Source organism: Thunnus albacares, chromosome 9, assembly GCF_914725855.1.
Source record: "Thunnus albacares chromosome 9, fThuAlb1.1, whole genome shotgun sequence".
NCBI classification, from domain to species: Eukaryota; Metazoa; Chordata; class Actinopteri; order Scombriformes; family Scombridae; genus Thunnus; species Thunnus albacares.
This window is the reverse complement of record NC_058114.1, coordinates 32,488,993-32,600,981: the sequence shown is the minus strand read 5'-3', so window position 1 is coordinate 32,600,981 and position 111,989 is coordinate 32,488,993. Positions and strand designations below refer to the sequence as shown.

Below are 111,989 nucleotides of genomic sequence, written 5' to 3'. Positions count from 1 at the left end.
GTCAATTTTATTTGTATAATATAATATCACAAATAAGCCTCTGAGGGCTTTAAATCTGCACAGCAATACGACCCTCAATTCCTATGAGGAAAAACTCCCCCAAAAATCCCTTAGAGAGATCCCCAATAGAGGAGGGATTCCTCTCCCAGAACGGACAGACATGCAATAGATGTATGTGCAGAAGAGACGAGATAGTAAAATGATAGTATGGAAGACAGGATGACAAAATTATTGATAGATTTATAACATACATGAAGAATGTGATCAGGAGAACGTCAAGGAACTTCCAGGTGCTGCCAAACAGATAGGACCTGAGTCACATGACCTCCATCACGGCGACCTGGAAAGCAGACAGACTACACATACAGTACCAGTCAAAAGTTTGGACACACCTACTAATTCTAGGGTTTTTCTTTATTTTTACTATTTTCTACATTGTAGAACAAAACTGAAGAAATCAAAATTATAAAAGAGCACATATGGAATCATGTAGTAAATAAAAAAGTGTTAAACCAAAATATGTTTTAAATTTTAGACTCTACCTTTTCCTTTGATGACAGCTTTGCACACTCCTGGCACTCTCTCAACCAGCTTCATGTGGTCATCACCTGGAATGCTTTTCCTTGAAGGAGTTCCCACATATGCTGAGTACTTGTTGGCTGCTTTTCCTTCACTCTGTGGTCTAACTCATCCCAAACCTTCTCAATCGGGTTTAGTTGGAGTGATTGTGGAGGCCAGGTCATCTGATGCAGCACTTAATCATTCTCTTTCTTGGTCAAATAGCCCTTACAGAGCCTGGAAGTGTGTTTTGGATCATTGTCCTGTTAAAAACAAACTCATTGGTCTCCCTCAGTGGTGGTTTCTTTGCAGCGATTCAACCATGAAGGCCTGATTCACGCAGTCTCCTCCAACCACTTGATGTTGAGATGTTTCTGCTGCTTGAACTCTGGGAAGCATTGATGTGGGCTCTAATCTGAGGTACAAAGCTTGGACAATCATGTGCTTGTGCAAACAAAGCACACAGTGTGACCCATGAAATCACACAAGTTAATTATATAAATGATGTCTTTTTATTTCTAATTTGGTGAGAAGTGATTAAAATGTAATGATCTTGTGGGAAAGTCAGTTCATCAAATAAGAAACCACAGGACCTCATAACATTATGATGAAGTTCAGGGTGTGTCTCTACTGAGGTGGTCTCTCATGGTAGATGAGATCTCAGTAAACATTACCAGACATGTTTAAGCTGCTTTTGTCTGCGTGGGTGAGACTTGATGTTTTCAGCAAATAGGATTTTAACAGTTCCTTGTGGAAGTGGTTCTTATCCTGAATATAATCACTCCACCCCTGTAACACTCACTCTTTCTTCTCACCAAACATGTTACAGTAAATGGATAAAAGGTTGTTCTGCATGTTCTTATCTTCAGTTGGTTAACATGTTTAGTTGGCTGCTCTTAACATATTTGAACATCATACGTTTATTTGGGAGTTTTGTGGGTTGAAAAGCATCACACATGAAGTCCATTGTGAAGAAATGTTTTAGACAGTGTAAAACTCTGCTGGAATAAATGTCTCGTCTGTGAACATATTCACCAGCACATGCATCATGTTACGTGTCATTTGCTATTTATTTTGTAGTGTTAATTCAGACTGACAGTTAGGTCATTCATTTTATAGTCACATATTCCATACAGCATTCAATCATACTGTATATGTGTCAGAGTCTGCTCTCCCCCTCACCTGTTGCTGTGGGAATTATCCATTATCATTCAGTCTCACTCTCTGCTCTGCCACACCCCTCATTAGTTCAACCACTTTCACCTGGCGCTCCCACCTGCTCATCATCTGCAATCAAGCCAATATAAAAGCTGCCTCGGCCCACTCCCTCTTTGTCAGATTGTCTATGCTACTATGCTAAGTCATCTTGCCTTCATCTCTGGACTGGCTTCCTGGTTCCTGATCGGCTTGTCTTCAACCATCGCTCCTCATCTTTGCCCCAGTAAACCCACCAGCCTTCTGTCCCTGACTGAGTTCTGCCTGCCTGTTCCCTGGTCTTTGCCTTGGGAGTGGAAGATTGGGGTTCAATTCCCAGTGGAGCCATACTCATCAGAACTGTGTTTCTCTGACCATGCTACTATTGCCTTGACATTGTTTGTAATAAAGACTGTAAAATTTATACCAGTGTCATTTGTGCTGCTATTGGGTCCATTCTATACCCGTTACAATATGTCCATGACCTACAGTATCTCTCACAGTTATTTGATTTTCTTGGGTATCTTGATAGAACATTTTTAATCTCCTATGCCCCTATCCCTCACTATGCCCCTCCAGTATAAGAGCTGTGAAAAGCCAATATTCCCCTTCTTTTAGTCATTAATCCACTGGCAGACTGTCCTCAGCATCACTCACAAATGGCAGATTCAAGACTGAATCTTTAACAAAAGTTTTTACAGCTCCATTTTTCAGAAGTTTGTATCAAAATACCCCCTGAGTTCATTTTGTGAATACAAGAAAGATGGGTCTAGTTACTAAATTTACATTTATGGGTGTAAAATGAGATGCTGGAATGGCTCACTTACAGCAGGGATAGGCTGCAGTGGAGCAGGCTTCATGCACTGGTTCGGCTTTCCCATTAACTGGCACACATGACAGGTTTTTATGTATGCTCTAACATCTCCTTTATGTCCGGCCAGAAAAATTGCCTTAAGATGTTGAGATAAGTTTTTCTGATGCCAAAGTGTCCATCTTCATCATTGGCCACTTTTAGGACCAGGGGACGAAATTTTGCCGGCACCACCGGCTGGACAACAGCATATCCCACAAAGTCATTACCCAGAGCAACCCATTTCCTATACAACACATTCTACACAAAGTAGCCACTGGTCGCACTGTTTATCACAGCAGTAGACAAAGCACAGTCCAATATTTCTTTTAGGAAGGAATCACTCTGCTGCTCCTGCAACAGCTCACTGTGTGACACCGACAGTGGCAAATCAGACAGGGATGGAACCTCCAAATCAACGTCACCACACTTCCCATCAGGTAACACCTCTGGCTCAGAGCTACCCATTGCGCATGTTACCACACAGGCCGAAAAGATCTCCAGTAACCCACTGCCGGCATGCAAACTATTTTGGTTCAGTAAATTTCAGTTGTCAGTTAGCCTGGTGAAGGCAGGTTAGTCTGTGGACAGAGACGCTCAACGCCTGTTGGAGGCGTTTAGGGAGGAGCGAAAGCGCATCGCTGTAAAGGAAAGGGGTTTGCTGGATTTGTAGCACAAAACAAAACAAGAGCATCATTGCAAAATCACAATAATAAACAATAATCATTTCATGTCAATTATCTTTTTTTCATAATTGTTGGAAGCCAGAATTATAATCGAAAATAAAATTTGATTAATCGCACAGCCTTAATTAAACCTAGCCCACGACTGATGATATGGTCTCTGGTGTCAGTCTCTGCTGATAAAAGCAACACAGAGTCCACTATGTAAGAGTCATATGCAACTGTATCCCTCAGGATTTTATCGGGACTTTAGCCTCGCTTCCCACCAGTGACGTAAAACCATCTCTAATGAAAGGAGCCTACACAGCCAAAACATCAGGCTCACAACCATTAGAGGAAAGCCCCTCAGAGACACCCACAGGCATGACATTAGATTTTGTTCCCTTATTTCTAGTCAGTAAAACAGGACAATCAGCCTTCCAATGGCCTGTCTCATGACAGTAGTTGCAGCTTTTACTCTTGTCCAAGTTGCCTGGTGACTTAAGGTCAAACTTAAACAAACCAGCTTTCCCTGGCCACATATGGTCAAATAAAGCAGCACCAGAATTTTTTTCCTCACCACCCAAAGTCATTGCATGCAGCCATGCACTCTCTAAATCTGCCTTTTATGGAGCTCATATTCATTGGCTGACACAGCAGCATCAGTGGCAGTGGTGACCTTTTTGTTGTTAATGTATGTCACAATTCAGCCTAGAAGTATATTTTTAAACTGCTCCAAAATCACCAAATCACACAAGTCATCAAAAGTGGTAACCTCCAGTGCAGTTAACCAGCGTTTAAAATGGTTAGTCAAATCTCTTTGTCAAATTTGACATATGTTTGACCATTTCTCCTCTCCCAAGATCTAAACCGCTGGCAATATGCTTCTGGCACAAGCTCATAAGCCTTAAACACAGCAGACTTTGTTTTGTCATAGCTAGAGCTATCTTCTAGGCTCAGGGATGAATAAGCTTCCTGAACTTTTCCAGTGAGAATACACTGGAGCAGTAGAGCGTGGTCTGCATAAAGCCAGCTCCTTGCCTTGGCAACACTCTCAAACAACACAAAAAACCCATCTGGGTCTCTCTTAATAAACTGTGGCAACAAACGCAAATTGTTAATATCAAAGTGATGCACACCAGACCTAGGCACTTGCCCATCCTGATCCTCACTGGACCACTTGCTGTCTTTATCTAGGGATAGATGATGTCCCTCCAGATCTTGCTCTCTCTGTCTGAATGAATCATCTCTACCTCAATTTGCTTTTTAACTTCCAATTCTTGTTTAGGTTTCTCATGCTCCATTTGAATCAAGAGAAGCTCTTTTTGTTGCTCAAAAGTTAGCATCTGGACAGGTACAGTAGTGGCAATTGGAGAAAGCTCTTCCGGGTCTGCCATCATAACTCCCATTTTGACTCGTTTTGATTTCAAAGCCACTTTAATATTTTCTTTGAGAAGTTTATTCCCCACCACCACTGAATAATGCTCAGATATTTTAAGCAACTGCTGCTCTCCAAAGCCTCATCAGACAGAGCAGCAATAAACACCTCACTTTCAGCCATTTCAACTTCAAATTCTTACAGTTACTTTATGCTCAAACAGGTCCAGCAAGACACAGCAACGTTTCCTTGTGAGCACTAAAAGGATTACCTTCCAGCAGTTTGGAGTTTCCCCACTATCTGAACACCCATTCCTACTACCTAAACTTTCCCCTAGTCTTCATGCAGCCACTTGTGGTGGCTATTTATGCACTAAAGCCTGATGGGTCAGGGGGCAACTAGCAAACTAGAAATCCTCCTGAAGCCCTGGATGTGCTCCCAAGCAACGCTTCAACCACATTGTCCACAACATTACCAAGATTGCCCAATTCACCCAAAAGGGGAACACCGCTACAACATACCAGGGGAAACTCTGTAACGCTTTACCAGTACTATGCACAAGAGGACTGATGCCTGTCACCTGCAGTAATATTACCTGTCATCTGTCAGTAGTACTACTGACTAGCAGTTAAGGATTTTGTTCAGTTTTACTGAGGATTTTGTTCAATTGTACTAACTTCAATTTGGAAGACTCAGCATTCCACTAGATGGGAGCAGCACACTGATGATGTCAGAGGGCTGTGATGGGTTGATCGCAATGTTGGTCCAGGAACATGTCCTACTTGGCTAAATCACGTCATGCCCTGTCACCTGGCCCACCTGTTAACAGCACAAACGACTTAGTCCTAACACTAAAACGCTCCCCAACCAAGCCCGAGATAAAAGAACAAACTCATATTTCAAACCAAAGCCATGTACAAACTTCCACACATATCATCTAACTTACCTTGTTCAGCAACGAGCAAACAAATGCTCGTTTAAAAAAATTCATTTACTCCAAAGTAAATGAAGGGACAAAGGAACTTTGTTGCTCGTCGAAACAACTTTACGCCCGTGCACGCACCAACCACCACTGTGAACCAACTCACAAAACCTCAACTGAAGGAAACACACCTAGAGCCAGACCAACATAATCACAACTTTAGTTAAGTTCAAATGTCTATTTTTACCATTTAATTGTGCTACAACGCACCAAACAAACAACCAAATCTCAATTTGAAAACCAAACAGAGCAAAACGCACAACTGGTCTCCAAATGCCAGAGAGCTACCAAACACACGTAAAGATTTTACAAATATTCTAACTTGATTGCGTGGCATTAACAGCAACAAAACGGCCGAGCCCCCATTTTGTCATATCCTAGCTCATAGGCCATGACAAAAACAGGAAAAGACACCAACTGGCAATACAAGTTATTTATTGTAGCAAAAAAACAAACAAACTGTAAAGTAACTTAGGGGAATGAGGTGTGTTAGTCAGTGGCATCAGTAATTTTCAGTGGATGTGTGTGGACGTTGTGGAGTAAAAATAAAACAAAGGCTAAGCAAAAAAACTTCCACTGGTGGGGAAGAGACCGAGCCACGCTGGAAAGCAGGACTTTTATATCTGTGGAGCACTGGGCCCAGGTGCTCCATAACTGGTTGGATACTGCAATCAGCTCCTGTGGCACCTCAAAGACAGCATGGATAGACACAGTAACTAATATGCTCGTGCATTGACAGCTCTCATCTGCAACACAATACAGTGCCCTTAATACAGTGAAATTGAAAAAAAAAAAGTTTAATTTAATTCCTATTTTACCTTGCCAATTTTGTTTGTAGCCTTTTGAAATAAGTCTGTATTTTTTGCTTCTAATGCATTCCAGTCCATTATTATTTGTGAAATATGGGTCATCTGTTAATTTTTTATAAATGTTTTAACTTTGTAATTATATTTCATTGAGCATATATTAGTTACAATTACTACCTATCTTGATTTATAATGCTATTTACTTTCCTCATGAGAATAGAGACAAACTATACCATATACAGTAGACATACTGACAAGCTGAATGTGCTTTGTAAAGTAAGTTTAATCAGCTCCAGTAAAGAGATTTCCACACAGTGCAGTCAGGGGCTTCTCACAGCCTCTGGACAAAACACATTTCTGATCTCCTTGAAGAATATTAACTATTAGCTTAGCTGCTTTCACCTACTATACACAGATGGAACCAATGTTGTTTCCCTTTTCCTTTTTTACACTTGGAACAACTTACAGCTTAATGTCCTGTAAATGAAGTGAAGTGTGCAAGCTAGTTCTGACAGCTTGGGTCATCTGCTGCACTGACATGGCATATATTCCTCTCACTGTAACACATATCGAATGCACCTCTGTAAACATGGCTTAATGTTTCCTTATGGGGAGCAATATGGTCATATTCTACATTTACATAATAATCTATTCCATGTGAGCTGGCTGATTCAACTGGATTTCTGGCCCCTGATTACTTTCCAGTTGTTTTTTCATATATATATAAAACAACCGCTTCACCTGACCACATTATAATGAAATTCAGGGTGTGTCTCTACCGAGCATGCCTTTCAGGCTAGATGTGGTTCTCAGACATTACCAGACATGTTTAAGCTGCCAGCTCTTGTCTGTTTTTGTCTGTGTGTGTGAATGTGTCTGTGTGGGGAACCAGTTTTCTTCCTGAGAAACACTCTACCCACATAATCACCGTGGCTGAAAGAGACATGTTCCATTTTTCATGTTTTTTCTCCACCAAACATGCCACACTAAAGGGGTAAAAAGTTGATGTACATATGTTCTTTATGTTCAGTTGGTTATGTTTCACATAGCGTAAAACTCTGACTGGCACTAATGTCATTTTATAGACACATGTTCCATACAGCATCCAATCATACATGTCCATGACCTACTGCAGGGATCAACAATTAGGTTCCACCATTGACCGGTTTTTCTCAGCACCGCTTATTGGGGTGGCAACATATAGGCGCAGTGAAAACAAAGCCTAATATGTTTTTAATATGTTCTGTTTATTTATTTTCATTCATTCAAGAAAAAATACACGTTTTAAGGTTGTATCTGAGGGCAGATTTCATAATTCCCATCAGTAAGTGAGGGCTCATAGAGAGACTTCACCTAAATACTCATGAATACTCATATGGCAAAAATAACTCATAAACATGAATATGTCCTCTGTGTTACACTACAAGAATAGATATGTAATGATAACTTACCCACACACAAATATAAACAGTGGGCTGCTTCATCACTGTAAAGTGCTTCTACTGACACTGACAGTTGGTGGCAGTAATACCCCAACAAAAGATAATGAATCAGAGCAAATGTTTTAATGATGATTCAACACATCTTTTAGACATCAAGGATACACACAATTTGTTTTAGTAAGAAACTCTGAATGTAAATTTCTATTGGGTTATTTACTGTACAAGGAAACTCCACAGTGTACTTTTAACTTCTTAAAACATTTCATTTTGTATCCATTTTATATTATATAACTATGTACAAAGTAGCCAGGTTTAGAAGACAAGCATAATACACCAAACAGAGCAAAACGGGTGTGATTAATGCATTAATCTTTTAACAGTAACAGCTAATAAAACATACTAGGGTACTAAAGTATGATCTGTTTTCCCATTTGAACTAGAACAGAATGAAAAAAACAGAGCCGTTTTTCGTTTTAAACCAAAAAAACAAAAAACAAAAAACAAAAATCAAAAAACGGCTCCACTAGTTTTTACTTCTAACTAAAGTCCTCCAATTCTAGCAGACCAAAGATCATTTGGCCAATTAAACAAACTTTATCATGATATCTAACATTTGGTGTCATACTGTTTTCAGTCATTGACTGTTTGAAGTCTGTGATCCCAGAGACACTTATATTTCCCCTGGTGACTCTATGTCAGACTGGAACTATGAACTGGACTTTTGCCTTTGGTCTGATTTTTGGTGAGTGACACACCTGCTCAGCTGGACTGAGGTCAGGTGATGACAATGCCAACAGAGAACATCCTACTGCTGGGTCATAAAAAACTCCCTGGCTGCATTTCTGTATATTTAGGATCATCCTCCCTCTGCATTGTCCTACAGAAGGCAGACTACCTAAAAAAGGGGGATACAGTTGCTTCACTGTTCACCCAATATGGATGTAAACACACAAAAGAAACTACTTAAAACCAAATCAGCACTTTTATTCATTCAAAACAACCCAAATTTGTCTGTCTGACTGATGGACTCTACTCTGCTCCCTACTTACCAGCTGCTATCTTCCAGCTGGCTGTTTCCAGGTTATCCTGGTGCAGTCATTGGGTGAGTTTATGCATCAGCATACCAATGGAGGTCCCACACCTGTTAAATAGGACACATGACATTAATTATATTATTTACAACATTTCTTTACTTTGTACACTGCATGCACAAACACATTGCTGGTAATGTAAACATTTGTGAGCCTAATAAATTAAAAATGCATGGCAAAACACCCCTAATCCCTACATATATGACCAAAGAGGGTCCAGTTAACCTACTTCTCCCATATATGTAGACATTTCACACAGCAAATAATCCAAATGATGTGCAAAACAGCTGATAATAATGTTTATCAGGAGTAACGTTATACAACATCAGTTTGTTAGCTACAACAGGTAGCTAGTTTACCTGCAAATCAATTAGCATTGCTAGCATTGGTTATCCTCTGAAGCTAACAGTTAGCTACGGTGGTGGGCAGGTAAAGAATTTAAACTGTGTTTGGTTAGAGAGATTAACTCAATAAAGTCCACAAACATAAAGTTGGACTCAGCTGAACGTAATGTTAATGTCTGCAGTGGCTCAGTGCATCTCTGTAACACACACTGCATTTACTTTGAAAATCCCCAGGCTGGTTTAGCCGCCTCGGCTTCTTTTTATTTTAGAGTTTTATCTCCAAAGTGTGTAAAAGAACTTATAAATTATGTTCAAATGCCCAACTTTTACTTTAAAGGCGAGCTGTTTCTGTTTCCAGCTCTTGACTTCCTGTTCCAGTTTTCTTTGAACATGTTGGATAATGGAACAAGCGGACAGGTCGGTCAGGGTACTAAAGGCTAATCCGTTTCCCCGGATTATACTTTAGTACCCTGACCCATATTTCACAAATTTTACTAATTTTATTACTTATAATTGCTTATAAACATGATTTTGGACTGATGACGTTTCAGAAGTCCACTACAGAAAACAACACCTTATTTCTGTTCAAGGTTCCCAGTTGGACTAGATTTTCATGTGCTCTATATATCTGTGAGTGGCTCACACAATACTTTTTATGCAGCACTCACAAATCCCAAGTTAGTCTGTTAGGATGTTATTGAATTTCAAAGGTTAATTAATAATCTAACAGGGAGTTGTACCTCTCTGGTGTCTAACTGACCCCAAACATCACAGTGTAGGATAACATATGTCTTTGTCTGTCAAACAAAATAAATATGTAGTTCTTCATAGCCCATGTAACACATAAAAGTAGAAACAATATTCAAGCCCAGTTTGTGAAAGGGAAGTGTTACCTATGCTTTCCTACATATTTGGTTTTAATAAAGGTCAGAAGAAAAGAAAAAATAAGGTTGATTTTGCAATTAAAATTGAAAAAGGATAAGATTTTGTGGGACCAATGTCAACAAAACACAAAGGTTGACATATTTAAGTTGTAATTAATAAGATTCAAGATTCATGGTTTAATTTATTGTCATTTTCTTGTGTATTTGCATGCACACACACAAAAAACGAAATGCTACTCCTCCCAGCTCACAGCAGTGCAACAACAACAAAAAAGATAAAGATACACTGTATATCTAAAAATTCTCTTTAAAAAAAGAGAATAAAAACATATAAATCCCAAGAGAAAAATAAAAACAAAACAAAATGAACAGTTAGCAACACAGTGCATTAAAGTTTCTTTGGCTTTAACAGTTGATGGGGGACATAATTTTATGAAAATACCTCTTACGCTTATTTTTTACGACAAGAAAGAAAGGCCCAGAATGACTACATTTATATTTTGGTATACATGTGGAAGCATTTCAATGAATTCAATAAAGTCAGACCAGAAATTTCCAATGCAGAAACAAAATAGATGCACTGATGTTTTAGAACAACAAAAGGAATCATTCTATCTTTTTTGAATTTAAGAAGAAATTATGTATCTGGGTAATAATTGTGGAGAAGTGGAGCACCAAACTTTTTTATATGTATATTTTCAGCTATAGTCCCAGTATGTCACCAGATTAAGTTCAGAGACAAGACAAGAAAAAGTGTTCTGATTTCCTTAACTTATACAAACAACAAGTAACAAACATATCAATTCAACAAAGCTTTTTTTTCCTCCAAACTTGAATTTTGTTGTTAATGTTTTGTTATGTCCTTGCACCTGCATTGTCAGCAACAGCAAATACTAACTTTTTACTAACTGTTTTTGAAATAAAACTTCTTGGGAAATCTTGAAACATTTTTCTTAGCAGACACGTATATGGATCCAGCATTTCAAAGAATCTGAACCTGGTGGAGACAGAAGTTTCGAGTGTTGGTGAGTTTTTCATCGCTGCACCACCCAATTTAATGAAGCCAAACATCTTTCATTGTACATGTGCCAAATCGCTGAAGGCATCAACAGTCCGGGGACAGATACTCACTCACAGACATACAAATCGTCTCACACCCAGGTATGACTCACACAGACACACCCGCATTTAACTAGAATAAACACCACGCCCTACCTGTCTGTTTTCTTTGTTTTCTGTCACCACGCACATGCACACACAGACTTCAACAATAATATCTAGTAATTAGTGTGAACAGTTCCACAGAATTTCTTTAAGTCTTGTGGTTCCCTGTATCAGCTCCAATCCAAATATAAAAGTAGTTCATCTGCAATCAAACCAATATATGACCATATAAACACCAAAACCCATGTTTTTCATTGAAATAAGACCTCAAACCGTGTTAATACAAAATAAGCTCTTCATTCTACATGTAAACATTGCGTCTAGTCAAACTGACTTTATTAAGGTCTCATGGTTATAGAAGTTAGGCTAATTCTATTATATTATATTGCCTAATATTGCATTTACAGAAATACAGTATTGTGTACAGTTTAATGATGATCACCGTGACAATAATCCCAATGATCATTTTAAAAGCTATCAAAGTTAGAAAAATGAGAAAGAGATGATGAGTGATAATGTTTGAAGATTAATGTTTCTTGAGACAACAGAAACCTGAAGTATGAGTAAATCTGAAACAATAAGGGGTTGTAGCATTTCACTAAGAACATGATGTGTATGAAACTGACATATTTTAATGGGAATGTGGTGATTAGCTTTCTGTTTGCCTTTCTTCCCTAAATTTTGTTGAAATCCATTTTTCCATTTACTTTACCCACTTGGGCTGGACTCTGTCCTAGCACACAGTGGGCTAGAGGCAGACAACCTCAGAAGTTACACTTTGTATCATATTCAAGAGTGAAAAATACATTAAATTACAGCATGAAGTTTGACAGAAAGATCAACCCAGCATGTAACACTTCAAGCTGGTAAGTGGCCAGTGGGGAAAAAAAAGCAAAGGAAAGGAATTTTGAAGCTGTGTTGCATAAACAGCAGACAGGAGCAACAGCAACATGACAAATGGGGGCAGATAGAAAATATAATCAGATCTCCAATACCAAGAACGGAGTGGGCCTTGTGAAGACCTCTGCCACATACCACACTAAAGTTCCCAGTACTCAGAGAAGTGTTGAAATGTGGGATATACAGGGTTACTGCAGTGTTCACCAAAACACCCATAGCTATGGGGAGATTCATTTCTCCCTACAGCTGTTAATAGCTGTATATAACAATTATTCCTGGTAATATGATTTAAAAATTTCAAAATCAATTAAGGTGACCTGAACCCAGATAAGCGGTAGAAAATTGATGGATGAATTAACTAGTCAAAGTTAAAGTTCATTTAAGTTTTTGTTAAACTCTTCACTTGCCCATTGTGAGTGAATGGGCTTCTTAGCTACTGTAGCTAGCAGTAGTGAGTAGTGAGTCCCACAAAGCATTAAACACCTCCATGCAGCACAATCCACTGTTGCAAAGTCCCACTTTTAGTTTATAGGTGTAGAATGTTAAAAAAAAAAAAAGCATAGCCTATATACAGCTGATAGGCCCATATAGCTGAAATGCAACTACTTAAAGGTAAGGTATGTTAGTAGGTCCCCTTCTATGTTGTATCTACATGCTTCCATTTGGTTGAATAATACACAATCCTAAGATTTCTTTTCATTGCTTTGCCGATGACATGCAGCTTCATGTGTGTGTAAAATCAGCAGTCTGACATCCTTGAAGAACTGTCTAGTGGACATCAGCTGTTGGATGTCTAATAACTTCCTCCGACTGAATGAAGAAAAATCTGAAATAATCCTATTAAACACATCAGAATTTGATGATACATTTGATAACCTGCCCCCCTCCATTAAGCCTAGTTCCAGAAATATCAGTCATGTTTGATTGTAATTTAACCTTTCATTACAATTATTTTTTAAATCATTCTCTGACTCTGAGTTAGTCGTGCTTTTATTTTCTCCTGAAGTGTTTACTGTAACTCTCTTTACCTGCCTGAACATGCATGTTTTCAGCTAACAGAACACTGCAGTCAGACTGTCAACTGGAATAAACAAAAGAGATCACATAACCCCCATTTTAGCCTCTTTGCATCGGCAGTTGATTTTAGAATCAATTTTCAGGGTTTTACTCATTACTTTTAAAGCCCTTCATGATCTGACTCCAGCATATATTTGCAAGCTTTTGTGCCCATATGTACCTGCACTCAACCTCAGATCTCAAAAAATAAAAAATAAAATAAATAAATAAAGCTGACTGTCCCCTTGACTGTCAGACTTTAAACTAAAGGAGACTCTGCATTTGCTGTCAGGGCTCCCAAACTCTGGAATCGTCCTCCTGTTGAGATTCATCTAACTACCTCAGTAACTTCCTTTAAATCTTTACTTTTTATAAACTTGCTTTTCTACATTAGTTGTATTAATCATTTTTTGCCATATTATTGTTATTGGGTTTTTGTTGTTGTTGTTGTTGTTTGTCTTTATCATTTGTTTGGAGTTTTGAAAAGGTGCTATACAAGCATTCATTCCATATACAAGTATATTCTATGGTCAGATCACCACTTAGTGAAACATTTGGGCCTGTTACTACATGACATTTTTTCATTTCAGAGTTTCCTACATCTCTTCCACTGAAAAAAAAGAAAAGTTACATAAAGGAGAAACCTGCTTCACAAGGTTGTGTGACTGGGAGGAGCAGTAAAGTCTTGACTTGCATGCTGACAGACAGGAGTTACTCAGCTACACAATAATAAGCACAAGAATAACGCATAGGTGCACAGAACAGAGGCATGTTACGCATGACTGAAGACTGAAGATAAAACCGCACACATTTAAAATGACAGATGACACGCTTTAATTTGATTTAATGTATCTCATATAATTCATTGTGGCATTAGAAATATTCATAGTTAATTATCAGTTTTTCGAGATCCCACCCAAACTCAAAATGTTGTTGCCTCTGGGGGAGCTCAGGTCTCTCTTTGTGGAGCTAAGCCCCCTGGATCCCCTGTAATTCGAATTTGTCAAGTCAACCTAAATTACACAAACATTTTGAACAACTGAATGCACAAGCAGCACATTTTGTACTCCAAATTACATTTCTCAAAGATGTACCAAAGGACATTGGACATTGGCAAAAATTCCAGGGGGTCATGATACAGTCAGAGATTGTTCAGCAACTATTTTGATAATTGATTAATTTTTAAAGTAATTTCACATGAAAATATAAAAACATACCCGATTTCTGCTTCTAAATAGTAAATATTTGCTTATTTTCTTTGTTTTATGTGATACTAAACTGAAAACCTCTTGGGTTATAAACTGTTGGTCAAACAGTCAAACTATTTGAAGCTGTCACCTTAGGCATGATCTCTGAGCATTTTTCCCTGTTATCTGACATTTGCTGTTGTTTCTGACAAACAAGTCATCAATAGTTAAAATAAATAACTTGAAAACACTTAAGTTGAAGGCCCTGAGGCAGTTTTAGAGATTTCAGTTTAAAACAAGCTTTTTCCTGGTAAAGGCTATAAGAATCTGATAAAATCAGAGACGATCTCAACAGTATTGAGAGGCCCTGAGAGCTTCATTACGAACAACCAGACAAACAAGGAGAAAAGCTGTTGTTTTACTTTGTTGATGAGTCATTCCTGTCCAACAAGAGGGAGTGGCCGTGACTTATCCATGATCCCACTCCACAATGTCATTTTTGTTTGATGTATTGGTACAGTACATACTAATACATACATGTAGGTACAAGGGAACAACAGATTTTGTTGTTCCCTTGAAGTGCTACAGAACTCATTGCAATAAATCTTATATAAAAATTATGGTATAAACAGGGAATGATTAGGCTGTTTGTTGCCAGCCCTATTATGAAGTATTACCCTCATCCCTTTATCTTGTCCTGTAGCACGAGGTCTACCACTTTGCGCAAACATACAAGGTTTAGAGGGTTTACACATTACAGATGTGCACTTTGCAGATTTGCATTAACCCAAAAGAGAGCAGCAATCATTAGTGTGTGGATGTGTGAGAACACCTCAACAAAAAAGCAACAAACTAAATGAAGGCAGACACGGAAGCAGAAAAGCAACAAAAAAACCTTCTCTCCAGGGCTGCTGCCGGGAACTAAAGGACTTCCTGCAACAAAGTATCATATTACAAACCATACTACAGACTAGGGCTGGGCGATATGGACAAAAAATAACATCTTTGTTTGCCTGCAAAATGCAGAATTAAAACATCATATTTTTTTAGACAGTTGAGCAAGAATAATAAAAGAGCTACACCACCTGAAAGGCTGTCACCATTATACATAAAATATATATTATCCCATACAGCTCTTGACAGTCAGTACCAGATGCTTCAACTAGGTAAGACATCAGCCTGATAGCTGCAGACTGCTGCTAGTTAGCGTTAGCTGCCTGGCAGGTAAAGACAGGCTGAACAAAGTGGAAACTGTTCACTTGACTCCCAGCTCGTCGACTTTCATAACCAGAAATGATACCTTCTCAACTAACACAAACCAAGAGCACTGATCAGTGTGCAGAGTCATTTTGAGTCTGTTCCTCTCATAGACAGCCAGCTACTGGAGTCACAACAGTCCTGTAAACTGCAGCAGGTGCATGTAATGTCACCAATCACATCACAGTGAATACACACAGGAACTGTCATGACTCAAAATCTTTGGCTACATTAACATTACAGGCCTTAATGCTCAATTCTGATTTTTAGTCAGATCTGATCTTTTTGTGTTGATGGTGTGAGGAGCCGATACTGAATGATGATTACAGGCAATATTGGTAGATTGGATTAGATAGATGGATTGTTAGTGCAGCTAAAAATGCCATTCTGAAGATTTGTCTGACACCTACAAGGCCCAAAATTTCTTTTAATGACTGTCAGGTTGCCAAGATCTATTACAACAACCTGAAGGTTGCAGGTAGGGCTGGGCAATAAAATGATCTCGATACAGGATTGTAATTAAAGTTATGTCGATTACGATGATAAACTTTGGACATTTTTTACTTGATATGGATAGCTCTAACAGCCAGTCAGTCTGCAGTTTTTGGCTTGCACATCAAAGTACACACCCATTTCCTACTGCAAAGCATTGTTTGAGTTACTGGTGAAGAAAGTGGATGTCCCCTGGAAAATGAGTGGAACCGACAGACACGAAAGCACCCTCTGATTAACCTCTATATTGGAGTCTATCCCCAGGTAAACAGGGAACCCAGGCTGGCAAAGAGGGACAAACTCTGCTGTAGACAGAGTAGCAACATAGGCTGCCCACTAACACTAGTGTCATTTCATAAAGAAAACAAGTGAATCTAATTATATGTGAATTAAGCACAGAAAATAATGTAGTCAGTAAGATAAATGAAGAGGTTTATATATATATATATATATATGGATGGTTTTTTACTCAAATATCTACCTCTTCCTTCCTCCTACCTTGATGTGATAGTACTCACAGCTTTCAGTTTTATTTACATTATTTTAATAAGTTTTTTATTTTATTTTATTTTTATATTAATAAACTATTTTATGTTAATATACTATTCATTAGTTATTCTAGTTTAACTAATGAAACCTCTGGTTTCTTCAGGCTTCAGTCATTATCAGGATACTCTTCTAACTGGCAGCATTATGAGATTATATATATCGTGATAAATATTGATATTGATCAATATAGTAAAAAATGGTCATGATCATATTTTTTGCCATATCACCCAACCCTAGTTGTAGGTATTGTTCAGTGGAGAAAAACTCTTCGGTATGGCCAGGAGAACATGGAACTACAGATATCATTGGACATGGAACATGCTATTTGTGAAACAGTTGTGAAAGTGCTGCAGGTATGGGATCTCATCACAGAACAGAAGACACAGACATGATGCTGCTGTTACAAACTATGAAAAACACATCCTCCTGAGTAAAAATGCTGATGTCTGTGTGCTGTTTGCAAAGCAATAGGAGCTGAGTTGTATTGGGAGAGGACACAGACACAGCATTGTTCATGAGGTCTGAAGTCAGAGTTACTCATAGTCTTTTCTGTCATACTTTCTATTGTCAGACTGTTGGGAACATCTGTGACTGACTCTACAGGTGTATGAGGCCTTGAAGGCTTACAGGGATGTGAACATGGCAACGTGAAACGTTCAAATCTGCCAAATACAAAATAACGATAGATGTAGAAGTTAATTTAACACATAAATATGACTCAGTGTAGCCTCTCTTGTCCCCAAATCTTTTAGTCATTCCAACATGCAAGAAAAAAACTTTTGGTGAGGCAGCTTGTTTTTATGCTCCGAGTCATTGAAACATCTGATTGCAAACATAACTTAATACCTCTCTAGCCTGCCTTTTAATTTGAATATTTTATGACCATTATTTATTTTATTTAATCATTTATTTCATTTTTTTAACTATTTAATTGTTTACTTTTTTTTTTTTTTTTTTTTTTTTTGCAGATGTTTGATTTACTACATAGAGCCGCCGCATGACGACACATGCGGCGACAATTACATTTTTTTTTTTTTTTTTTAAATTTTTATTGGTGATACTGTTGACAAGACATAGTGGAAAGAAAAAGAAAAAAAAAGACAAATCAAGCAAATAGACAAACAAACAAAAATAATGACAAACAACAGCAATGACACCATCACATAACAATGAAAAAGATAGTAAATGTAGAAAGCAACTAAGCAATATGGATTGATTGTGGGAAAGGGGAAGGGGGGGTGAGTGAATGAATCACATGAATAATCATTTATTTCATTGTATTCATGTTTAAAATGTTTTCATGTTTTCCATTTTACCTATTTTAACTGTCACTGTCAGTCTTTCATCGGTTTTATCTAATTCTTATTTTATTTTAGATCTATGTTACTGTTTTTTATTATTCATTTGTACTGTCTACATGTGTTCTGTCTTATTATCAGCTTGTCAGTCATCTGTGAAGCACTTTGAATCATACCAACCTGTACAAAAGGTGCTATTCGAATAAATTTTGATTGACTGATGATTACCTGTCAGTCTATATAACATCATGTTTACTTTTTATGGTTGTAGTAAATCAGTGTCATCGAATGAACTGAACTACAGGTGTGAGAGCGACCTCAGAGTTCAAGTTATCTTTTCTATACAACACAAGTAAGGATCTGGTCTGGAGAAACAGTGTCATAAAGCTAAATTTGAGTCCAATAGAATGTAGGAGGTTGTTTTTTGTTTTTTTTTTTGTTCAGTCCATCAAGTGCAGAGGTGTCATGAAAGAGCTGGGTCTTTAGTCTTTTATTAAAGATTGAGAGGGAATTTGTGGATCAAACAGAGTTTGGTAACTTGTTCCACCACCTGGGAACTACAGAGGAGAAGAGTCTAGCTAGTGACTCAGGGCTCTGTTGTGGTGGTTGTACCAGGCGCCTTTTATTGGCAGAACGTAGTGAGTCAGAGGGAGAGTAGACCTGAATGAGGGAGTTCAGGTAGGCGGGAGCTGTTTTAGTTGCTGTTCTTGTAAGTGAGTGTCAGGGTTTTGAATTTGATGTGGACAGCAACTTGGAGCTTTTTCATGTGAACAACCGAATGCCACACCATTGTTGTATCCGAAACTCCATACTAACATGCTATTTAGTACGCTAAAACAGTATGTGAGATTTTTTAGTATGCCTGAAACCTTAGTATGAAACCAATAGCACATGAAGTGCATACTGTTTCCGGGGAAATATTACAGTATGCAAGCACTGGGCACCACACCAGCATAAATATCCCACAATGTAATGCAGTAGTGACGACAACGACAATAATATAACAGACAATGGCGGACAGTGACCAGGGCAGCTCTGGCGTAATGTCAATAATGCTTCAATTCAAGTAAGGTTTCACTATGCTAGTTGTAATATATTTTCAAATTAGTTCAGGCTTTATGGTTGGCACAGGTTACCAGGGTTATGGCAATCTGGTTATGGTTATCATGGTTATGGTTATCTTCAACTGGCAAGGAGGCTGTCAGGAAGTGATGTGATAATTACAGTTCAGTGTGTCTGAAAAGATACATACTACTGGGGCCTGTTTCAGAAAGCAGGCGCAGTAAAAACTCTGAGTCTAACCCTGAACTCTGAGTTGATGAACCCCCAGATGGGAAACTCAGAGTTTTCGGTTTCAGAACAGCAGATCAGAGTCAGTTCAATCAACTCTGAGTATGTTCACTCTGAGTTAAGCACATGTGTAATGAATAAAAAAAGCCATCATCAATGGGGCTCCAATACTACGAGTCACTGTGGCAACAGGTAAATAAAAGGCAGAGCCTCCACTTTAATCCAGTGGATGTAGAGATATGAATGCATGTGTGTGCGGACGTTGCACATTTATCTTTAAAAAAAGAGTCTATGTCAAGCGGGAAAAGTGTCAATAAGTTAACACAATAAAGTTTTATTCAGTGTTGTCCATTAATTCATCATTTACCAGACTTACATTTCCTCAATGATGATAAAGTGGAATCTGATTGTGTATCAGGCTGCAGCTACATTACCTTTTAAATATATTTGTTCAGCTTTAATCTGACAGACAAAACACAGGAAGCAGCAACTGAAGATGAACAATATAGTTAAAGATTTAAAACATATATAGATCAAAGATGTAGAGACATGATTGTAAGCTCTAAGTCTGATCCAGTTATAATGTGTTTGGTAATTTGCACTTGAAAAGGCATCGAGGTTAAAATACAGAATATTTTAAATTTTTAGACATCTATTTGTATCTCAGCTCAACAACATTTCAGCTTTATTTCAGCTACTTCAACAAATGTAGTAAATTTAAATTTAAACATTGTCACTGACATGCTGTTATTATGATTAAGATTATGCTCCCCATTTAAAAATTTCACTTTCAAACTACATTCTGAAGCTGCCCCACAATCCTGCTTACTAAGCATATTAACATATAATCTCCAATATTATAGGAATGATGTTCCATCAGTGTGACCAATCACATCATGAGTGATAGAGATAATTATTCATTGATCCCATGTGTCTAAAGCTTCATACCGATATTTTAAATTTAAAATGAGATTACACATTGTATGCAATAAAGATTTCAGTGCAGGAGCTGCTCTAACAAACTGACAGCTGTCTTGTGTGCACAGAGTCAGTGTTATAACAGAAGGACATGCAGAGGTTTTATTCTGAGCTGAGGCTGAATTCACGCTGTGTAATATTTGAATGTGTGAGAAAATGGAAATGACTGATGCACATAAAAGCAGTAACTTTAGAAAGTCCTTGAGTAACTAAACTAATATCCAACCAGGATTTGGATTCTGACAGATTGTAAACCTCCGCTAATGAATGCACTTTGATACAGACTGAATGAGTGAGGAAATGAAACAGCATGTCTGGCTCTGTAAGGGGAGGAGACAGAGAGAAACTTAGGTTTTGTTGAAGAAAACCTTCCAGCGAGTAGGTTGGCGAGTCAGTTACTGTGGTAACTGACCCCACGTTTAAGTTAGCTCTCTTTCTGAAACTGAAAACCCAGAGTTTCCCTCATCTCAGGGTGAACAAACATGAGCGTTTTCACTAAACCCGCTCTCTGAAACAGGCCCTGTTTATTCATACAAAAGTATGTTGAACAATTGTACACATGTTGAGTATGTAGTGCATAGTATGCAATTTCAGATGCATAGCATGACTGCCTTCTAGGTGAGACTCTGAAGGTGTGCCCCATCGTATATCCCCCCTCTCTATGATGGCTGGCTTTTCACCCTGCCTTTGAGTGTGGCCATTCAGAAAAACTATGAACATTTTCGCCTTCCAAGTCATATGCACTAGGTCTTTGTATAACCACACCCTTATTCACCGCATAGTGACAGTAAATCACAGGTGTGAGGCACTCCTCTGACACTTGTTATTGATGGCACAAAATGATTCATAAGTGTAATATCAAAAATCCATTGTAGGTGCATTGCTCTCAACAGACTAAGGTTAATGAGTCAGGGTGCTGCACCAAAGGCCCCATTTACACCTGTTACAAACATGTGAGCTGTATCTGGATATATTACCTGGATAATGACATCAATGCAATAACACCTGGTATTATGTTATGTTCTTAGCTTCTATGCAAATTAGCTAAGCAGGGCTGGCGGACTTGTCAACAACCATATGACATTTTTTTTTGCGAGGGAAGACTTCAAGCTGCTGCTACGACTGGTAGATTTGTAGATTTGATTTATTGATTGGGACAGTGTGTAGTTTTAAATATTTAAGATGCACTACACTGGAGTTAGCTCGAAGCTAATTTGCATCCATAGTCCCCCACAATCAAAGCATACAACAGCACAACAACAAACGGTACAAAGCAAAAAAATCACACAGAACACACCATAGAAAATAAAAAATACAAAGCTACACCCTACAGCACATCACATACACCCACAATGCCAATTAGAAATTAATAATGTAAACTTGTCAAATTAAAAGCAAGACTACCTGCACTAATGAGAAGACCATAGATGGAGCTTAGACTCAGTGGTCACACAGCTGATTGGTCTTTAGTAGATTTTTTAATTTGGCCTTGAATGTATTGATTGAACTACAGTTCTTCATATCATCAGGTAGGGCATTCCACTGAGTTGTGGCTTTCACAGATAAAGCTGACTACCCAAATGCAGTGCGACGAAATGGTATGGTACAATCTTGTATAGAGGATATTCTGGAGGATCTAATACAACTTATTGAGCGAGTGTGCACAAACTCACATAGTGGAGGAGGGGCCAAACCATTTAAAATTTATAAACTAGGCACAAATTTGAGAATAACTAAATTCTCCCAACATGTGATGCAATAAGACATATGGGAAAGAATCATAGTATACATAAATATCTTGGCTGCGTCCAAAGAGAAACAGTTTCTAATATGTCTAAAATTTGCTAAGTTGTACTTTATGATTTTAACCGCTTTTTTAACATGTTTCTTAAAGTTCAAATTTGGATCCAGTGTCATACCAAGATATTTAAAATCAGTACATATGTCAATTTTTTCACCTTTGATGAATATATCAGCATTAGGGGGTTGTATCATAGTTTTAGAGAAAAACATACCTTTTGTATTGTTTACATTTAGACTCAGACATGATTTATCAAGCCAATGTGTGATCCTTTCCATTGCAATTGTTAGCTTAGCAGCAGCTAACTCAGCTGTTTTTGCATGTGTGTACATAACAGTGTCATCTGCATACATTTGTAGTTCTACATCATGACACTGTTGAGGGTGCTCATAAGTATATAGGCTAAATAATAGGGGACCTAACACTGACCCTTGTGGAACACCCATTGTGCACTTCATGTTACTGGACAGTGTGTCACCAACTTTAACACATTGTCTCCTATTAGATAAATACAGTCCCCTCCAAAAGTATTGGAACAGCAAGGCAAATTCCCTTTTTTTTTGGTTGTTCACTGAAGACATTTGGGTTTAAGATCAAAAGATGAGTATGAGACAAGAGTTCAGAATGTCAGCTTTTATTTCCTGGTATTTACATTTAGATGTGTTAAACAACTTAGGATATATCACCGTTTGTATTACACCACAGCATTTTTAGGTGAGCAAAAGTAAAGGAACAAATAATCTTGAAGTAAATAACATTTAATATTTGGTGGCATAACCCTTGCTTGCAATAACTGCCTCGAGCTGCGACCCATCGACATCACCAAACTGTTGCATTCTTCATTTGTGATGCTATTCCAGGCTTTTACCGCAGCTTCTTTCAGTTCTTGTTTGTTTCGGGGGGTTTTTCCCTTCAGTCTCCTCTTCAGGAGGTGAAATGCATGCTCTATTGGGTTAAGGTCAGGTGATTGACTTGGCCAGTCTAAAACCTTCCACTTTTTTCCCCTGATGAAGTCCTTTGTTTTGTTGGCAGTGTTCTTTGGGTCATTGTCCTGCTGCATGATAAAATTCCTCCCGATTAGTTTGGATGCATTCCTCTGTTAATTGGCAGACAAAATGTTTCTTTACACTTCGGAATTCATTCTGCTGCTACCATCATCAGTTACATCATCAATAAATATTAATGAGTCTGTTCCAGAAGCGGCCATGCACGCCCAAGCCATGACATTACCTCCACCATGCTTCACAGACGAGCTTGTATGCTTTGGATCATAAGCAGCTCCTTTCTTTCTCCACACTTTGGCCTTTCCATCACTTTGGTGAGATTAATCTTGGTCTCATCAGTCCATAAGATTGTGTTCCAGAACTTTTGCGGCTCATCTCTGTACTTCTTTGCAAATTTCAATCTGGCCTTCCGATTCTTACTGCTGATGAGTGCTTTGCATCTTGTGGTATGGCCTCTATATTTCTTCTTCCTCGAACAGTGGATTGTGATACCTTCACCCCTGCACTGCGGAGGTCGTTGGTGATGTGATTTACTGATGTTTTGGGGTTTTTCTTCGCAGCTCTCACAATATTTCTGTCACCAACTACTGTTGTTTTCCTTGGCCGACCTGTTTGACGTTTGTTGCTCAGTACACCAGTAGTTTCTTTCTTTTTCAGGACATTCCAAATTGTTGTGCATGCTATGCCCAATGTTTGTCCAATGGCTCTGATTGATTTTCCTTCTTTTCTCAGCTTCAAAATGGCTTGCTTTTCACCCATAGACAGCTCTCTGGTCTTCATGTTGGTTTATCCTCTTTAACAAGAAATGCAGTCTTTATAGGTTTAAACCCAGGCCAAAAAGTAGACAAGTCATGCAGAGCTATTTAATGTTTGAACAATCAACCTTAAAGGCAACACCTGGTCAACAAGAAACACCTGTCAGTCACATGTTCCAATAGTTTTGCTCACTTGAAAAATGGGTGGGTTCAAACAAAGGGTGGTATGTCCTGAGTTGTTTAACACATTTAGATGTAAATACCAGGAAATAAAAGCTGACATTCTGAACTCTTGTCTTATACTCATCTTTTGATCTTAAAACCAAATGTCTTCAGTGAACAACAAAAACAAGGGAATTTGCCTTGCTGTTCCAATGCTTCTGGAGGGGACTGTATGAAGACATCCATGCCAGTGATCTAGATGAGAAGTTAAATCGAGAGAGTTTCGATATTAAAACATCATGATTGACTGTATCAAATGCTTTACGCACCAACTACTCCTGTTTGTCAAGTCTTGATTTAATTTGCTCTATTGAGTGCAAGGTAGCAGTTTCGGTGGAATAATTTACTCTACAGCCAAATTGCACACAATGTAGACCAAAATTGCTTGTATTAAGAAATGTTGTCAGTTGTTTAATGACAACTTTCTCAGCAACCTTTGAGAGTACTGGCAGTATACTTATTGGTCTTTACTTACTGGCTTCAAGGCGGTCTCCAGATTTAAAAATAGGCATGACAATGACACATTTCCAGTCATCAGGAAAGGAGCAGCATCTCTAGATTTCATTAGTTTCCACAAATGTTCATTAAACCACAGTAAATTGTTTTTATTTTTAGATTTGTTTAGTAGTTTTGCAGGACTTGCTTTATCTGACAGGAAGAGGCAGAGCTAGTTGACCTTTCAACTTACTGGGACGATTTCCTTCTTATGAATGTGGTCACGCCGTACTGATTGCATTTACAGCTGCTTAGATCTCATCACAATGTGAGCCTGACCACCTCCAAATGTGGTCTGACTGATCCAGCCACATTCTGATCACAATGCATTCTGAGTGCATTTACACCTGCCTTAAAATGCGTTTTCCCCTATCCAGATAACATATGCAGATACAGACTGCATGTTAACACAAGGTGTAAATGGGGTATCATTGTCTCAGTAGGTTAACATAAAAACATGGAAAATGGTCCTTTAAATCAGTTAACAATCTTGTATTTTTTGCTCTTCTATTTCGTCTATTTCTTCTTTTGCCAATTAATAGAGATAATGAGAAATACATCACAAGTACAGTGGTATTGCAGTAAAAGAGTATATGTCATTTTCAGTTTGCGATTTATCCTTAAATATTTTTTAATGAAATTTCATAAAATAACAATAAGTCTGGTCCACAGACAAATAGTGCAACAGACGCCTGCTAGGCCAGTCCTGGCTGGCTGTTGGGTTAGCTACTAAGATTCGTGCAGACATTTTGTCTCATCAAACACAGGAGAAACTTATTCATGACTATTAAATTAGGTGTTCCACCTCCTTTGATACTGCGCACCATGACTCACCTACATAATTTAGTGGAACACTTAAATGTGATGGTAATATTGTCATAATGTGAAGTTACACTTTTTTAAATAAGTCAGTATATGTTATAAAGGAGCAGCCCAGCAAAGCTGATATCTTCCCATCTGACTCTGGGTAAGACAAGAAACAAATGACAAGACAGATATTTTCCAGTCTACTTCAAGGTTAAAATATGCGAGTGCAGCTGTAGGCCATCTCTCTGTCTCTCTCTCACACACTGCTATGTCTCTGCCTAAGGGGCGTGTGTGGAGCAGGGGGCGGGGGGCGGGTGGGCGGAGGGGGAATCACACCTCTTTCTAAAGTCTCCTCCTGAGCTCCATCAGCTTAGAATCAGTCAGGAACTCTTGTTGGCTTCATTGGGACTCTACTGGATTACTTGATACAGATACTGGGACTTTTCTCCAGTCATGATTCGGGTTTCTTCACCCGTGTTTGTGTCATTGCTGCTGTTTATGGTGAGTACAGGAGTTCCAGCATCTCTTGTAAATGTGGTATTTTTACAGTGCTGAAGTCAGATTTTAGAATTATCAATTATGCCTGACAGTCTATTAAATTTCAGTGGAAATCTGAACTATAATCATATAAGTCATTCTGTGTTTTTGATAGTGTTGATGGTGGACAGATTAGCTATAAATTTATTTCAGTAAAACACTATTTCAGTGACCATACTGGCCAAAAAATATTTTCAGAAATTCTTAATAAACTCACTTTTTGTATTACTGATTGTGTTACACCAGCTTTAAATCATAATTTCAAATTCAGTTAATATTCGCTTAATAAAACATTGACTTCAGGTGTGCTAACCTGGCTGCCATGGCAACACAGAAGTTCGATGTGATGTTTTCGATTTCACAAGTCAGACAAGCTTGGCATCATTTCTCATCCAACAACTTTCTCATTTCTCACATGAGCTTGTTTATAGAGTTGGTGTTATATCATAAAAACTAAGAATGATTGATGGTGCAGGATAATTTCACACAATGTCAGACTGGTTTGATTTGATACTATACACTCTGATATTAATTATACAGTTTCCCTATACTTTATGTTTGCTTTGTAATGTATTAAATCATGCTTTTGTCATATCAGTAATAATGTAGTCAGTATATTTATAATGGATTATTTGTTGTGTAAGGGATAATTTACAGCGAGTGGGTCATTATTGTGAAATGAACCCCAACAGGGTGATGCAGGACCCTACCACAAAGCAGAGGGGTCTTGAATCACCCTGAAGGGGTTCATTATTCCGTTGTACATTATCCCACTTATTACACGGCTATTTACTAAAGAAATCAATAATCTGACACAAAATATTGATTTAGAGATAATTTTATTGATTTAAAAATGATTTTATTGCTTCCACTAAAAAATGGTACGTTAGATCTACATTTGGAACCGTGTGCATGGCAACATAAATATGTATGAAAACTCTGTAGCGTTCTTAAGAGTATGATGTTTCTGTCATTCATCTCTACGTTTCCTTCTTGTCGGGCCTTTGCAGTTTACACACCTGGAAACACAACTGTTACTAATGTTACAGCTGGTAACAATATTACTATTATCACTTAAGTTAGTGTGTAGTGATACGCAACTAAGAGAGGCGCTCAACAGATCTATTGCCGTTGCCTGGATTGGAGGACAGGATCTTGCTAAACTTTTCCCTTTCTGTAATGGTTGGAGTACAGTAGCTCTTCAGGCTGCCGTCACATCTGTGCCCAGTCACAGACATTATCTCTGATATGATTGATTGATTGATATGATTGGGCGTGGTCCTCCTGAGTCTATGAACAGAACTGGGTCCTTAGCAGCAGTCTGTTATTCATAGCAGCGGTCTGCTTTTCAGAAACAACAGACCGTAGAATGGCATAATTGACCAATCAGAATCAAGTCTTCAACAAAGCCGTGTAATTAAGTGTCTTTAAGACCTCATGTAATGCCTTGGAATGGCACATGCATCTTAAAACCAGAGCAGCAACTAATGCATTAAGGCACTGAAACAAAATTATGACACTTGACTCCAACAAAGAATCAAAATGTCAGTTTATTTGTGTTAGAGACAAACATTAAAGGCAATGTGCTGACTCTATGTACATTATTATTATAGACTACATGTTTTTTGTTGTAGCTCCTTCCCAACCAAATTATCTGTGAGCGATTACAACCCAGAACAAGTTAATGCAGTAAATGTTGCCCTAGGTGTTAAAATATCTGAACTAAGCCAGTTGGAATTTGATCACACCCATGGTTTTTTATTTCTTTATTTTACTTCATTTTGTTCAAATTGAACAGTTAAGAGGTTTTTGACAGTATTCAGAACTCTCTAGTGTGTGGGATTGCAGACTCAAAACAATAAAAAATGACTATTCAAGTGAAGGAAGGACAGCAATGACCTAAGACATAATTTCTCAGATGAAAAATTCATCAATGTTCTTTGTACTCAGCAGTTATTCCTACATGTTATGTACATGGTAGTCAGACTGAGCTCCTCTTTCTCACTGAAAGATGTGAGGCCACCCCTTTCTCTTTTTTCCGGACATACCTCCTGTTATCCTGACATGCCCATGCATTGACTACATAATGCAGGCTTTGTTGTCTCTGAGGTGTGGTAGGGTGTGTCGGCCGCTACCCTGCACAAAAGCAGCTTAACAGTACCTGACAGCTGGGTAATTTTACCAAGGGGCCCTCCCAGTATCTTAATCTATACTGCAGGTTGGGTCAGCCTGCTGACAAACTGACAGCAAACTGTTTGCAACAATACATTAAAAAATGTGATACAGCTGTACTGCCTCCTACCTGTGTAGAGCAGACTGTGCTCAAGTGATGTCTCAATGACTACCACATGTTTGTTTTCTCCTTGTTAGCACAGCACACCTTACACATTTCATTGTTTGAATATGTGGACCTCCATTTGTATTCAGCATTGCTCTATCAGAATAACTAAAAGCACCTGCATGGGTTGATGAGGTTGACAAAAATGGTGAATGTTTAAATGTTTTATTGAAAATGGAGGCAATGAGGGTCTGTAAAAAGTACCTGCATTGTGTAATTCACAACAGGAATCTCTTCAGTCGAAACTCATTTGGAAGTAATGTCTCAGAAACCCCCACAGAGTCTGTCACTAATTCAACATCACTATTTCAACCCCATTGCTTTATAAATTCTATTCTATTCTATGTTTTTAATCTGGGGCTTTACTGGAATATCTTTGCATGATTTAGGGTTTTGAAAACTCCTTATTTATCTTATGCTGACCTTCAGCGCACTTCCATGGGAGGCTATGTCAGCAAACCATGTGGGATTGCACTACTTTTTCTTGTTCTTTAATCAAAGTGTCAAATTGTCAAATACATCCATGTATGTTCGAGCCTAAATCCAATCTGAAATATGCGAGTGAACAACACAAACAACACATGGAAAAACCTTAACAACAACCTCTGCACCCAACACTACAGAACAGTCGGCTGTGTATGGGAATTTCTACATACATTCACCTAAAGTTTTGGAACTTGGATGATGTTTAACATAAATATCTGACATCATGACAGTATATAAATAACAGAAAACCAGAAAAAATGTTAATGAAATTGCTTTTACCTAGAAACTTACCTACTATATTTTTACATCACCTAAACTATTAATCATTATTTTATGAACTGCTATTTTGATTCATTTTTAAATCTTTGATCTGAGTCTTTTTTTTTCAATCCTTTTTGTTTAATGTTCCTATTTTTTCACATTTTGTGTAGCACATTGTATTGCATCTTTTTGTATGAAATGTGCTATATATTTTATTCTTATTCTTATTATTATTACAATCGCAGATACACTATCTCACACAAATCACTGCCATAGATAGCTCACATGACTGACAGGCTTCACAGTGTCTAAGCTGACAACATCTTAACTGCAACCTGGAAATCTCAGTGGCTGCACTCAAACAGTCCCTTTTATCCTTAGCTCTTTAACTGAACCAACAACTCTGAACACAGTTACACATTTTTAATTTTTAATTTACAGAGACAACCATTTAAATAGGATGAGTTTTTCACTTGGGGGTAGAAGGATGAAAAAACATAAAAAGTATTTTTTGTTTGTCCTTTGAAAGGAAAATATCACATACTGACTTTTTTGATACGAGAGATGTCACTGTGACTGAAGTGGGATTATTTATTGTTTTTTTGTTTTGTTTTTGTGTGTGTGGTTTCTTGATGTGTGGTATCAAGGGTTTGCTGTGAACACACATGCAACTTTTCAAACTCAACTAAAACTTACCTGCTCTGGTTCATGTTAGCACATAAATAAAGGACTTAAACACAACATACTGCTAGTCATATTGAAAATCAGAATAATTAATAGGGGCTAATATGCAAAGACTTCAACTAGGTTGGCCACCAAACCTGCACTGAAGAGTCATAGTTTGTGGTTTTGTGGCAGACCTGAAAAATTCCAAACATTGGATATCCTGACGGTGCAAACTGTGGCAGTGCTTAGTCTACAAACAATTCATTAAACTGAGTGAGCAGACTTTTGACACAGCTACAGGAGATAAAGTATGATTTCCACTAAATGGTATTTGCTAGGAAACTCCACATAAAAACCAGGGATCTTCTTGCTGTGTGAGTGAGCTTCTATGTCACTCTCCTAACAGTGACAAATGTATTCAGCATTAATTCAGGGACATTGTCAAAGAATACAGTCCCCTCCAAAAGTATTGGAACAGCAAGGCAAATTCCCTTTTTTTTGGTTGTTCACTGAAGACATTTGGGTTTAAGATCAAAAGATGAGTATGAGACAAGAGTTCAGAATGTCAGCTTTTATTTCCTGGTATTTACATTTAGATGTGTTAAACAACTTAGGATATATCACCGTTTGTATTACACCACAGCATTTTTAGGCGAGCAAAAGTAAAGGAACAAATAATCTTGAAGTAAATAACATTTAATATTTGGTGGCATAACCCTTGCTTGCAATAACTGCCTCGAGCCTGCGACCCATCGACATCACCAAACTGTTGCATTCTTCATTTGTGATGCTATTCCAGGCTTTTACCGCAGCTTCTTTCAGTTCTTGTTTGTTTCGGGGGGTTTCTCCCTTCAGTCTCCTCTTCAGGAGGTGAAATGCACGCTCTATTGGGTTAAGGTCAGGTGATTGACTTGGCCAGTCTAAAACCTTCCACTTTTTTCCCCTGATGAAGTCCTTTGTTTTGTTGGCAGTGTTCTTTGGGTCATTGTCCTGCTGCATGATAAAATTCCTCCCGATTAGTTTGGATGCATTCCTCCGATAATTGGCAGACAAAATGTTTCTTTACACTTCAGAATTCATTCTGCTGCTACCATCATCAGTTACATCATCAATAAATATTAATGAGTCTGTTCCAGAAGCGGCCATGCACGCCCAAGCCATGACATTACCTCCACCATGCTTCACAGATGAGCTTGTATGCTTCGGATCATAAGCAGCTCCTTTCTTTCTCCACACTTTGGCCTTTCCATCACTTTGGTGAGATTAATCTTGGTCTCATCAGTCCATAAGATTGTGTTCCAGAACTTTTGCGGCTCATCTCTGTACTTCTTTGCAAATTTCAATCTGGCCTTCCGATTCTTACTGCTGATGAGTGCTTTGCATCTTGTGGTATGGCCTCTATATTTCTTCTTCCTCGAACAGTGGATTGTGATACCTTCACCCCTGCACTACGGAGGTCGTTGGTGATGTGACTTACTGATGTTTTGGGGTTTTTCGTCGCAGCTCTCACAATATTTCTGTCACCAACTACTGTTGTTTTCCTTGGCCGACCTGTTCGACGTCTGTTGCTCAGTACACCAGTAGTTTCTTTCTTTTTCAGGACATTCCAAATTGTTGTGCATGCTATGCCCAATCCATTGGCTCTGATTGATTTTCCTTCTTTTCTCAGCTTCAAAATGGCTATGGAATATGGATTCCACCACCAAAAGGGCTGAGAGAAAATAAAGACTATACTCAAGAATCTGTTGCCAAGGTGAGTCATTAGTCTTTGAATTTCTTCAATGCTTCCTGCTTATTTTTGAGAGTTGTTTGTTTGCTAATGCTAGTGTACATAAGAAGATGGTGTAGGAACTGCAGTTTGGATTGATGATATAAAGACAGAGTTTGCATAAGCCAACAAGTAGAGCAATTTGGTAATATCTGTGCTTATTTGGGCTGCAGTAGCCCAGCACTGAGAATCAAAACTTTGTGTGTTTCTCTGTGGACTGTAACTTTGGATGAAGAGCTCTTTGGAGCCATGAAAACATAACTTGCACTGTTTTTAATCACTGGAGTCACTGGAAACTAAAAGTTTTAGTAAAGTGCATCATAGCACCTTGAATTAGGTTGACTATTAAGAGCAGAAAAATAGTCCAAACACACACTTGCTGAAAACAGTCAAATATATTAGACAAAATAATAGATCAAGTATGGTCAGATGTCTGAGGTGGAGGTGACTGTCAGCTAACTACTGAGACCAAAGCAGTGATTAAATATACAAGAAACCAACCATTAACAACGTAGAGCAGCATGGAGCTGGACTATGTGGAGTTTTGATAAAAAGCATTTATTAATTACATGGTCTGTTCATGATAATTTACAAACGACAGGGCTTGACACTGGCATACCTAAGTCTGACCCTTTTTTATGATCATTAAAGTATGTGTCCTAATTTGGTAATTAGGATTAGCTGCACACAGCTAAGGGTGCACTAGAGGGGGGCACAGTAACTTTTGTTAGCATTCTCAACAATGAGAGGGACTATTTTACAAGCATGTATCTGCAGGGTGAAGATGTCCAAAGGGGAGCACAAGTAGCCAGACAAGTTGAAGAGGCAGTGAAATGCTTGGGACAGTGAAAGGATGGTTTAGAATAAATAGTTTGCTAACTCTGCAACTTGCTTTTCTTGATTTCCTGGTGCAAATGTTTTGTTGTTTCCTTCTGGTGCACTTATATACACAATATGAATTAGACTGTTTAGCTGAATCAAATCTTCTGCTCTGTCTATCAGATTCATTCAGACTTCGATAATGGCCAAGGGAATATTGTCTACTCCCTGGAAGGCATTGGTGCATCACAGAATCCCTTCCATGTGTTTGTAGTCGACCCTAAAAGTGGACTGATTCGTGTGACCCAAGTGCTTGACAGGGAGCTCATCGGTTCATACAATGTGAGTGATGCATAACATATTCTATTCTATTTTGTTGTGTTGAGAAGATTCAGTAATTGCTGCTTCTCATACATTTTTTATCAGAGATATTCAGCATCGATTTTTGCAACACATTCAAGTCACAATATGTTTGTAAATGTATGTGATATATTTTAAAAGTCAGTCTCTGAAAGAAAATGAACCCTGCTAAGACAGATGATAAAGATAATATGTGGATTTTTTTCTTCTCTTGTTTCAGCTGTCAGGTGTTGCTAAGTACACTGATGGCAGACTGGCAGAGGACAATGTTGACATACGATTCAAGGTTATAGATGAGAATGACAACTCTCCAGTGTTTGGTGTCATCAACCCTGGGGAGGTGGATGAGCTCAGCCCTGTAGGTTAGTGTTTCTGCTTTTATTTATGTTTCTGATGAGTCATGGTAAACTTGATTGTCATTGCACACAGTACAATGAAATGCAGTTCTGCATCCAACCAGAAAGTGCAAATAGTAGAATAAGGTGCTGATGAGGCAATATTTACAGATGAGAGTGTGTGTGGTATATGGTTATATAAACATGAAATATATACAGATAATAAAAAGAAGGTGCTGACAAGACAGTATTCACAGATAAGGTGCAAGGGTAAGACATATATAAGTTATATACAGGTGTGGGGGGGGGGGGGGGGGGGGGGGGGGGGTTGTTTAGGCACCGGCATGATGGTTGTGGTCTTGAGGCACCTGCAGACAATACCCCGGGCAAGTAACAGGTTAAAGATGTCAGTGAAGACCTTGGACAGTTGTTCAGCACATGCCTTGAGCACACACCTGGGGATGCTAGCGGGGCCAGCAGCCTTGTGTGCATTCCCACTACTCAGTGCAGATTATACAGCAAAGATGGAGAGCCAGAGGGGCTGGTCATGTGGGGGAGGGACAGCTTTGATGGCTAATGTTTTATTGTCCCACTCAAAATAAGCATAGAAGTTGTTGAGCTTGTAGAGGAAGGGAGGCATCATAGGGGGCTAGGGGGGGTTGTGTTCACTCTTCTGTAATCAGTAATGGTATGGATGCCTTGCCCCCACCCCCCCACCCCCTTCTCTCTCTCTCAACCCAGCCGGTCAAAGCAGATGGTCGCCCACTTAGAGCAGAGTTCTGCTTGAGGTTTCTTCCTGTTAAAGGGGAGTTTTTCCTTACCGCTGTCACCAAGTGCTTGCTCATGGGGGAATTGTTGGGTCTCTCTCTCTGTAAATTAAAGACTACAGTCTATGTGAAAAGTGCCCTGAGATGACTTTTGTTGTGATTTGGCGCTATATAAATAAAATTGAATTGAATTGAATTGAATTGAATTGAATTGAATTGAATTGAATTGAATTGCCACATGCATCTGGGGTTGGAGTTGTTCTTGAAATGCTCATCGATCAGCAGTTTGTGTTTTTGTTTGGCACTCCTGAGGCCCTTTTCCACACTTCCGGATCTGAAAGCAGCCTCACATGCCATCTGCAGAAGTCTAACCTCTCTTTTCATCTAAGGCACCTGGTCTTGATCTGTTTGTGGTATGTGACATTGTTAATGTATGTATGTGTTGATATAGTCCAGAACAAAAGAGGTGTATGTTTCAATGTCCGAGTGGGCGTCCAGAGTGGCCTGGGTAACAAACAAGCTCCAGTATGTATCCTGAAACTGCTGTTGTAGTGCAGAGTCTGCCCCTTAAGGCCAAACTTTCACCTTTCTCACTGAAGGTTTCACACATTTCATGAGAGGTGTGTACTTGGGGAGCAGGAGCAGAGAGAGGTGATCACAGTCCCAGGTGGGGAGGGGGCCTCAGGCAATATTTGTGTACACAAGGTCCAGGATATTGTCTCCTCTGGTAGGGCAGGAGACATTTTGATGGAACTTGCACATCTGGATGTGCAGGTTGTTGTTTGCTAATAGCAGTTTGCAGTTCTTTCTTTACTTGCTTTGCATTACCATCTGTAGGTACGTAGACAGCAGTGATAACAGTAGATGTGAATTCTCTGGGCAGGTGGAAGGGCCTACACTTAATCATCAAGTATTCCAGATCAACAGAGAAATGACTTCCAGTTAGGACAGCTTCTATACACCATGCGTTGTTTACATAGATGCACAAACCACTGCCTTTGGTCTTACCCGAGTCCTCTGTTGTTCTGTCAGCCCTGAAGGCAGGGGGGGATGGTGGCAGCTTTTGTAGGGCCTCAGAAACTTGCAGAGGGTTGCTATGACCTCATGACTCAGTTTAAAGGTGCTCACAGAGTTACTCCTTATCACAGAAGGCCAGCCGTCCCACCATGGGATTTGGAGATGGTACTGAAAGCCTTGAAACACAAGCCATTTGCACCCCTTGAAATGACTGAGCTGAAATTCTCTCTTTTAAGTCCGCATTCTTGTGTCAGCTAAAAGAGTAAGAGAACTTTATGCCCTATTGGTGCATGAGGAGTGTTACTGCTTCCTACCTGGTGATGGAGGACTGGGACTACACCTGAACCCAGCTTTCCAACCTAAATTTATGTCTGAGTCACTAACTAGTCAACCTGAGCTGCACCTTTTCCACCCTCCTTAGGACAGTGAAGCAGGGCTGAGTGCTTCACTGTTATCGATTGGCCATAGATTACTGCTATGGCCAGTGATGGCAATGGAAGTGTCATTGGACACATGCGCACAGAACAACAGGCCAGTTATTTGTCTTATACAAACTTGACTGCCTTGTGCAACCAGTTCCAACACTTTTTGAAAGTGCAAAGTCCCATCAAACTATTTACCAAATGGACGTTGTACTGTTCAACACCCCAATCACAATACACAGGCTGAATAAAGTGTGTAAATGTTTAATTTATGTATTGTTTTTAAATGATATTATGGAAATACTTAGCATCTAGCAGCTATGGCGAACAATGGTTAGTTTTTTGTATTGTCACAATACAGACAATACAGTCATAATACACTATCAACATCGATGTCAAGTGTTTTCTGGGCTTGGTTTTTGATACACTGTCTCCAATATTACATTTGATGACTGTTTCATTTAATGCTGTTTTTACAGGGACTTCAGTTACGAAAGTCACTGCAACTGATGCTGATGAACCAGGGAATGTGAACTCTCAGATCGCTTATACCATCGTGGATCAGAATCCACCTCATGACATGTTCTACATGACCACTGATGGAACCATTTATGTCAAAAGTCCCACCCTGGACAGAGAGGTATGGACTATGCCAACAAATACACATGGCTATTTTTTTCTTTATGCTATCCTTTAACATAGTCAGTTGAACAACTATGATAATAACTAATTCATTGGATAAAATCATGGTGTAGAATTTACACCTCTTACATTAATATAATCTCACATCAATGTGTGATACAGTCTATGTAAGCAATTTATGACTGTTTTATATTTCAGAAAACAGACCAGTACATTCTGACGGTGAAAGGTCAAGACTTAAATGGTAAACCAGAGGGAAACACTGGAACCGGCACTGTTATCATTAATGTCCGAGATGTGAATGACAACCTTCCTACTCTGGAAAAAGAGATGGTAGTTTTCTTTCTCACACTCTTGTACTGTACAACATGTTATACTGTATACTGTATATATGACTAGAAATGGTTTCTATTAAAGGCTTTCAGAGTTGCATGGGTTCAATGTTTTCTTTCTTTTCTTTCTTTGATACATCAAGTCAAAGAAAACCTTACATTTTTATTTAATTAGAAATTAGATTAGAGTGCACTTAGCATCAGACACCCTGGAAATGTGTGAAAATGAACTCAAACAGCATTTAAACAATGTAACATTAAAACAAATACTACTGAAATGTATGTCTTTGACAATGATGATGGTAATGAAGTATGAGAAGAGTACTGTATAGGAAAAAAAGAGATGTGATAACCATAAATGTATTTACTTGTTAGGGGATGTCATTAAAACATAATATTAATGAGCTTGTACCTTAATCACAGTTAGGCAGCAACTGACACTACTTACGATTTTACTTTGACTTTGGCAGTTGTTAAATATTACATAAGAGCCCTGTTATTGTCATCTCATAATGTGTTTTACTTGCAGTATGAGGGCAGCATTGAGGAGAACACAGAGGGTGTGGAGGTGATGAGAATCAAAGCAGAGGACTTGGACCTGAAGGACACAGACAACTGGGAAGCTGTGTTTGATATCGTCAAAGGCAACGAGGCTGGGTACTTCAGCATCACAACAGACCCCAAGACCAATGAAGGCATCCTTATGCTTGACAAGGTACAATCACAGCAGTGTTTCTGCATTTCAATTTATGATAAATGAATGTCCAGTCTTTTGTGGATTAAACTTGGTAAATACAATCAATATGCTCCATACACAAACAATGAGAGACAATAAATTGCCTACAATTAAAGGAGTAGGACTAAACATGACTAAAAAAATGAGTTTTAACTTGGAAAAATACGGGTTTACAGTCAGAGGGTTTCTGTGCACTTCTCAGATGCTATTCCTTTTAGGGGTGCCTGTGCGACATTTAAAAGGCCTCAGATGTCAGTTTTAACTCAAAGATACCTTCCAAGGTGTCATTTTGGTCTGCACAGGAGTTAGGATTTTATTTAACAAGCCCCAACAATTTGCAATATGACCAACTTACTGTCAGCATCCAGCAGTATATATAATGTAGTCTTTTGTCTAAAATCCCTGGAGGTTCCCTAATGTTCAATTTAGATCATCAGTTCATCAGTTTTTTGCCACTAATCTGGCTCACAGTGGCATCTTTCTTTTATTTTATTCACATCCCCCTATTCCCTCTGGGGGATCCTGAGGCATTCCCAGGGCAGATGTAATTCCTCCAGAGTGTTCTGGATCTGCCCCATGGTCTCCTGCCAGTTGGACATGCCTGGAACACCTCCACAGGGATGTGTTCAGGAGGCATCCACATCAGATGCCCGAACCACCTCAGGCATCAGCAGTTCTACTATGAAGTCCTTCCAGATGTCTGAGCTCCTCGACCTTTCTCTATCCATTATCACCCAAAGCTCATGACCATAGGGTTGGTTGATGGACGGGTCCATCCAGGTCTTTGATTGCTGCCATGACAGGCAATGACCTTCTAGTCATGATTCCAAGCAGCTGTCTCTGCAGTGGAGGCTTTAAACTTGGCCTGCTAAGAGTCTTATACCCAGCCTCCCTCAAGATGCAAGAAAATTTTCTTTTTCAGAAGTTGAAAGTTGATAAAATCACAGACAGGGGTCTCAGCGTTCCCAGTTCACCCTCACTATTCATGTGTGGGTTTATCAGGTCTGTCCAGCAGCCTCCCTTGCCACCTGATCCAACTCAGTACCAGGTAGTAATCAGTTGACAGGTCTGCTCCTCTCTTTACCTGAGTCTCCAAGATGAATGAAACAACTTCCTTTGGCCTAAGGTGTTCTGGTACCAGGTTATGAATTTATGAATTACCTAATGCTTGAGTGTGGTGTTGTTATGGATAATTCATAACAACTACAGTAATCTGATAACAAGACACCACAGATCAGACAGAACTATGGAATCCCTATGCAACACCTCTGGGACTTTACCCTGAGACTCTGAGTAGGCTGAATAGTTTAAACTGATAATGACAACAATGAGGACACTTACAGAAAGGAGGTGAGGGACCTATCCATATGGTGTCAAGACAACAACCTCTCCCTAAATGTTGAGAAAACAAAGGAGATAATTGTTGATTTTAGGAAGTCCAAAACTGTTCAGCCACCAGTTTACATCAACGATGTCCCTGTTGAAATTGTGGATAACTTCAGATTCTTATTCTCCTGGTTCCCTGGTCTCCTAGTCTCCTGGTCTGGTTGGTCTAGTCTCCTTAAGAAGGAACACCAGAGACTATACTTTCTGTGATGCCTTAAAACATAATCAATGTCTACAAAAACCCTGGTCAATTTCTAGTGGGCTACCCTAGAGAGCATCCTTACTGGAGGCATATGGTGTGGTTTGGCAACCTGACTGATCAAGACCACAAACAACCGAGGAGTAAGAGAAAAACAGTTTTAAAAATCAAAAATCGTAGAAACATGAAAATCATGTGTGTAACTTCTAGGCTTCATTAGAGGACATTTAGATTTAGGAATTAGACCAGACTAGGTGTGTTGCACATATCTAACAATTAATTATTAATCAACAATTAATCAAGGTTACCCCAACCTACCCACTATCGACTTCAGTCTTACTGGTTTAATACACATACCTAACGTTAGTCCAGCTGCTGAAAACAACTGCTCAGCTGGAACAGATGTCCCAGGATGCTAAAATACTGTCGCTCCAACTTTATCTGTCCAGGAAATCTTTAAACATTTACCCTGCTAAAATGCATTTATACTCAAAGCAGGGGAGTGTCACTTATACAGTTCATCACTTTTGTGTTGATTTTGTTGGAAGCATGTTTAATTACAGTCTTGGTGGTCCCGACTGCAGCTACAGTGCTGCTTTCTGCTGTCTGACACTCAGCTCTAAGCCTGCATTAACCAAGTAGCTGCTTGCTGCTTCTTTTAAATATGATAGTTTAGCATTAGCATGAGCCTCGGATAGCTGAGTAAACTGGACAGCTACCAGACAACAACATTGAATTTTCACAACTTTATGCTGCAGAGTTCATCAACACACTGCCACAGTGAGCAGAGTGAGGCACACTGACTTTTTTCTTTCTTGGACAGCAGGGAGGTGTGTTTGTTTTATTTGTGTTATTTGTGCGACCCTTACCTTATGGGTGGTTGCCAAACACACCTGTAACTCCATTTTATTAAGAGTAAGAAGCTCCACACAATGACGCAATGGTGTACTATAGCAAATTTACAGAACATGTTCTGACAGTTTCACTGCATGTCCCTTGCCTTCTGCATTATCGGTTAATATATTTTTAATTGATTAAACTATTAAATGCAATTAAGCAGTAATCGATTAATCATTGACATCCCTATATGGAACATTATTTTAACATTATGGATGTACACAAAACACAGCCTCTGCATACCAGTCCTCATTTTACTCAATTCTGTAAGCCTGTATTCCCAAATGCTAATATTTGTTATTGTCATAATTTGTGTTTTTGTGTCTCTATGTGTCATTTCATAGGCTGTGGATTATGAGGATGTGAAGGACCTTGATCTAGGAATAGCTGTGAGGAACAAGGCTCCATTACATGATGGATCTGGGGTAAATGCTGGAGCTGGTATAGGTTTCGGAGGAGGAGCAGGGGGGGGAGGGGGAGCAGGGGGAGGAGGTGGAGCAGGGGGAGCAGGGGGTGGAGGGGGAGCAGGTGGAGCAGGGGGAGCAGGTGGAGCAGGTGGAGCAGGTGGAGCAAGTGGTGCCAGTAGTGCCAGTGGTGCCAGTGGTGCCAGTGGTGCCAGTGGTGCTGGTGCAGGAGGTGGGTCTGGAGGATCATCATGGCAAAGCTCAACCAAATATAAAACCTATCCAATCAAAATCAATGTGAAGAACCAGCCTGAAGGGGCACATTTTGACCCCAAAGTCAAAGCTATTCCCATCTCAGAGGGAGGCGACTCCATTAACATTAAAGATGTTATTGCCCACTACCCTGCTATAGATGGAGACACTGGGGAACCAGCTGAGAATGTCAGGTCAGTGCATACACAAACACATGGACATGAATCAATCTAAAGTTAAAAATACAATATCAGCTAATTTTCTACACTCAATAGTAACCAATAGAGCTTATTTCCGCTGTAGGTATGCCAAAGGTTCAGACCCTGGCAACTGGCTAATCATCGACCCAGAGACAGCTGAGATCAAACTGAACAAGATGCCTGACAGAGAATCTCCACTCCTGGTCAATGGGACATACTTTGCTGAAATACTCTGCATTACAGAAGGTACACTGTTGCTCTAAAAATCTGTTTCATCTCCAGATATTATACACTTCAGAGTGGTCTTCTTAGTGAAAAGTAGCTTTGATGACGGCTTAAAATTCTAAATTCTGCTAGCAGAAGTATACTAACAGTGGACAAGTGCAAATTTGGTCTTAGCAGCACAAAATGAGGTAAATATTAGCTCCCATGCTGAGGCTGTATGACCTCTTAATGAATTTACAGAGACAAGAGGAAAACAGCCAGAAACTTCAGAAATTTTTTTAAAAAATAGCTGTGGTTTAAGGTAAGTTTGAGATTTTAGCTTTAACAAAAACCCTGGCATACTCCAAACACAGTTGTTGCACATTTCCAGCTGGCTAGAACTAACATCTGTAGGCCTACAGTCAGAGCACTGGCTATTTCTTGTGAATAAACTCAAACTGCACAGACAGACTGCAGTCCAACAGTCAAATCAATCAGACAATTAAAATAAGGACAATAAAGAATAAAAAACGGAGAATATCCCCCCTTTGTTCAATCTGTACACACCATTAGGCCCCACCACAAGCAGGGGCAAACTGTTGTGTATAATTGTAGTCCAACAGCAGAGGGAGTGAAATGTTTGTGCCTGAACTTGTCTCTGAAAAGTGGATGTAAAAATGAGAGAAATGCTGAATGATTCATCCATATTTCTATTTTTTTCCATCTCAGACATGCCTGCTAAAACAGCCACCGGCACCGTAGCCATCCAGGTGGAAGATTTTAATGACCACTGCCCCACCCTGACCAGTAACATCCAGACTATGTGTACCACGGATGACGCTGTTATTGTCAACGCTAAGGATGAGGATGCATTCCCTAATGGACCTCCTTTCCACTTTGACATCATACCAGAGGGCACTGAGGGCAAATGGCAGGTGGAGCATCTTAATGGTGAGGAAAATACTGTAAATTATTTGAAAGATATGGAAGATACCTATAAAGATATAAAAATAGATCTTAAGTTAGAAATGGCTCTAAAGTGACATGAATTGGTGTCTGATACAGATTTGATTGATTTGATATTACAACTAGTGGTTGTCAATGTAAAAAAACAAACAAACTAATTTTACACATAGGTTGATACACGGAAAAACAAACAAAACAAGCAAACTAAAAAAGTTATGACCTTAAAACTAGCACTGAACATGTTTTCACTGGGACGCCTGGTATGCATTTCAGACAAGAGCACAACCAGAATGTCTAGAACCTCTTGTTTTCAAACTAGAATGTGAAAAGCTAGATTTAACCATGAGTCTTTATTTTTAAGTTTAGATTAAAGAATATTGATCTACAACACCCTTCATATGTTTCTCTTGTTGCGGGCAGACACTGCAGCTATTTTGAGGTCCCAGGAGTCCGTGTGGCCTGGTATCTATGAGGTGGAATTTCTGGTGAAGGACGAGCAGGGAGAGGCCTGTCCAGAACCACAAAAAGTGAAGGTCAAGGTCTGTACCTGTGAGGATGGAGGGGTGTGTGGAAAACGAGGCGCCAACGGTAAAACCAGCAAAGGAGCAGAGTTAGGACCTGCAGGCATCGGACTGCTATTACTGGGCCTCCTGTTGTTACTACGTAAGTATGATGTGACACTCATTCTGATGAAGGGTCATGTGACTCAGACTCAGACTGTTTTTGTCCTGCTGTAACATGTGGATTTCTCCTCTGGGGATCATTAAAGTCTCATCTTACTTTTGTCCACTAGAGAGCACTGACAAGTTTATTTTTCAATTGTGAAGTGTCCTTCTCAGTATATATTGTACCTACATTCTTTAACTAACTTAAACTTCAATAAATGTTTGTTATATGTTTATGTTAAAAGATGAATATCAACTGAAATTCTTCAATCGTAGAATGATATCAAATAACACAAATAGACTACAGGCTCAAGTTGCAAAGTAATAATATAATAGGCAATAATTAACCACACCCTCACCCTCACCCACACATTTCAATTGACATAAAAGACTGACAGGTGGGGCATAAAGGTTCAGTAATTAAATTTGTTCTCAGCTTTAAGCCTGTGTGAAAATAACTGCAGTGTGGGATAAAAGGAATTCATAAGGGCATTTAAGTTCTCTACACTACACATAACAATTTCTGTGTGCAAATGCCAAACCTTCAACAACAACTAACTAAATGACTGGATCAGTTCTTTGTAAAAACTTAGAACCCCTGAAAACTTGGCATCAGACTACAGTATTTGTCTAGAACAATAAATAATCATTATCTAAATAAGCAGAAATTCAAGTTAAAAAAAAAAATCTTTTGTCAGTATTTTTATTGAGGGTTTAACACTTACAATTATTTTATCTGCTGCATCAAGACTGGGTGGTGACAGTTCTGACTTTGGCAGAAAATCGTGTAGGGTCCCATCAGTTATAGTAAGAAAATAAGTTTTCAGGCCCATTAAATGCTCCATCAACCAAAAGAAACAAATAGTTGCAGTGGGAAAATAAATCAGATCACATTCTCTAACAGCCTGGTCAGCTGCTGGCCCACAGGTAGCAGTTGCCAAAAATGGAAAAAAGGGTAACACCTGCACACTTACTCCAAGCCACAAAAGTTTAATGATGACATTAAATTCTGACCTGGCAAAGATCCAAGTAGGATTGAAAAGTTGTCATCATTAAACCTTTGTGGAGTAAATGTGCAGGTGTAACCCTTTTTTTATTGATGCTGTTTACTGATAGCCTTGCACCTACCTGATGTGTGTATAATTACTTTCCTTCAACCAGTTGCCAAAAATGGAACACACTCAAGAGGGTAAAATGTCAAACATATTAAAACATGCAACTTACATCAGAATGGTTATAGCCACACCTAGTCTTATTAATAATTGTTGCCTATTATAAGAGCAGAGATAACAGCCATGTTCTGTGGCAGGTAAATTAAAGAATAGTTAAATTGCACTTTTTTTTGGAGGACCCCAGAGGACAACTGCTGTGCCAACTCCACAGTTTGGGAGCCAATAAATTAGACTAAAACTCCTTGTTTCCACAGTCATCCCTCTGTTGCTGCTCTTATGCCAATGTGGGGAGGCTGCGGGTCTGCCAGGGGGCTTTACTAAGATGCCTTTTGAAACTAAATCACACATCATTAACTACCACACTGAGGGCCAGGGAGAGAACACGGTAAGACCAACATATTTAATTTACCTTTTACATGAATTTCATTGTTGAGGATAGAAATATTGGCATACACACAGGTTGCTTGCTATTGAGATGATGTCTGCTTGAAAGTTGCATAAAGTTATTTTTGACCACTAGGCATCAGAAAAACAGTCGACTCTCTGTTCTAACATTTGGATCCTTGGGCTGTTATAGGAGGTGCCGCTACTTAACATGCCAACACAAGTGGATGGCGATATGGTCAACATAGGTATGGGCATGGCTACCAAAACTTCAGCAATGGCACCCATGGCAGGCTTTGATTTTGAGAAATCTGTCACTTCCATGGATGGGATAAATGGGGCCATCTATCAAGATGGTTTTGAAAGTGGCCACAGAGAAGGAACATGGGGGATGATGAGGCAGTCGAGTGGCACTGGCTTCCACTCTGAGTTTGAAAGCAGAGAGGCAAGAGGAGGAGGTGGCGGGATTTATGACAGCATGGCTCTGCCAGACCACTTCCTGGAACAGTACTACACTCAGGTGAGGAATTTTTAAAATATTCCTACCCATTATTTTCTGTAACCTATAGTGGGCTTTTGATATCCTGTACATAATCATTTCATTTTGATGGTTTTGTTGGGAAAACAGTTCAAACAAGATAAAAGCAGATTGACTGAAAAAGGCTCAACTGCTAATTTCCTTGCTATAACAGTTCAAATCACTCTGTGTACTTGTCCTGTCAGTAAAAACAAAGATCTACTTCCTTCTAAAAAAAAAGAAAAACAAACCTATTCTAGAGAGTTATTTAAGCTAACTAACTCACTGTGTGTTAATGGATGCACCAACAGCTTATGAACCCAAATTTTGAAAGCTTTAAAGGACATCCCCCTGGGCGCCACCATTGTTTTACGCCAGGATGACAGGCAGCTGCATTAGCTAAGTTTGTGATATTATGTGACATGTCCCCGGTGTTTATATGGGTGAAACTCCTACACTTCTTTAAAAAACTACATTAAAACACAGTTTGCATTATGAAAGCAAAAATATACTGCACTCAGTCAATTTACTGCACTTTTTTTTCAACAGAAGGCATCCAATGGAAACGAGAACCTTGGAGTGAAGGATGGTCTGTTGGTGTATGAATTTGAGGGCCAGGGATCCTCTGCTGGTTCAGTGGGCTGCTGCAGCCTCGTGGAGTCTGACAACGACCTGCAGTTCCTCGATGACCTCGGGCCAAAGTTCAAGACCCTGGCAGAGGTGTGTGGGGGCAAAAAGATCCCAACTGAAGTCAAACAGGTGCTCACTCCTCTGCCCAGTGCCTCCATCAAAAGTCAAACCTCAGTGTCAAGTTTGACGACTGCCCAACAGCTGACCCCACCACCCAAGCTGCAGCCAACTGTCCCCAGAACAGAGCAGACTGTGGTCACGGAGACATCTGAGCATTCTCAGAGGGTGAAGGAAAGCACGACCACATTGAGAGAAGGAATGACCACAATGAAGCAAGGGATGGCAAATCAAGGCCAGATGTTCCTTCTACAGCAACAGCAGCCTGTCTACTACACCACCACCCCTGTGCTGCAGCCGATGCACTACGTAGTCCAGCCACAAGTTCAAAACACCATGGTGCTGGCTGAGGCACCAGCTACCAACCTGCAGGGCATGGTTCTTGTTAATGGCACCCAGACTGGACCTGCTCAAGGCATGGTAGTTCAGGGGCAGACAGTGATGTCCAGTGGACAAGGCCAGGGCCCTGGCATGGTGCTGGTTGAGAGGAGTGGGGTCCACGCTGGCAACCTTTCTGGCTCACAGACCATGATGGTCGTAGAGGGCAAGGTCCCAGCGGGATCAATGCAAATGCTTACGGGTAGCCAGACCCGCCTTGTGCAAGGGGGCACTCTACAGCCAGGAGGGCTTTCAGGATCTCAGAGAGTGCTGGTGGTCGGAGGGCAAACAAGCAGCGGAGGACAGCTGGTCCACGAGGCAGGAGGTCTGTCCCAGAAGAGCAATGTCCTTGGCTCTAAAAGAGTCCTCCATAGCCAGGACAACATGTCCACTGGTTCTCAGAGTGGTGTGGTGGCTTCCTCTGCCACCACAGTGAGCACAGCCCCCACATACCGCAAGGTGGTGGTACAGGAGAAATTCACAGAATTGTGATCTATGAAAAGACATTTTTTAATGCAGTTCAAACTTCTGGCAAGACAATCTCTCAAGTATTTTAATGAGAGACACTGCATGTGCATGTCAGTTTATTGGTGGAGGGTGTGCTGCAGCAGTTTCATGAGGAATTAATCTACATGTGGCTGCATGTTCATACTACAGCTTATACCAGACACTAACATATGCACTTAAACAACCTCTGTCTTGTTGCATTATTTTGAAGGTCAGTTAGTGGGAGTGTGGTAGTAGTTTCAGAAATTGAGCAGTAAAAGAACATTCTTCACAAACGTTTGTCTGGATCAGTCCACCTTAGCAAGAAAATAGCGTGCAGTTTCAAATCTAGATTGCACTACAGATGTAATGATGTTGAAATTTGGTAGTCTTTGTTTTTGCGGTGTGGTAGTGGGACCTGCCAAATTCCAAGCATGCTGTGATTTGCTTTGACATCATACGCTCATACGCACTACATACAGCTATTCTTGGGTTCATTGGCATATTGTTTGGGTTTTTTTTTTTTTTTTGGTTGTTTGTTTGTTTTTTTGGTCTTTTTTTGCTCACTGATTTCACATTTTTTAACCATTCTAGCATTTGGTCCACACTGTTTCATGGATTGTCATGAAATTTTGTACAGACCTTCATGGTTTTCAGAGGATGAATCTTCACAACTTTGAGGAACCTCTAACTTTCATTTAGGTCAAAATTTTAACTTGTCCAGTATTTTGATTTATAACCAAACATCTGCAGAACTAATGGCATCCCTCTCATCCTCAGCAGCATTGATTTTAATTTATTATTGTGATTATATGAGTATCGTTAAACCCTTTAGAACCATTCCTTTTTATGGGAGCTGTACTAAAACTTGACTTGTCTTGACTTGTAAACTTTACTTCCTTGTTTTCTTGCTCTATACAAGTTTGGAGTGCGTGATGTTTGTAACCTTGTCAAGTTTAACAATAACTCACTTTTAAAAATTCAATATGTAGGACATGTCACAATAAAGCACTAAGATAAAGTGTGTCATTTTTAACAAGAACTACCAAAAAAACATGTAAACATCCAGTTCTGCTCACTTGCACTTGGTTTCTTGTGATCCGTCTTAATCTAAACATTTTCTTCTACTTTTACAGAGTTCTTGTTTGAAAGATTTGATTGTTGCTCTTGAATTGACTACAGCAAATATTTCATGTTTGATAAAATGTTTATCATTCAGAAACTTAAAATGGCAAATTATGCTGTGTTCAAACCAATGTAAACTCTAAATGTAGCTAAAACTTAAGTCAGTTGAGCAATTAAGCCCTTTTTTTTATTACATGAAATAGACCAAAAATTAATTATTTTCCTGTTTGTGTGGAACTAACCTTGGCTACTTTATTGTGTGTACATGTTCATGGTCATAAATTGTACAATGGCGGTTCATTTATTACTATGCAGGCAGATTCTTATGTGCTGAAATACATTTTGGCATAATGTCACAATGTTTGTCTCATGGAAAGCATTTATCTCATGCATGCTTACTTTAATAAACTCTTTTTGTACAGAGCACTTCAAGCCAGCGGTCATTTTATGTTCATGTGTCCGCATTAGGTCAGGGCAGTATATTATATCACTATAGTGTATATGACAACCTTTTTTGGCAGCAACTGACTCAATAAAATTTCAGTAATGCTTTCATTGTTTGTCAGGAAGAACGCACCTTGATGGAATGAAGATTCTCAAGAAAGATTTCCAAGCCAGTTTTGATTGGCTCCATAGTAGTTTCGGCATTGACTTGATGAGTATGAAATGGTATATGCTAAAATATCTCAGTGATCTGCTAGTACTTTCATGCCTGTGCATTCCCTTAGGTCAGTAGATGGGGCTCTGCTGGTTATTCAGGTTATACAGCTGGTGACAAAGGGTTACTGAGTCTAAAGCTCCCATCTGTAACATACTTCAAATTGCTTCTCAAAACATTCCTTTAAGATTTTTGAATATTTAATTATCCCATTTAAACCTGGCATTAAAATGTGATCTGTATCTGGATACCTCATCTGGATACGTAAAAAACATATTAATACAAGTGTAAATGCACTCAGAATGCATTGATCAGAATGCAAGCAGATCAGCCAGACCACATTTGGAGTTGGTTAGGCTCACATTCTGATCAGATCTCAGCAGGTGTTAATGCAATCTGTATAGCATGACCACATTCTTAAGAAAATATCCACCCATTAAGTTGAAAGATCACCTAGCTCGACCTCTTTCTGCTAACTAAAGCAAGCCCAGCAAAAACTACAAGTTTTTGCAGCTAGAAGTTCACTCACTTCTTTAAAAGTGATTTAGACTTTTTTTCCTTGACCTGAGACGCAACATGTTTGACAAGTCCTCTGACTAGCTAATTTGCATATTGAGATGTAAACACAATGCAGAATTTTTCGGATTCCATTTCGTGTTTTTACTTGCATTTGTTTTTTTCTTTTTTCTTGTCCCTGTAATGCACTTCCTGACTGTGTTAAGAAGAATGCTATAAAAACAAATACACTACAAAGGCTCTCTTTCTTAACAGCATTTCAAAGTACTTTGCAAGAAGGCAAGAAGACAAGTTAAAACAAGATATGTGAAGATACTAGGAGTATTAAAACTATAAACTACAAGGAAGATAATTTTATAAAATTATGTTTTCAAAAGGGAGACTGACAAATTTTAACAACAATCTGGACCTTCTCACTTCTAGTAAAACTGTATTGTAGAATTTTAGCAGTGGTAAATATGGGGTCAGATTAACAGTATAACCACAGGCAAGACCTTGACATGCCTTTAAGTTAAACTGTGAATCAAAGCTTTAATTACATTCTAAAAGTGACTGGAGGCCAATGCAGGGAAACTAAATCTGCTGTGACACATTTCTTTGATCCAGTTATTAGTCTTCATGGCACCTGCATTTTATACTAGCTGAAGATTATGAAGGCAGCTGTGGCTGCAACAGGGTCATAGTGAATTGCGCTAGTCGAGTCTAGGAAAGATCAAGGCATTAACTACTTTGAGGCATCCCAGTGGCATAGGGCTCTAAGATAAGACGCAGACCACAAAATAATAATACTACTACTAATACTAATACTACTACTACTTCTATTACTACTACTATTAATAATAATAATAATAATACATTTTATTTGTGTAGCACAGTTCATACAACAAATGCAACACAAAGCACTTTACATCAAAAATCCAAAGGATAAAACACAAGAGACAAAAGAAATGCAAATCTATAAAAGAAGAAAGATCAAGTAAAATCAAATAAAAACAGAAAATAAGACACAGTAAAACACAAAGAGCCCGTAAGCAGTTATGAGACCACTAAACTAAATAAAAGCAAGCCTACAAAAATTCATCAAAAGTTTTAATGTTCCGTTTGAAGCTATCCACCGTGTCTGATGCCCTGACCTCCTCTGGGAGAATATTCCAGAGGTGAGGGCCAAAATGCATTATCATGCAAGTCTTAGTTCTGGTCTGGGAAATCCAGGAAACCAGAGTTTGAGTCTCAGCACTGTTGGATCAGCTCCCGTTGTGAGGCTCTCATTGAGAGGGCTTTTCTGGCGTTGGATTTGGTGACAGTCTAGTCTTTGAGTATGGCTTGGACAGAGATGTGATGCTCATGAAGTCGCTCCAGCATCCAAGGTTGAATTCCAACACATGGGACTGTTGTTCTGGAGCCTGTTTTCTTTGATATTGAGGTGGGCCTGCTGCTTCTTCAGCACACAGGTTGACACTGCTGAGTGGCTTACCACTTGCCTCGCCTCATCGATGGCTTTCGCTACTTCAGGTAAATTCAGCCCTGCCTTTATTGTTAACTGTGATGTATGTCCAGTGCAGCCAAGGTCGTGGGAAAAATTGTCACACAAAGTCATTGCCAGGTTTGTGCTGCTGGCATTATCATATACAGTGCTACTTGAAAGTTTGTGAACCCTTTAGACTTTGCTCTATTTCTGCATAAATATGACCTAAAATTGATTAGATTTCCATTCAAGTCCTAAAACTAGATAAAGTTAAACAAATGAGACAAAAACCTTACACTTGTTTGTTTATTTATTGAGGAAAATTATCCAATGTTACATATTTGTGCGTGGCAAAATTATGTGAGCCTCTCGGATTATCAGTTCAGTTGAAGGGGAAATTAGAGTCAGGTGTTTCAATCAATGGGTGACAGTCAAGTGTGAGTCTGGGAGGCTCTGCCTTATTTAAAGAAGAGAAATCTGTGTCTTCACTATCAAAGTCTGAGCTTCACAACACAGGTTTGTGGAAGTGTGTCATGGCTCAAACAAAGGAGATTTCTGAGGATCTTAGAAGAAGAGTTGTTGATGCTCACCAGGCTGGAAAGGATTACAAAACCATTTCTAAAGAGTTTGGACTCCAACAGTCGACTGTGAGGCAGATCATGTACAAACTGAAGACATCCAACATCTAAATTTGTAATAACAGTAGTTAACATGGCGGGAGGAGTTGTGAGGAGGGAGGGGTTTAAAGGCACTGACATATAAGAGGAGAGGCAGAGCAGCTGCAGGGAATGTGGAGACAATGATAACAGGAAAGCTTTATGATCTTTGTTGCTGTTGGCATCTGTAGCGCGCCTGTAACATTACATCAAACTGTGCTTCAGTCTACTTGGAGGAACGCTATCCACCCAGTGAGCAGCAGGGAGCTGAGTCCTGCTTCTACCTGATGGACATGGCGACGATGTCATCCATTGTTTTACTACTTCACCTGTTATGGTGTGTTATGGTGAGTTCACACCTGTAGGAAGCTACAAACATGAAATGAGTTCATTTAATATATGTAGTCTTGTATGTGACATAAAAGTATACAGGTCAAACTTTTTTAAATTCATTAACTCAGTTGACAATATTTCAGTCTTAAAATTCTCAGGCAGCTGTGTTAGTGCTAGTGTAATTACCACTCACACCTGTATCACCTCAACACATCCTGTAAAAATCAATATTAGATTTTCATTAAATTCAATTTCAGTCGTTGAAGGTGGATTAGAAGTCTAAAATTACTAACTTTTAAAGAGGTGAGAGATTTGTCTTACGGGCAGTTTTGGAAATTTAAAAGTTTAGGTTTGAAGATGTTCATTTATGAATCCCTGTAAATTTTACATCCCATGTTGTTATGTTTTCCAGATTAGAGACCTACTAAAAACAGCCATGTAAAAGTATAACTTTCTTAAGACCTTGAAACCTGCTAATATCACCTTCAAAATAATGTGTCAAATCATATTAAAGGACAGGTTCACAATTTTTCTGTCTTAAAACAGCAGTTAGGTGTCTGTATGAAGAGTGAAAGAGGTTTTCCTCGCTGTAATCTTTCCACCTGTTCATACTGACTATTAAAAAATCCCCTTCATGTGTGCTTTCAATGTAAATGATGGAGGCCGAAATCCACAGAATCCACACAGCCATTTTGTGCAAAAATGTATTTAAAAGTTGATCTGAAATTTTAGGCTTCAGTAGTCTGAGTTAGTCATATCAAGTGGATATCTGACACATTTACAGTCTTTTTAGCATCAAATTCCCTCTTTGTGTTTCCTTGGACAGTATTTCACTGTTGAGCTGCGGTGGAAGTATAATAACAAAAAGAGGAACCTGAAGAAGCTACAGGTGAAACGCGTTGTTCGCTCTTAATAAAGTCACAGTGAAGTCATTACAGTGTGCGGTGGTTAATTTTGATTTTCACAAAAAGAGGGACTCTGACACTAAAAAGACTGTAACTCTGAAAGATATCTACTTGATTTGACTCATTTGGACGGCTGAAGCTTCATATTAGTTTCAGATAAACCTTTTTTTCAAATATGTTTTATTACATAATTTTTTATACAAAATACAATCAACATAAAATTACCAGTATAATGCAATTACCAACACACACCTCCAAGCCCCCTTCCTAGAACAAAAAAAACAAAGAGGGAGTTCCAATGCAGTTCTTGCAACATACCTTAATATTTCAATGTGTAGTATTTCAGTAAGTTCATTCATCTAAATATTAACTGCTTCTTTTGAACTGGAGTAAAGAAGTTGTTTTTTACTCCAGTTCAAAAGAAGCAGTTTTGTTGCTGTAGTTAAACAATAGGTTATTGTGATTTATTCATTGTCGATATTGATTCCGATGTCCCCAGAATTATTAGGAGGGGGTGTACATCAATATGTCTTTTAGACAATCTAGGTAAAATATTGAAGATATTAGTCCAATAATTATGTGATTTTGAGCAACTGACAAAACTATGTGCAAGATCTGCCTGTTCTATTGTACACTTATCACAGCTGGTTGATGTATCAGGGAACATTTTATATAGTTTTGTTTTGGAATAATACAATCAATGCACTGAACCAGGTGATGTTTAGAGTTAATTAAATATAAGTTGATCTTTTTCATACTTGATTGCCAAATTTCTTCTGATATTTCAACTCCAGACATAAAAGGGGACACAAAATATTGAAAGCGTGTAGAATTTGTGTCAGTGTCTTGCTGGAGTTTGCATGTGGATTCAGACATCTTTCTAAAATAGTAAATGAGGCTTTATAAAAAATATAATTATGAGAGTGTATATAATTCCTAAGTGGCTGTATGGAAGCCCAAATTTTTGTTGTAACTGATCAAATGAGGCAAATGTTCCATATGAATATAAATCCCAATTGTATATATTTCTGCATTTTCCCATTGATAAAATGCTTCATCCATTTGAGATGGTAAAAAGGATGGATTTCCAATTATAGGAAGTAAAACTGACAACGCTGGTAGAGAACAATATATCTTTATTTGTCTCCGAATTCTGACAGTACTATGTATAATAATACTATATATGGACTTATCTAATTGTATAGGAGAGAAAATAATGCAACCAAGCTGTCATAGCTCCTCCCATCTGATCATCAAGCCACCATGTAATAATTTTCATATGACTAGCCCAATAATATAAGCGCAAATCAGGATTGCCAACTGGCCCTCCTGTTTTGATTTGAAGTTCCATCAGAAACAGAGGATAATAGAATCGAGACAATTAGCTTCAGAGAAAATGAGAAATTGTGAACTCGTCCTTTAATATTACCCATACAAACTAGCTCAGCTAATGGCTTGCTTGACAGGTCCAGTCTTATGACTGGTACTTTAGTAAAGGATCTTAAAGATGTTCTCAATCCTACTCACTACATCACTACTCTTAACATGTGTTCAGCCTGTATTATTCTTTCCTGCTCATAATGTGTATCCTACATATACTCATCTCTTAATGATTCCTCAGTGTCTCATCTGAAACTGTAACGTACTGTGTCACCCATCACTGCTGCGCTCTCACTAGGCCATGGCTCATTGATTCATAGGAGATCTAGCCTAACTCAGTGTCCTGGGGACAGCAGGTCTTTTGTGCTATCATGGCCGACACATGGTGTGACAGTTGGTTTTTCTGTTACTAATGGGGGTAAATGCTTTAATGATAATGACTTCTGTGCCATTTCTAAGTTGTAGTCAAGTTTAATCTGATTTTAAATGCCAATACCAGCATGGCAACATGCTCACAGTGACAGTACTAACATGCTAATGTTTAATGACATAAGACTCAATTCAGTGATAATGACTTCTGTGGCCTTTCTGCAGATTCATGTTTCTGCAGATTCATACATGTTTGATGGCTCAGACATGTATGGTTTGATGTGCTAAAAGAATGTTGATTAATTTATAACTGATTCAGTAATTACTGTGCAAACTTGCCAACTTGTTTAGTCCAAACGTGAATTTGCATAATCTTGCTTTCGGTATCATGTAACATATCTGTATATCTTGCTGTTTGGGACGTGTTTGCATTCCTTTGATCTTTTTTCATTTATTTAGAGTCAGGATAATAGACAAGCCCATATTCCTTGGCAAACACAGAATAAACAAACTTTCCCATCAATTTTTTGCATGATGTGTTTTCAATGTCAACCTTTAGATTTTTTCTTCATGTCTTTTTTCAGTTATTATTTGCAAAACATTGACGATAAGGAACTTGTTTTATGAAGTTTGAAGTCTGTGTCCACTGAGCTGTCAAACTCAACATTGACATAGGACTGTGGTCCGAGCTCCAAATATCACTCATAAAGCTAATTTCTGATTGCTGCACCCCTATGATAGAGCTAACTGGTGAGGAGCCAGGCTCTGTATGTGTTGTGATCGTATCCTCTAAAGCAAACCTACTGAAAAAAACAAAACAAAACACTGTAAATCATTCCCCATATAGCTCTGCCTAGTTTAAACCTGAGCTGAGGTCTAATCAGCCAGGTGGTGTGTATGATCTTTAAAGTTCTACTGAAATCACATTTAGTCATCTCTCTTTGCAGTCAAAAAAATTGTCAACATGTTTTTTTAATGTGTTATGAGTTTTGTGTTATTAAAAGAGAAATGCTGCTTTTTGTCACAGCCAGCTGGAGGGGTGTATCTGCAGACAGACAAATCCTCCATGGAATAAAAGACGATTCTAAGTCTAATGATCACCTTCCCATCAGCCTCAGCTGTACTTTGAACTTTATGCTAACCTAACATGTTAACAAGCTAACAGCATAATGGCATGCTGAACATTAGCATTTTAATGTTATTGCTTTAAGTTAGCATGTTAACTGAACCTGTGAGGCATGTTTTCAGTGATCTGTTTGTGACAGTGTGTTTGCAGGTGAACTGTAGATTGCACAAACCTTACTACAGCTTTCACTCTGGCCTGGAGGTAGGCATGTGCTGGAATAACCTCAAACACATGTCTACTAAATCATAAAAATACAATGAAATGTGTAACAGTATAGCGTCTTGTGACTGTTAACTTCTTGTTCTAACTAATAAAAGTAATAATGTGTCTGTGGTTACAATTACAACACCTCGATGATGTGATATGTTATATTTGTTTTGGCTGCAGGTTTGAAGTGCAGCTGTAGGAGAAAAGCTAGTTCAGAATGGGACAGAAACTCCACTGTGCACAACCTCAAACCTTTTTAGCGAAAAGCCACTACCCACTATAGGGGGGACAGTGTGACTCAGGAGGTAGAGCAGGTTGTCCGCTAATCGGAGTTGTCGGTTTAACCCTCAGCTGCTCCTGTCCACATGTCAAAGTTTCATTGGGCAAGACAATGAGCCCCTAAATGCTCCTGATGGTCAGGCCAGCACCTTGCATTGTAGCTCCCTGCCATCGGTGTGTATGAATGGGTGAATGAAAGGCAAATTGTAGAGTGTTTTGGATAAAAGTGCTATATATATGCAGCCATTTGAAATGCAAGGCCACTGTTGCTATCAATACCTACCGTTAAATTCTTGCACATTCATGTAGAAGACAAACATCTGCATCAGAGGTGTGCATTATACCATATATTAGCATCACCAGCTAACAACATGCTAGCTGATAATTGTCTGTGCCCATGCTGAATAATAGCAATACAGTATATTGGTGCCACAGCTTCTGGCATTGGCTACTAAAAACAGTTAATAAAGGCTAATTATTAAACTCTGTGGTACTGCTCCCTCTCTGCATAGCTGAAACATTAATTTATGTACTTAAAGGCCAAAGAACATTAACGAGTCCAAATGCAAAATATAGTGCTGAACAGATTTAAACCAAATGCAATTTCATGCCAAAGTGAGCACCAAAATTGCACTGCGCAGCGTAGTCAGCATAAACACAGCCTCAGCAGCATCTCCTCTCCTCCCATACTACACTCACGATCAATAAAGTGACATGAACATGTTCTTCTTTCTGCAGCTGTGTAGCAGTTTAGGAGGTGGTGCAGCCAACCACACACAGCTAAGACGCCAGAAGAGGGACTGGGTTATCCCCACAAAGACTCTTGAGGAGAATGTTGACTACAGTACGAAAGGCACTGTTGCCAAGGTAAGAAGTTCCCCAACATCATCACTTTGTGTTGTGGTTCTGGTTTTTTATGGGATTTTTTTTTCACCAAACTGAAGCTCTAAGTGAGTCTATGTTATGCTATGATTATAAATTACAGGAAAAAGCATTGACACAAAGTCACAGAAAGCAGTTAACGTGCCCTCTTACTGAAAGCTTGAATATGTATACATTTGGATATAAAGTACTCATACTCAATCAGTGAAAGAGTCAAATGAGAGAGGGAAACACCTAATCCCAGCATAGCAGGTCTTGCTTTATCATAATTCAAGAAGAATTCAAGAAGAGAACATAAGAGACTGTATGATCATTGCATGAATCACCATCTATTTTATCTTTTGATACAGGTCTTAGGTCAGACTCATGAATACACCGAGCCGAGTGACATAGAAAAGTTGGAAACAGCTCCACAGAAATAAAAATTGATTGACACGAGAAATGAAAGTTGTCACGCTTTACTTTAGTGTCTGTATTGAGGCTTGACTTCTTTAGTTTTCAGGGTGCATCAAAACTTTTCCATTAATAAGATAGTGTATGACTATTCCTGCCAAGTCTGCCTTATTTGGAAATGTTCCCATCCTAGCACTTAAAGTACAATGAGCTGCCCTCTAGCATGAGGCTGAGGTACAACACACAGGTGTTGTACAAGCAGATGGTGATCACAGCCATTCTGTTGCTATAAAGCAGTGCTGTACCTGTATACAGGGGTGGTGGATGAGTGCATAGTGTCTGCATCCCATCACAGATGTGCAATTAAAGTTTGTTTTTTTTACCCTCACCTAATCTTTTCCTGACCTTGGTTGTAATGAGCAGATATTATAGAAAAAAATAATATGTCATTCAGTGTTTGGCAGTGGGGTTGTTTCTTGCTAGTAAATTTTCCTATTCCAACCATTTGAAAGTACAGTACGTACACTGTGAAACAATGCTGGTTCAACTTGGAAACATATGTTTCTCTGCTGCCTTAAAAATTAATTGAGTTAAAGCAAGGTTCACAATTTTTCAAGCATGTCTTAAGACAACAGTCAGGAGCCCAAATGAACATTTTTCTTCGAAAGTGTTTCTTGTCATAATCATTCATACTGACTTTTAGAAGATCCCTTCATAATGCATTTACACAATGTAAGTGATGGAGGACAAACTCCACAGTCGTCTGTCTGTGCAAAAATGTATTTAAAAGTTTTTATCTGAAGCTAATATGAAGCTTCAGTGTCCAAATGAGTCAAATCAAGTAGATATCTTTCAATGTTACATTCTTTTTAGTGCCAAAGTCCCTCTTTTCATTACTATACTTCCACCGCAGCTCAACAGGGAAACACTGTCCAAGGAAACACAAAGAAGCAATTTGCTGCTAAAAAGACTGTAAATGTGGCAGATATCCACTTGATATGACTAACTCAGACTGCTGAAGCCTCATATAAGCTTCACATCAACTTTTAAATGCATTTTTGCACTAAATGACTGTGTGAAAACACACTGTGGATTTTGTCCCCCATCACTTACACTGAAAGCACATTTAAAGGGGATCTTTTAATAGTGTGAACAGGAGGAATGGTTACAGCGAGGAAACATGTGTGGCTGCTTTCAGTGACCTTGTTAAATTGAAAGTGTTCAGGGATAGGAAATAAATTCAACACCAATCTTCACTGTGGTATGATTTGTTTTCATTAGGGAGCAACCATGACTTACAGTATCTTAATATGTATTAAAGATATACAGCACGTTTCTATCATTTCTGTTTTCTTCACACTACAAAAAAAGTCTTTGAGAATTTTAAGTCTGAAACACTGTATGCTGGGACATCTGTTTATGTTCTGATTATGCTTCTTTCGAAACCTAATTTAACAAGTCATCTCCTGTTTGTATATATTTATGTTGTTACAAGCAGATGTAAGCCAGGCAGTCCAAATGTACATTTTGATAATGGTTCAGTCCTGTACATGAAGCTGAAAAACAAACAAAACAATGTGGTACCTTTTCCGTCCCACTATGGAACAGCTACTTCTCTGCACTGTGGGCCATGTCACTGTTAACTCTGTTTGATTTTTCATTCAAGAAATCTTTACCTATTGGAATTGTTTTCTGTGTTTTGCTTCTTTTTCAATTTCAAAATTTTCAATTTTCAATTTTAATTTCTATTCATGCCATTAGCTGGCTGGGAATAAGCCAGCTAATGGCTAATTGTCCAAAGTGGCTGCTCATCCGGCCCTTCATCATGCATTATGAAGCTGCATCCATCTATTATCATATAGTTTAATGTGAGGTAATCCAGACAGACAGATCTAAAATTAAAATCAAAATTCTCTGCAGATACTGCGGTAATAGACCTTTTTCACTGCAGACAGTTTGACTTGTCATAGCAGGAAAAACACAGGTGTTACTAATAACATTAATGATGGCTCTCTTCTATTCAAGTGTCCCATTAAGTCATGACAGTGTGACAGTGAGCCAGTATGCACACTACCAGCTAAACTGAAGCAACTAAATGGAATACAGCCCTCATTCATTTGATTATTTACACCTCTTGCTGCTGTGACATGTCAAAATGTCTTCTGTGAAAAGGCTTATTGTCTTGAATAACTACTACAAGTAACTATGGTGTCATCAGAATCAGCCATCACTTGCATTATATTGACAATGTTTCTCAGACCTTCCCTGGGTAAAGGTCATATGGACAAGGTTTGGTACAAGTGATGGACAGTGTGTGGGAATCTTTGTTTCCTTTCCAAGTCATGAGACTTTGATCCTACACACCTGTCACTAAGACTTAATGCAAGAATTCTGTTGAAATTGAGAAAAACTCTTATTGAAGCATGGATATAAAAAGTTGCAGAGGCCAGGTGTTCTTTGCAGAGGACAGCTGCGTTGAGATGGAAGGATCTGCAGGGTGCTGCAGCTCAGTCAGAGAACAAGACAACCCAAGCAGAGCCCCTGCTGCTGGACTGGCATGGTGACCACAGGCACAGAGCCTCATTTTTCATGCTATGCCAAGGTTTGCCCCAGGCCGGAGCATGGAGTAGATGGACACATTGATTGTATCATACCTGGATTTTCAGAGATCTTTTACTATTTTATTCAGATCAGGTCAGATTGGGATGAAAAAGAGAACATGTTCTACTTTCTGGTGGGCCACGGGGCCACTGAGGAACCAGTCAACCTGTTTGTTGTTGATGGGACAACTGGAGAGGTGCGTGTGCGAGGAAAACTGGACCGAGAGGAGAGGGAAACTTACACTGTGAGTACTCTAGAGAACGGTCTGTGGTGTGGTCATACAGTGTGATGAGCCTTATTATGCATCTACTTACCAAATAACTAACTAAATAATGTACTATAATTTATAATATGAAATTTAAGTGATTTTATTAAACCTGCACTGTTGTATGCCACACTGTCTTTTTGATCACACCTCTGGAGGGTGCCAAAGTCAGATGTTCTAATTCTACTCATAGTGGCTTTAACTGGCAAAAAAAAGCAACTTGCACCTCTCTACTCCTCGTAAGAGTTGTCGATGGCAGAATTAGATGAGCAGATGTGAAGCAGTCAGAATTGAAACTTAAATAAGGAATGTGTTGAAACATTAAACTGGTATGATTGATAGTAAAACATTTCCTGTTTGAAATAGCATGTTTTTTGCTGTCTTAAAATATATATTAATCCGTTAAAAAATGACCTCCTTCCGGTACTTAGGAATTGATGCAATCTACATTTTAGGACTGCAATTAATGTTTATTTTCATTACTGATTAATATGCCAATTACTTTCTAGATAAATCATTGAATCGCTCATTCCAATATTTGACATTTTTGCTTGACAATTGACTAAAAATATTGATTAAACTAGTTGTGGTTTAATGTTGTGTAGATCAACAAATCAATGAATTGAGTAAACATTTCTTGTTTGACTGAAATGATCAGAACCAGTTGGCATCACTCACTAAAATATCCATCATCCTCAAAAATGAAAAAAAAAAAAAGTCTAGTGATGTTGCAAAGATACTGCTGCACTGTGTGCTATGCACCCACACGCAGCCTTTTGGACTATGGTTTGAAGATGTGTTTGTTTGTGTGTTTTCTCTCTGTCCAACAGCTGACAGGACTGGCCAGATTTAATAACGGCACTGTGGCTGAAGACAAAATAGACCTGAGATTTGATGTGGAGGATGAGAATGATAATCCGCCTGTTTTTGTCTCTGTACCTCCAGCTATAGTCAATGAGTCCAGTCCAGCAGGTAAAACATTTTTAGCATGTTTTTAGCTGGTTGTTGTTAGCTTAACATGTTGATAGCTGGTTGCTGTTAGCTAGCATGTTGTTAGCGGGTGATGCTATTAGAAAGAGTGTATGCTTTGTTGCTTGTGAAGGAAGATTGTTTGGTTTGTTGTTTGGTGGGTCAAGCAGCATTGTGCCAGTGATGGCAACATGCTACTTAATTAGCTTAACATGCTTTTAGCTGGTTGTTGTTTGCTAGCTATGATGTTGTGTTAAGTGTGTGGGTGCCAGTAAAGAGGGGGGTGGTTCTGGGACGCTGGAACACACTGTCGTGGATCCAACTCAATGAAACACCAGTTAGTGAGAGGGTTCCCACCTGCTGACCCTGTAGACTTTCTGCATTCTTACACTCACACAACTTCATATTGAAACCATTTTCTTTTGGTAAGACAGGTCAGATTCATGCATCCAGTAGATTTATGACTGAACAGCCTGATATCCACTTCAACATCTGACACCCATAGAAATGCTCACCCAACTGTTTGCACAGCTCCACTAATGTTCACAGCTGACAGACAAACGTAACAAATGTAAATATAATAAGTCTAAAACAGTACAGCAGTGTCTGTTTAACTGCAAGTATAACCTCTTTAAATGTTTGGTTTAACATGATTTCTTATGTTTAATGGCAAGAGAGCAGAGTACTACAATATTATTAACTGTTAAATTAAAAACAGTTAAATTAAAAGAGAAAGACCTGCTGAATGTGATGCTCGGTTCTTTCCAGGGACTCTGGTTGCGACGGTTCAAGCTACTGATGCTGACAAGGCCGATACCTCCCATTCTAAGATCGCCTACAACATTGAGAAACAGGAGCCATATCGTGGAGAACATTTCTTCTATATACACGGAAAAACCGGATCCATCTATGTCAATGAGGGCACCTTAGACAGAGAGGTGGAGAAACTCTGCAGTAAATCTGCCACAAGTTTGGTTTAGTGTTTGAGATACAACTCACTAAAGTTTTATCTGCTCTACATTAGGCTTGGGCAGTATCTATTTTTCATACCTTCTTACCTTTCTGACATTTCACCAGGGTATGGTATACGGTGACGGTATTTGAGTTAAAAAAAAAAAAAAAAAAACATAAAAGCTGAGCTGCTGGTGATACAAGTCATTGTAGCATGTAGGACATTGTCTATCCTACAATGCTGTGTGTCCAATATGCAATTAGCCTACTTAGACAAGTCTTGCTGGGTTTAAATACCTCTGGCCACTATAATAGATAGGAAATAAGCGCCTCTCTTCCATAGATTCTTGTTGGAGGACCAATTGACACTTGTTTCCACAACGGATACCAACATGTTAGTGGGCTGAACGGACAAAATGTGTGGGTGATGTTTCCCTCTTCAGTCGCAACTTTTTTGAGGCAAATGGTGTACACAACTTCGCCCATGTTGGCTGGCTCACCTTTATCACTGAGACTAGACCCAAAATACTCCCAAACAGGGGCAGAGGCATTTTTCTTTATTACTAGTCCTGTAACGTTATCCCCACCACTCGCAGTCGCCATCTTTCTCAGCTCAGCTGCCTGTCCCACCAATAGAGACTGACTTCTGGTGGCACATGCTGTGCACTACAGTACATCACCTCAATACAGCATCTCTGCATCCGTTTAACAGAAAGAGGGGCGCCTATTTTTATGGTACCTTAAGGATTTTTAAATATCCCGGTATAATGTAATACCTTGATACTGCCCAAACCTACTGTACATCATAAAATATTTGTAAATGGTTGATAGGATTGTTGATCTCATCTCTCATTTGATAATGAACTGAATGTTTTGTCGGTCCTACTGTTCACAGAATCAAAGTTCCTACATCTTAACAATTAAAGGAACTGATATGGACGGAAATCCTGCAGGCAACACAGGCACCTGTACACTTCATGTCAAAATAGGGGACATCAATGATAACATACCCACACTGGAAAAAGATGAGGTACCACTTCTGACTGTCTTGTCCTTGAAAATATTCTATTGTTGAATAGCCATTGCCAAAAATAGAATCATAATTAAATAAACCTTTGCCTACATATGTATGGATACCTGACTACATATTCTGCCTTCCCACCCATCTGCCTGAACATATATACAATTTATTCTGCTGTATTTAAAATGTTTTTTTCTTGCATTTGTTGTGTCGTTGTAGTATTCAGTGAGCATTACAGAGAACACAGCAAATGTGGAGGTCATGAGGTTCAAAGTGCATGATTCTGATGAGGAAAACACTGACAACTGGAAGGCTGTTTTTGATATCGTCACTGGAAATGAAGATGGGGTGTTCAGCATAAAGACTGACCCCAAAACCAACGAAGGTGTTCTCATGCTTGAGAAGGTATATCTGTCTGTGCTGCAGCATCTGAACAGCCAGAATCAGAGTGCTGCATATACATTTTGAGACAATATTTTTAAAAACGTCATCAACTCTCACAATCTAATCTTCAGATGTAATTGTCTACAACAAAAATGCATAAATCACTGGCAAAAACTATAGCCTTTTTCAGACATCCACCCATTAATAAATTAATCTGACGGCAATACATTATGTAGGTCTCATGTCTGAATGAACACTGTGGTCACTTCATGACAGCAATCTTAATAGCATTTGTCTCACTTTCAACACAAATTGAATGCCGTCAGACTACAAACTTAAACATGTACAGAGAGTCTTGTTTCACCTTCTAATATCACTGTAATGAACTGAATATCTCAATCTATAAAATCTTAATTTTCTTACAGTAACAATCAGAGGGGGGGGCTTAGAGGGTTTTTCTTAATGACTGGAATTAAAACTGTAAGATTTAAAGATATTCAGTAGTGAAGTTTTGACTTTAAGTGCTTAATGACTAAATAACATAACAAGAAATGTGTCATGAGTAAACTGCAGTATGTGGTTTGTTGGAAACAAACAACAAACAAACAAACAAAAGCATTCATTTTCAGTAGAACCTGTTAAACAGAAACCTAAAACTTGACTGACAGTAAACTGATGTGCCTCCAACTTTGTTTGTCATTCCAGCCTGTTGATTTTGAAGAAACTCCTGATATCAAACTTGGAGTGGTAGTATCCAATGTTGCCCCACCTGTGGGGGATGGAGGGGGTGATGATGGGGGAGGAGGTGGAGGAGGAGGAGGAGGAGGAGGAGGAGGAGGAGGAGGAGGAGGAGGAGGAGGAGGAGGAGGTGGAGGAGGAGGAGGAAGTGGAGTAGGAGGTGGAGGTGGAGCTAAAGGAGGTACTGCTAAAACACCCTCCAGGAAAAAGAGGCCAAAAAAACTTTACGCAGTGAATATCGCAGTGCTGAATCAGCCTGAGGGGGGCACCTTTAAACCCTCAGTGAAGCCCGTCTCTGTTTCAGAGAATCCAAAGGACAATCCCTTAATGGAGGTGATTGCTGTCTTTGCAGCCACTGACACAGACACTGGGAAGCCTGCAGAAAATGTTCGGTGAGATTAGTTCATACTCTCTTTTTAGCCAAAAAGCTCCATTAACACATAGTTGTAAAATAAGACATTATTATAAAATAACTGAGATTGCCATTTTGATAAGGACAGAAAATATTCTATATATTTTAACCAAAACTAAGAATGAGTTGATCTTCTTACAAGTAATGTATTTGTAGCTGAAGTCTGATTTATCTTTTTCCTTTGTGCCACAGAGCTCCATTGTTATCCAAAAACTCATGAAGGAGTCACACTGTTGCACTAAGTGACAGTTGCTTCTTTGCCATGAACACACACGCTGTAGTTCGTTTTGACTCAATCCCACACACACTGTCCTGCTGCCAAAAATACTCACTAAAGAGCAACAAACCTAACCAATTTTCCTCCTGTTTGCTAAAAACTACAGTTACCATCTAAATGTGGGAAATGATTCAACTATATATATGTGAGCTGCTATGAAAGATCCATGTTTTCAGTGAGAACCGACGGTCAGCCAGTGTAGAGAAGTCAGAGAGTATTGAGATGGATTAACATATTTTTGTTTGGGTCTTTTCATTAGATATCTTAACAAAATGAAAAACTATATATAGAATAACACTTTCACATTTCAATTGAATGACATTGTTGTCATCTAAAATGTTAATATCATTGCACCTTGTTCCCACAGATATGCTAAAGGATACGATCCTGATAACTGGCTGTTGATCGACCCAGACACAGCAGAGATCAGACTTCAAAAGGCCCCAGACAGAGAGTCACCATTCGTGGTTAATGGAACCTACTATGCTGAAATACTGTGCCTGTCGCAGGGTAAGTTCTGTTCATGGACAGTAGGTGTAGCCTCGAATTTAGAGAGTTGATTTGAAGGTTTGGGGTTTTCTGAATTTTTGAAGTTTGGGGTTGGCCAGAAAGTGAAAAATTTGGACCACTGTTTAAATATTTTAAAGTTCCTTTAAACAATAGTTTTTATGTCACATTGAATCCCACTGCTACTAGTGTGAAAAATTTGCATATGCAGATTTCAGGCACTCTCAGCTGTGGACTGGTTTGCCAGTAGGTCAGATAAACAATTCAACATGGAAGGCTTATAGTCCACTAGATTTGGGATTTGTTGTGCTTTTTCTTGTTGACTGCTTATGTTTTCTGATTCCCCCAGACATACCTTCGAAGACGGCCACAGGAACAATTGCATTGCAGGTGGGAGATCTAAATGACAACTGCCCCACACTGACCAACCGCGTTCAATACATCTGCTCAGACACTGAAGTGGTTAACATCACAGCAAAGGATGAGGATGGAGATCCCAACTCTGCCCCTCTCGCCTTCAGCCTTGTGGCTGAGGAGAGGAGGGGGGAGTGGAGGGTTGAACCTTTAAATGGTATGGATACCTTTTATTTTTTTAGTATTAGCAGTCTGTGTGAACATTATTTTGCCATCAAAAACTTCGCCCTTTGATAACCTTCAGGAGGCAGTAGTAATAAAGAGCAGTATATGTAAAGGAGACATTTCACATGCATGTATGTACATTATGATATGCGCACAATAGCCTTTTGTTCCCTTTTTTTGTAACTGGCGTCAGTAAACAGTCCGAATATTTAATGGAATTTTACGCATATACATACAGAAACATGCCTTTATGCAGCATAAATCAGTTTCTGACCACGTTGTACTTTATCACACGTAGGCTTACGTAGGGTATTTGTCTTTCACACATTAGCATACATAACTGAACTCGCACTGGCAACCATAAATTTAAAGTCTGTTAAGTGAAATATCAATTTGTTCATATTATTGTCATGGCTCAGTCACAGTCTGGCTCTATGTCCCTCCACCAGTCCACCAGAGGCCCATTGGACTTTTCTCCCTGTTTGTTTAGACTGGACTGAATGGGAGAAGGTTTATTTGAAGCTTATTTGTGTCTTTAAAAGATTCTGGCATTATAACCATTTTAGCTGCCTTTACTAGTTAGTCTGTTCTCTGTGTCTTCCTGGTGTTTTTCCTCTGCCTCCTATTCTGTCTGTGTGTGTGTGTGGTGTGGGCCTTTGGCTGATACAGATCAGCCTCCTCAGCCTATCAGCTCCTTGCCTGTTCTGAGTTGGTCACCTGTTCCCCATCCCCTTGTCGGTTTAGTTTTTATTTGAGTCCTGTTTTTCAGTTTAGTGCTGTTGGATCCTCTGTTCTGCTAGTTCAGTATTGTTCTGTATTCTGTCTCGCTCTGATCAGCCAGCTTTGTATTTGCATGCATGAGCTTAAAATAAAAACATTATTCTGCATCTTTACTCTGCCTGCAGTCTGCTGCATTTGGGTCCACCTGCTCTGCTCCACCTAACAATTATGCTGTTAGGCTATCATTTTCCATGTACCCCTTTAAAACATTTAGTGTACACATGGAATAATTTCATGTTAAATTGAAAACTATGAAATATGCATACTCAAGTTCTACGGGTGGGGGGGGTCAGACGGACATGCTGACCAATGTTGCCAGTCTTTGAAATAGTGGTGTTAAATGAGTTAGCTTGTTGGTGAGCTAAATTTGAGGCAAGTGGGCTTAGCAGGCTAACAGTTTGACTTGGAAAGAAGTTGTTATGACTGACTGCTCAGGCTCTTAACCCTGGAACACAACTGATGCAAACTGACCAAACAGAACACAAATGATATCAACAGGGGAAAAAATGAAGCATTATCTAAAATCCTACCATCCTTTCCTGCAGTGGAATGGTAAGACTCCTCTCTTTCTTGCTCTTAGATACCAGTGCATCCCTTAGGGCTTTGCGACCACTGTGGCCTGGCCAATACCGGGTTTCCCTCATCATCCAGGACCAGCAGGGCCTCGCCTGTCCTGACCCCCAGCTCCTGGAACTACACGTGTGCACCTGTGAGGAGGGAGGGACCTGCAGGGTAGCGGGTACTAATGCTCAACAAGCTTTTCTCTGGGAATCGTCATCCACATTTGGAGGAGTGGGACTAGGGGCAATGATCCTGGGACTTCTGACACTGCTTTGTGAGTATAAGTTAAGTTAGCATGACTTAGAACCTCACAAATACCCTGTCCTCTAGGACTACTGTTTGAACAGAATGGCCATTTACAAGCTAATTCTGAGAGAAGCTATAGTTTGGATTAAAACTCTATCCTACGGTTAATTACAAATATTTAATGAAAAACATTATCAGTGTAAAATAAAATTGAACTCATTTTCCTTGCTATGTTTGAAATGTTTTGTACAGTTTTTTTGTGTGTTACTGTTGTGTATTTCAGTCTTAGGTCTCTTACTGATAACCTGCTCATGTGGGGCAGTGCCAGGGACCTTCTCTGAGCTTCCTATTGACACCATAGAACACTTGATTGTCTATCACACAGAGGGCCGAGGAGAGGACAAGGTAAAATATAAACTGTGAACCAGACAGATTTGGTGTCATCCGCTCCCACCGTCCCTCGCTCCGTTGTGTCCACACGTCATTTAAAAATGTCAGGTTTTAAGGCATGTTGTTACAAGTAATGGGACTGAGTGAGGGGATTCTTCATCTTGTCCTCCTGTATATAGCATATCCAACTTCACCCAACTATTTGGATCAGAGCCCACATGTATGGAGCGACGCCTACAAAGAAAATTTCAAGTGCATGATTGTCTGTACATACATGATGCAGTCATCACATACTGCAGGCAGGGCCCAAAAAGACATCAGAATCTGTTTTATTAGCCAAGTATGCAGCATACAAAGAATGTTTCTTGCCGTTTGCAAGTAAAAGTAAGGTAATAATAAATAATGAAATAAACAAAATAAAATTAAAATTCAATTTAAAAATCTCTTCACAAAATGGAATAGTAAGAGCTTTGAGATGGGATATAAAACTTGAAATGAACTATTGACTGTACAAAGGAAATATGGACTTTGCAAAGAAATGAAGTGTATGATATTATGAAAAAAATGTGACATGTGCATAAATAATTCAATTATATAATAGTGGAGGTTGAATACAATGCACAATCTAAAGTCCAGTTTGATGAAATATATGAAAGTGCAATTTTACTTTAAAAAAAATGAACTAAAAAACAAAATATGCCACAGTAGTATCATCATAAGCAAGGGGACTATTTGGGTACCTTTGGGAATAGTGTAGGTTTCAGCTATTTTAGCCCGAATAGGGCTAAAATATTTTATTATAATATTTCCCATTAGCTTTTAGTCAAACAGCAGGAGCATGGAAGCACTCAGCAGTTGTTTAATCATGCATGGCCAACAACAGAACAAATCTCATTGAACAGCATAATATCACAAAAAACAGGACAATAACAAAATCTTAATTCAAACCAGACAGTATTAAAGTGCACAGATAATGAACCCAAACACACTTTCTCTGTATTGACTTTTTAATCTCAATTGCCTCCCTAACAGGAAACTTGAACAACCTAGGTGCCCATTAAGCAGAGGTCAATAACATCATGATTATAAGCTCTGAACTGTCCGGCTACTGGAAACTTCTGCTCACGATTCATAATGTTATATTTATGTTCACTAATTTGAGTTCTGAAATTACACAAGGACTCCTTACAAGATTGGGCAACTAAAAGTTGACTCTGATTAATTTGTTTCATTGTGTTGAAAGTTTTATCTAACAAGGATTTGCCATAACAATGTGCTTCAAATGATCATTAATGTCTTATATACATCTGTATCCTAGTAACTGACAGATGGTAGACTTTTTTCAAAGCTGCAGGATGATAACTGTCGTAATGTAAAAAGGTGTTGTGGTGGGTCTCCTTCTTAAATTATTTCTATATTTCTGCACCCAGAGCGGCTCTGCCTCAAATGCCAAAAACATGCAGGTGTCCTTTTATTAAAAACAATCCAAAATATCTATTTAAAAATGATTGGGTCTTTTTTTCTGTGTCCTTGTTTGCTTCAGGATGTTCCTCTACTCAGCCCTCAAGTCCTGATGACACCTGCTGTCAAATCTGCTACACAGGCCAACAAAGTATCTGCCCCCATGGCTCTTAACTACACTTACAAATTCAAGTTAGGCAGCGATGGCATGATCCAGGAGAGCAGTTATGGACCATCACAGGAGAGCTGGACACAGATGTACTCCGCTGAAATGGAGGAACAAGTTGGGCAGTATGGAGGCATTGATGACATTGCTCTCCCTGATGTGTTCCTGCACCAGTACTACTCCCAGGTGAGAAACGTACAGAACAGAGCAGAGGAGATAAAGCATATAAATGTTGAGAAGCAACCATATGGACAGAGAAGGTTTACTGTTGTGATAAATGACATCACTCATGCTTGTAGACCAGGCATGATGAGTAAGCTACTCTTTATATTTTTTAAAGAAAAGTTGTTGTCAGAAAATGGTGAAATATTTCTATCCCTATTTCCCAAAGCCCAAAGTGATGTCATCAAATTCAAATCAAATCAAAATTATCATCAAAAAAAGCCACACACTCCAGCAACAGCCATTCACTTTGGCTCAACAGCAGTTAACACGACCCTGAAATGTCGAAGGTGAAGCAGACACCCCTGGGACAGTTTTTTAAAAAACACAAGCGATGGTGCAACAAGTACTGCAGCCAAGTCCAGCAAGACCACAGAAAAGTGTCAAGCTCCTGCTCCTCAAGAAATGGAAGATGAGACAACAGTCAAAAAAACAAAAACAAAAGACGTTTAATCCAGAATTGCAGGAGAAGTTCAAATGGTTAAGACATGAAAATGTGGACAGAATAGACAAAATGTTCTGCAGGATTTGTGAGAGGGCAGGTAGAACATGGCCTTACCAAAGGGTCATTCAATCTGAAATCCTCTGCACTTACAGAACACAGTCAATGCTCACATCAGCTGTTCATTTAACACAACAGCAAAGTGCCATGAAATAGCACTGTGATAACGCAACCAAGTTGAGAAAAGATACATTTATCTCGCAGCTGATAAGTGCAACTAAATGACTAAATAGTTGGAGATTAATTTAATAGTTGGTAACTAATCGATTAATCGACTAATCATTGCAGCTCTAATTGCGAGCATGGGGTATCACTCTGGAGAACCACTGTGATTTGATGTTTGTAATGCTGGAGGTAGAAGACCTCTACCATGCACTTTTGTGTACATGTGACAAAGTTTTTACCTGCTGATATCAAAAAGTCCAACCCAGCTGCAAAGTGCAACGAGCCATATCGAGAGCCCCTGGTCTCAGAAGAAAAAGTCCAATTCATTTTCATTTTTCTCAGACAGTGTTCCGTGAGTCACAGTTGAAGAACTTCTATAGCTTGCAGCATGAAACTGTCCTGGTTAAATCATCAATCTAAGAAATGAACAACGGTGTTATAAAAAGACTTTGATAAAAAGTCAAAAGTACAAAACTGTGGACAGAAAAACTTCTTAAACGTCTTAAATTATATTACATTTGCCGATAACAGCGGGTGGAAACTAAAGATTACAATATTGAAAAAACTGAAACACATTCTGCAATTTATTTTAAAAGTTTTGCTCGATTGTGGATGAGTATATAAGTGTTTTTCCCCATTCTGTATTCCCATTTAAAATGTTACTTTAAAGGGGACATATCATGCTTTTTGTCATTTTCTGTCTTTAAGATACTGTTATGATGTCGGATGTTAAACATGGTCAAAGTTCCAAATACCTGAGGTGAACATATGTAAAAATGCTCCCATGTAAGACAAAGCCCGGGACTCAGCTGCCCTGAATACTTTGTTTGCAGTATTTTTTTAACTTTCCCAACAAGATGACATGAGCATGCTGTACGTTCGGTCGGTTCTTTGTTGCTGAGGTTGTTAGCATTGTCCTCCTCCAACGTGCAGATGTAGAAAAAGACGTTAAATAAAACAGCCTTTTTCAGACAGAGGCTGAGGGGCTGCAGAAAGAGCCAGTATAAGATAAATAAGGAATTTTTTAAACTATAAATCATGTAAAGATATCCCAGAATATAGGAGGCTGGAGGTAAGATTGTTCGAGTGCTGCCTGTCAGGATGTGCTGGTTGTAATCATTACTGAAGAACTGGCAGTGACAAGAGTAACGTGCCTTTCATTTTCTTTGTGTTAATGTTGATCTCTCTGCAGAATGCGAGCTGTGCAGCAGAGAAGCAGGCAGTGAGGGATTGTCAGTTGGACTATGCCTATGAGGGCCAGGGCTCCTCTGTTGGCTCAATGGGCTCTTGTAGCCTCCTGCAGTTTGATGATGACCTCCAGTTCCTTGATGACCTTGGGCCAAAGTTCAAGACCCTGGCTGACATCTGTTCTCCTGCTAGACCTCCAACACCCCCAACACCTGAGAATATTGCCATTCCACAAGTGGATAAAGCTGACCATATTGTTATGCCCTCACTGGAGACTAAACCACCCAACATCCATAGCAAGATCCTTAAAGATCACCAAAATGTCAGCCAGTCATCCACCAGCCTCATGGGCTTTAACAGAACGACCACCGGCAGCATACATGGCCAGTCATCACACCGCTCCAGCACCATGGCTCATTCAACTCCCATCAGCGCTGTTACCACGGCTATGCTGCCCCCTGCTGGTCAGCAGCTTCTACTGCAGCAGCAGCCTGTATACTACACCACCACCCCTGTGCTGCAGCAAATGCACTACTTAGTTCAGCCACAGCTTCAGAGCACAGTGCTCCTGCAGGCGCCTGTCACCAACCTGCAGGGTATGGTTCTGCTTAAGGGACACTCAGGACACACTGAGCACATCCTGCATGGGGCAAACACTGCTGGGACTTCAACTCTAGGTGGAACCAGGCTAGGGAGTGTGCCAAAGGAGATCAAGGGAGTGGGGACATGCTCAAGGTCTGAGGGCCCAGAAGTAGTGACGGGTATCAGGAAGAGTAGTTGGATCAAGTCAGAGGGTGGAGCTAGGGCCGAGCAGTGTCATGCTAACATAGAGATGCTACCAGCCACTCAGAACATCACACTGATAGATAGACAAATCGGTGTGGGAGCAGCAAGATATGAAGAAGGGCAGGTAGTGTTCACAGAGAGAGCTAAGAAGAGAAGTACTCAGTCAACATCAGCAGAGACAGGTTAAACTGTTTGAAACAACAAACAAGCAAACATGCCAACAAATAACCAACAAACAAAACAAAGAAAAAAGCAAAAACAATGCTTCAATTATACAGTGAGCCAAAACAATGTCTTTACCAAAAGTCCATTGAACAATATTTATAGAGAACTCTTTTTGGCATTTTGCATTTTCCAAATATGAAATGAAAGGTGACCAAAGTCATTGAAAGTTTGTCCACATTTTTTTTTTTCCAATAACAGCTTCTCTAGGCAAAGAAAAAAGAAATAAATTAAAAGTTGGAGCAGTCTTGTCTTTCCAACACAACAAAATACATTATTTTGCAAAATATGCAATGATGATAACTATTCTTAATTTTAATTTATCTAAGTTCTGATTTGTTGTGGGATTTAATAAAATTTTTTTAAAAAGAATTGAACTAAATTTCAGTACCTAGCATTGATTTTGTGAAGTTATATATTGATCTCTGATTTCTCACACTCCCAGAAACATGAACCAAAGTGCCATCTGCTGTCTCACATCTCAGACAGTTTGGGGAGTTTTCTTTAGCTGGAATGAGTTCTGACAACATGAACATGTGATTTACAAATGACATTGTAACAAATGACTATTTCCTTAACTCACTAAATCTGTCATGGATTACCAAACTGTTTTCTATTTTTAGTGCAGATAAAGTTGCAGTGAAATGCACATTATATTATACATTTTTTTCTTTTTTCCTTTTTCATTACACATTAAATTTCAGATATTTAACAACTACTGATTATATCACAAGTCACATTTTTAGGTCTTAAGAAATAAAACACTTTGATTAAACATTGACTATTGTATGTAAGATTTTAAGATTTTCTTGTGTTTTATCTCAGTTGTATTATACTTGTAATAGCAACTTGCAATTGTATGTGTATGCTCAAATAAGTATTAACTGTAAATGAAAGTGCTTTCAGTGTGCTATATGACTATAGACTATTAGGTGATTAAAGTGTCTGCAGGAAATCAGTCATTCTCTATCAAAGGTCTTGTGATTTATTTCATGGAACAGGACTTCTGAAAATCACAAAGGTTGTTAGTTGTTAACAGTATTTAGCAACAAATTCTGCTCATGTTTTGTCATTTGTCAGACCTGAATCAAGAGCTTTCAGCCTGTCTCCACCCACTACACAGTTCTGAGAAATACTTACTTGGATGAGTGGAATAAACAGGGAAAGGATTGTCCTCTGATGTCAAAGCGTTTGATGCCAGTTGATTCTTAAAACACTAGATGTCAGTACAATGCCAGTTATTTAGTCATGGTTTTTTTTGTGTGTGTGCATCACACTAGATGGCAGCAGAATGATGTCAGTCACTCTGTCATATAATGATGTTTCAGAAATGCTGAAATACTGGCGTTACATTAGCATTGATTAACATATTATATGGAGAGCATACAAACACATTGAGGGCTACAAACAACTTAATTGACCTACATGTGTTTTTGTGGTTGAGGACAATCTGGCATGCAGGGGGAGAAGTCATGGGCACACTTGAAAAAGAGAAGGAAAAAAATCGTTCTTTAAGTAATGCACCTTTAGTACTTCATCCAAAAGACAGTGTACAACAAACCAGTTTATAGTTTAAGTAAAGAATGGGGAAAAAAGCAAAACCTGACTACTATTGCTTGTTTATGTAGCCGCCGGAGCCGGAGAAAGTCTGCTGAAGGGCAGCTTCCAGGAGCTAACCCATCAGAACAGAGTGGGCTCATTGAGAGGGGGGACAGGAGCTAAAATGTCCTGTTTCAGATAGAGGCTGAACTGAGGGGCTGCATAAAGGGCCAGTATAAGATAAATAAGGAGTTTTTAAACTGTAAATAAGTATTCCAGTAGAGCCCCAGATTATGAATATAGACCTGGAAATGTGCATAACATGTTCTTAAGAAAGAATGCTCATTTTAATTTGTATGATTATATGATAAAAGATGCCCTTCATTTTACTGGACAATGTAAATATATATGGACAATCATTAAAGATCCTCTCCAGGCCTGTTTTAATACTCTACTTTGAATGATAATTTGTGTAATCTTTTTTTTTTTGTAAAAAAAAAAAAAAGTTCAATAATTTTGTTAAAATCCTTAAAATTACATCTACATCTTCATCCTCATTAAAAATTCCAGAATCTATGAATATGCAAATATATTTCATTTCATAAGTTGACTGCTGAAACAAGATGTCTCCTGCTTCACTGTAAAGTCTATTCTCAGTGTTTGTGCACTGGAGGCTTCAAGTTTCCACATCACATTTGTGTAAGTTACATACTGGACTAGGATTGGCTGTCAAACTATTTGTGATATCACAAATTGTGCCCATAGGCCTACCCCTTAAAATCTGTTTTTCAATAAGCACAGAGAAACTTTCCACTTTCAGTAGATGAATGTGAAAACAGCCTTCTAGTGTCAAACTCTGCACATATATCATTCTGCTGAGTGAAGCTCAAACATCCAACTGTATGCTGTCAGGACGGCGTGCTGATGTGCTGTGGTAAGTATATTGTGTCATTTCCGGTTGCCAGCTGTGTTACTGCCAACACTCAAGCACTCTTAGCTCTCTCTTTCTTTTAGCAACTTTTCACAGACAAATCAATGTTGAATTCAGACACATGGTGCACTTTTTATGTTTTTATGTTGGGTTAGGTAATAATGAGTGGGACAGAATATGATAAATGTCTATATAACTGCTGAAAACAAGTATAATATTTTTATTATTATTTTAATTGTGGTGAAAACCAGGACAAAAACTGGAACATTTTAGTGTTTTACAGATATCTGTTGGGATTCAGGACACCCAGTTTGAAACTGGGACAATACTGGACAAACTGGGACATCTGGTCACTGTATATTACGGAGACTGGAACATTTAATTGTCATCAAAGGAACTGCATTAAGCTAGTTTAAATCCTATTTATCAGATCCATTTCAGTTTGTACACATAAATCCTCCAGGCACACATAAGTTTAGACATGGAGTTCTGCAAGGTTCTGTGCTTAGACCAATACTTTTCACCTTTTATATGCTTCCTTTAAGTATTATTAGGAAACACTCCATAAACTTTCATTATTATACAGATGATATCTAATTATATTTATCAATGAAGCCTGATGAAACCAATCAGTTAACAAAACTCCAAGCATGTCTTAAGGAACTAAACACCTTAGAAACACATTATCTAATGATATAGCTACTCTAGATGGCATTACCCTGGCCTCCAGCACCACTGTAAGGAATCTGGGAGTTATCTTTGATCAGGAGATGTCCTTTAACTCCCACATAAAACAAAGTTCAAAGACTGCCTTTTTTCACCTACGTAACATTGAAAAAAAAAGATGCAGAAAAACTAGTTCACGCATTTGTTACTTCTAGGCTGGATTATTGCAATTCCTTATTATCAGGCTGCCCTAACAAGTCTCTAAAGACTCTCCAGCTGGTCCAGAATGCAGCTGCATGTGTACTGACAAAAACGACGAAAAGGAAAAGATATTTCTAAAAAAATATATATATTTCTCCCATTTTAGCTTTGCTTCATTGGCTTACTAAAATCCAGAATAGAATTTAAAATCCTTCTCCTCACCTACAAAGCCCTTAATGATCAGACACCATCATATCTTAAAAAGCTCATAGTACCCTATTATCCCACTAGAACACTGCACTCCCAGAATGCAGGCTTACTCCGGGGGGCAGACACCCTCTCTATGTTTAAGATTAGGCTTAAGACTTTCCTTTTTGATAAAGCTCATAGTTAGGGCTGGCCAGGCTTACCTTGGATCAGCCCTTAGTGATGCTGCTATAGGCCTAGACTGCTGGAGGACTTCCACTGATGCACTGAGCTACTCTCGCCTCCTCCCCCTCTCTATCTGTACACATTCATGTACCTTTAATGCATGTTACTAACTTGGCTTCTTCCCCAGAGTTTTTGTGTTTTCTCATCTCACAGGTTCCTATGGATCAGTGTCGTGGACCCCCTGGTTATGGATCATGGGCTTCCATGGACTGTGGCTGTGGGGACCCCTGTGGTCCTGCCTGACACCCACCCCTGCTATTATTATTATTATTATTAGTCATACTTCTATTACAATTATCATTGTTATTGTTATTATTGTTGTTGTTATTGTTCTTCTCTGTGTCTCTCTATCCCTTTCCCCCTCCCTCCCTCCCTCCCTCCCTCTTTCTCTCTCAACCCTACTGGTCAAGGCAGATGGCTACCCAGCTAGAGCCTGGTTCTGCTTGACGTTTCCTCCAGTTAAAGGGGAGTTTGTCCTTGCCATGGTTGCCAAGTGCTGCTCATGGGGGAATTGTGGGTCTCTGTAAAATAAAGAGTATGGTGTAGACCTGCTCTATGTGAAAAGTGCCCTGAGATAATGTCTCTAATGATTTGGCACTGTATAAATAAGATTGAATTGACTTGAATTGCAGGAACTGTTTTGGCTTGTTGTCATGCTACAGAATAAATTTGGAACCAATCAGACGCCTCCCTGATGGTATTGTCAGACTTGGGGAAGCAGGAGTGGACCCAAACGCAGAGGCCGGAATGCAGATATGATGAAAAACTCCTTTAATTGTGGATGGTCACAGACAGGTAAACAGAGCTGAACAGAACTAGCAGAAGGAACGAAACAAAACGATCCAACAAGGACTGAACAGAAAACCAGAACTTAAAGAAACTGAACTAACAAGGAGATGAGGTGCAGGTGGGGAGATGGGTGGAGAACTCGAGAGGGGAATGAACATACAGGGAGCTGATTGGCTGAGGACACACAGGGAGTGGGGCAGGGCTAATGAGTCCAAATGCAGGGCAGGTGTAGAGGAGTACATGAACACACAAGGGAAACAGAACAAAAAAAACATTTGCAGAATAGTGACAAGTTTCTAGCTTTGATTTTAAAACCTGCAGTGTTTACATCCTTTTTTCCTAACTACAAGTCTTCCGTTACCCTGCCGTTATTGATGATTTGCAGCCACCTGTAGATCATTAGAATAGTGGGAAACCACTGGCAAGAGTGTGTCTCACGTTGCCCGTATGTGTGTGTGCATGTGCATACACAAGACAAATAAAACGATAGTCTACTCTAAAAAAAACCCTGCTCCATACCTCCTTACCACCTACTGCTCCAATATCTCAAGATACAAAACAACATTTTGACAACATTATCACACCTCTGGCATGGATGGATCTATTTCTTTCTTCATTCTCATTGGAATGCTTTGACATTTTGGGTAATAAACTTATTTGTTTTCTTTCTGAGACCTAGATGAAAAGATTGATACCACTCTTATAAATGTTATATACAGTAAATATGAAGCTACAGCCAACAGCCTAGCTTAGTACAAGGACTGGAAATGGGTGGAAATAGTTTGCCTGGCAAAATAGCTAGCAAAATGTACCTACCAACACCTCTAAAACTCACTGATTGACACATATCTCATTTGTTTAATCTGTACAGATACTGGATTGTAATAACAAGGTATTCAGTTCAATACAGTTTTATTTATACCGCGCCAAATCATAACAGAAGTTATCTCAGGGCACTTTTCACACAGAGCAGGTCTAGACTGAACTCTTCACAGGGGATTATGTGTAGGCATCTTGGCCTGGAGCAGTAACTTCTGGATTGAGAAATTTAACTCTTAGCAAGAAAGCAAATAAATAAATTTGTTCATTTTCACATAGAGATGCCTATTCATATCATTAACCTTCTTCCAAGCTCAAAAACCTTTGTTGGTGGATAAAATAAGAAATATCTTTTGGAGGAATTATGTTAGAGGAGGATAATCCTTTTTAACACACATCATGTTTTTGGATATTTGCTACAAAATGTTGGAAGGAAAATCCACAGAGCCCATCACAGCATAGACAGCTGCTTTTTGTTGTTTTTACTGAACTTGAAAAACGTAAAAACTTTGGCAAACAGTAAATATTGGATGCATGAGTGACACAAGATTTATAGGACAGCCCTTAAGGTTTTTAAGGAACTTGTGCTTCAGTTTAAAAAGGGCCCGCTCACCTGGCCTATACGTTACAGGTAAAACCGGTACTGTAATCTGTACACACACTGTAAAGAAATAAAGACAAGGCAACATCAAAACAGTATTAATATAATGTATAGTACATTATTTAATGGTGGTCAACAGCTGCATGAATGTGGGAATGTGGGATATCACATCATTTCATAATGAAATACAAAGATTTCTTTGCAAAATATAAATCTAAAGGGTCTACAGTCTGATGTGTTACTTGAGTTATAACAGTACATACAGTGACAATGAAGAATTTTACCACCACCTGTCACACAGATTAAGACCATTACGCTATGAAATACTTGTTTTGAATGTTGCAACGACAAGAAAACAAAAGAGGAATTCTGTGTCAAATTGTTTTGAACCTTAAAATATTTGACAGAGAACCAAATAGTCCTGTTTTTGGTCGAAGGTATAAAGAAGTGTCAGAAAGCAGTAAATTAAGCAGTAGTTCAGGTGTTCTTCAGTAATGGTGCAGGAAAGAGAGAAGAATCTGAGCCATGAAACTGTCAAAATGCTCTCCAAACTGTGCTTTTTTTTTTACATATTCAGACTATTTCTAAAAAATCTAATTTTACACCCCTTAAAATAGTATTTTAGATATTGAATACAATTTGAAGCCTTACATTTTCGCTCTCTTTATTAAGACTTTTTGCAACCTGTGGAAACCCTGCATGATCTCAAGTTATAAACTAGGATAACTATTCTAAGTAGGACTGTTTAAGCTGAATAGTAACTTAGACTTTATAGCTGGTTCATATGTCTCATTATCATTTTATTTATTTGTATTATTACCTGGTCCTGTGAGTAACTGAGGATTAGATAAAATGATAATCTATTCAGAAAACCCAACTGGGATCTAGAAAGACTTAATAATTTGATTCTGTCTGTGAACTTGTCATGAAAACAGATATTAATGTATTTGTATTAATAGACTTGCTTGATACAGGTTCTACTAAGAGTGGCAATTTAGAATTTGGGAAGGTCAGAACACAACATTAATTTTGTTTTGTCTGTCTAACATTACAATCCCCTTCAGCAGATGTGAAAACAAACTTTCAAACACATACATCATCCTGCACAGAGAAGAGAACAACATCACAGTGAAAGAACAAGAAGCAAAACACATTTTTGGAATAAAGGGGGGCTTTAAGAATGTTAATAATTATAAATAGTTGTGATAAAATTAGAAAACTTATGAAAAACAGGAGAAAAAAATAAATTAATATATGTAATAAAGCCAAGTCACTCTGAAAAACACAGACATGGCTCAGTGAGTGCATGAGAGGGATAAAAGTGGTAGAGGTCAAGCACAAGGACATGAAACAGAGGAAGGAGAGAGGATTGTTGACGAACCAGGAGGTGTTATAGTGAGGAACTCAGTGAGTGAGACACTGTTTACCATAAGTTCAGCTAAACATTTTTTAACCAAAAAGTGTGTGAAGCAGTGTTTCAAGACAGAAAACTTAAAGACATGAATTCAAAAAACAATGTGGTTTCACTTAAGTTTCCACTCTTGTTTTGTGTTGTCTTTACAAAGCACTTGTCAAAGCTGTGATTTTCTAGCTGAGATAAGGCCTTTTCAGGGGTGTGGCATGTCTGTCTCCACAAGGCTTTATTGAGCTGCCTTTGGTCCCTGCAATGAGCGAGACAAGCAAGGAAGAAGAGGAAGAGTGAACTTTACATTATTGCAATGCTGCACAGACTATAGATTGAATCAGCACTGTGAAAAACCAACAGGCATTGCAAACAGATCAAATATTAGAGAAATCAGTAGATTATTTCCTTAATGATTTGAGAGTTTCACTTAGTTGGCATGTTTTTACATTGTGCTTTACCTGTCAGTGTGATTGTTTCAGGTGAAGCAGAGGCACTGTTGAGCCCTGAGGCCTTGCTGTAACTCTTCAAACTATATAGCAGCAAGAGGACACACCTTTGAGAAACATGCACGCATGTGACTGTTGAAGTTATAGGGAGAGGGAGGGAGAGAGAATGGGAGAGGGGAGGAGGGGGCTGTACATCGAGAAGTGGTTGCAGATCTGAAGGGAGGAGGATGAGGCTGACATAGGTGTGTCTTTAACTGAAATTATTTAAGGTAAGGTAAGGGCTGTACGCCCAGAATGGACAGCGAGACACTTATCTAGCTTGGTGCATAGTGTGGCATCCCTGCAGACATGGCTCGGCTCTCCCTTGCAGAAGGGGGACTGCTGCTGCTGTTAGCACTGACCTTGGTGAGTATTTACTCTGAAGCTACTCATAACTTTCACCTTGACACAGTGGAACATGCTGCAGGCGATGAGAGAGCCCTTAGTTACAGGAGAGGGATTGTTTTTTTCTCCCAGAGGACTAGAGTTGCTCTTTAATAAATGTAATTACTGAGCATGATGAAGAATGCTTAAGTGGATTTATGGTTGCTCAACTTTTTCAAAGTCATATAAGATCAAAAATCATGCACAGAGGAAAAGAAAAGTATTTTCAGTTACAGCTTCCAAATATTCATATGTAAACCATTCAGTATTGTATCATTAAATAATGCATGTAATTACAGCTTGTGCAGCAATCAGAGAATGTCAGCTTGTTTCAAATAATGGCAGCCTAATTAAACCACAATTACAATGGAGCTGCTGTCTGAGGCATGCCTGAACAAAACTGTTGTTTTAGGAAGTTGTTATTAAAAGCTTGTAAACAGAGAAGTGTTTGTGGTCAGTTCGTTTATAAAGACTACCGTATTGCGGCACCATATCCGAGGATGTAAACACAATTTCATTTTTTAAACTTGCACAGAACAGAATTTTCCATCTATTAATGTTGACATACCACATGTTCAAGTCAGTTTGTATTTAGCCCAAAATCACAAATTTGATTTTTAAATGATAAAAAAAAAGATAATTAAATGTGTTTCAACAACTTTTGTTAATGTTTATGCAACCCAATCACCAGAACAAAATGTTGGCGTTGAACGTTTCTGCAAACCACGGATACGTTGAATGTCTACGTTTCAGTGTTAACCATTATCCACTGAATAATGATGTTTTATGATGTGACGTCACTGTGGTTAAGGTCTGGTTAGGTTTAGGCACAAAGACCACTTGGTTAGAATTAGGGAATGATCATGGTTTGAGTTAAAATAAAATAAAAAATAAAATAAAATAAAAACGGCTGCAAATGTCCCGACGTCTTGATAAAAACGGGTCGGTTGAAACGGGAAGCGGGCATTGGTTTCAAGGTGGTCTCGAACCGTGCTCTCTGCTGATTTCCAACTTTCAACATAAACTTCCTAACCATCCATCGACCCCTCCTCCTCCTAATAAGAAAGTCAGCCCATATAGATCGCATGTGAGCTACGTCGCTTTAGAAATGTTGACATATTTTGGAAATGTTGATATGATCCGTTTTGTAGAAATGTTGATATGATTTTATTATTGAAATGTTAATATGCTATGTATTACACGTGTTGAAACGTAGATATTTAACATGTCTGTGGTTTGCAGAAAAGTACAGTGCCGTTTTATTCTAGCGACCAGGCTGATTTATGAGCTTTTGAGCTCATAAAATGTCTCATGCTGCTGTAACCAGATGTACAATATAGAAGAAACATACCTACAAACAAGTTTATTTGCAGCAGAATAAATTATTATTATTATTATTATTATTATTATTATTATTATTATTATTATTATTATTATTATTATTATTATTATTATTATTATTATAACTATTATTATCATTATTTATTATTATTATTGGATCTGTGGACCCTCTAAGCATGTTTCATCCTGTATAAAAATGAGTTTCTTCTTAAAAAAAAAACAATACTAACTACCCCAGTTCATTTATTTAGTTTTTCCCCAGAGTTTACTCATGTCCTTCAGCTGCTCCTCAAACTGCAGGTTTAACAGGTTCTTGTAGATTGAGCATGTCAGCAAATATACAGTGAGTATTGTATACTGTGTACTGTGATGACATAATGGTGTTGAGCTCTCACACTCACATCAGTAATCCACAGATTTAGGGGCTTACTGTCCAGTATTTGAGTAGCATCTATCCAGGAAAAAACAAACAAACAACTTTATAGTCTGTTGGTTATACTTGTGTGTCAGATACAATCATTATGCTGATGGGACAGGTTATTAATTAATATTTTACTGATAAACATAATTTATTTTGCATAATCTCTAACATCCTTTCTGTGGTTGATGACTTGTGATGAGAAATATGCAAGGGTCTATACCCCTACCTCCCAAACGGTAGAGTAATAACCATACAGCAGCTTTGTATTGCAAAGAGCCTGCTGCATTCCACAGTTTAAGGGTCCTCACAGTAAAAAATGCTTTGCTACCTTTGCTACTCAGCTGGGCTGACTGGAAAAGTGCCTGAGGGACTCGACTGGAGGGTCTCCGTGTGTGCTTTTTCACACAAACACTGTTAATCTGTTAATATAAATTATGTGGTGAAATATGTTATTTGGAGCTTATATTTATTCTTCAGTACCACAACACAGCATCTGATTAGTATTTTATGATTATTGGTATTTTATGAAGTTACACATATTGGGTTTTTAAAAGGCTGATATTCTTTAGACTCAATGTTTGTAATTTTGACTATTTTTAAGCCATAAAAAATGAAGAAACACATAAAAGTACAATAATTTAACAGTTTTTTCCCATCAGAGTCCATTCCTGCTGAAGTAACAAACACTTAAGTGAATGACAAAATTACAAAATAATAATTGATCTGTTGAACAAATGAGACATGTAAATTATCCAAAGTAGAAAGGTTAACAGAGTTTTGAGTCTCTTTTAAATGATCACTTCATTCATACTGAGTTGTTTTTTTTTATTATTTATATTTGTATCTTATGTCAAGTTAATTAGTTATCAAGTTGCATAGAGTACGGCTTTAGATTTAAGTTAGATCATCTCGAAATCATTTTTTCTTTCATCAATTCAATCATTCAATTTCAATAATTTTGCTTCAGCCCCAGCCATCAGTCACAGTTGTGTTACATATGATATTGTATTGAAAACTGTGTTAGTCTTTGTTATCATGCTCTGTAGGCTGACAACTTCCATTCAAGTTTCTATATCAAGCAGCAGGGGCACATGCACCCCAATCAACTAAAAAATGATAGCCTAAAACTAACGTGAAAGCCTCAAACTAACGAAAAACTGTAAAGCTTAAGCAGGTTTTTCAGATCAAATGTGTCAGCAAAGAAAAGTTCACCATCCCATCTCAACAGCTCATCACTCACAGTCTTAACAGTCACCCTTTACATCTGAGGCTGGTGGTAGCTTTAAACATTATTTGCAGCACAAACTGTGATGACATTTCAGTGTGGAGCTGAAGTCACATCACTGACTGTGTTCAACCTACAGTAGACATGATAAGTCTACTACAGGTCTGAAAAATGTACACTTACTCATTATTATTAGTAACATGTAGACAAAGCGGAAGTAGAAGAGAAAATAATAAAATACTGTTGACAATACAGGGTAGGTGAAGAGGAGAAGGAGGAAGTAGGAGCAAGATGGTTAATGAGGAGAATTTAAGGTTCAAACACAAGATAAGACAAGATGTGGAGCCCCTACCCCACCCCCCACCCACCAAAAAATAATAAAAATATAATAATAATAATAATAATAATAATAATAATAATAATAATAATAATAATAATAATAATCGAATGTGCAGTATGTACTGATAGTAATGGGGGAATGAGGTTAAAAAAGAGTGGTAGCTAAGCAACCTTCTTCTAAAATTTGACCCTTTGTGAATATCCATAAATCATTCCATTACATCAGATCTGAGACTTGATTTGACTAACTCAGAAAGCCATTTTAAGAGGTTAATTTAAGATAAATTTGGAATGTATGTCCACACAGAATGAGGACTGTGGATTTTGGAAGCATGTTAGGAAGGGTTTTCTTAATGACCAGTACAGTATGAATAGGAGGAATGATTACAGCAAACAAAACCTCTTTCAGTATATATACAGCATGTACATGTGAGGATTGAGAACCTATCGCGGTGTGTGACCAGCACAGAGCTTCAAACAGCTATGCTCAGAATGTACAGTATGCTCAGAGAAATATCAGAATCATTCTAAAATAAATCAGCACTAACAACCAAAAATCATTTTCAAAAATCACTTCATACTTAAAAGTAACAATTTCAACGTTTTCTATGAGAACTTGCTTGCACAGCTACTGGTGTTTGGTCAGTAGTAAATATGCTTGCTAAGCTGATTGCAGTCATTTGAGACATTTTTAATAGGTTTGTTTATTTCTTTTAATTCATTAAAAAATAAAACTGATTTATAAAACTGTTTTAGCGTTGTATCTAAGAGCAGAGGTCATAATTCTATTTGTAAGTGAGGGGTAACAGAGTCACAGGGGCTTATACTAATACTCTTTTGGCAAAAAAAAAGACTCAAGCATGAGTATAAATGAGACTAGAAATGTAACTGGTAGCTTCTACCCCACAAATTAAACAGTGACCTGCTTCATTCTCTGTTATTGACACAAATCTGTTCTGGTCAGGTGTTATGTACCATAATGAACATATAAACTGTACATCTCTTGAAATAATATGATGTTACAAGGTTCTTTCTATTGGGATTTACGTGAGCCTCGAGTTTATATTGTTATCCACTGTAGATCTATCAAGAGTCATGTCAAAGGTCTGATAAAAGGAAAAACTTCAGCTTTAAATAGGAGACCAAATATGTTTATTGGAGGGACAGATTTGGCCCATAGGCTGCTACTTGCCTACCAATGGTATGTGGTGCCAGTATGGCTTTATAACTATAGAGCTATTCTGTATAGTAGCATATCCTCCTGGCTTTTATTGAAGTTTATTATACTCTGTGTGTTTGTCCTGCCCAGAGTTTGCCACTTGACATCACAGGTGGGAATGTACTAGTCAAACTTCCACACTACCAGCTGAGTGTTATATAACACATTAAGATCACCACACCCAAGCAGTGTTAAATGAAGGAGATAATGGAACATTTACTGCCTAGCGGAACACATAGTGCTGAACCAATATCAACTCATCAGCCCTTTTACTGTTGTCAGACTCGAGACTCCAAGTGTTAAACATGACAGCACTAGCAGTTCCAACAACAACATCCACAGCTTCCAACATGATGGTAGCCTGCTCTCACACAACACAGCTAAGGAATCACGTCAAAAGGCCAAGCTCTTAGCACCCAATTCACGGGCCCTTTTCCAGTTCCCATGCTGGCACAGGAACATTTTTTTATCACGCATTGTGCAGGCATGCTGAATGCCAAACATTATTCACTTTCAGTGCTGGTATCATTCTTGCACACCCACAAGAGCTATATTAACATTCATGACAGGACCACACCTCACTCCCCTCTTTGAAGAGCTGACACTGCAATCAACTTAAGTCAATTATTACAGTCATGATTGATGCACTGCTATGTTTGACTTACTTACTGTATTAATGATAGGTATTTAGCACAACAATATATATTTAACTGCAATAAGTGCATGTTTCCAGACACTATTAAGTTATAATGAAGTGTAGTTAATTACAATTTTTGTACTGGTGTTTGAATTTTTTTTTAACACATTGTGCACACTTGCATTATTAGTTGATTTAGTCTTTTGTACAAGTTAACGTGTTTAATATACATTACCTGCAATTTCACTGTTTTGGTTTAGTCTCAACTCTCTCATCAACCTTGTTTCCAATTCACTATACAGTACACTCCCTCCCAGTACCAAACAACCAAACAGCTAATAGACAAAGTTAGCAACTAGATCTTCATTTATATTTAGTGGCCAGATACTGTCTTAAGAGCTGATAGAGACCAACACAGAGCTAAAAACAGAATGAATATTGGAGTTACATGTACTCACTACAGTCGATTGTTATGACCCTTGAACTGACACATAAATGGAAGGCAGTAATCAATTAATGTTATTAATTGCAGCTTTGATTTTTCCTCTATGACTTGTCAATATGTCTGCTGTCAAATAGACCTATTAATGCAGATTTAAAGACTTTTCCATATCTGACACCACTGTTAAGGTTAAGGTTAGATCAGGTTAGATTAGGTTAGGTTAGGTTAGGTTAGGTGAGGTTAGGTTAGGTTAGGTTAGGTTAGGTTAGGTTAGGTTAGGTTAGGTTAGGTTAGGTTAGGTTAGGTTAGGTTAGGTTAGGTTAGGTTAGGTTAGGTTAGGTTAGGTTAGGTTAGGTTAGGTTAGGTTAGGTTAGGTTAGGTTAGGTTAGGTTAGGTTAGGTTAGGTTAGATTAGGTTAGGTTAGGTTAGGTTAGGTTAGGTTAGGCACAAAAACATTAACATTTCTTGAAATTTTGTGGTTTAAAAAGAACTACTCAATAAAGATTAGGAAAGGGTTACAAGAAGACATAGCTGACTGTTGGTAGGTGAACAGCGGTCTCCTGTGTTACACAGTCACACACACTCGAGGCACCCACTCTGACCAAGATGTCACACTAATTCCACCGTTGCTTCTGACATACAACCACCATCATTTGCACAGCTAGCAGAGATCCAAGTCTGGTCAACATAAATATAGGTTGATTTTGGCATTTGAACAAGCAATCAATGCAGTCCTTTTTCTTGATATAGTAAGGGATTTGAAACTTGAGCAGGCCAGCATATTGTAAAAGGTATCTAGACTTAACATATACTGCACACTGGACTTTGTTTGCTCACTGCTGTCTCCATAAGTGTATGTCTGTTATATGGTTTCAGATGCTGTAGAAGTATTAATACTTTATTTTTAATTACCTCATTATTGGGGGCACCACCTCCTTTTTTGGTTACGATTTGTTAGTGCTAGGAGAGAGCACTAACCCTTGTTCAATTTAATCAATGAATCAGTCTCATAATCGTAAGTTCTTGTCCCAAACAGTGACCTCTGTTTACTGCAGTTCAAAGACACAAACAAACACTTTTAGGATAAATGAAGACATTTATTAATAGCTAAATGTCTTGAGGATACATGATAAAGCATAGATAATATACAGAAAACAATAAATAAATAAGGCCTGAGAATGATAATAAAAATAATAAAGAAAATTATTCAGCAAGAGTGGCTTAAAGTGCGTGACTCTAGGCTTAACGTATTACATTGGGGAATGCTAAGGGGAAAGCTAATTCAACTTCTCTAAATAAACTCTTTTAATTTAAACGTTATTCAACATCAACTCTTGATCACAAAGCCATGTTATGCCTTACTGTTGAGGTGTTTCGTCATCGTAGAGGCGTCATCTTGGAAGGTCCAGCGTTGTTTGACGCAGCATCACCAGCGGTGTTGCAGTGAAAGAGCCCTTATCAGCTGTAGGCTGTGGCGCATCTCAGTGGATGCAGAGGCGTTGAATGCCAGTAAAGAATCAGGCCGTTTCAGGCTGCTCTGGCAGTCTGGAGTCTTTAGGCCGGCTTCACTTCTGGGTTGCAGTCTTGCTCTCAGAGAGCAGTTTCAAGCGTTCTTCTTGTTGTTCTTCCTCTTTTTCTTCTTCTTCTTCTTCTTTTTCTTCTTCAAGAGTTTAAGTTGCAGATTCAGGCTTTTGGTTGGCTTGTAGTAACTTAAATTGAGTGTCGAACAAAGTTTATTTATTTATTTTTGCTCAAGTCTTCAGCAGCATCTACTTCAAAATAAAATACTGTACGTGTTTACTTCAAATTAAATTACTATACGTGGAAATACGAGACTCAATGTTACTAATGAAACAAAACAAATTAACTTGTTGCAATAAAAGGTTAAATATGGATATATTTGGTTGAGAAACAAATAAAAGAGAGGCCTGTGCTTTGCAGCCTGCGTCTCCTGAAGTAAAGGAATTTGGTGAAATCTAATTCTGAGTTTTAACATGCAAAAACTCACACTTCAAGTCAGTGTTGCCTGTTATTTCACATTAAAGCTGTAACACACTTTACATAATGTCCAAGCATTCATGATATTTCTGATTAATAACAGTCCTGTCAGCTTGTATCATATTTGTGAAACCATTCAAGAAAACAGTTAAGCAGTTTACATGATTCATGATGTCAGTTCTTCTAATAACAAACATTAACCTTCATATTAACACTTCATGATGTCTAAGCATATAACCTTCATTGATTCAACTTTCTCAAACTATTTACACAACTTAAACCATCTATTGAAATAAAGTTTCATACTGTAGCGCAAGGAAATAAAGTCAGGCAACACTTATGTGATTAGATTACTTTCAGAAACATATTAAATTTAAGTTGACATAACTTACTTCATAGTATAAAAGCATTCAATGTGAGTATTGTTTAACAATAAAAGAAACTTTGAACTCAAATCCTTCAAATATTATCTTTACATTCCTATTATTTTAGAAACTTCATTCTTTCAACCAAACTACTTGTCTAATTTAACTACTAAAATATGATTGTCTATGAGGTTAATAGATCACAGGTTAAACAATTAAAATATAAATACATGGTTATCAAACATTCATTAACTCTTCACTTAAGGGAATTTAACTCTTGTCAATTGAGGAGCAGTATTGTTACCTGTTAGTATAAAGGATAATACCATTTAAGTCTTATATCTCTTTAGTAGATAGTCATACACTTATGAAAGTTATACTGTTCTTCTTGTATTTACATGACAAATAACATGATATATATGAGTTACATAATGATTAGACATTTAATTTACATGAATTTCAGGTTTGCCTCAGATTTGAAAGGGGCTTCTCAAAGTCCTCAGGAATGTGGATTAGTTTATGGCTTTGGTGATAAGAAAGTCTGTCTTCCATCTATAAGGTGGGAGTTGTTTTACTCCGGTCCAAGTGGCCTTTAGGGTCATTTCATGCTTTTAGTTCGTGTTGTAATTCAATTTATCGAAATGGTTTATGAGGAGGTCTTTCTGAGTCTGTTGAACATCACTGATCAAACCCCCACTTAGAAGGTTACAAAGGTCAGTTCTGCAGGCCGTGGGTCTGCTCTTACAAACTTAGGAATCCAGGGAGTCTGTCTCTTATTTTCCTTAAGAATCAAAGTTTAGTTAACACAATTAAAGAACAAGCGGTTGTCCTCCTACAGATGCTCAGTGCTGAGGCTGGAGCAAAGAAGCCACAGACACTGAGGAGAAAGAAGAGAGAGTGGATCCTTCCTCCTTCCAAGCTGCGTGAAAACACAGACTACACCGACAGGAAATTCATTGCCAAGGTAAGGCTTCTGACAATCAAAATTTTATTACCCATAATTAATAAACTGTAGTATCATAATATGTACCCAACACAAAACTGACATCCTTGAAAGCTGCCAAAGCACCATGATGGATGAGCTTCAGCTCTTAAAAACATCAAACAAAGAACTGGTTCAGTGAATCAAGCAATACACCTATAGGGAATTTGGTCAGTGTACTCCCAAAGTGTTTGATGGGTGTGAAAGTCCCAAACAAAACAAAACAAAATAACCAGCCAGTCCAGTTTGAACCAGGTGAAGTTTTTTGTCACCTGCTGTGATAAGAAGTGAAGTTGGGATGAAAGTAGCATATCATGAACGCCCATTTTGTCAGAGTACATGGCCTGACTGTGACTCATTTTAGACCAGCCTCTTGCTAGCAAAAATGCTCCATGTTTCTTTACTACAGCTAAAAAACATGCAGTACTCTTTTTTTAATTGTTGACCAAATGGGCCTAGCAGGCACAGGCCCCGGGGCCAAAGTAGTCAAAGCGCCCCTAAGCAAGAGACTCTGTGACTGTTGTGTGACAGTCATAGAGCTCAGTCAAAAGTTAGGATGTCTCTTTTTGATCCTAATATGAGACCTACAATATTGCCAACTTGCCAGTACAGATTCTAAATTTCTATACATTTTTATTACATTTTTATTATTTTTTTACCATATAATGTAGCTGCACAGAGCAGGATTTAGTATTTTACTGAAGTGAAGGATTGTTTTGCTTTGAGAAAACATAACCCTCACCTCAGGTTTCTTGTGATGGTTTCCTAAAATATTTTGCATAGAGCCCATAGAGAGGAGAGAGTGTCATTGGGGATCTGCTGTGGCAGGATATTTTTTAAAGGATTTGGACAGCCTCTTTTCAGCTCCAGTGTGAGCAAAACACAGTCTAAGTTGTTGTTGTTTTTTAACCAACAGCAGCACTTTATAATTATGGTTAGCTGCTATAATGTAGCTGGAAGCTACACCTACTGTATGTGCCCAGAGGCCTATTGTTTCATAATCTGTCCATGAATGTAATGTATGTGTGGCAAATGTTCCAACTTAAGGTTATAGATAGCCAAGATCAAAATGTGCTTATTTTCTGTCTTGCTGAGAGTTAGATGAGAAAATCTATCACTCCAATGTTTGTGTGTTAATCATGTAGCTAGAGGTGGGAGTCAATTAGCTTAGTTTAGCATTAAAGTTACAAGGCTAGATTTTTTAGATCTGTGTCATTATAAATGCCAAATGTGATTTTGAGTCCTAACTTTGGGAGAGTAGTCAACAGTCAAACACATCAATGAGCTTAAAATTCTGTTGCTGCATTATGTAGTGAAATTTTTGTAGATCTCTATCAAATTTTACAATTTAAATCAAATTGGTTTGTATTTGTGAGAACACATATTTACCAAGAATACTCATACTCATATTTAGTCTTAATATATATAAGCAATAATCCTAATTCACATAAACCTTAATTCTCTGTCTGTGTTCTGTTATTAGATTCGTTCTGATAAAGATGTAGATGCCAAGGTGGAGTATTTTCTCTCTGGACCAGGTGCTGACAGGCCACCTTATAACCTCTTTGTAGTGGACCATGACACCGGGTTTGTACGCATCACTGGTATTATAGACCGGGAGGAATACCCATACTTCGATGTAAGTCTTTCTTTAAATGACTACCAAGCCTTGTACTGTACTGGGTGAAAACTGTTGAAGTAAACTGGGAGAATGGGTTCAGGTGTAACACACTCTTCTGTCACATGGTTTTGTTGAATGTCACTAAGCTCCTTCCTCAGACTTATCTTCAAGAGGCAGCTTTTTTTTAATAAACCTCTTGAGATTCCCCCAATGTTATGGAAGTACAATACTAAAAAGCTGTGCCTCTTCAAAAACAACATTCAGTTTTTGACATATAATTCTGGTGACAAATGTTTCAGATGGTAATTGGTAGCTGTAATCGTTCCTTCTGTCGATACTGGCTGTAAAGAGATCCCATCTTGAGGGGATTCCAATGTAAGAGATCAGAGACAAAACACACAGTCTCTCTTCCCAAAAATTATTCTTAAGTGAAGCCAAAGCTAATCTGAGGCTTCATCTGTCTCACTTAGCCAAATGAAGTTGAAATCTTCCAAAGTTAGTCTTAAGTATGATATTCCATCTTTGTGCTCCTATCCCTCCACCACAGTTTAGCGAGGAAACACAAAGAGAGAATTTTGTACTCAAAAGGTGGTAACTCTAAAAGGTACCCACTTGACTAACTCAGAGTGCTGAAGCCTTCAGCTGAACTTCAGAATGCATTATTTCACAGAACAAGAACTGTGAATTCTGTCTCTTACATTGGGATCCTGTCAGGAAGGGATCTCTTGACAGTTATGGACAGCAGGCTACTGCGACCCATAACTCATTCAATGTACAAATGGGTATGTGAGCTTTGTTTTACAATGGACTTGAAACAATGTGAACTTATCCTTTAATGTGGTATGAGTATGTTAGAGGTGTACATGAAGTTCCTCTTGTCAACCAAATAAACACTGCAACAAAGTGAGGGTTGCTCACACCTACAGCAAGTATATAAATATGTCAGAGTTAGGGGCTTGACAGGCATATTGTTTTATATTCATCATTCTGAGAACAAAGTAGCTCCACCAAACAAGGGCCAATGGAAATAGCCAATTGAGGAGGACAGTGCATGTGGAAAGATAGAGCTGAAGGATCAGTGAGGTTGGTGGTTACTATTTGTTTGTTAGTTAGTCACTTCCAGTTGAGCTTGAGGGTTTATTCATGAAACTTAGAAATAGGATTTTTAAGGTAAAAAAATTCTTGACGCAAGGTCCACTTACTGGATTTCTACAGCTGCATCTCATGGCCTTCATCAGTGGACAGAGTTTGCTTAGTTGTCATGGAGTTCAAATTATTAGATTTCCTCCAAACAAACTCTATCTGCTGATCATTACCATGAGAAGAAGCTGAAAGCTCTGGAAGAAAACTACTAAGTGGACACTGAAATGAGATTTTTTTGTCAAAGTTTCATAAGGTTTTTTTGTGTCTAAAACATTAATGTGTAACAGTGTCTCCGTATTACTTCTTTATATCTAAAAAAAAATCAATAGCCATACCCCATCTCTTCATGTATTTCATGCAGATAACAGGAATTGCTAAATACAAAAATGGGACTACAGCAGAGGAAGACATCCCGCTGACTGTCATGGTCCTGGATGAGAATGACAACCCTCCTTATTTTGAACTGCACAGTGGCACCGTCACTGAAGCAAGCAAAAAAGGTACTCATAGACCTTAACAATGGAGAAATCCAAATGTTTGTGATAACAGACTTTTTCACTAGTGTGGAGGGTGACGAAATGTTTGCTTTGTGTGGGACAATTCTGCAGTCTGACCATTTGTCAAATGATATGTCCTACATTTCAATAAAAACTGTAATAAACCTGCATTAATGAATAGCACATTTCATTCTTTTATGTTTTTGCATTGGCAGACATGACTCTTCTTATCAGAAAATGCATGCAATGATGTTCAAATGGGTAAAAGTGCAGCTAATCCAAACACCATTGTTGCAATTTTCCTTGCCGCTGTCCCCAGGTGCTTGTTGATGGGAGAATGTTGGGTCTCTGTAAATTAAAGAGTACAGTCTAGACCTGCTCTATGTGAAAAGTGCCCTGAGATAACTTCTGTTATGATTTGGCGCTATATAAATAAAATTGAATTGAATTGAATTGAATTGAATTGAATTGAATTGAATTGAATTGAATTGAATTGAATTGAAGTAAAGCAATTTATCAATCATTCATTGAAAAGATATCAACAGCATGTGTGTTGTTCTTGATGAAAAGTGATTTCTAAGCTACTCAAAGCTTCCAAGATGATTTAGTAGATGTACACGCTTATTTGGCTGCTGTTTCAGAGAGAAAGATGCAGGTCCTTAAGATAAAATGAATTCCAGTAACACTTTCATCAATGTTGTAACTGTAGTCTGTCTTTTTAGATTTAGACACAATCTGGATATACTGTGTCTGAATACTAGGTCTGAACAGGTTAAGACTCTGCTGAAATGTTCTTGCCCTGTTGTGATCCACTGCAGGAGCCTTTGTTATGCAGATCACAGGGAAAGATGACGACCAAGATGGGACAGTAAATTCTGAATTGGCCTATAGCATCATCAGTCAAGAGCCAGAAGGCTCGGGTCACATGTTCACTATAGACAAAAAGACAGGCAAACTGTTTGTCAAAGAGCCCACACTGGACAGAGAGGTAAGGCTATTCAAAACTTAACACTCAGATCTATCAGTCATTCAATTTATGGGGAGTAATTATTGCTCATTGTTTGTGTAAATACTCTCTCATCTCTTTTGTTCATTGAAAATTTGAACCACTGAACATCTCACTTTAAGAAGGATGGGAGTCAGCACTTTTCTTTGAGTACACTCTTAGATGACAGTAAATGATCAGCTAATCACATATTTTCACAAGTTGAACTATGGCATAGCAAAAAATGGAGCAAAACGTTCTCTGAAATCAAAGAAAGTTTTACAGCAGCACATGGTATTTTCTCACCATGTAAAATAGCCAATCCTACACTGTTCTTGAACTTAACTGACACCTAACCTAATTAGCTTCTATAAACACATACACAGCACCTACACATATCCCCAATAATAGAAGGATGCGTGAGTAATTCATTCATTCTGTTTTGTTGTTTGTGTTTTTTTCTGACAGACGTATGACTTCTACAAACTGGTTATAAAGGGTACTGATATGGGAGGGGCACCAGAGGGGCTAACAGGGACAGGAACTGTGGAGATCAAGGTCTTGGATATCAATGACAATATTCCCACTTTGGAAAAATCAGACGTGAGGAATACTACATACAGTACACACACATACACACATTGTGGTCACAGTCCAGCAAACAGAACTGAGTTTGTTGCTCAGGAAATGAGACAGTGATATGATGTGCAACATAAAGCAACCTTGCTTAATTTCCTTTGTCCTATTTCTTTTTTTCTTATGTTTTCTCTTGTTACTTCCTGGGTGGGCTTTAATTAAATGTAGTGCCAGAGTGTTCGTTTAATAGGCCTTCATCACAGCAGACAGACAGGTGGAACAACTTACATTAGCAATGGCTATCACTATAACAGCTTCATCTCATCTATGTGGTGATTTTCATATCAATGATCAATACAAAGGATCATTCGCAAGATTTTTGACTCAATTTTGCATTGTAAAACATGTATGCACCTAACAATCATAATCCATATCTCCTCCTTTTTTATTTAAATTGAAGTCGATAAAACCAAATTTTTAGTAATTAAATATGTCTCAAAGTTTAAGGAAGGCAATTTATTGAAATTGGGGGATTCAGGAGACAGATTAAGGAAAGAATGGTGAAAATCAAGGCAGTGCTGTATCCTGACTTTTAGTATAGGTCAAGTTCCCTTGGATCCTACGATTGCCATAATGCAACTTGGCATCTTTTGTCAAACCATGCCGACCTAGTAAATACCCACATTTTTTAAACTCAAACCCCAAACACACACTTTTCTGTTGTAAATCAGTCACAAAACCCAAGCCTGATGACATCACCAGGTTATTTTCAGAGGCTTGACAAAGTTCCCTCACTTAGTTGTCCAATAAAGGCAAACACGCCACTTCAGAGCCAATACAACTGTTTTCATGGGATAAGTGGTACTCCTGATAAGTAAACTGATTTTGATGTGTAAACCTGGTGGATAATTTAAATCATTTGAATTATTTTTTGTATAATAACAAATGGGGCAAAATTTCAAGAGGTGTACACATTTTGTATATGAATGGATTTGATGCCAGTTCATAGTGGAAGCATCATGTTCCTTGTACACTGTAGAATTTTTGTATGGTGTAAAAAGAAAGAAACTATATCCTACCTAGAACACTCCCACACATTACTGTACTTCTCACCACAATTATATTTTGGTGATTAACCAACTAACATATCTTGTTGAATCTTGTTGTGTTTGCAGTACACTGGCTCAGTGGATGAAAATGTCGCTGATGTAGTTGTGATGAGAATCAAAGCTGTGGACAAAGACCTCGAACACTCAGACAACTGGCTCACTGTCTTCACTATTGCTGAAGGAAATGAGGATAAGCTCTTCTCCATTGAGACAGACAAAGAAACCAATGAGGGCATCCTGAAGCTGATCAAGGTATTCATACTTGTGCGATGTGACCTTGAATGTGAATGCATTTTAATTTCTGCTCCAATTTTAATGACTGTAACATGTGTTGAGTACGTTCCTAACATTAGTTTGTTGCTTTTTATTTCTTGCTGTCTTCTCTCTCAATCTGTCCAAACAGCCCGTGAATTTTGAAAAAATGCAGACTCTTGAGCTTGGCCTGCTCATTGAAAATGTAGCTCCTTTTGTGAAGGGTGGTCCTGTACTGATGGATGTAGATGTTCAGGCTGGAGAAGGTGATCCTGTCTCAGCTGGAGCTGGTGCTGGAGCTGGTGCTGGAGCCGGTGTGGGTGCAGGGGTAGGACTGGATACAGGTGTTAATTTAGGTGTAGATGTGGGCCTTGATGCTGACCTGGACGGAGGGGGGGATGCTGGGTTGGAAGCAGGACTGAAGCCTGAAGCAGGGCTTGGCCCTGGAGCTGGCACTGGACTGAAGCCAGGTGTCAAACCAGAAACAAAGCCAAAGGCACCGCTGAAAAGCTACACCATTAAGATTGCAGTGAACAATATGCCAGAGAGTCCAGCATTTGTACCAGACACCAAGAATGTTCCTGTATCAGAGGATCCAGATGAAGTACCAGAGGATGGTGTGATCACAGTGTTTGCCGCTGTTGATCCAGACACAGGAGAAACAGCAGAAGATGTCAGGTTAGTCAAGCTTGAATTGACACAACTTTAAACAAGATCAGTAAACAGCCACACTGTGTGAGGCTGTGCAGTGGAGCTTTGAGCTAAATGCTAACATCAGCATGCTAACATGTTCACAATTTTGACATACTGATTGGAAATGATAGTTTAGCGTGTTAAGATGCTAACATTTACTAATTAGCCAGAAACACACAGTACAGCTCAGGCTGATGGGAATGTTAATTAGTTTTGCAAGTATTTGGTCATAAACCAGTATCAGACAAATTGAAATTTTGACCTGATGACAATGATCCAATAGTTTTCAAGACATTTCTCTCAAAACCAAAACTATCAACCTCCTAATGGCGCAAGATGAAAAGTCAAGGGATCACCAAAGTGATTACAATTCACCCTCAGAGGGACAGGAATGTCTGTACCATAGAGGTTGGTGAGACATTTCACCCAGAGCCATTTGGCACCACCAGGGTCATTAGGTCATTATGATACATTGTCTGCAAAGTGGATGACCAACTGACTGATGTTGCCATCCTTAGAACTATACTGCTTGCATGGCAAGAAATAGCAACTATCTAAAGGGATAGTTCAACATTCTTGGAAATAGGCCTATTTGCCTTCTTGCTTAGAGTTAGAAATGATCAGTACCGTTCTCCTATCTGTGCAGTATGTAGCTTGAACCAGATGGAAATTATCTTAGCATCTGGGAAACTTGAAGCAGGGGGAAAAGCTACATTGTGTCAATTGGTGAGCTTTAGAGGTGCCGGTAGATGTATTTTTGAACTTTGGACAGAGCCAGGCAAGCTGTTACCAGTATTTATGCTAAGCTTAGCTAATCATCTCCTGCAACTTTCACTTTCTTCAAAAAAGTGAATAACCAAATCACTACTTTTGGTTAAATAGTTTATTGTTGCTTTTCTTACACATTTGTTGTGCTCCAGTTATGCCAAAGCCTACGATCCAGACAACTGGTTTACCATCGATGAAGAAACAGCTGAGATTAAACTCAACAAGGTACCAGACAGAGAGTCGCCGTTCTTGGTGAACGGTACCTACATCGCAAAGATTCTGGCTATAACCAAAGGTAATACCATTTGGACATTATAATCCTGTAAGTTTATTGTAGACAAAAAGCAGGGCACAAAATTAGCACCAGCCACTAGCCAAATGCTGGTAAAATATGCAAGTGGCTGGTAGATTTGCTTCACTCACCAGCCAAAAAACAATGGTAATCTATTGAGTGGCTGGTAAAATTTGAACATTCACTAGCCATTTATCTGATGGACACAAAAGTTAATTTTGCACCCTGCAAAAAAGCTTAATTTCTGCTTTCTTGATAAATTTCTGTTTGCATGACCTCTGCCTTCCCAGCTGTAGAACTTATTAATTATTAATCTAATTAATTCAATGCTTCAAAACTTTAAATTGAATATCATTAAGATGTTTTTAATAGCAATGTTGTAGGACAAAATATAAATTTTGGCTGTCATATTTTGAGTGGAATGTTCAAGTCATTGATTTTGTGTAAAGTACAATAGGAGACAGGTGTTCACCGCTGACTAGACCTTTACGGAATAGAGTGGATCTTCATATTGTTGTTACCTTACAATCCGTGTGCTGTTTGACTGACTAAGATATTCACATCCTCAGACTTGCCATCTAAGACAGCCACAGGAACAATAGCCATTCAAGTAACAGACTCCAACGACCACTGTCCCACTCTGACCACCATCCACAACAGTCTGTGCTCTGATGAAAAAACTGTTTATGTCACTGGTTTTGATGAGGACGATAGTCCCAACGCTGCTCCATTCACCTTCAGAATCATACCCGATGGGACACATGGCAGCTGGGATGTCGAAGTCATTAATGGTAAGAAAATGTGCCAAGTGGCAAGAGTCCAAAGTAGATACATGTTACTTTCTTTCCTTTTTCATTAGTGATTTTTTAAATCATTTTCTTAGCAGGTGCTTGCGATAGTGGAATTGATTGAGACATAAATTGTATACCGTGAAAATGATTTCTTAAAGTACCAAAAGTTCAATTTTAAATTTAGTTCTTGAATAGGGCTTTGTGATATGACAATATATATATATTGTGTGATGATAGAAAAATGGAGTCTGTCCATCTTTTTCATGGACTAAATTAATAAATTACTCTTCTTGGCTTGTTATTGGCAAAGCTTTTATTGCATTTACAGTAACATAACGAGAGTAGTTGTCAACTAGAGTGCTTCACCTTGCTCACTGTCTCCCCTCTGCTCCACCGTGGTAAAACACAGAGAGCAGGGGAGAGTAGTGCAACCATAAATGACAGCAAAACACAGAAGACTATGTTTATTTATGTTATTTACCTAATTTATGTGCACTTGTTTCATTTCAGCTCAGTGTGAGAGTTTCTTCTGTGTTTTGCTGTCACTTATGGTTGTGCTACTCTTCTCTGCTCTCTGTGGTTCATGAAATGACCTATATCAGGATATGAGGTTTTGGTCATATCGCACAGTCCTATTCTTCAAGATACAATGATGTAGCATCTCTGAAAACTCAGTTGAAATTAGTAGGAATTGTCATTTTTGATTGTCATACCAAGAATTTATAGAATGAAAGTTAGACTAAAACTTGAAAGTTTTAAAAGTTAAAAAGCTTCAATCTTATCAATTTTGGGGGGAACTTTTAACTTATCAAACTAAATTTAGTTTTAAACCTAAATATCTGAATATGGACTACAAATTCTATTTGATCTACCTTATACCAAAGCATACATGGTAGTAGTAGATAAACATATTAGCACTAGAATTACTACTGTAATAACAGATAATACAGTGTCAGGGTTTCTGTATTGCATGCCTGGCGGCCCACCGAGCCTGAGTTGACCCCCCACTGGGCATAATCATCACGGAATTTTTAAAAAATATATGTATTTTAAGATGTTTTCTAAACTAAAATGTGTTATAAGAGTAGTGTAGCTCCTTTAAGAAATAGCTCAGTGCATATTGAGTGTGTGGTCAAGAGAGACAGAGTGGGTGTGTGACAGTTAGGCTGTGGCGACCGGAGCAAAGAATATGAAGTTAGCAGTATAGCTGTGAACAGTGCAGTGTGTGTAAAGTTTAGGCTATTTGTCGGTGAATAAAGGCTACAACTCCTAAAGACCCAAGCCAAGTTCTTGTGTCTTGCTTGCCACTCAGTAGAGATGTCACAGTGAGGAAATTTTCCCACAGGTTAATAGACAACACCAGTGTTACCTGTTACATCGGACATTTTACAAGATATTTTGTTGATGATGCTCAATATCTGTAGAGCACTTATTTTGATCTTTAATTTTAGATTATAAAATTTAGATCTTCCCCTCACAAGTTAGTGCCTCAGGCTGCTGCCAGTGTGTAGTCCTCCATATACAGCTGGGCTGCATCACACACAGATGGGGAATGAGCCAGAGGATGACTGCCACTAGAACCAGAACCAGAGAATCCCATCTGCCAGGACTGTGTTTCACAACTCTCTATCCTCTCTTGTCCCTAGGGACAAGTGCCGCTCTTCACTCAAACGAGGCCCTGTGGCCAGGCACATATGAGCTGCAGGTGGAGGTGTGGGATGCTCAGGGTCTGTCCTGCCCAGCCAATGAGGTTTTTACTGTGGATGTTTGTGACTGTGTGGACACCAAGGACTGTGGCCCAAGGGTAGCCAGAGTAGGAACTACATCAACTAAGCTCTCCACCCCAGCCATCGGCCTGCTGTTAATGGCAATGTGCTTACTGCTGTGTGAGTTGATTTTGAAATTTTGATGGTTTTTGTAATTAATTTATTTTGTAATTAATTCCTATTGGCTTGGTTGCTAAAAGTATATTGCATATCTAATTACACTGCGCATGATCCCTTTGCATTAGGCAAGCAATCTCAGATGTTCTGTCAAAGAGGCAACAAGCCCAGGAAAAATAAGTTTTCTTGATAGATATCCATGCAGCTTTTAATTCAATGCAGTATAGCATTATTCTGTTTCATTCACAATTTTAAATGCAAGGCAAGCTTTACATGATCTAGTAACCATTTTTAGTGAAAATTAAATAGTTGCTGTTTAGGGTGTCAGTTACTTTTCCAGGTAATAACACCTGATTTACATGTATGAGGATGACAGAATATATTGGACTAAGTTATACTGAAAAGTGCTTCTTGTGCAATCTTGAGTGTCTATACTATTTTATTTCTTCTCTCCACAGTCATCCCTCTTCTCTTACTATTCTGTCAGTGTGGAGGAGCAAATACCATCTTTCCTGACCAATTTAGTGATCTGCCATTTGATGCCAAAGAACACCTCATATCCTACCACACAGAGGGCAGAGGCGAGGATAAGGTGGGCTGGCCTTTTTGTCTTCTTTTTGTGGGAAGGAAAGGATACATGATTAATTAAGTTTACTAATTCACAGAATCAGATATACTCCTACTATTACTGAAAGTGAATGTCTTTACCAAGCTGCAATGTTAGATTGAAAGTCAGAAGGCAGTATGGTGTGTCACTAGGATATCATATGGACTCCTCTCAACAAATAATTTAAATAAGTGATGGATATGTAACATTTTATTTCTTTTGTTCTTTTTTTAGGAAGTACCACTCCAAAGTGTTCCTGTCCTCTTAGGGACCCAAAAGAAAGTTGGGGCAGTACAGGCACCAAACTTCAACAGTATTCCTACAAGAATCCTAGAAACTCACCATTCATTGCACAATGAATCTATGCAGCAGTTTCAGAAAACCAGTCAGAGTTTCATGGAGGTTGACAATGCCTACAGGTTTTCAAGGGAATCATTCAATTATGGCACTGGCAGTGCTACACTCAGCAGGCAAATACTTGGCGTTCAAAACACAACAGCTCTGTTTGAGGATATAGCCCTATCTGACACTTTCCTCAATGACTACTACTCACAGGTACTGGTATTATTTTAGCTTTGCATACAACTGTTTTTCCTTTGCACTTACGCAAGTCACTGACACCGCTGACCTTGCAATTTTTTTGCCCATAACAGAAAGCGGTGTGTGCTGTGCCAGTGAGGGACAGTCTGTTGGTGTATGACAACGAGGGCCAGGGCTCTCCTTCTGGCTCAGTTGGCTGTTGCAGCCTCCTGGAGTCTGACAACGACTTGCAGTTCCTCAATGACTTGGGGCCAAAGTTCAAGACACTAGCTGAGATTTGTTCTCCTCCAGCACCAACACCCAAACCTTCCCTGAAAGTAGCAGATGCTGTCAAAACCACAGTTGTTGAACAGGTTGTTGAGCCCAAAATTGAGCACACCTTTGAGATGAAGCATACTGATATAGAGAAAAAACATACTGATGTAAAGAGAGAGAAAGTGATATCATCTACTAACATTTCCAAATCATCTGCCATTACTGTAAGCACTGCCCTGCCATCCATGACACTTCCTTGCTCGAAGGCTACTAACATCAATCATTCCTCTAACATCAGTCATTCTGCTACTCTGCCCTATCAAGCTCAGACTGTCATACTACAGCAGCAGCCAGTTTACTATGCCACAAGCCCTGTACTACAGCCCATGCACTATGTAGTTCAACCACAGTTACAGAATACTGTTTTACTAGCGGAAGGGGCCCATGGAACCAATGTTCCAGGTCTGTATGTAGTTAGTGGGACACAGAGCACTTCTTCTGGACTTGTAGTCAGAGGGCTCCAGAGTCCTCCTTCTGGGCTTGTAGTCACTGGACCACAAGTTTCTTCTTCTGGCCTAGTTATCCAGGGCATTGAGAGCCCCAGAGGCCCCACAAGCCCTACCTGCCCCATCAGTCCAGTCAGCCCCACTCTGTTGCTACCAAGGAGCCTGAGTTTGTCCCAGGTCTCAGCCCCTGCGGAGGGCTGGAAAATCACAGGGCCAAATCCTGATTGTAATTATATGTTAGTTCAGGACAAGAGTGGTCCAACTGACGCAAAGGGGGTGGACCCAGGCGCACCTCAGGGCACTTTGCCCAGATGTGCTACCCTGGTAAAAGAGGCTGCCCCCCCTCAGGGGGTGTTAGACCAGGCAGCCCAGGGGAGTGTACATAGCATTCTGCCAGGACATATTGTTTCTAAAAGGGGGGGTATAGTTGAAATAAATAGAAATTTGGGGCTAACATGGATTGGCCAGCCAGGGCAAATGGGGTTAGGGCCAGTCACTGTTTTGGGAGTTGGTGTTGGGCAGCCAAGGATGCAAATGGGGCAAGCGGTGTCAATGAAGCCAGAAGTCAACCAGGCTGGACTTTGGCCAGGTGGAATGAGTCCAGTTGGGATTCAGCAGGTTAATGTAGAGCAGTGCCAAGGAATTCCTCCATTGGAGCAAACAGCAGATGCCAATGGTATACCAAATGCACGTAGACTAGATACCAGTAATGTGAATACCTTCATTACTGCTGAAACAATCACAACTCATCCTCTTTCAAAGGAAGAGGTTTTGATGAAAAATTGGTTTAAGGGTGACAGTGATCCGGCTCAGAAAATGCATGATGATCAAGCGGCAGAAACACAATTGGAAGATATGATCCCTTACATATCAGAACAGGAGACAATACTGGATGATGGGTATCCAAGTGAGGTGGTCCAAGATGCATTTAAAGACAATGAGAGTATGCAAGAGTACCCAACACAAACATCAGAAAAGCCTTCAATTGTAAAGGTTGAAGAAAATATTGTAAATTCATTACCAGGGCCAGATGTACAGCAAAAATCATTTGAGCAGTCTCTCGCAGTGGTAGAGAAACAAGGAGATACAATAGATGAAACTGTGCCCAATCAATCAAACAAAACCCTTAAAGCTCCAACAAACAAAGTCACAGATGTGATAAGTCATACAACAGAACCCAATGACCCACAAGAGAACACAGAGGAAACTAAGGCTTTACAATTAGAACAGCAGGACAATCATGTCCAAGGGTTTTCCCATGAAGATATATCTGCAGTTACTCAAATGCCCACTACACAAGTTTTCCTACCTGGATTAGATGTCCTTGATTCAATCAGTACAGACAAAGAGAAGGAGGAGACATCAACCTTTTCTCAAGGAGAGGAATCCACTTCTATTTCAGAGCACATCAACATTTTAGATGATAAAATACAGGATAACTCAAAGGAAACTGTGGGTAGACAGGAAACAGCATCTTTGAAAGAATCAGAGGAACTGGAAGAAGTAGGAGAAACTGTTGTGGGCAGCATGGTTGAAAGTCCTGGGGACAAAAGTTCTGAAGTTGGGTCAGAATCTCAATCAAATGAAGTCATAGATGATCAAAGAGAAAGGGAGCAGGAGGAAGATATCAGCTCGACAGAGAGAGTGGTTTCAAGTTTAGAGAAAAATCAAGATATTACCACTACTGACGGTATTCACACACAGGGTAATGTGGAAACAATAGCTACCGTCACCAAGGATGAACATGAAAAGGAAAAGGCCAGGAAGGAGCAACAGTTAGATTGCGAAATAAGAGTCAGTACTGTGGGTGCTGAAATGTCAGCAGCTCCTCCAAATGAGAGTTCAACCAACACTGTGAATGACTCTGGAGAACAGCTTATCCCTGATCAGGAAGCAATGCTACAACTACAGGTGGATCACAGTGAGAGGGACAAGACAGACGAAGGTCATGCAAAGATGGTTATTTCTGATACTGATGACAAAATATCATTGCAGACTGACCAAGAGGAAGGAGCTCAGGGTGATCAGAATTTGATATTAGCATCAGATGACATTACCACTCAAGTGCAAATCGAGCACTCCAATGTGCTAACCATTGCAACATTAGAGAAACATCTGCACACAGCAGAAGACAGTAGCTGTGGCCACAAAGAAGAAGATAATGATGATGCTCAACAAAATATATCATCAGGATCAGGAGTAGACCAAGATAAAATCAATGCAGAAGCAGACAGCACCAAAGATAGAGAGAAAGAGGAGAATATTATGGAGGAAGTGGTGTCACAGGAAAGTTTCAGCACCTCCAATGACCTAGATGCAGACATTGAAAGACACGATGCATTGCGCACGACTTCTCAAATAGAAGATAACTGCATCTCAGATGTCAGCAATAGTGATGAAGAGAAAGATGAGGATGTTGTCAAGAAAATGGCATCATCCATACAGAAAAACATTAGTCTTTCAGATGACCGAGATGAAGAGATTGAAACAGAAGATGCATCAGGAATGAGTTCTCAATTAGAGGATCAGCCCATCGCAGATGACAATAAACATATTGGAGAGAAAGAGGAGGATATTGTGGAGGAAATGACATTACCAATATACTATAATATTAACATCTCTGCTGACCCAGATGAAGAGATTAAAACAGAAAACACACCAGTAAGGGGTTCTCCATTGGATGATGAACTTATCTCAGATGATAGCATTACTGATGGAGACAAAGACAAGGATATTGTGGAGCAGTTGGCGTCACCCATACAGCAAGATTGTGGCATCTCAAATGACCAAGATGAAATGATTGATAGAGAAAATGCAGGATGCATGATTTCCCAAGTGGGAGATCAGCTCATCTCAGAAGACAACATATGTGATGGAGTGAAAGAGCAGGATATTGTGGAGAAAGAGGAATCACCTGTACAGCAAACTACTAGCATCTCAAATGAAGATGAAAACAATGAGAAAGAAGATTCATCCCACACAACTTCTCAAGTGGAGGATAAGCTCATCTCAAATGACAGTTTAAGTGATGTAGAAAAAGCAGAAGAGGCACCACCTATGAAGCAAAAAATCTGCATTTCAGATGAGAGTGAAAGAGAAGATGCATCAGGATTGAGGTGTCAGTTGGAGGATCAGCCCATGTGCTCATATAACATGCATGATGGAGAAAAAGAGAGGGGAAATGTGACATCCCCCTTACAGCAAAGACTTAGCATGTCAGATGAACAAGATGAAGAGCATGCAAAAGAAGACACATCAGACAGGAGTTCTCAAGTTGAGGAAGAAGGATTTAACTCTTACCAGCTGTTAGAGGAGGACTCTCAATTTGTAGAGACTGAATGTTTATCTGAGAAGGTAGTGGAGATGTCAAAGGTGACTGAAACTCAAGAAATGCCTTGTGAAGTTACAACACATCAAGTAAGGCAATGGGTAAACTCTTCCCAAGTAAGGGACACAACTCAGGATATTGCTGAGAGAAAAAGCACTTTTGCTCAAGACTTAATGGTGGTTGCTAACATGGATGGTTTGGATGATATGGTGACATCTTCAGAAGAACTGGGATCTTCCAGGGTGGCCACAGGACAGGTTTCAATGTCCAATGAATTCAAAGGGGCGAGTGGTAGCACATTGGCATCTGGACAAGTAGCTGAGGGTGAAAAAAATCATTTTGATAACCAGAACCCAGAAGTAATTAAAATTGAAAATGGTGAGGGTGAGTGCATAGATCTCACTTTGGAAATAGGCAAAGCAGACATCAGTTTTGATGAGATTAGAGAGGGATTGGATGCAACTAATGCAACTGGTCAGGTATCACCAACATTTTGTTCAGAAATTAAAGTGGTGGACAAGACCACATCTTCAGTACTAGAAACAGACCCAGGCTCGGCAGAGACAGGATCTCAAAGTTTTATTGCAACGAATGAGGTAGCTGAGGAGGCTGGTTACCTGGTCGAGGATGAGAGTGTTCACATGACTGGAGAAGAAGCAGGAGTAGATCCAAACACAATAGGGCAAGCTGGTTTGGCACAGGTTGTGTCAAAACCTTCTGATTACATGCCTGAGGCAGATGCAAGTGGTGGTCAAGTGCGTCCTGTGCAGCTTCAGACAGATATCAGCCAAAGTCTGCGGAACAAATTCAGAAAGAGTAAAAAGGACTCCAGGAAGAGCCCCCAAAGTCCAAAAAGCCCCTCTGGAAAGTGTAAGCAACAGTAATTGCTTTCAATTTAAAGCTGCTTTGACAACTTAACAGTTTTTCACAGGCTTTAATATGGAGGTGACATTTTGAATTAGCAACTTTCTGAAAAGAAGTAAGAAATTACTAGGGCTTTATGAAATGACATATTAAACACCTTCAAAAAGGGCAGGGGGCTGCTTTGCCAGGCAAATGTTTTGTGTGAGATTTATGTTTAGACCTTCATGTAGTGAACTGCTCACAAAAAATAGTGCTGGACTGCTACACGAGTCAAATGATGCCAAGTTCTGTGATGCAGCAAGTGTGTGTTGCACTCGAGAAACCTTTGTTTTGTGGGGCAGGGCAACCTCTGCCAGCCAGTTTCCCTTGGGGAAATATTTCAAATAGCAGAAAGGTGTTGATTTCTTAACTTCAAACTTCACAACTTTGAGTTGATGCTAGTTGACTGCACCCATCACATTTATTTCAACCAGCCCCAGCTTGTCTGTGATCAATTTATTCCAGATGGACAAGAACAGCAGAGACTTCTGGATTTGTCTCATTTTAAGTGGAGTTTCCCATTTATGACTAATGCCAAAATGTAATTTAGCTGTTCAGGGTTATGCCACAGTCTCATTCAGTAGTGGTGGATATATTTTACATTAAAGCAAACCTTCTGCAGAGTAGCAGCCACTATAGCCACAAGTGACAACTACAGAGGGTCAAGGCGGAAACATAACATATTGTTATAATGAAAGATAGATAAGTAAATAGGAGACCTTAAGTCAGTAAAGTCAATTAATCAAAATCTATCTAATGTTTGCCAGAATTCGCCGCCATAAGTTACTGGTTATACTAGATCAGGTAAGGTTGTAGCAGCAAAACCCTTGAGTGTGGTTTATTGCTCATGAATTAAACTTTTCATCTGTAAGAGCATCAGGAAATTTTGACCATATAACTTTGAGGTATATTCATATACAGTAATCTAAGACTTCAAGTTACACATGGAAAAATCTGCATTTTGTGTTTGTTAGGTCATCATAATTGTAAAAATAGGCCTGGTTTACAGCTATGTTTGCAAACATTGCTGTTGTAATAAAACACCATAACAAATATATATAAATTTGATTTAGTTGCTGCTTGATATTACAAGTCATAGCAAATGATTATGTGTTTGGAATTATGGTGGTGGGGCAAACCTTTTGTTTACAATTGGACAATTGAATATTGAACCTATTAATGTCCTGCATAATGTATGTTTAATTTTGCTATATTGTAACTTCTGTGTTCAAGGTTCTTATTTGCTTGTAACTGAAATGTAAAGGGGCATGTTTTCTTTTCTCATCTTGGACTTTTCTTATCATTACTAGAAAGAACATGTTTAACCGGTTGAAAGATAAGCCAGAGAAACTATGCTGGATTTATGAACATACTTGTCGCACCTGTGTGTGTGCTAAGTGGTGGTCGAGTGATTTAATATTCTTGTCACAGGATAAAATTACCATTACTCATAAAAGTATGACTATTTTCAGTAAAATACAATTTGCAAATGCTGACTACTGTCATCATTTTATTTAATAAGTCAGTAAACTTGACATATTGTACGTTGTGTATAGTAAGTGTGCTCCTTGGTTTTTACATGTTGTAAGTTGCTTGTTTTATTTTTTCTTTTTAAAGTTAATACAATGAAAGAATGGTATACAGTTATGTTGATACAGATCAAACTCATAGCCAGAACTGTGAGTATGATGGTTTCTTAGATGTTGCAAGCATCCAGCCCGAGAGCATCTCAGGGCTGGACGCTTGCCTTAGATGCGAGCCAGTGTCATTGTTGTACATACAATTATCAGCAAATGCTTGATGAAAGGGATCCCCAAACTTGACAACCACATTATTTATACAGCTAAACTAAAGATGAATGATCCCTGACTGCAAATACAAGATTGAGACATATATACAATTACGTGCAATTAATGCATTTGAATTTAGACTACAGTGTTTTAGGATACTGGCTTTAAAGACTAATATATATTATATCTGTGGACATTTATTGCATATTTTTGCATTTTGATGATCTAATAATTAGGGATGCACTGATCCGATAGCAATTCTGTCTACCTTCAGTAGCGATACGGTGCTCTCTTTTTCCAAAATTTTAAATCTGTGTACGTCATTGTGTGGAGCTCATTGAAATGAGGCCTGAGATTGCTGCGGTGCTAACAAAGGAGTCAACAGCCCACCATGACTGAATGAATATAAATCATAGTGGGTATACTGAATTTCACAATGACATTGAATAACATGGGTCATGTCATTGCCGATACCCAAACCACTTAAAAGTCTCAGTATCAGCACTCATTACAATCTGGTGTATTTGTGTATTTGTTCTGCCTATGAGACGAGGACCTTGTAGTTCAGAAGATAAAGAGACTTTGTTTCCCAATCTGTTGACCAAAAAGGCAAAGCTGCAGCCAGGTATGTTTCCAACATTTTTTGAATTATTTGGATCTAGAATTTTTGATATGATTATAGTTTCTTTTTATATTACTTGCTAACATGATGGTTTAATTCTGGTCAGGAATTGGTGAATCTCATATATTTATTTTGTTGGTATAAAGGGATTTGAATTTTAATATATATTGAATCTACTTGAATTAGCAAAATTAAATAGGTATAATTTTGCAATTGTCTAAAATTGTGAGATGCCCACTTTTTCTTTTTTTTTTTACTTTTCTTTCCTATTGGCTTGCATCCACCCCACATAACTGTCAAGTTTCTTTCTGCAAAAACAAATAAAATGGCTGACATTCCTTTTATTCTCAGCGGGAAATCCAATATTTTAAAATAATTCGGCATTCAAATATGTTTTGATAACATTTTTAGCAAGAAATGTGCATTTTATTTTCATAATCTTTACTCTGTGAATGTATATGATGATTAGTTTGTCAGTTATTACAGAGATTCTTTCAGGCTTTCTATCATTGCTATGGTGGTTGCTATGGACACTGACGCAGGCCAATAGAAAAGAGTGGGCCAAAAAAACAAAAAACATAGGCATCTCACAATTTTAGAGCTGTAATTGTGAAACTAATACATTTTGTGCTGTGGACCAACGTAGCTATTACACATTTTGATGTGAGACTGAGTTACCCAAATTCCCCGAAAATAACACAGAACATGACCATTGTGTCCTGTCAGAATCTTCACTGCAAACTATCTAATGATGTAAGTGGTTTGATAAGTAAAGTGTGTATGTGAAATAATGCATTTGTTTCAGTATGAATTTGGACTGCACTGACTAGAACATAGAAACAAAAAAATGACTAATTTTCTTATTCTTGTCAACAGGTGTGTGTCCTTGTGGTTATGCAGGTTTCTTTAGATTGAATGTTGAGAATGTCTGAGGCGTCTTGTTCTCATGTAGCCAAGAATCTGACCTGTTTTGCCTTCAAGGCCGGGAGATGTGATTGCTTACACTGCAGTGTCATGCAAAGTCCTGCATCATTTGCACTGATTCATTGAAATGACACCGGCATGGTTACCAAAAGCATCAAGCCAGAAGTATTCCCACCTGTTAAAAGCTTCCCTGTTCACATAAATCAATCACTAAAGTTTTGATCCATGGTAACCTGCCACAAATAACAGCTTGAGGATGACACCTCCGTCAAACCTGTTGTATAGCGTGCCTTTTCAATCACTGAGCAGAACACAAAGTCACTCACCTTGGATTAAAACACTAATTATGCTTATGAAATATGAAATCTGACAGTTATAATTTGTTGTTGTATGTGTAATAACTTTATTTGGCTCTATATTTGTCAAAAAATTACTATAAAAAGTAACTAAAAAGTAAAAATGTTCTCTCTGAAAATATAAAACTCACTTTTTGTTTTTATAATAATAATAATAATAATAATAATAATAATAATAATAATAATAATAATAATAATAATCTGCATTTATAGAGGACTTTCCAAAACCACGTTACAAAGTGCTTCACAGAGGCAGCAAAATAAAACAGACAAATCATAAAATCATTAGGTTTTAAAAAAACTGATAAAAACAATTTAGTGTAAGATGAAACAAGAGAAAATTTAAAAGAAATGAAAACAGAAATAAAAGACAATTCAAAGAAAACAGAAACTCATGTAAAATCAGGGGAGGCTCTGTGATAAAAGTATGTTTTAAGAAGAGACTAACATGAAATCACTGACTCAGCCAAGCTGATTTCCTCAGGAAGATTGTTTCAGAGCCTCGGGGCCCTGACTGCAAACACTCTGGAACAGATAAAAGACCTCTGCCCGAGGATCTCAAAGTACGTACTGTACTGGCTCATACAGTACTAAGCGGTCAGAGCAGGAAGAGAGGCCATGAAGAGCCCTAAAAGTTATCAGTAAGATCTTAAAATCAATTCTAAAACATGCAGAGAGTCAATGTAAAGAGGCTAAAACAGGAGTGATGTAATTACATCACTTGGTTCTGGTTAAAAGTCTGGCAGCTGAGTTCTGTACAGTCTGGAGACGATCAATAGATTTTTGGTTCAGGCAGGTAAAAAGGTTGTTGCAATAATCCAGGCATGATGAGATGAAGGCATGTAAAATGGTCTCTGTGTCTTTAAAAGCTTGTCTTTTAGTGGCTTTAACTTTAACCATGTCTTTGATTAAAACCAAGGCAACTTAACTAAAACTTAAATTGACATGGATTCTGTGTCAAAACCAGGGCCGAAGGGGTTAACAGAGAAAAACTGATAAAATTGAGTTCTAAAGGTAAACAGTCTTTCAGAGATGCTCTCTTAAGACTGACACTAGATTTCAGTATTGTACCTTTATACAAACTCTACTGTACCAGCATTCTACAGTATGTATGTGCCTCACTTTAAATCTAAAAACACATTTCCGTCCTCTGATCCCCTTCATCTCAACTTGAGCTGAACACACTCTGCTTCCATCTACAGGTGGAATACAATATGACCCTTTCAGCATAGGCACATCCAATACAATTAAGAAAATATGTAATGGTATTAAAGGTACTTTAACACCTCTATCCCCCTAAAACAATTAATTAAAATCTACCCTTCATTGCCTCTGCAATTATAAGCAACAACTTAACAACTCCTCATGCAAGAAAATAGACACTGTGATGTAAGCAGTATGTTAGTAAAGTGCTACTAAGTACACTGTGGGGTATTCTACCTCATATGCACTCCTGTACTGTTTGCAGATGACACTGCAGTGCATCATGGAACATGTAGAGCCAGAACAAGCTTTCTTGAATGAGAAAAAAAAAAATCAACATATTGATTTTTCCTGTCTTACACAAATGTTTTCAAGGTCAATGTTTATGTAATGCAGGCAGAATAGGGGTCAGTGCATCCATTTCCTCAGGCTGTTACACCACCTTCTGGTAAGTGAATTCACTTGTAGATGACTTATGTATTTAATTGGTTGCAATCTGCAACCTCACCACTAGATGCCACTAAATTCTACAAACTGATCCTCAAAATTCAGTCAATACCACTTTCCAGTGACACTGTGAGCAGAGGAATTGTTGACATGAGTGATGAGTGTTTGATGTTGAATACCAACTTGTGGAAAGAATAAAGGCAAGCCCATATTTTGACGTACAGCTGGATGAGTCGACTCATATTAGCAATGCCACTTTATTATTAGTTTTTGTAAGATACTGCAGGGACAACAATCTTCATGAGGATCTACTGTTTTGCAGAGAGCTTCCCATGAAAACAATGGCAGATAATGTAAAGCGCTGCCTTGATGATTACTTCACTGAAAAAGCTATTGATTGGAAATACTGTACAAGTGCACAGCATCAATGACAGGAATACATCATGGCGTTCATGGTGATCAGATGCCAAGTAGCTGCACTGTTTCTTACATAGGGAAAGTCTAGCAACAAAGCAGATGTCACCAGAACTGCATGAAGTCATGAACATGGCTGTGAAAACTGTTAATTATATTAAGATGAATGCACTCAACTCAAGGTGTTTTGTTGCTCTGAGTGAGAGAATTGATGCAGATCATTTGCAGCTCTTATACCACAGTGAAGTAAGGTGGCTCTCAAGAGGACGTGTGCTTCATCACCTTTTTGAACTGAGAAAAGAAGCGCACACATTTCTGGAAAAACAGCACTCCCCTCTTGCTGAGCATTACACTGATGGTGACTTTTGTGCAAAACTGGCCTTCTTATCAGATCTATTTGACCAGTTAAATAAGCTCAATATATCAATGCAAGGCAGAAACAACACACTGTTTTTAGTTTCAGACAAAATTTAGGGCTTTAAGAAAAAACGTATTCATTGGAACAGAAGAGTCAATGAGGGATGATTTGATATATGTCCAAGGGAAACTTTGGAAGCCTCTCCTCATGTCAGTTTGCAGACATGGTTATATCCACTGTGCTGGAAAATGAACTGTGCTTTGTTAGCGACGCTAAAATCTGACACAACAAGATATGGAGAGATTTGGAGCTCTTTGTTCAATGAATCAGTTAGAAATAATGCAGGGAGGAATAGTACAGGCAGAAACAGCCACAGTGATGATGATGTTTGATGAAGAGCTGCAGACGACCAGCACACCTCCAACAGGT

General features: G+C 38.7%; 3 protein-coding genes across 4 annotated transcripts; all 3 read left to right on the top strand.

Annotated features, from left to right (window-relative positions):
• The first annotated feature begins 25,839 nt into the window (after positions 1-25,839).
• LOC122989434 (desmoglein-2-like) lies at positions 25,840-47,784 on the top strand. Of its 2 annotated transcripts, none has more exons than XM_044362315.1 (14): positions 25,840-25,947; positions 31,404-31,487; positions 32,505-32,663; positions 32,902-33,043; positions 35,702-35,862; positions 36,063-36,197; positions 36,726-36,911; positions 39,759-40,264; positions 40,374-40,516; positions 41,204-41,425; positions 41,861-42,103; positions 43,532-43,662; positions 43,855-44,181; positions 44,731-47,784. In XM_044362315.1, the coding sequence occupies exons 1-14, from the start codon at positions 25,900-25,902 to the stop codon at positions 45,793-45,795; spliced, it is 3,552 nt and encodes a 1,183-aa protein (XP_044218250.1). In that variant the 5' UTR covers positions 25,840-25,899; the 3' UTR covers positions 45,796-47,784. The 2 variants fall into 2 exon arrangements, with proteins under 2 accessions (XP_044218250.1, XP_044218249.1); XM_044362314.1 differs by having other exon boundaries at positions 44,728-47,784.
• Positions 47,785-50,233: 2,449 nt separating this feature from the next.
• LOC122989128 (desmoglein-2-like) lies at positions 50,234-72,434 on the top strand. Its single transcript, XM_044361805.1, has 15 exons — positions 50,234-50,556; positions 55,547-55,675; positions 58,773-58,928; positions 59,780-59,921; positions 60,687-60,856; positions 61,765-61,899; positions 62,110-62,295; positions 62,980-63,079; positions 63,164-63,404; positions 64,069-64,211; positions 64,558-64,779; positions 66,148-66,402; positions 66,658-66,779; positions 68,308-68,577; positions 70,473-72,434. The coding sequence occupies exons 1-15, from the start codon at positions 50,497-50,499 to the stop codon at positions 71,439-71,441; spliced, it is 3,300 nt and encodes a 1,099-aa protein (XP_044217740.1). The 5' UTR covers positions 50,234-50,496; the 3' UTR covers positions 71,442-72,434.
• A 15,922-nt stretch (positions 72,435-88,356) lies between these two features.
• Positions 88,357-107,002, top strand: LOC122989127. The gene is made up of 14 exons (XM_044361804.1): positions 88,357-88,371; positions 88,503-88,679; positions 90,181-90,336; positions 91,823-91,961; positions 92,777-92,946; positions 93,412-93,546; positions 94,695-94,880; positions 95,032-95,558; positions 96,494-96,636; positions 97,203-97,424; positions 99,071-99,310; positions 99,766-99,899; positions 100,149-100,469; positions 100,568-107,002. Exons 1-14 carry the CDS (start codon positions 88,357-88,359, stop codon positions 105,425-105,427), a joined length of 7,425 nt encoding a protein of 2,474 aa, XP_044217739.1. The 3' UTR covers positions 105,428-107,002.
• Positions 107,003-111,989: the final 4,987 nt, after the last annotated feature.

Excerpts from the sequence above, each read along its gene's own strand:
- LOC122989434 (XM_044362314.1), top strand. The coding sequence starts at position 25,900 with ATGATTCGGGTTTCTTCACCCGTGTTTGTGTCATTGCTGCTGTTTATG. Across the intron at positions 36,198-36,725 it reads CTACTCTGGAAAAAGAGATG|TATGAGGGCAGCATTGAGGA; the intron begins GTAGTTTTCTTT and ends TTTTACTTGCAG. Across the intron at positions 40,265-40,373 it reads GAACCAGCTGAGAATGTCAG|GTATGCCAAAGGTTCAGACC; the intron begins GTCAGTGCATAC and ends TTTCCGCTGTAG.
- LOC122989128 (XM_044361805.1), top strand. The coding sequence starts at position 50,497 with ATGGACATGGCGACGATGTCATCCATTGTTTTACTACTTCACCTGTTA. Across the intron at positions 59,922-60,686 it reads CAATGAGTCCAGTCCAGCAG|GGACTCTGGTTGCGACGGTT; the intron begins GTAAAACATTTT and ends GGTTCTTTCCAG. Across the intron at positions 63,080-63,163 it reads GGGTGATGATGGGGGAGGAG|GAGTAGGAGGTGGAGGTGGA; the intron begins GTGGAGGAGGAG and ends GAGGAGGAAGTG.
- LOC122989127 (XM_044361804.1), top strand. Across the intron at positions 90,337-91,822 it reads AGGAATACCCATACTTCGAT|ATAACAGGAATTGCTAAATA; the intron begins GTAAGTCTTTCT and ends TATTTCATGCAG. Across the intron at positions 94,881-95,031 it reads GCATCCTGAAGCTGATCAAG|CCCGTGAATTTTGAAAAAAT; the intron begins GTATTCATACTT and ends CTGTCCAAACAG.